General features: G+C 43.2%; 3 protein-coding genes, 1 long non-coding RNA gene and 1 pseudogene across 9 annotated transcripts; 3 read left to right on the forward strand and 2 right to left on the reverse strand.

The window, feature by feature from the left end:
• Positions 1–1884: 1884 nt before the first annotated feature.
• On the forward strand, positions 1885–17252 carry DBR1 (debranching RNA lariats 1). The gene is made up of 8 exons (XM_003930965.4): positions 1885–2214; positions 2780–2904; positions 4497–4577; positions 6182–6267; positions 8688–8912; positions 13628–13708; positions 13983–14128; positions 14892–17252. The coding sequence occupies exons 1-8, from the start codon at positions 2018–2020 to the stop codon at positions 15583–15585; spliced, it is 1635 nt and encodes a 544-aa protein (XP_003931014.2). The 5' UTR covers positions 1885–2017; the 3' UTR covers positions 15586–17252.
• On the reverse strand, positions 15421–50572 carry LOC141585643 (uncharacterized). Its single transcript, XR_012519237.1, has 3 exons — positions 50488–50572; positions 48947–49090; positions 15421–15505 (listed from the first exon to the last, which is right to left on the reverse strand). It is a non-coding gene; the product is annotated as an uncharacterized LOC141585643 (long non-coding RNA).
• A4GNT (alpha-1,4-N-acetylglucosaminyltransferase) lies at positions 36316–43414 on the forward strand. Its single transcript, XM_003930964.3, has 2 exons — positions 36316–37071; positions 42729–43414. Exons 1-2 carry the CDS (start codon positions 36664–36666, stop codon positions 43341–43343), a joined length of 1023 nt encoding a protein of 340 aa, XP_003931013.2. The 5' UTR covers positions 36316–36663; the 3' UTR covers positions 43344–43414.
• On the forward strand, positions 49524–105964 carry DZIP1L (DAZ interacting zinc finger protein 1 like). Of its 6 annotated transcripts, none has more exons than XM_074405873.1 (17): positions 49524–49773; positions 54040–54176; positions 62746–63327; positions 67130–67214; positions 69663–69784; positions 75275–75436; positions 77749–77877; positions 79225–79287; positions 80525–80665; positions 83212–83242; positions 84330–84383; positions 87828–87961; positions 94522–94714; positions 98045–98261; positions 98715–98884; positions 102940–103079; positions 104709–105964. In XM_074405873.1, exons 3-17 carry the CDS (start codon positions 62827–62829, stop codon positions 104868–104870), a joined length of 2304 nt encoding a protein of 767 aa, XP_074261974.1. In that variant the 5' UTR covers positions 49524–49773; positions 54040–54176; positions 62746–62826; the 3' UTR covers positions 104871–105964. The 6 variants fall into 6 exon arrangements, with proteins under 6 accessions (XP_074261974.1, XP_074261975.1, XP_039317729.2 ...); XM_074405874.1 differs by lacking the exon at positions 49524–49773 and adding an exon at positions 50114–50399; XM_039461795.2 differs by lacking the exon at positions 49524–49773 and adding an exon at positions 50412–50531.
• On the reverse strand, positions 72605–73822 carry LOC101051086 (elongin-B-like; annotated as a pseudogene).
• Positions 105965–132223: the final 26259 nt, after the last annotated feature.

The following is a 132223-nucleotide window of genomic DNA, read 5'->3' on the forward strand; positions in this document are numbered from 1 at the left end:
TCCTGGCTTCAAGTGATCCACCTCCCTTGGCCTCCCGAAATGCTGGGACTACAGGCATGCGTCACTGCGCCTAGCCAAGATTTTGAGATGGAGTTTCGCTCTTGTTACCCAGTCTGGAGTGCAATGGCGTGATCTCGGCTCACCGCAACCTCCACCTCCTGGGTTCAGGCAATTCTCCTGCCTTAGCCTCCTGAGTAACTGGGATTACAGGCACGTGCCACCATGCCCAGCTAATTTTTTGTATTTTTAGTAGAGACGGAGTTTCACCATGTTGACCAGGATGGTCTCAATCTCTCGACCTCATGATCCACCCGCCTTGGCCTCCCAAAGTGCTGGGATTACAGGTTTGAGCCACCGTGCCCGGCCAAGATTTTTTTTTTTTTTTTTTTGAGACGGAGTTTTGCTCTTGTTACACAGGCTGGGTGCAATCTCGGCTCACCGCAACCTCTGCCTCCTGGGTTCAGGCAATTCTCCTGCCTCAGCCTCCTGAGTAGCTCGGATTACAGGCACGCGCCACCATGCCCAGCTAATTTTTTGTAGTTTTAGTAGAGATGGGGTTTCACCATGTTGACCAGGATGGTCTCGATCTCTTGACCTCGTGATCCACCCGCCTCGGCCTCCCAAAGTGCTGGGATTACAGGCGTGAACCACCGCACCCGGCGAAACGAGATTTTTAAACTAAGAATCCATTGAAACAAAAACAGACAATAGAATCAGCTCTGCAGATAAGTAAGATATTGGGTTTAGAAGACAGGCAACCTAAAATAACTATGATTAATATATGCAAGAGAGGAAAAGATGCAGGAAATAAATTAAAAGATAAAGAATTTCTTTAAACTATTAGCTTCACTGGAAAAGAATCCAATATAAATCCTAAAATTGAAAAGGACTATGTTAAAGCATTAATAAATGAGTTTGTACATTGGACATAGAACAAAATAGGATTAGTAAAGACAGGTTGTTAGAAACTATCCAAAATAAAACACGGATAAGAATGAGAACTATGGAACAGAATTAAAAGACAGAAAAAATACAAGGGAAAAATTCCAAAGGAGTAGGAAAAGACAGAAAAAAATAAAGCAATATCTAAGGAGATACTTGCCAAGAATTTTCCAAAACTGAAAAGATACCAAGCTATAGATTAAGAAAGCCTAAATGGGATAGGTTTAAACACACACACACACACACACACACACACACACACAAACCCCACAACACTTAGCCATATTATATTAAAATAGCTTTAAGGAGTACAGAGAGAAGGAAGAGAAAGATAAAACAGTAAACAGCAAAGAAAAAGACACATTAATTTCAATGAAATTTATAGGTGACCTCTCAGTAGAAGAGAATGCAAGCCAGAAGATAATAGAATGCTATTTTTGAAATGCTTTGTAAAAACAAACAAACAAACAAAAAAACCAAACTGCTGAACTGGTATTCAGTACTCAGTAAACACATCCTTTATAAATCAAGGTGAAACAAAGTCTCTCTTTCTCCTGGCTCAGCCTCCAGAGTAGCTGGGATTACAGACGTGCTCTACCGCGCTTGGCATCACCATTTTCCCAAGAGTGGAAAGACATTTTTAAACAAATATCTGGGAAAAAATTCATCTGTGCTTGGCCTACACTGAACAGGAAAACTGAAGTGAGCTCTTCAGCCTATAAGAAAAATGATCCCAAAGAGAAACATGGAAATCCAGGAAAAAAAGAGTAAGAATGAAAAGAATACGTTCGTGGATGTATATACAAATAACTGTTGACTGCATAAAACAATAATTTTTTTTATAAAAAAGGAAAAAAGAAAAAACTTCCCTGGGATCCTGGAGTCAGGGTTGCCCTTCCCGGTCCCTCTCTCGCGAGATCTGGAAACCGGAAGTGAGTTATTTTGCCGGAGTCTACAGCAGTCGGCGGCTCTATTTACTAAAGTTGGCGGGAGCGAGCTGAGCGATCAGTCGGGCCTGGGCTGGCTGTAGTGTAGAGCTTGCGGAGGGCAGCGCTCCCCTCCTCTGGCCGGCAGAATGCGGGTGGCTGTGGCCGGCTGCTGCCACGGTGAACTAGATAAGATCTATGAGACGCTGGCGCTGGCGGAGCGGCGCGGTCCGGGGCCTGTCGACCTCTTGCTGTGCTGCGGCGACTTCCAGGCGGTCCGCAACGAGGCGGATCTACGCTGCATGGCTGTGCCGCCCAAGTACCGCCACATGCAAACCTTCTACAGGTGAGGACGCTGCCTGGGCCGGGACTAGGCGGTGCGGGGTGGGACTGTGTTCGATTTCCCTCTGCCACTGGCTGCCTGTTTCCCTTAGATCCTGTCTTTGTTCGCTCTGTGTTTCTAGGACCTGGCGCTTAGGAAATGTCACTTTCCTTCCCTCCATACAACCTTCTTATCCATTTCACAGGGGATCGACGCCTGGGAGGGTACGACCTGGAGGAAGAAGCTGACAGGTTTAGAAGCTACCTTGTACTTGATAGGACTCTGGAATTAGTTCATTTAATGATCCAGAAGTTTTTACTGGGCGCCTGCTAAGTGCTTGTTGCGGTTCTAGAAGATGAGGTTATGGCAATGAACTCGACAAAGTTCTTGACTTAATTGAACGTACACTGACTTGAAGCCCAAGGTGGAACTCTTCATTCCTAAGGGCAAGGATGGGTACTGGGCACTTCCTTTTGAAAGAGCTTTTTAACTTTTTATGATGAACTCAGTTTTTGGTTTTGTTTTTCGGAAATTATTTGCTTTTCTGCTATACCTACTTGTGGTAACTGATTTTGCTCTTATGTTCTAGGTATTATTCTGGAGAGAAGAAGGCCCCAGTTCTCACACTTTTCATTGGGGGAAACCATGAAGCCTCAAATCATTTACAAGAGTTACCCTATGGTGGATGGGTGGCACCAAACATTTATTATTTAGGTATGTGTTTGTGGATACTTTTTTTTTCCTGGGATTGAAGAGCCTATCAGGATTTGCGTTAGTTGGGTTGTTTCTTGAGATGTATGGTGTTTGAAGAATATTAATTTAAATAGTTAATCCTGAAAATGTAAAGTAGTTAATTATTAAATAGGTGAGCATGAAAACACATCCTTCATCTAGTGTTTTAACCACTAGCCAATATAACTGCAAAGACTTAACACACTATTTGTAGTCCCTTCTTTTTTCTCACAGTTTTTATTGAATTAAAAAGAAAACCGGCCAGGCGAGGTGGCCCACCCCTGTAATCCCAGCACTTTGGGAGGCCAGGGCAGGCTGATCACGAGGTCAGGAGTTGGAGACCATCCTGGCCAACATGGTGAAACCCCATCTCTACTAAAAATAAAAAAAATTAGCTGGGCATGGTGGTGTGCACCTGTAGTCCTAGCTGCTCTGGAGGCTGAGGCAGGAGAATTGCTTGAATCCGGGAGGCAGAGGTTGCAGTGAGCCAAGATCATGCCATTGCATTCCATCCTGATGACAGAGGGAGACTCCGTCTCAAAAAAAAAAAAAAAAAAAAAAGCCCAAAAAACCAAAAACCTTTTATCCTCTGGATTTCCTGTAATTTGCTTTTAGACTGACAGATTTTATTAGATTGTCTCAATATTAGCCCCTATAAACTATATGGCCTTTTCATCCCTTTATTTTTTATTTCTTGAGACAAGGTCTGGTTCTGCTGCCCCGGTTGGAGTACAGTGGTATGATCTTAGCTCATTGCAACCTCTGCCTTCCAGGCTCAAGCCATCCTCCCACCACAGCCTCCCAAGTAGCTATGACTACAGATGTGTACCACCATGCCCAGCCAATTTTTTTGTCTTTTGTATTTTTTTGTGGAGACGGAGTTTGACCATGTTGTCCAGGCTGGTCTTGAACTCATAAGCTCAAAGTGATCAACCCATCTGGGCCTCCAAAGTGGTGGGATTACAGGCATGAGCCACCGCACCCAGCCCCATCCCTTTATTTAAATATATATTCTTTCTAGAACTGTTTATAGATTTTACCAATGATGAGATCATAATTTCAGAAATTATTTCCCTACCTTACTACTTAATGATCATCTTTTGATGTATTCATCCTATATTACAATGTGAAAGAAAGTGAAATTGTCAGAATATGATCATTCAGAAATGATACTAGAAGCTGCAGCTTCTTTATACCTTATGCCTGTTGATTTTCAGGTTTATAACATATAAATCCCTCATGGGACATTTCCCATCTCTCACTACCTCACTCTTGTATTCATTTAGGTACAAAATTATGTCTGTTTCACTTTCAGCATGTTATCTCATTTGTCCCTTCCAGAATCTACTTAGTCTTTTGGCTAATCTAATTCCAGACCCCTCCTTTATATGTTGTTATAATATATCACTAATATACTGTTGGCATATTATTATATAAAAAAGGTAATCTCATCATGGTCCTTAATTTTCAAATAATTTTAGAACTCAGATTCCATCTAAATGGAATGGTTTATTCAGTCAGCGTGAAGAGATTCCTTTTGCCTATAGTAATTTTATTTAACTGTAATGTTTTAGGTTTGGCTGGTGTGGTAAAATACCGAGGTGTAAGGATCGGTGGAATCTCTGGTATTTTTAAATCTCATGACTATCGAAAAGGTATTGTTTTGAGAATTATTTTTAAACTATAGAACTTGCATGCCCCAGAGTAACTTAAGCATATATATAGTTTGACTTTTTCATATGTCTTTGTATCCTTGATCTAGTATTATCAAGTCTTAGTATTTTGCTATTTTTTTATTTTGATTTTTAAAGAAATAAAACAGTATAGATACAATTAAAGTTCATTGTTTATCTGTCCTCAATCCCATTCCCTTCTTTTCTTCCCTCCCTCTCTTTGCCAGGCAGTCATTATTTTGAATTTGGTGATTATCAATTACTTGATTATTTTACATCATTACCACATATATAAGAGCTTTAAACAATGTACCACATAGTATATTTTAAATTCATATCAATGTATCATATTGCTTGTATCTTTCTGCAACTTGCTTCTTTAACATGTTTTGAAATCTGTGTTGATACATGTAATCTGATCTGTTCATTTGTGAATAATATTCTATTATATAAGTATACCACACTGCTTATTCATTTCATTGTGTCTGAATGAATTATACCTTGATTTTAAAGTTAAAGGAGTAGCTTGGATTCACCTTGATTTCACAGATTTCATGAATTAAGTTGACAGCTGAAACTTACATCCTGATTGTAACTGTAACAAGTTTGTTCCCTGCCACTTGGCTCTTCATTAGTTTAAAACAGGCGTCCCCAAACCTTTTACACAGGGGGCCAGTTCACTGTCCCTCAGACCATTGGAGGGCCGCCACATACTGTGCTCCTCTCACTGACCACCAATGAAAGAGGTGCCTCTTCCTGAAGTGCGGTGGGGGGCCGCATGCCTTGGGCCGTAGTTTGGGGACGCCTGGTTTAAACTGTTGAAATGGAGATACAAAAGATACAAAATAGGCTGTCTTCTTTGTGGCAGGTGTGAGTACAAATTGGAATAACTCTTAAGAAGATGTTAATCGGGTTTTCTGTTTTATCCCAGGGATATCATTTGTGCATATAATACACATATTTCTTTTTCGCCTTAAAACAACAATAATTTGTTATTAATATTGGGAGCATAAGGAAATAGTCTCCAGTCAACAGTTAGAAAGTAACTGAAGTGTGTCAGCAGCCATGTTTGGGACCTTAGGAAGCAGATTTGCCCCTAGTTGAGCCTGCACAGGGCATGGCAGTCCACCGTCTTTTAAAAAAATTTTCCTAGGCCGGGCGCGGTGGCTCAAGCCTGTAATCCCACTTTGGGAGGCCGAGGCGGGTGGATTACAAGGTCAAGAGATCGAGACCGTCCTGGTCAATATGGTGAAACCCCGTCTCTACTAAAAATACAAAAAAAAGTAGCTGGGCGTGGTGGCGCGTGCCTGTAGTCCCAGCTACTCCGGAGGCTGAGGCAGGAGAATTACCTGAACCCAGGAGGCGGAGGTTGCGGTGAGCCAAGATCGCGCCATCACACTCCAGCCTGGGTAACAAGAGCAAAACTCCGTCTCAAAAAAAAAAAAAAAAATTTTCCTAGATAACTTTTTAAAATCACATATATTGAAGGTGTACGTACATGATATTTTGGAGAGCTGTGTATATGTCTTTGTATTTGCAGTGTTTAAAAGAATTGAATATAGCTTATTTTTCTTCTTCAATCTAAGGTCATTTTGAATGCCCCCCTTATAATTCATCTACAGTCAGGAGTATATATCATGTGAGAAATATTGAAGTCTATAAATTAAAACAGGTATGTAAAAAGTGCATTACAGCATACTTGAAAAAATTTTAAAATAATTCTGTACCAAAATGTATTTTGGTCGTATTGGTATAGTACTTCCAAGAAGAGCAATTCAGCATTTAAAAAATGTGGATCTTGAGTTTTTAGGAGGTTCACAGATGAATATATATATATATATATATTTTTTTTTTCTTTTTCTTTTTTTGAGACAGAGTCTCACTCTTTTGCCCAGGCTGGAGTACAGTGGTGCAGTCTTGGCTCACTGCAACGTCCACCTCCTGGGTTCAAACATTTCTCCTTTATCAGCCTTCTGAGTAGCTGGGACTACAGGCGCCCGCCACCATGCCTAGCTAATTATTGTATTTTTAGTAGAGACGAAGTTTCACCATGTTGGCCAGGCTTATCTCGAACTCCTGACCTCAGGTGATCCGCCTTCCTCGGCCTCAGAAAGTGCTGGGATTACAGGCATAAGCCACTGTGCCTGGCAACGTTTTTTTACTTCAATAATTATGAGTTTATTTTAGTAAGAATGAAACATTTAATTCATGATTTCAAGTGTTATTACTTAGGGTAAAGCTAAAGAATACCTATTAAAGTGATATTTAAAAGAAAATATTAAAATAAACATTTTATTTTATATAATAATTAAGTAATGGTGTTAAATAGAAAATAAATAATAGGCCGGGCGTGGTGGCTCAAGCCTGTAATCCCAGCACTTTGGGAGGCCGAGGCGGGTAGATCACAAGGTCAAGAGATCGAGACCATCCTGGTCAACATGGTGAAACCCCGTCTCTACTAAAAATACAAAAAAGTAGCTGGGCATGGTGGTGCGTGTCTGTAATCCCAGCTACTCAGGAGGCTGAGGCAGGAGAATTGCCTGAACCCAGGAGGCGGAGGTTGCGGTGAGCCGAGATCGTGCCATTGCACTCCAGCCTGGGTAACAAGAGCGAAACTCTGTCTCAAAAAAGAAAAGAAAAGAAAAGAAAAGAAAAGAAAAGAAATAATAGTAAAGATGATAGAGGAAATGGGAAAATTGTAAAGGTGATACGGAAACACTGCTTAATTGCAGAGTAGGTGAAACTAGGTTTTTGAGAACCCACTACATTGCTGACACTGGGCTAAGCAAACTTCATACTTGGTATTTCATATAATCTCCACTCGAACCCTAATTTCATTCTTTTAAGAATGAGAAGCCAAGGCTCAGACAGGTAAGTAACCTGCACAGGACTTTGCCCAAAGTTTAGTGATAGAGTCTGCGTGACTGCAGACTCTATGCCTATGCCCATCACACTGTCTCTAGAACCTCTGTAGGAACCTGAGGATGTTTGCAAGTGTTTCTTTGATGCCCTGTGCATACAGTCCCCTTGAATAGGTTTTCTCTTTCACCTGTCTAAATCCTACCAGTCCTTTAAGACCCAACCACTTAGATGCCATTTCCCAACCACGACTTTTCTTCAATTTTTTGAGACAAGATCTCACTCTGTCACCCTGTTTGGAGTGCAATGGTGTGATCATGGCTTGGCTCACTGAAGCCTCAATCTGCCAGGCTTGGGTGATGCTCCCACTTCAGCCTCCCGAGTAGCTTGGACTACAGGCACACATTACTAGCTCATTTTTCTTGAGACAGGGTTTCACCATGTTGCCCAGGCTAGTCTTGTTCTCCTGAACTCAAGCAATCTGCCTATGTCGGTCTCCCAAAGTGCTGGGATTACAGGAATGAGCCACCATGCCCGGCCAATCGTGACTTTTCTGGTTTAGAGTCATTACCCTAGTGTGAATTTTTGTTGCACCTATCGGCCATACCAGTCATTTGGTAGTTAGTTGTATCTGTCTCATATTTTGTATTGTCTTGAACAATTATTTAAGTTGTTTTAATTCAGTTTTCAAGTATTTGTTTCAGATTACTTGAAGGTTCTGGGGATAAGTCAAGTCTGGATTATATTTTGTTTCCTTTAGTTGTTTAACTAAATACTAATATATGTAGTAAACAGTTTTTTAGTGTAAACTATGTGAGCCTATTAGGATTTTTTTTTTTTCCCTGATAAATCTTTGGGTTTACTGAGTCAATTATGTTAGAGGTCATATGAAATCTGGTGTCTCAGGATCTTCAAAATAGTCATTCTTTACCAAAAAGGAAAATAACCATGGATATTATATATTTTAGAAACTAAGTGCTAAAGATCTTAGATGATTGGCAGTCTAATTAGAGTGTGTCTCTATTGCCCTGCCACTGAAAATAAGAATGATTTATGAGCAGAGAAATGTGCACCTTCTCTTTGCCTAGATGAACAAGTAGCCTAGTATTTTTATGACTCCCTTAAAGTGCCCTTAGAATGAATGACACAGAATTCTGGTAAAGAGAAGGGAGGGGATTGTTTTTGTTTATCTGTTTTAAGAGTTTTCTTTCTTTTCTTTTTCTGTTTTGAAAGCTGAGACAGCCTATAGATATATTCTTGTCTCATGACTGGCCAAGAAGTATATATCATTATGGAAATAAGAAGCAGCTTCTCAAGACTAAATCTTTTTTCCGACAAGAAGTGGAAAATAACACATTAGGAAGTCCAGCTGCCTCAGAGCTTTTAGAGCATCTAAAACCTACTTATTGGTTTTCTGCCCACCTTCATGTGAAGTTTGCCGCCTTGATGCAGCATCAGGTAGAAAACAAAATATTTATTCTTTCATTTAACACACACTGGACATCTATGGACCAGACACAGTTGTAAAGTTAGAGAAAGAAGTGAAAGATGACTTACCTCTTGTGAGTATCTCAATATGTGATGCTGGGAAAAGACAAGCAATTACAAAATGGTAAATAAGTTTGAGAGAAAACTTAGGCTGTGGGAGCACCTAAGCCATGTTGTGGTGGGATGGGAACGTTGGAGATGAAGACAGAGAAGATTTTCAAAAGGCAACAGCTGAACTGAGTCTTGAAGTGCCAGGAAGAAATAGACTGTAAGGATATTTTATTTAGAGGGACTGGCATGTGCAGAGGCTAGAGGTCTGAGAGCATGGGGTATTTTGGGACTTGTAGGTAGTTCCTGTGTGTCTGAGGCATAGGGACTGATGTAGCTGGAGCTAGGTCATAATTGCCTTCTAGGGGCCATGCTCTGGAGTTCAGATTTTAACCAGAGATGATGGCGAAATGTGGGGGGTGATGAAGTCAGACTTTCATTTTAGAAAGATTAGTTTGACAGCACTGTTGTGTATGGATCGGAGTAATCAAAAATTGGAGGCAGAGCAGACTATTTAAGCACAAGAGAAGGTTTTAAACTAAGACAAACAGAGAATACACAGAATGAAGCAGATTCTAGAGAGATTTTAGGAGAATCATTGCAGTTTGGTGACTGAGGGAGGAGAGAGTCCAGGAAGACCCCCAGTTTCCTTTGCTTAACTGCATGGATGATGTGCTTGATGGCAGGTAGAAAATAAATATATATTTATAATTGGACTTCTATGGAAGTATGCATTTCTTCCTTTTACCTTTGATTCTGGCTGAACTCTGACTTTCCCATAAAGTATTCTGTAGGAAAACTGTTTAGAGAATGCTGGGTTACATCTGACAAAGGGCTAATATCCAGAATCTACAAAGAACTTAAAAAAAATTACAAGAAAAAAAAAAGCCCATCAAAAAGTGGGCAAAGGATATGAACAGACACTTCTCAAAAGAAGACATTTGCCGGGCGCGGTGGCTCAAGCCTGTAATCCTAGCACTTTGGGAGGCCGAGGCGGGTGGATCACGAGGTCGAGAGATCGAGACCATCCTGGTCAACATGGTGAAACCCCGTCTCTACTAAAAGTGCAAAAAATTAGCTGGGCATGGTGGCACGTGCCTGTAATCCCAGCTACTCAGGAGGCTGAGGCAGGAGAATTGCGGGACCCCAGGAGGTGGAGGTTGCGGTGAGCCGAGATCGTGCCATTGCACTCCAGCCTGGGTAACAAGGGCAAAACTCCATCTCAAAAAAAAAAAAAAAAAAAAAGAAGACATTTATGCAGGCCAGGCGCGGTGGCTCAAGCCTGTAATCCCAGCACTTTGGGAGGCCGAGGCGGGTGGATCACGAGGTCAAGAGATTGAGACCATCCTGGTCAACAAGGTGAAACCCCGTCTCTACTAAATATAAAAAAATTAGCTGGGCATGGTGGCGCATGCCTGTAATCCCAGCTACTCAGGAGGCTGAGGCAGGAGAATTGCCTGAACCCAGGAGGCGGAGGTTGCGGTGAGCCGAGATCGCGCCATTGCACTCCAGCCTGGGTAACAAGAGCGAAACTCCGTCTCAAAAAAAAAAAAAAGACATTTATGCAGCCAACAAACATGAATAAAAGCTCCTCATCACTGGTCATGAGAGAAATGCAAATCGAAACCACACTGAGATACCATCTCACGCCAGTTAGAATGGTGATCATTAAAAAAATCAGGAGACAACAGATGCTGCAGAGGATATGGAGAAATAGGTCCCCTTTTACACTGTTGGTGGGAGTGTAAATTAGTTCAACCATTGTGGAAGACAGTGTGGTGATTCCTCAAGGATCTAGTACTGGAAATACCATTTCACCCAGCAGTCCCATTACTGAGTATATACCCAAAGGATTATAAATCATTCTATTATAAAGACACACGATGTATGTTTATTGTGGCACTATTCACAATAGCAACGACTTGGAACCAACCAAAATGTCCATCAATGATAGACTGGATAAAGAAAATGTGGCATATATACACCATGGAATATTATGCAGCCATAAAAAGGATGAGTTCATGTCCTTTGCACAGACATGGATGAAGCTGGAAACCATCATTCTCAGCAAACTGACACAAGAACAGAAAACCAAACCCGCATGTTCTCACTCATAAGTGGGTGTTGAACAATGAGAACACATGGACACATCTCACACTGGTGCCTGTTGGGAGGCAGGGGGCTAGGGGAGGGAATAGCAGGGGGTAGGGGGATTGGGGAGGGATAACATCAGGAGAAATACCTAATGTAGATGACGGGGTGATGGATGCAGCAAACCACCATGGCACGAGTATACCTGTGTAACCTGCACATTCTGCACATGTACCCCAGAACTTAAAGTATAATAAATAAGAGAGAAAGAAAAAAGAAAATGCTGGGTTAACAGAGTTACAGATTTCTTCTTAGAGACATCTAGAGAATTTCTGAGTGTCTTTATTGCACTTATGCACTAATGGGCATTGCCTTTCTCAAGAGTAGAATGTCAGGCTTCCCAAACTGACTTAACCAAACACTTATCTGTGTTAGAGGTACACTTCAACAATCTTCCTCAAACACAGTTTGGAAGCTTTTGTCTGAAAATATTTCTGTAGCCCCTTTCCATTGTGGATTTATTCTTCTCACTTCCTAGTTTCACTGGGAGAAGGAGAGGTTATTCTTTTCATTGTATCTCTGCATTAATGATATGTTTGACCTTTTTGTAACTGGCTCCTCAGCCTCCTCACTTTACCACTTTCTTTTTTTTTTTTTTTTTTGAGACGGAGTTTCGCTCTTGTTACCCAGGCTGGAGTGCAATGGAGCGATCTCGGCTCACCGCAACCTCCGCCTCCTGGGTTCAGGCAATTCTCCTGCCTCAGCCTCCTGAGTAGCTGGGATTACAGGCACGCGCCGCCATGCCCAGCTAATTTTTTGTATTTTTAGTAGAGATGGGGTTCCACCATGTTGACCAGGATGGTCTTGATCTCTTGAGCTTGTGATCCACCCGCCTCGGCCTCCCAAAGTGCTGTTATTACAGGCTTGAGCCACTGCGCCCAGCCGCCACTTTCTATTTTAGCCCCTTTACCAACATCAAAGATCACTTTTCCTTGGAACTGCTTTGCTGCCAATATCTGCCTGTAATCTCCATGCCTTCCATTTTTCTTAGTACAGATTGAGCATCCCTAATCTGAAAATCTGAAATCTGAAATGCTCTAGAATCTGAAATTTTTGAGCACTCACATAACACACAATTTTCAGATTTTTGGATTAAGGATATTCAACCAATATGTATTCTGAAAATATTCCAAAATCTGAAAAAATCTGAAATTTAAAACACTTCTGGTCCCAGGCATTTCAGATAAGGCATATTCAACTTGTACCTCACGAGAACTGAACTGATGCTGGTCCTCAGCAGGAGATACCATTGCTTGCTTTCTTGTGTTTTTTCCTCCATGTGCCTTACTGCTTACAGTAAGTCACTTTTTAACCTTTTCCAAAATGACCTACAAATTTGTGAATCCCCCCCAAGTTTCTGTCAATTCACTTTTGAAAAAAAAAAAAAATTTATTGGAGTGTAATTTACATACCATAAAATTAACATGTTTTGGCCGGGCACTGTGGCTCATACCTGTGATCCCAGCACTTGGGAGGCCAAGGCGGGTGGATCACTTGAGGCCAACATGGTAAAACCCTGTCTCTACTAAAAATACAAAAATTAGCTGGGCATGTTGGCACATGCTTGTAATCCCAGCTATTTGGGAGGCTGAGACATGAGAATCACTTGAGCCTGGGAGGCAGAGGTTGCAGTGAGCCAAGATCGTGCCACTGCATTCCAACCTGGGCAACAGAGTAAGACTGTCTCAAAACAAAACAAAACAACAACAAAAAAACACATTTTGAGTGAACAATTTGGTGATTTTTAGTAAATTTCCAGAGTTGTGCCAACATCACATATTCTAGTTTTAGAACATGTCCATCACCCCCAAAGATCCTTTATGCCTGCTTGTCGGTAATCCTGGTTCTTACCCTCAGCCCCAGGCAGCCACTAACTTGCTTTGTGTTTCTATAGATTGCCTTTCCTGAACATTCTTTAAATGGAATCATAAAATACATAGTCTTTGGCAACTGATTTTTTTTAATTTGCTTGATTTTGAGATTCACTCATGTTGTAGCTTGCATCAATATTGCATTCCTTTTTATTGCTGAGTAATAGTTCATTCTATGGACATATCACATCTATTTTTGATATTGTAGCTAAGAAATCTTTGCCTAACCTGGAGTTAGAAAGATTTTCTCCTATGGGTTCTTCTAAAAATTGTACAGTTTTAGTTCTGCCAGTTTACTTTTAAGCTCTTTTGTTTATCTTTAATCCTTGGGTTTTATGCTTTGATTTATGTGTATTAAATGTTTTGAGTTAACATCATCATCATTAGTTTTTGCTTTGAATTTTGTATGGAAATTGAAGGCCCGAGAAGTTAAGTGCCTTTCTATTATCGTACAAGTGGGTATAGAATTAACTTATTCTGGAAAAGTAACAAGTCATTCTTTTGACACACAACTTAGGGGTATGTGTAATAAAGATTATTTTTGTCCTATTCCGTGTATGAATTACCTGTGATTGTTTTAACATTCTTTCTTAAATCATGATTCATATTGTCCAGGAAAAGGATAAAGGACAGACAGCCAGAACAACCAGATTTTTAGCCTTGGACAAATGCTTACCACATAGAGATTTTCTTCAGGTAAATAGAATGAAGTGGTTTTATAATATAGTTGTACTCTTCCAGTGACTTAAAAAAAATTAATTTTCCTTTTGGAATTTTTTTTGTGCTCTTTGTAATTTATGTATTCTGAGAATTCTTTGGGGGTATTTTAGTTACTGTTTTAAAATTAAATGTTTTGATTTAAAATTAAATAATTGAAATTAAATTTAAATTAAACTTTATTAAATTATATTAAAGTTCTTAGACTATTCAAAATATATATGCATTTCCTAACATTGATTTCATCCTGTAGATATTAGAAATAGAACATGACCCCAGTGCTCCTGATTGCTTGGAATATGATATTGAATGGCTCGCTGTTCTCAGGGCTACAAATGATCTTATTAATGTGACTCAGCACCTATGGAATATGCCTGAAAATAATGGCCTCCATGCAAGGTAAGTCAGACCTTATTTAGGACCTGCTTTTTCCATTGCATGCCTAATTTTTGTGACTCCCATCTTTGTTTTGTTTTATTTTGAAACAGGGTCTAGCTCTGTCATCCAAACTGGAGTGCAGTGGTGTGATCATGGATCTTGGCTCACTGCATCCTCCGCCTCCTGGGCTAAAGGGACCCTCTCACCCCTGTCCCCAGAGCAGCTGAGACCATAGGCACGTACCACCATGCCCAGCTAGTTTTTGGTATTTTTCCTAGAGATGGGGCTTTCCCATGTTGCCCAAGCTGGTCTTGAATGACTGTGCTCAAGTGATCTACCTGCCTCAGCCTGCCAAAGTGCTGGATTACAGGCGTGAGCCACTGTGTCTGGCCTCCATCTTTGTTTTTAATCAAGGGAATTATTGTTGAATGAGTGTCAAAACAATTCAGAGTTTTCAGGTTTTCCATCTAAAGGAGACAAAAAAATGGACTGTTGAGTATTACCTCAAATAAATGTATAAGTGAATAAGTGTACATAAAACTATAATATAGTAAATATATAGTCCACACATTAAAATTATATTGGAGTATGAGTTAAAGATGGCTTTCTCTAAGAATTATTTTTATTTCTAAATGGTCCTTGGCTAAATTAACTATAACTTTAAAAATAGAATCTTGATAGATGGCTTATTTTTCATCCTTGCACCTGAGTCTTTAATTAGATTTCATCATTTATTGTTTAGAGCTGATAAAATGTAAAAAGCTATTGTTTTGTACTTTTATAGGTGGGATTATAGTGCAACAGAAGAAGCTATGAAAGAAGTATTGGAAAAATTGAATCATGACCTCAAGGTTCCATGTAACTTTAGTGTAACAGCTGCTTGTTACGATCCTAGCAAACCACAGACACAAATGCAGCTGATTCATAGGATCAATCCTCAGACTACTGAATTTTGTGCTCAACTTGGCATCACAGACATCAATGTTAGACTTCAGAAGTCCAAGGCAGAACATAACTTGTGTGGTGAAGATGAAGAACAGGATGATGTGGAAAGTAATGACTCTGGAGAAGACCGGAGTGAATATAATACAGACACATCTGCTCTGTCTTCTATTAATCCAGATGAAATAATGTTAGATGAAGAAGAAGGTGAAGATAGTATTGTAAGTGCACATAGTGACATGAATACACCATCTGTAGAACCTTCTGATCAAGCTTCTGACTTTTCTGCAAGTTTCTCTGATGTCAGGATCTTGCCAGGCTCTATGATTGTATCTTCTGATGATACAGTGGATTACACAGTTGATAGAGAGGGGAAATCTGGTGGGACTGTGGAGTCAGGAAATGGAGAGGACTTAAGCAAGGTGCCATTGAAGAGGCTGAGTGGTGAACATGAACCTGAACAAAGAAAGAAAATTAAGAGGAGGAATCAAGCCATTTATGCTGCAGTAGATGATGATGATGATGATGCAGCTTAAGATAATTTACTTGTTTTGTTTTTGTTTTTGTTTTTTTGAGATGGAGTTTCACTATTGTCACCCAGACTGGAGTACAGTGGTGAGATCTTGGCTCACTGCAACCTCCGCCTCCTGAGTTCAAGCAGTTCTCCTGCCTCCACCTCCCAAGTAGCTGGACTACAGGTGCCTGCCACCACACCCGGCTAATTTTTTGTAGTGACAGGGTTTTACCATGTTGGCCAGGCTGGTCTCAAACTCCTGACCTCAGGCAATCCACCTGCCTCGGCCTCCCAAAGTGCTGGGATTACAGAAGTGAGCCACTGCACCTGGCTGACAATTTACTTGTTTTAATGTTATATGTAGATATATGATTTTTGAGACCCTATTTTTAGAGTTGAATTTTTAACTAAAGACTTAATTTTATAATAATGAAATTACACAAGAGAAATTTAGTTAGGTATTGACTTTATCTTTAGGCTTTTATATGTTTCAGATGCAAACATTAAAATTTCATATATTTACTTGACTGGGTATTCACTTCCATTGTTATAATAAACAGTTATTCAACATCTACTCTGTGCCAAGCACTCTGCTATAATATGGGACCATAAAGATGAGTAAGACAGGGATTTTTGCCTCCAAGGACTTGGTATCACTGTCAACATTTTGGTATATACAATATGGCTATATAATATTTTGTTTTACAAAATCAAGTCATTGTATATATTATTATGTATGCTTTCTTTTCATTTATTATAAGTATTTTTCCCAGTCTGCTTTTAATATTTGTCAAATAAAAATTGAAATTGAAGATGATATCTAAGATTTCAGGAAATAAACTACTTTAAATACTAAACATTGGTAAACGTACAGTCTTACATTTGCTGAGATTAGTATAACCCTGTTGACTTTTGCATATTGTGTTTTAGCTTTAGCTTTAATTTTCATGTAACTATAGTAGCTGTAGGTCATTTTAGCATGGTTCACCCCATAGTTTTAATTACCAGCAAGGATCCAGTTGCACAAATGCTGCCCCTCATGCTGCGTGATGGATTGCTAATACTAAAGTATTTTTGAAGATCCATGAAGAAAAACTACACCTCTGTGCTGTCTGTGGTTAAGATACCTGGGCCACCTGAAGAGACTGTCACTCTGTACTTCATATCTGAAGTCATAGAATCCAAAGGTTGTTCCAGGATCTCGTCATCCCATGGCAGTCCAAATCCAGGAGTAAATCTAGGGGAATAATCAAGCACTTGGCTTCTATCCTGTCAACATTTGACTTGATAAAGGTCTAGGATTTGGGGAATTTTATCTTTATTTCCTCTTATTTTTTGGTTTACTTTCTTTTTTGAGTTGGATATTTAATTCACTCATTTTATTTATTTATTTATTTTGAGACAAGGTCTCACTCTATTGCAATGGTGCAGTCTTGGCTCATCACTACAACCTCCACCTCCTGGGTTCAAGGCAATTCTGGTGCCTCAAGGTGAATCATGCCTCACCCTCCCAAGTAGCTGGGACTACAGGTGCCAGCCACTACGCCCAGCTAATTTTTGTATTTTTTAGTAGAAATGGGGTTTTGCCATGTTGGCCAGGCTGGTCTTGAACTCCTGGCCTCAAGTGATCCACCTGCCTTGGCCTCCCAACGTGCTGGGACAACAGGCATGAGCCACTGAGCCTGGCCCACTTATTTATTTATTTAATTTTTTGAGACAGTCTTACTGTCACCGAGGCTGGAGTGCAGTGGTGGGATCTTGGCTTACTGCAACCTTTGCCTCCCAGGTTCAAGCAATTCTCCTGCCTCAACCTCCTGAGTAGCTGGGATTACAGGTGCCCCCCCACCACGCCTGACTAATTTTTGTAGTATTTGTTTATTTATTTATTTATGAGACAGAGTCTCGCTCTTGTCACCCAGGCTAGAATGCAATGGTGCAATTTTGGCTCACTGCAATCTCCACCTCCTGGTTCAAGCAGTTCTCTTGCCTCAGCCTCCAGAGTAGCTGAGATTATAGGTGCCTGATACCACGCCCAGCTAATTTTTGTTTTATTTGTTTGTTCATTGATTGATTGAAATGAAGTCTCGCTCTTGTTACCCAGGCTGGAGTGCAATGGTGCAATCTCGGCTCACTGCAACCTCTGCCTCCCGGCTTCAAGCGATTCTTCTGCCTCAGCCTCCCGAATAGCTGCAACTACGGGTGCCTCCATGTTCGGCTAATTTTTGTATTTTTAGTAAAGAGAGGGTTTTGCCATGTTGGCCAGGCTGGTCTGAAACTCCTGGCCTCAAATGATCCACCCGCCTTGGCCTCCCAAGGTGCTGGGATTACAGGTGTGAGCCACCGTGTCCAGCCTGGGCCACTTATTTTTATTCTCAGTATTTACATAAAGTATTTAAAGCTATGACCAGGCACAGTGGCTCATGCCTGTAATCCCAAGACTGAGAGGCCGAGGCAAGAGGATCGCTAGAGCCTAGGAGTTCGAGACCATCCTGGGCTATCTACAAATTAATAAATTAGCTGGAAGTGGTAGCATGTGCCTGTCATCCCAGATACTTGGGAAGCTGAGAAGGGAGGATTGCTTGAGGCCAGGAGGTTGAGGCTGTACTGAGCTGTGGTCATGAGACTGCACTCAGCCTGGGTGACAGAGTGAGACTGTCTCAAAAGAAAAGCTATGAATTTCTCCAATTGCTGATTTAATTGAATTGTAACAATTCTGCCATTTAACCTTTTTTCCAGAAATTTTTATTAAAGAAAAAAGCAGAAACAAATATTAGAGTTCATAAATGGTGTTTCTAAAATAAAAAAAAAAACAAAAAAACCAAAAAAAACCAAAAAAAAACTAGATAATCCTCTAGTTTACCTAATCAAGAAAGGACTAGGCCAGGTGTGGTGGCTCACACCTTTAATCCTAGCACTTTGGGAGGCTGAGGTGGGTGGATCATGAAGTCAGGAGCTCAAGACCAGCCTGGCCAACACAGTGAAACCCCGTTTTTACTAAAAATACAAGAATTAGCCGGGTGTGGTGGCACACGCCCATAGTAGTCCCAGCTACTCAGGAAGCTGAAGCAGGAGAATCACTTGAACCCGGGAGGCAGAGGTTGTAGTGAGCCAAGACCATGCCATTGTGCTCCAGCCTGGGCGACAGAAAGATACTCTGTTTTAAAAAAAAGCACTAATATAAAAAGTAAAGAAAGGAAAAAATTGCCATACTAAAAAACCTCCTGGCTCAAATGGTTTCAGGAGGAAACTACCCAATCTTTTAAAGGCCAGATAATTTCTAATGTTAGATAAATTGTTTTAAAATATACAAAATTAAAGAAACTTTTTTTTATATGAAAATACCACACTGATGTCCAAATCTGAAAAAAATTACACAAAAATCCTGTAAATCTCACATATGAGATTAAAATGCTAAATAAAATTCTAGAAAGCAATCTATAGCATGCTTTAAAATGATATGGCATGACTGATACAAAGATGGTTCAATATTAGCAAGTCTGTTTATATAATTCACACATTAATATACCTAAGGCCAAACATGATGATTATCTTTATGCACGATAAGAAGGTCTTTGACAAAATTCAACACCCATTTCTGATTTCGTAAAAAAACACACAAAAAGTAGTATCTTGCTTAATGGGAAAGCACTAAATATTCCCATCAAAGCAAAGAAACAAGACAAGAATGCCCACTAACTCCATTACATTTTAACATTGTATTGGAAGGAGCAAAACAATCACCAAAAGAACACAATGCAAAATAAGAGGGATCTTTTTACAGGTGACCTCATAGTTTAGGTGGAAAACAAGAAAATTACAATTAAAACTAATTCAAACAATCCTATGCATCAGTAAAGTAATAAAATAAGATTAACATAGAAATCAGTTTTTATACATATGGTTACCAGTGACATAACACCAACAAGAATACTTAAGAAGTAGGCAAAACATATGATGAGGAAAACCATAAAATGTACCTGAAAAATACAAAAGTAGACTTTATGGTAAAATATCTTTTATTCTTGGATAGATAGACAATTTTAAACAATCCTCAAGTTATATATTTAAAATGATCCTAGTCACGATACCAATAGTTTTTCTGTTTTGTTTTGTTTTTCTAAAGCTAGACAGGTTGATTTTAAAGTTTACATGAAGAAATAAGGACAAGAAAATTTTCGAAAAAGGGCAATGGAGGGATACTGGCCATATTATATATTAAAACATACTATAAATCCTGTATGGGCCAGGTGCAGTGGCTCATGCCTGTAATCCCAGCAGTTTGGGAGGCTGAAGTGAGTGAATCACTTGAGGCCAAGAGTTCGAGACTAGCCTGGCCAATATGGCAAAATTCTTTCTCTACAAAAAAGTACAAAAATTAGCTGGGTGTGGTGGCCCACACCTGTAGTCCCAGCTCCTTGGGAGGCTGAAGTGGCAGGATTGCTTGAGCCATGGAGGTGGAGGTTGCAGTGAGCCGAGATCATGCTACTGAACTTCCAGCCTGGGTGACAGAGCAAGACTGTCTTTAAAAACAACAACAACAAAAAAACAAACAACAACAACAAAAAAAAAACAAAAAAAAACTTGTATAATTAAAACAATGTAGTACTATGTAGTATTGGTGGTGCATTGGACAGATCAATGGATTAGAAAGACCATAAGTAAGCCCAAACATATGTAAAATTTTAGTATATGATTTAAGTGGCACTTCACATTACTGAGGAAAAAGAATCCTTCCTTCCTTTTTTCCTTCCTTCCTTCCTCTCCTTTCTTCCTTCTCTTTGCTTCCTTCTTTCCTTCCCTCCCTCCCTCCTTCCTTCCTCTTTCCTTCCTTCCCTCCCTCCCTCCTTCCTTTTCTTTGTTTCTCTCTTTCTTTCCTTCACTCCCTCCCTCCCTCTTTTCCTTCCTTCCTTCCTTCCTTTTCTTTCTCTCTTTCTTTTTCAGAGACAGTATTTTGCTTTTTTACCCAGGCTGAAGTGCAGTGGTGTGATCATAGCTCACTGCAGCTTCAAATCCCTAAGCTCAAGCAATCCTCTCATCTCAGCCTCCTGAGGAGCTATGACTACAGGTATGTACCACCACTCTTGGCTAACTTTTTTTTGAGACGGAGTTTCGCTCTTGTTACCCAGGCTGGAGTGCAATGGCGCAGTCTTGGCTCACCGCAACCTCTGCCTCCTGGGTTCAGGCAATTCTCCTGTCTCAGCCTCCTAAGTAGCTGGGATTACAGGCACGCACCACCATGCCCAGCTAATTTTTTGTATTTTTAGTAGAGACAAGGTTTCACTATGTTGACCAGGATGGTCTCGATCTCTTGACCTCATGATGCACCCGCCTCGGCCTCTCAAAGTGCTGGGATTACAGGCGTGAGCCACTGCACCCAGCCTCTTGGCTAACTTTTAAAACTTTTTTTGTAGAGATGGGTTTCACTATGTTGCCCATGGTGATCTTGAACTCCTGGCCTCAAGGAATCCTCCCACCTTGGCCTCCCAAAGTGCTGGGATTACAGGCATGAGCCATCCTGCCTGGCAGGCCTTTTATATAATAAAATAAAATAAAACACAGAATCACAATATTTTACAACATAAGTATATGCCTACAGATTTAATATAAGGTGAATACTCCTGTAATTACCACCCAGGTTACCTTGGTGACTAGGACTTTGCCAGTCATCCCAGAAGACCCTCTGTATGCCCCATTCTGATCTCAACTCCTTCCCTTCCTTCATTATCCATTATCCTGTCTTTTACAGTAACCACTTTTTTGTGTTTCTTCAGTTTCCAAACATGTACAGTCCTAATCACTAGTTTACTATTGTGTATTCAAAAATTGCTCTGTCTTTAAAGTATCTTCTTTTTGAGATGGAGTCTTACTCTGTTGGCCAGGCCGGAGTACAGTGGTGTGATCTTGGCTCACTTCAACCTTTGCCTCCTGGATTCTCCTGCCTCAGCCTCCTGAGTAGCTGATATTACACATGCACACCACGATGACTGGCTAATTTTTTGTATTTTAGTAGAGCTAGGGTTTCACTGTGTTGGCCATGTTGGTCTTGAACTCCTGACCTCAAGTGATCTGCTCACCTTGGCCTCCCAAAGTGCTGGGCTTACAGGCATGAGCCACCGAGCCCAGCCTTAAAGTATCTTTTAATCTTCAGAAATCCCCTCCATTCCTTGTTTTCTTTTTTTTTTTTTTTTTTTTGAGACGGAGTTTCGCTCTCGTTACCCAGGCTGGAGTGCAATGGCGCGATCTCGGCTCACCGCAACCTCCGCCTCCTGGGCTCAGGCAATTCTCCTGCCTCAGCCTCCTCAGTAGCTGGGATTACAGGCACGCGCCACCATGCCCAGCTAGTTTTTCGTATTTTTAGTAGAGACGGGGTTTCACCATGTTGACCAGGATGGTCTCGATCTCTCGACCTCGTGATCCACCCGCCTCGGCCTCCCAAAGTGCTGGGATTACAGGCTTGAGCCACCACGCCCGGCTCCTTGTTTTCTTTAAATTTTTTTCAGATTAAGACACTGGAACTTCTGATGTGTGGTTTCCCACTGTCTGGATCTTGCTCTTGGTACAGTTCAATACATTTCTGTGTTCTCTATATTACCTGCAGATTGGCAGCTGGAACCAGAGGCTTTATTGGATTTAGGTATAATCCCTTTGAAAAGTCCACAGGTGGTGCTGTGTTCATTCATCAGGAGGCAAATAACGTTTGGTTTTCACTCGTTTTTTGATATTAGCAGATTTTGATGACCAATGTCTACATCCATTAATTTACTGGGAGTTGCATAATTGTAATATTCTAACTCAAATTTATTTGCCATGTATTAGTTGGAATGCTTTTACATACATCTATAAGTTGAAATATTTTTATACCACAACTGTTTTTACTGCTAGTAACCACAAATACAATTTTATATAGGAAATATAAAATGAATCTTTGGTTCTCTCTCTTACCAGGTTTTTAAGATAGTGATCTGGGTATCTATCATGATCCAAAACTAGTTAATTAGGTTTTTAAAAAATATCCTGAGTCTATGATTTTAAATATATTTGAAGAGTTCTGATCAATTACAATGATTATGCTTTATAAAGCTAAAAGTATCCTATTTTTGTTCAGTAGAAGCCTCCTCAAGTTGGTTCCTGAATCATTTGTGACCCTAGTAGTTTCTTGCTATCTGATGTGAAAACATATTCTAGATTCACCATAGACTTTTCCTGCCTCAGGCCTTGAATGAAGTATTTCCCTCTAAAAGCCTTAATTTTTCTTAGACATATTTCAAAACCACAATCTGTTTGGGTTAAAAGATGGCTAATTGCTACTGGATTGGCCATTGTAGACTTCTTCAATGGACATTGCTAGGAAATGTATACACACACACACACACACACACACACACACACACACACACACATTCACACACACACAGAGCAAAATATCTCAAGTTCATACTGATACTTCTAATTCAAATTCAGGACTGCAGGGTGTTTTGCATAACCTTTTCTACATTGGATATATTTCTATCCACCACATTGGAAATCCTGATTTTCAAGGACCTAGGTTACGATAGAATTAGAATATTCTATAATCACTCATTTACTTTAACCACATTATTCACACAGAAGTCTTAGGATAATACAATCACTGAGAACTTTTTTGTTTGTTTATTTTGGGTTTGTTTTGCCTATCTACTCTCCATTTTTCTCCCCGTTTTGATTTTTGCTTGTTGATATGGTCAATTTTAAGTCACTCATATTGTTTTCTTTTTTCTATTTTTTTTATTTTTATTTTTATTTTTATTTTTTTTTTTTTTGAGACAGAGTTTTGCTCTTGTTACCCAGGCTGGAGTGCAATGGCGCGATCTCGGCTCATCGCAACCTCCGCCTCCTGGGTTCAGGCAATTCTCCTGCCTCAGCCTCCTGAGTAGCTGGGATTACAGGCACGTGCCACCATGCCCAGCTAATTTTTTGTATTTTTAGTAGAGACGGGGTTTCACTATGTTGACCGGGATGGTCTCGATCTCTTGACCTCGTGATCCACCCGCCTCGGCCTCCCAAAGTGCTGGGATTACAGGCTTGAGCCACCGCGCCCGGCTCTTTTTTCTATTTTTCTCATCAGTTTTTTTCCCCATTTCTTCCTTTTCTGACTTCTTAGAGAATAACTGAGTATTATTATGATTCAATTTTACTTTCTTTTTATTAGCTGTAAGCTCAGTTGCATCATTCTGGTGGATGTTTTAGGGTTATAATATACATCTTTAAGTCATGACTTTCTGCATTCCAGAGACATTATACCACTTTACATGTAGCGTAAGAACCTTACAATCAAACACTTCCATTGTTTCCCTTCCAGGATTTATGCTATTTCGTAATATATCTTATTTTTACATGTGTTATAACTTCCACACTACATTGTCTTGATTTTATTTATATATTTATTTTAAAATTTTTGTTATTTTATTTATTTATTCTTTTTTGAGACATAGTCTTGCTCCATCACTGAGAGCCAGGCTGGAATGTAGTGGTGAGATCTCAGCTCACTGCAACCTCTGCCTCCTGGGTTCAAGCAATTCTCCTGCCTCAGCCTCCTGAGTAGCTGGGACTACAGGTGCGTGCCACGATGCCCAGCTAATTTTTGTATTTTTAGTAGAGACAGTTTTCACCATGTTGGCCAGGATGGTCTCGATGTCTTGACCTTGTGATCCGCCTGCCTCAGCCTCCCAAAGTGCTGGGATTACAGGTGTGAGCCACCATACCCGGCCTGATTTTATTTAAACAGTGAATTTTATTTAAAAAAATTTTAAAGCTTTTCTTAAACTTTTGTATATTTCCTTATATATACTCATTTCTGGTGTTCTTCATTCCCTTGTGTAGGTCCATATTTCCTCATATAATTTGTCTACTGCCTAAAGGACTTCTTTTAATATTTCTTGTATTGCAATTCTATGTGTGATAAATTGTTTCAGCTTTTGTGTATCTTTTTTTTTTTGAGACAGAGTCTCATACTGTTGCCCAGGCTGGAATGCAATGGTGCGATCTCGGCACACTGCAGGCTCCACCTCCAGGGTTCAAGCGATTCTCCTGCCTCAGCCTCTTGAGTAGCTGGAATTACAGGTGCCCATTACGACACCCAGCTAATTTCTGAATTTTTAGTAGACACGGGGTTTCACCATTTTGGCCAGACTGGTCTTGAACTTCTGACCTCAAGTGATCCGCCTGCCTTGGCCTCCCAAAGGGATTACCCAAAGGTGTAAGACCATTGTGCCCGGCCAGCTTTTGTATATCTTCAAAAAGTCTTTATTTTGCCTTCAAATTTGAAAGTTATTTTCACAGGGGGTAGAATTCTATGTTGATAGTTCTTGATGTTTTTCACTCTTTCTTTTTTTTTTTTGAGACAGAGTTTCGCTCTTGTTACCCAGGCTGGAGTGCAATGGCGCGATTTCGGCTCACTGCAACCTCCGCCTCCTGGGTTCAGGCAATTCTCCTGCCTCAGCCTCCTGAGTAGCTGGGATTACAGGCACACGCTGCCATGCCCAGCTAATTTTTAGTATTGTTAGTAGAGACGGGGTTTCACCGTGTTGACCAGGATGGTCTAGATTTCTTGACCTCGTGATCCACCTGCCTCAGCCTCCCAAAGTGCTGGGATTACAGGCTTGAGCCACCGTGCCCCGCCCACTTTTTCTTTTTTTTTTTTTTCTTGTTTTTGCTTTTCACTTTCAAATGTTGCCTCACTGTCTTCTTTTTTGTATTGTTTCTGATAGGAAATCCTCTGTGATCCATGTCATTGTTCCTTGTATGCAATGTGCATTTCCCCACCTCTAACTGCTTTTTAAAAAAGACATTATTTTTTTAGAGCAGTTTTAGATTTACAACAAAATTGAAAGGAAGGTACAGAGATTTCCCATATACCCCCTACCTTCACACATAGGTAATCTTTCCCATTATCAGCATCCTCCACCAGAGTGGTACATTTGTTATGACTGACAAACCTACATTGCTACATCATTATCACTTAAAGTACCTAGTTTATATTGGGGTTCAGTCTTGGTGTTGTATATTCTAGGGATTTGGATAAATGTGTAACAGCATGTACTCACCATTATAGTATCAGAGAGTAGTTTCATTGCCCTAGAAATCCTGTATGCTCTGTTTATTCATCTCTTCTTCCGTGAAACCCTGGTAACCACTGATCTTTCTACTGTCTCCATAGTTTCGCATTTTCCAGAATGTCATATAGTTGGAAACATAAAGCATTTAGCATTTTCAGACTGGCCACTTTTACTTTGCAGTATGCATTTGTGTCCTACGTGTCTTTGCATGCCTTGATAACTTATTTCTTTTTTGTACTGAATAATATTCCAGTGCTTGGAAGTAACACAGTTTATCCATTCACCTCCTGAAGAACATTTAGTTGCTTTCAAGTTTTGGCAGTTGTGAATAAAGCTGCTATAAATAACCATGTGCAGGTTTTTGTGTGGACATAAGCTTTTAGCATCCTTGGGTAAATACTCAGGACTGTGACTGCTGAATCTCAGGTTAAGAGTATGTTTAGTTTTGTAAGAAACTACCAAACTGTCTTCCAAAGTGGCTATATCATTCTGCATTCCCATAGCAAAAAATAATAGTTCCTGTTGCCCCACATCCTCGCTAAACATGTGTTGTCAGTGTTTTGGATTTTAGTCATTCTAATTGGTGTATAGTGGACCTCATTATAGTTTTAATTTGCAGTTTTCTAATTACATGTGATATGGAGCATCTTTTCATATGCTTATTCACCATCTGCATATTTTCTTTTGTGAGGTGTCTATTAAAGGCTTTGGTCCATTTTTAAATCATATTGTTTATGTTCTTATTGTTGAGTTTTAAGAGTTTTTTGTATATTTTGGATAACAGTCATTTATCAGATTTCTGTAAGTTGGCTGCTTTAAGAAATTCTTGGTCCAGGCACGGTGGCTCACACCTGTTATCCCAGCACGTTGGGAGGCTGAGGTGGGCAGATCACAAAGTCAAGAGAGCAAGACTATCCTGGCCAACAGGGTGAAACCCCATCTCTACTAAAAACACAAAAATTAGCTGGATGTGGTGGTGTATGCCTGTAGTCCCAGAAAGCTGAGACAGGAGAATTGCTTGAACCCAGGAGGTGGAGGTTGCAGTGAGCTGAGATCGCACTACTGCACTCCAGCCTGGGTGACAGAGTGAGACTGTCTCAAAAAAAAAAAAAAAAAAAAAAAAAAATTAAACAGAAAAAATAAAAAAATGTAGGAGAATATTTTTGTAATTTAGGAGTGAGGAAGGTCTTTTTCAAAAAGATCCCCAAGACACAAATTATTGAAAAAAATAACTCCTGTATTTATTACATCAAAATCAGAATATCTGTGAAATAGAAAAACAAATTAAACCAGATGACATATTGGGAGAAGATAGTTGCAGTATTTAAAACCAACAGGAGACTAATATCTAGATTTTATAAGGAAGTTGTAGATTTACAATAAAAAGGGCAGAGAATCCAACAGAAAGATGAGTTAAGTGCACGAAAAGGCAATTCACAGAAGAGGAAACCAAAAAGCTAACTTTTGATGAAGTGATACTTCAACTCATCAATTATCAGAGAAATGGAAATAAAACAACAGTGAGACACCTCACAGCAGGGTACTGCTGACAATCTAGCAAGTGGTCACCACCCCAAAATTTGCATGATCGGAACATAAATGGAAGGGCTATCACGGCAAAGACAGAGGCCATGTATTGGCCTAACAGAATAGGCTCCCACTTACTAGGACCAAACTAACTACTACTGCCTCTGAATGCCCAACTTGTCAGCAACAGAGGTCAACATTAAGTCCCTGATATGGCATTATTTACGCAGGGGACCAAGTGGCTACTTGGTGCCAAGTTGGTTGACCACATCACACTCCTTCTATTGGGTATTAATTGGGATTCTCCAGAGAAACAGAACCAATGGAATAGATGTAGATACATAAGAGGAGGTTTGTTATGGGAATTGGCTCACCCAATTATGGAGACCAAAAAGTGCCACTATCTGCCATCTGCACGCTGAAGACCAGGAAAGCTGGTGGTGTAATTCAGTCCAGGTCTGAAGGCCTGAGAGCTGTGTGTGTGGGGCGGGGGTCGGAGGGTCGTGTTGGGGGATGGTTAGGGGAGAGCCTGGAGTCAGTCCTGGAGTCTGAAGGCCCCAAACCAGGAGCTCCAATGTCTGAAAGCAGGAGAAGATAGATGTCCCAGTTCACAAACAGAGAGAGAGAGAGAGAGAGAGAGAAAGGGAAGTCATCTGCCTTAGCCTTTTTGTTCTATTTAGGCCCTTAACAGATTGGATGCTGCCCACCCACATTGCTGAGGATGATCTTCTTTACTCAGTCTACTGATTCAAATGCTAATTTCTTCTGGAACCACTCTCACAGACACATCTGGAAATAATATTTTACCAGCTATCTGGGTATCCCTCAGCCTAGTCAAGTTGGCATATAAAATTAACCATCACACCTTGAAAGAGCCAATGGTTCATGCCCACAGAAGTGAAAGTTCCTGGTATGAATTTTCCTTTCCTTCCTGTAATATCTCAGCTACAGCACTATCTGAGTGTTATGAAATGCCTGGTCCACAGGCATGGAAAGCATAGAATTTGACCAGCACTTTATGTGATGGACGTGCAGGAGTGGGCCCATGACCATGGGATCCACTGGTTGTATCATATATCACACCTCCTAGAGGCAGCTTTCTGGAATGGTCTTCTAAAGGTACAACTAAAGTACGTTCTTGGAAGAAACACTCTGAAAGAGCGGGGTGGCATCCTTCAGAACATAACATATTTGCATCTATCCAGAGATGTGTATTGGGTGCTCTGTTCCCAGTAGGAAGGATTCAGGCATTAAGGAGGTATAAATAGGAGTGGCCCCACTAACCCTCACTCCTAATGATCTGTTAGGGGATTTTGTGTTTCTTGTTCCTGAAACTCTGAGCTCTTCACTGTTGGAGGTTCTTGTCCCAAATAGAGAAGATTCTTGCGAGGTGATACTGCAAGGGTCCCCCTGTATTACAGACTACTGCAGGGCACTTTGGACTCCTGTGATCTGGACCAGCAAGTAAAAAGTATTTACATAAGTAGAAGTAATTAACCCTGACTGACAAGAGGAGATAAGGCTGCTGTCACACAAGAGCAGTAGGGAGGAGTAGATATGGTACCTAGGAGATCCACTTTGGGCCTCTTGGTACTCTCTTGCCCCACTGTAACTGTGAACAGACATGTGCAGCAACCCTGAACTGAGAAAGTTATGACCATCAAGCATTTGCACCTTAGGGAGGTGAGTTGCACAACCAGCTGAACTACCAACATCTGATGAGGTACCTTCTGAGGGTGAAGGGAATTTAGAATGAATATTGAGAAAAAACAAGATGAGTTATAGCCCAAGATCAACTACAGTGACAGGGACTGTAGTTCATCTCAGTAACTTCCTTTTTGTTAGTGTCTCCCAGGAAGAAAGGTTTCTGGAACCTATATGCAGAAGTCAATCTGTGCAGCTTAAGGCGTGCACTGTGGCAGCTGTGAGAACGCGCCTCACAGACCTCCAGCTAGAGGCAGCATAACTGAGCCGGGTCCTAGCTGCTGCTGCTGCACTATAAAATGTATCACTGATTTTATGCCAAGGCCACTCCGTCCACAGGCTGCTCCCAGCCAATGACTGCATGTGGCAAGAGTACTAAGGTAGACCCACTCTTGAGAGATGCAGGACTACTCTATGACTGACTTTTTTTTTTGGAGACGGAGTTTCACTCTTGTTACCCAGGCTGGAGTGCAATGGCGCGATCTCGGCTCACCGCAACCTCCGCCTCCTGGGTTCAAGCAATTCTCCTGCCTCAGCCTCCTGAGTAGCTGGGATTACAGGCACACACCACCATGCCCAGCTAATTTTTTGTATTTTTTTTTTTTTGAGACGGAGTTTCGCTCTCGTTACCCAGGCTGGAGTGCAATGGCGCGATCTCGGCTCACTGCAATCTCCGCCTCCTGGGCTCAAGCAATTCTCCTGCCTCAGCCTCCTGAGTAGCTGGGATTACAGGCACGCGCCACCATGCCCAGCTAGTTTTTTGCATTTTTAGTAGAGACGGGGTTTCACCATGTTGACCAGGATGGTCTCGATCTCTCGACCTCGTGATCCACCCGCCTCAGCCTCCCAAAGTGCTGGGATTACAGGCTTGAGCCACCGCGCCCGGCAATTTTTTGTATTTTTAGTAGAGACGGGGTTTCACCTTGTTGACCAGGATGGTCTCGATCTCTCGACCTCGTGATCCACCCGCCTCGGCCTCCCAAAGTGCTGGGATTACAGGCTTGAGCCACCGCGCCCGGCTGACTTTTTTTTTTTTTTTTAGATGGAGTCTCACTCTGTCTCCCAGGCTGGAGTGCAGTGCTGTGATCTCGGCTCACTGCAACATCTCTCCTGGGTTCAAGTGATTCTCCTGCCTCAGGCTCTCAAGCAGCTGGGATTACAGGTGCCCACCACCACTCCTGGCTAATTTTTGTATTCTTAGTAGAGACGGGGTTTCACCATGTTAGCCAGGCTGGTCTCAAACTCCTGATCTCAGGTGATCCACTCACCTCAGCCTCCCAAAGTGCTGGGATTACAGGTGTGAGCCACCGCACCCAGCCTGTATGACTGACTTTGGCGTGCCAGTGGCTGTGCTGAGCCTTCTTTAGACAAGGACAGCCTTAGACAAGCCAGCCTAGAATGCTTCCCCTTAACTTCTGTCAGATCTGCATTGTGACTTGACAACTGTCCCAGCCATACAAGGCTTCCTTCCTATTTTTCTCACATATGCATTTCCCCAATAAAAACTTGCATAGTTAATTTCATCACAGTGTCTGCTTCTCAGAGGAGCTCAATTTATATAGCTTGGATGTGAGGGTTAAAGAGAAACAAGAGTTAAGAGTTAGCCTCTAGTTTTTGGCTGGGGCAACTGAATGCATGGTAATTGTCAGGCACTGAGATAAGGAAGACCAGGGAACTCCATTTAAAGGGAAAATACATAGCAAGAGAACAGAGTAGGGGTGTGTGCAAGGACAAAAGGAAGAAAGGCAGAGGCCTCCGAGGCCAGTGCCACTTGCTTCAGGTTTCTGTTGCAGATGAAGTTACTCCTACCCCACCGAAGCCTGCTCTCAATTCTCTAAATCTTTTTTTTTTTTTGAGACGGAGTTTCCCTCTTGTTACCCAGGCTGGAGTGCAATGGCGCAATCTCGGCTCACCGCAACCTCCGCCTCCTGGGTTCAGGCAATTCTCCTGCCTCAGCCTCCTGAGTAGCTGGGATTACAGGCACGCGCCACCATGCCCAGCTAATTTTTTAGATTTTTAGTAGAGACGGGGTTTCACCGTGTTGACCAGGATGGTCTTGATCTGTTGACCTCGTGATCCACCTGCCTCGGCCTCCCAAAGTGCTGGGATTACAGTCAATTCTCTAAATCTTAAGAGCAGCTCTAACCTCACCCATGGCTCAAAAACAGATTCTCATAAAAACATGTGTAAGGGGATTAGACAGAAGAAACCTACCCTGGGGTTTCTATTTTAGCTTGGGCTGCTATAACAAAATACCACACATTGGGTGATTTAAAGATACTTATTTACCAGGTTTATGCAAAAGTTATCTTCCTGGGTTGTAGCCACCTTCTCTCTCTGTTGCTCACATAGCCTTTCCATGGTAAATATGGAGAAGGAGAGGGGGAGGGGGAGGAGGAGGGAGGGGGGAGGGAGAGGGAGAGAGAGGGGGAGAGAGAGAGAGAGAGAGAGAGAGAAAGAGAGAGAGACAGAAAGAGACAGAGAGAGAGAGAGAGAGAGAGAGAGAGAGAGAGAGATATCTGTCTTTCTCTTTTTCTCAGGGACCTATTCTAAACCTACTTACTTCCAAAGGCCCCGCCTCCAAACACGATCACATTGTGGGTTAGGGCTTTAACATATAGGGGGGCACAAACATTCAATTCATAACAGTTTCTTTCAGCCATATTGCAAAGTGCTCATTCTCAGACACTCAGGCTTTATACAGTGCTGTGCCTTGTGGACCCTTAGCATAGATGATCCTAAGCTGTTTTCAGTTCCTTACAGGAAAAAGAAACTAAACTCTGGCTTATAGAATTTAGCAAAGTCTCTTCAAATAGCCCTTCCCTCTCAGAAAGGGGCCACTCTTTTCTAAAGGCTTCTTGCAGACCCCATTCTTCAGTCTTTGAAAGTGGTGTCTGGGGCACAATTGGTTTATAGAGAACATTTATTAACTTATTTCTCTTTATCTCCCTGCCCTTATCCCCTACCTCCTCTTTTATTGGCAAGTAAATTTCAAAAAGGGGGAAACTCCACGTGTGAATACAATAATTTCCAGAACAAACCCAGAAATCAATTATTGATAGCTATGTAAAGTGCTGCAAACAGGGGCATGTTTGACTGCTGTGGCTGAGTGGAGAACAAAAAGCATTATCACCAGAAACACAAGGCTCCATTCATTTCCTTGGAAATTCAGACTAGTTTATAATATTGCTAAGGGACAAAGAGATTTTACTCTGGTGCTAACTCATTGGTTTTTTAGTGAAAAATACTTTTTAACATTTTTTTTCAGAATTTGATGTTGATAATGTCAGTCCTTATTGCATGTCAATTATCTTATTATTCCTCTGTGGGTTTCCTAGTGTTCTGCTATGGATTGCTGTTAGTCTGCAGTGAAATGCCTCTGTCCAGCCATCTCCTCTTTGTTCATGTAAACCCAGCATTCCAGTCTTTTTCCAACTTCAGAACAGTGGTGAACAGAATTGGCATTGTTGATAAGATATCATTTTGTGTATTGGTTTTTCTCTGTTAGTAGCTGAATGCTTTAACAAGTTTATCAGCCACACTCGCTTAACAAATATGTTAAAACCGGAACTGTGGTTTCAAAGGCTCCAAAGTAAATAGGACAAATATTCTTGGGTTGAAAATTTCCTTCTTGCAATAAATCTGAGTTCAAAGAAGCTACAGAATTAAGCATTGTGCTTTTCATGTGAAATTCAATTCGACAAACATTTATTGTTAAAAAAAATTCTTTTAACTTCCCCTTCTTAATATAGTGGCTCCTGTAGAAGGAGGAAGTTTAGTGCTAAATACTGAACTATTTTCAATTGAGGTTAGCAGAGGTTATCCATAGGGCTGAAGAGTTGGGGAAATTTCTCCTCCAGCTCTGTGGTTTTCCTCGATGGTCTACCTTTTTTTTTTTTTTTTTTTAAACACTAGTTCCCAATATCCAAGTATAATAGAAAAACACTTAACTCAGAGGTTTCATCTTATCCTTCTTATTTTTTTGGGGCCACATCAGTTCACATTTCCTAAGTTCTCATCAGTCAGCAACAATTGCCCAGGCTCCATAGTCTGTTGGACTGACCAAGTCTGGCTTACATTATAATGGAGGAAGCAAGAACTCTCTCACGACTCAGAAATTCCTAGGAAAGTAGACAATACCTGAATGCATATGTGACTGCCATTGGTGTAGTCAGACACATCCATTGCTCAAAGACAAGTAGTTCTTTGTACATCTCTACTCGGATATCTACATTGGGGTTCCTAGGTGTTGCTTGGCTAGTCGGAGAAGGGCTGAGATTGTGCAGTGAAGAAATTCAGAGGAATTTTGAGCAGAGTTAGTATCAAGGAGGGCCAGGGAGCAGGGATATTTCTTAGGGAATGTGATATGTAAGAGAAGGTATGGAGAAGTGACATCCTGGGTTAAGGTACTGATGTAAAATATGGCCCCAGGATTCAGGGTTTCTTGAAGCCCATCTTTAGAACTTCTAGGGATCTGTGAAGTCCAGGTTAAAAGCTGCTTTTTGATACCTGTCTGAACAGACAGAATTTAGTGTGGTATAGGCCAGGAAGGGCAGAAAGGGGGGCAGAGGGAAGGAAAAGTAGCTCTGTTCCTCAAACCAAAGGGAATGCTGAAGGATGGATCTGGGAGCCCCGAGAAGTTCCAGGTAGAGTGGCTCAGATGACAGGAGGCCTTCTCAAGAAGACACAGGAAGGACTTTGGACTATGAACCTAAAGAGGCCCCAAGTACCAGTGACCTGCCTTCTGAACACATCTCATCAACTCTTACACAGGACTGAAGATTTCCCTCTTAAATGTAAACTGGGGACCAGGTGTGGTGGCTCATGCCTGTAAACCCAGCACTTTGGGAGGCCAAGGTGGGTGGATCACTTGAGGTCAGGAGTTCAAGACCAGCCTGGCCAATATGGTGAAACCCCATCTCTACTAAAAATACAATAATTAGCTAGGCATGGTAGCACATGCCTGTAAGCCCAGCTACTTGGAAGGCCGAGGGAGGAGAATCACTTGAACCTGGGAGGCGGAGGTTGCAGTGAGCTGAGATCGTGCCACTGCACTTCAGTCTGGACGACAGAACAAAACTCCATCTCAAAAAAAAAAAAAAGGTTAGAATAGGGAATAGATTTTACTCATCTGAACAAAACAACATAATGTTTGTCATCAGGTAGTATAAATACCATACATATTGATATAATTCTATTTTTCTCTATTTTCCTTGGTAGAAAGTGACAATTGTTTCTTTGGTTTACAAAGCTCTTTCATTCTCACAATGAGCCTGAGGTTAGTTATTTTCTGCACTTTTCAAGGGAGTTGAGGCTCTGGGCAGCTTAGGGGCTTGTCTAGTGCCCTCAGCTTGGGGTGGCTGAAGGCATAACTCCAGGCTCAGTGCTACTTCCACCATACTTTCTACTTGGTTCTTGGTCAGACAGGTCCTACTTTTGTGCTTGGGATTTCACTGCACTGATGATGCTCACACCCATCCTCCCCTGACAAAGACCATTAACTACATCACTGATCTCTGCCTTGACCACTTGTTCAATAGTTTTAGCCATTGGGCTAACAGTTGTTAGGCACCAAGATATGTGGCCTACCTGAGACTCAGGAATGCATTATCACTCCCACAAATGGAGTCCTATAGTTACCCCTGAGCAAGGAGGAGCACTAATCTCCACTCCCCTTCATAAGAAAGAACAACTAATCTTCCAATTACAGAGAACTTTGGAAAAACGTGAAGGCACTCTGAGCCCAGAATTGTGAGGTCCAGAGAAGAAATTCAGCTCCAAAAGGTAGAGGTTTGTGAAGACCTACAAGCTGTTTCTGGGGTCCTTGGACACACAGAAAACCAGAAGCATTAATGAGTGCGACAGCTTTAACTCCCCTCCTGTAGGACCTGCTATGTTAGAATCCAAAGTCTGCTCAGGAGCTGTCCTACCTGCTCACACTAGAGCATCCAGGGGGAACTGTGGATAGCTGCTGATGGCCCAGATGACTGAGCAGAGAATGGCTCCAAAGAAGATTACTAAGAGCTCATTTCAGGGGCAGTGGGGAATAGACCACAGGTGAGTGCTAATACCATGGGAAATGTGGGAATTGCCCCATCAGTGAAGGGCAACAAAGCTGGCTTCCTGAGACGGGGAGGAGGCTCATACTCCCAAGGGGAACACTGGGGAAAAAGCAGCTTTCCTGCAGCCACTGTGACTGACAGTGGGGAACTACTTCTCATTCTAGATCACTGGGGCTTTGGACTGCAGGGGTTTGTTCATTGCTTATTTGTGGTGATGGGGTTTCTTTTAATCAAACTTTGTGCTTGCAAAGGGGAGTTTGTACCACTGTACAGGGTCTCTCTCCATCATTTTGATTCAAGCTAAACTGATCAAGTGCAGGATATGTTGGCTACAGGATTATGCCAGGATACAGTTTTCTCTAGGTGAAATAATTGCTTTATAATCCTCACAATAGATCTCAAACAAGCAGGATTAGTGTGTGGGTCACCTTAAAAATCTGGTGAACCCCCTCTTGTTCCCAAGTATCTGTGTTTGGGGGAACTTAGTAAAGGGAGGAGCTTTCTGGGAACTTCCTGTGTTTAGTCTCAATCTGCCAATGATTTGCTTACCCCTGTGTTGTTGAATTGGAAGATTAGGTGGTGATTTATCAGAAAGTGTAGCAGGAAAAACTTGTCATTTCTAAGACCTCAAATACTGGTTAACTGCAAGTTTCCATCTAGAAGGTAAGCTCTGATTCACTGTTTTGTATTTTCTAAAAGAGTTATAGATAATTTGAAAAAATAGACCTGCCAAGAATTGAGATCTGTGTTCTCCTGGGTTAGAGCTAACATTTGTGGTAAGGGAAGCACTGCAGGTAACGGTTTAGAGCCTGGACTTCGGTGCCAGGTGGAGACAAGTTACGGTCACAGCTCTGCTACTTGCTAATTGTGTGATTTTGGCAATTATTTAACTCTTTAGCCTTCAGTTTGCTTCCTTGGTTAATGTTTTTCTTAGTTCTATTAGTTTTTCAATTATGTTTTCTGAAACTAGAGATACTTTTGTCTCTTTTAATATTCACAGTAGAAATTCCTTTTTCTTCTTTCATTGCATTACAATTATTAGATGATATCAGTAACAATGACAATGGACATTCCTATCATATTCCTGACGTTAATGAGATGTTTCAAATGTTTCATATTGAGTATGATAATTGCTATATGATCTGGTAGACATTGTTTAAAATCAGCTTAAGAAAGTTTCCTTGTACTTTAAAAAATTGTGAATAGATGTTAAAGGTAGTCACTTTCTTGGCATCTCTTGAGCCAAAATAATTACATGGCTTTTCTTCTTTAGTCTGTTAAAATAATGCGTTTTATCAATAGTTTTCTCTATTAACTAATTATTTTTAATGTCAAATCATTTTAAAATCTAAGATAAATCCTAATTGGCTATGATGCATTTTTCTTTCTCACACATTTCTTTTTTTAATTTCTTGTCATGATTTTCACTATGCTGCCAAAACTAGTATTGAACCCTCAGACTCAAGGGAACCTTCTGCCTCAGCCTCCCTAGTAGTGGGGACTACAGCATGTGCCGCCATGCCTGGATGCATTTTTCTTTTTAATATTTCTGGACTTGATTTTGTCATATTTTATTCAGGATTTTTAAAATTTAAGTTTTAAAATGATACTCATGTATCATTTTCTCATGTGCTATCTTTATCAGGTTTCGGGATTGTTATTTTTAATTAATTGTGTTAATTTAAAAGAGCAGGCTGGCACAGAGAAGTGGACATGCTGAAGGAGCTCCAGCTCTCCCTGTCAGTCATCCTGCTGCTTGCCTGTGGCTTCCTCTACCAGTTCACCCTGAAGTCCAGCTGCCTCTTCTGCTCGCCTTCTTTCAAGTCCCAGCAGGGGCCAGAAGCCCTCCTGAGCCACAGACGTGGCATTGTGTTTCTAGAGACCTCAGAGAGAATGGAGCCGCCCCACTTGGTCTCCTGTGCTGTAGAGTCTGCTGCCAAGATTTATCCTGAGCGGCCTGTGGCGTTTTTTATGAAGGGTCTCACTGATTCCACACCGATGCCCGCAAACTCCACAAACCCAGCTTTTTCTCTGCTCTCAGAAATAGACAACGTTTTTCTCTTCCCTTTGGATATGAAAAGGCTGTTTGAAGACACACCATTGTTTTCATGGTACACTCAAGTAAGTGTTCAAGGGAACTTAAAATGTCGATGAATTATATATATGGGTAAACTGAGGGTAAGGACTCAGGTTGGAGATGGGACTAGAACCCACGTTTGGGTTGACTCTCATTTGGCCCTCTTTTTTACCACACTGAAAGCTGATCAAGTAAACAGGGGAGACTTAGGTTAGGTGTATCTTTAGTCTAGTGTCTTTTGCTTCTAACCTTATTTCTTTTAGGATCTTGGTTACTTTGGAGACTATTCTTTTTTTTTTTTTTTTTTTTGAGATGGAGTTTCACTCGTTACCCAGGCTGGAGTGCAATGGCGCGATCTCAGCTCACCACAACCTCTGCCTCCTGGGTTCAGGCAATTTTCCTGCCTCAATCTCCTGAGTAGCTGGGATTACAGGCACGCGCCACCATGCCCAGCTAACGTTTTGTATTTTTAGTAGAGACGGGGTTTCGTCATGTTGAACAGGATGGTCTCGATCTCTTCACCTCGTGATCCACCCGCCTCGGCCTCCCAAAGTGCTGGGATTACAGGCTTGAGCCACCGTGCCCGGCCGGAGACTATTCTTAACTGAATGAGTTTTTATATCTTTTCTAGGTGTATAGGACATTTACTTTTTACTATAGTTTTAAATCCACTTATGTTAAACTCTTTTTTTTTTTTTGCACCTAAGGTAGAAATCAGGCAATATTTAACATGAAATTGATGTAAGTAGAAAATTCATGAAGGCTCTGTGAAATGCTGTGATATGAGATTGGGTTGTATTAAGATATGATTGAGAAACTCCTGGAGCTCGGAGGAATTTTGTAATCGCCATGTTAGTAGCAAACCAATAAGGGAATAACATTCCAATCTAATATTTCTCTTACAGAGGAGTTGAAATCAGGTTACTTAAGGAAATTATAGTACAACCACTCAATGATTCCATTATGCAGGCTTTAACTATGATTTTTAAAAACTGACATCTTATGAAGACTATAACACAATATGAAATTAAAACCACCTTATAATTATACATAACGTAATTACAATAGCTATAACGATTTAAGTTATACAAAAACCCACACATATCTACTGAAAAAAAGAGACCTGAAAGAACTATACAACACATTAATAGTAGATGTTTTAGTATAATTGGATTAGGAGTGAATTTAGTGAGAATGTGTTGATTTTATAAATAAAATTATTTTAGAAAACAAAAATTAATTTAAAAACTGACACAAAAATAATACTATTCACACTGGTTGAGCTGGCATGCATCTGTAGTCCCAGCTACTCCACAGGCTGAGGCAGGAGGATCGCTGGAGCTCAGGAGTTCAAAGGCCAGCCTGGGCAACATACTGGTATAAAACAACAGAAATGCATTCTCTCACAGTTCTGGAGGCCAGAAGTCCCAGATTATTTTCACTGGGCCAATATCAAAGTGCTGGCAGGGGTGTGTTTCCTTCTGAGTTCCTAGGGAAGGATGATCCCTTGCCTCTTACAAGCTTCTGTAGCCACCAGCATTCTCTGGCCAACAGCCCCTCACTCCAATCTCTGCCTCCATCTTCAAATCTCCTTCTCCTGTGTGTGTAAAATCTCCCTGTCTCTCTCTTTAAATGACACTTATGATTGCATTTAGGGCCCTTCCAGGATAATCTCCCTATCTTAAGGTTCTTAATGACATCTGCAAAGTACTTTTCCCATATAAGGTAACATTAACAGATTCCAGGAATTAGGACCTGAGGTCTTTCGGTAGCCACTATTTAGCCTACTCCTAGCCCCACCTCATTTGCCTGGGGACTGGGTGGACTGTCCCGGGTGCAGGGAATGCTTGCACCTAGTTACTGTCAGGTGGAGACATTTTTTGGCTTAAGTGATAGACGTGATGGGGAGGGATCTGGTGGGCCAGAAAGGTAGGGCTGGGGCTGGGAGTGGCCCCTGTGGTTAGTTTTATTCTTGGCCTCAGTGACTTCTAGATCCCAAAGTGCCTATCTCTCCTTCTGAAGAGCCCTGAAGTCCTCAAATGGGGACCTATCAGGAGGAGGTGGGGCAGTTCATGGCCTGAGTTTCCACTGTGAGGTCCTGGCAGTTGCCAACAGCAGAGTTCCCAACAAGTAGGTGGCGCTGCCCTGTGCAGTGGCAGGGTGGGCAGAGGGGGTTAGGGAGGCAGTTGCTGGGAGTGGAGGAGACACCCTAGCTTGGTCTCTGTGGCTCTCAGTGTTAGCTTGCTGGAGGGTGCTCTGTGACTCTACAAGTTTCCTGATACCAGGGCTAGATTAATACTGCTTGATATCGTTTGAATATATGTCCTCACCAAATCTCATGTGGAATGGTATTCCCCAGTGTTGCAGGTGGGGCCTGGTAGGAGGTAAGTGGGTCACGGGGGTGGATCCCTTAAGTCTTGGTGCTCTCTTCCGGATAGTGAGTGGGTTCTCGTGAGATCTGGTGGTTTAAAAGTGTGTGGCACCTCCCCCTCCTGCCCCCACTCTCTCTTGATCCTGCTCTCACCATGTGATGCACCTACTCCTGCTTCACCTTCAGCTGTGAGTAAAAGCTCCCGAAGGCCTCCCCAGAAGCCAAGCAAATGCTACTGCTTTGCTTCCTGCGCAGCCTGCAGAACCATGAGCCAATCAAACCTCTTTTCTTTATAAATTACCCAGTCTCAGGTATTTCCTATAGGAATGCAAGAACAACCTAACACACTGCCTAAATTGTATTTTTCTTCTTGAAAAAAATCCGTAATCAGATTATTTTGGGAGAAGTTGCATACTGCATACTTCATCCTTTTCTTAGCAGATGAATCACAAACATAAGGACACTAAAGCCTCTTTATCATTCTGAACTAAAGAAATTTAACTGGATTCAACCGATCATTTCCTAAACTTATCTGAGCATGGAACCCTCCTTTAGTGTGACACATAAATAATCTCTTGGCACTGATGTTCCATGGAACACAGTCTAGATTGCTCTGAGCTGCACCTTAATTTTACTACATTGGATTTTAGGAGCAAGATGCGCTCTGAGCTAGAAAGCTCCTAAGTGTTTGTTCTGTCTGAGCCTGCAGGAGTGTACATCTACAGGGATGACACCACAGTACCCTAGGGATGCTGAGCTGTGGCATGGGCTTCCCCAATTAGGCCAAAGCAGGTTAGCTGGGAGCCACCTGTTAGGAAAGACCCAAGGTGCCATCACTTCCTCATGACAACTGGGTTTGCTGCATTGATCTGGACTATTGTAGCCCTTGAAGATGCCCAGGAATGAGAACTATGTGCATAGGAGGGGATGGGTGACTGTCCTCTGAGGAACTAGAACCCTAAGCCTCTTTCTGCTGCTCATCCCTTTTGAAGCGCTTATGTTTTAGGTTGATTATTACTCTAATGCCTTCATCAAGGCAGATTCTTCTTCCTCCAGTTTTGTGTGGCTTTTGGTATCCTATGTTTCTGGGTCTGTTCACTAACAATTGCCAGTTTACCAAATAATCATTTACTTATTTTTATCAAAATCTTGTTTTGTTTGACTGAGTGGATATCTGGAGCCAGACTGCCTGGGTTCAAATCCAATCTCTGCCTCTCTTACCTTGAACAAATGACTGAACTTCCTGGTCATAATTTTTAACTTGAAAAACAGGAATAACCATAGTTCTTATTTGTGAGGACTTGTGTTGATTATAAAGAGCTTAGGACAATTATTGATAAATGTTAGCTATTATTACTAGGTTTTTGGCAATTGTATAGCCACCGCGCCTGGCCCTTTTTTTTTTTTTTTTTTTTGAGATGGAATTTCACTCTTGCTGCCCAGGCTAGAGTGCAATGGCACAGTCTTGGCTCACTGCAACCTCCGCCTCCTGGGTTCATTCTCCTGTCTCAGCCTCCCTAGTAGCTGGGATTACAGGTGCCTGCCACCACACCCAGCAAATTTTTGTACTTTTAGTAGAGACGGGGTTTCACTACATTGGCCAGGCAGGTCTCGAATTCCTGACCTCAGGTGATCCACTCACCTCAGCTTCCCAAAGTGCTGGGATTACAGGTATGAGCCACTGCTCCCAACACAATGTGAAAAATTTTAACACCTTGTGAAGATCTCTGCAAAGTTTTAGTTGACCTGCTTTCATTAGACTTGATAGCAGAATTTTAAAGACTGTTCATTTTGTCAAAAGCCAAGGGTGGTTGTTTAATCTTTTAACCAATGTATTTAAAATTAAAAAAGAAATAGATCTTGCTTTCTCTTTCTCTTCAAAATCTTAACATTCCATATGGGAACATTGTCAATTGTGCTGATTTATTTTTATTCTTTTGAGAGTCATTTTCTGTTTTGCTCACATTTTAGCCTTTGCACTCATCTGTGACTTCTCTCTCTCCTACCCACATCCAGCCCATCAGTGAATCCTGACCAGCTTCATCTTGATTATGTACCCTTCTCTCACCCCCACTGTTAGCACCATCATCTCTTGTCTGGATTATGCCAATCGACCCTTAACTTGCCTCGCTGCTTCTGCCCTTGCCACTTAACCAACCCTACCCCAGACTGATTTCCATACAGCAGCCAGAGGGGCCCTTTGAAGATGAACTCAGATCACTTTTTTTCTTCCAAACCTTCCAAATAATTTCAGTCTTGGCCCCAGCCTATATGATCTGCCCTCCCTCCCCACCCCTCTCCAATTCTGATCTCATTGCCTACCCCACTCCCTCCTCTAGTCTGCTTCAGCCTACTGCCTCCTCCTTATTCCTGCACATGGTGAGTGTGCTTCTGCCTCAGGACCCTCGCATTTGCTGGGATACAGACCCGAGTTTCAGTGACTCTTAGGCCCTGCATTCATGGAATTACATGACCCAGGAGGAGAGGGCTGGTTAGAGGAAGCAAAGCACTAGGTGAAAATCTCTACTGAAAGATAGCTGAGTTCTCGGAGTTCCCTCCTCCTAGAACTCTCTTCTCCTAGATATGGGCATGGTTTACCCACCCACTTCATTCCAGTTTCTGGAGGAACTATGTAATATAGTGCTCCACCCTGCCCCATTCACATTCCCTTCACCCAGTTTTTTTTTTGTTTGTTTATGGTTGTTGTCAACATCCAACAGAGAATGTTTGTTTATTTATCTTCCCCTTCCAGTAGGGATTTCTGCTTGTTTGTTCACTGCTGTATCCTTAGCAGCTTTAATAGAATTTGGCACTAATAGAATAGTAAATACGCCCTCAATCAATATTACTAAAGGAATTAATGAATGAGCAAAGGCATACATTTTAAGACTCTTTTTACCAATTTTTCAAATAGCAGACATAATGATTTTTTTCATTGTCAGTGGTTAGCATTTTAAGGACTTTATTTGGTTCTTCCTCTATGGTTTCATATTTGTACTTTATGTACACCCACGTTGAAGAATGACTCATACAGTGCATTGTGAAATCTTTTCTGCATTTCTTTATCTTTCCAGTGCTTATTAAAAAAAAAATCATCAAATATTTAAAAGCTGTTAAACCTTCCCACTGATACTGATCGCTGTAAACTTTTTACTTACATGAAAAATTTTGGAGTGAGGTAAGTTTGGTAAATTTGCAAAACTAGGCTTGTGGCAAACAGGATTTTGGGAAGCTGGCTTGTTTAACTTCCCTCCCCCGCCGCGCCCCCCCCCCCCCGCCCCCGCGCCGCCCCGCCGGCAACTTGGGGCTGATTTGCACCTGCTCCTTCAGATCAACACCAGTGCAGAGAGAAACTGGCTCCACATCAGCTCGGATGCATCCCGCCTGGCCATCATCTGGAAATACGGTGGCATCTACATGGACACCGATGTCATCTCCATCAGGCCCATCCCTGAAGAGAATTTTTTGGCTGCCCAGGATTCTCAATACTCTAGTAATGGAGTATTTGGGTTCCTCCCCCACCACCCCTTTTTGTGGGAATGCATGGAAAATTTTGTTGAAAACTACAATTCAGACATTTGGGGCCACCAAGGCCCTGGTTTGATGACAAGGATGTTGAGGGTATGGTGCAAACTTGAAGACTTCCAGGAGCTGAGTGACCTCAGGTGTCTGAACATGTCCTTCCTACACCCCCAAAGATTTTACCCCATCTCCTATCCAGAGTGGAGGCGATACTATGAAGTATGGGACACAGACCCAAACTTCAATGACTCTTATGCCCTGCATTTGTGGAACTACATGAACCAGGAGGGGCGGGCTGTGGTTAGCGGAAGCAACACACTGGTGGAAAATCTCTACCAAAAGCACTGTCCTGGGACTTACAGAGACCTGATTCAAGGCCCAGAGGGGCCAGTGACTGGGGAGCTGCATCCAGGTAACAAATAGAGCCAACACTAGGTTGCTGCTGCTGCAGTGTGGAAATGGATGTTTCCTGGAGTGCGACACTTTCACTTGATCTCCACTGTCTCTTTGTGGGGGTGGGGTGGGCTGGGCAGAGGGTTACCCAAATGTCAGTTAGGATTAGTTTTCTCTGTCTAGAATAGAACAATCCCAAATAATACTGGCTATAAAACATACACCCATGGTCCATGTGGCTGCATGACCTCCAACCCATCATATTTGCATTTCAGGCAGCAGGATGAAGAAAAGAGAAAAGGTGCACTTGCTTGATTTTGTGAAGACTTCCTGCAAGTACCATATAACACTTCCTCTTACATTGCACTGACTGGCATGTAGCTGCAAGAGACGCTAGGAAATTAAGGAGGAAGAAAAAATGGGTGCGGGATAGGCAGCTACCAGTTTTGCTACATGTTTTTTTTTTTTTTTTTTTTTTTGTCTTTTTGTTTTTTTCCTTTTTGTGGAGAACGGGGTCTCGCTATGTTGCCCAGGCAGGTCTCGAACTCCTGGGCTCAAGCTATCCTCCCGCCTCTGCCTCCCTAAGAGCTGGGATTACAGGCGTGAGCCACAGCGCCCAGCTTTTACGCTTATTTTTTTTTTTTGTCTTTTTAAACATCTCCCATGCAGATGGCACACTCTTCTTTTTTTTTTTTTTTTTTTTTTTTTTTTGAGACGGAGTTTCGCTCTTGTTACCCAGGCTGGAGTGCAATGGCGCGATCTCGGCTCACCGCAACCTCCGCCTCCTGGGTTCAGGCAATTCTCCTGCCTCAGCCTCCTGAGTAGCTGGGATTACAGGCGCGCACCACCATGCCCAGCTAGTTTTTTTTGTATTTTTAGTAGAGACGGGGTTTCACCATGTTGACCAGGATGGTCTCGATCTCTCGACCTCGTGATCCACCTGCCTCGGCCTCCCAAAGTGCTGGGATTACAGGCTTGAGCCACCGCGCCCGGCCTACATGTTCTATTTATTCTTTTTTTTTTTTTAAGACGGGGTTTTACCATGTTGGTCAGGCTGGTCTTGAACTCCCGACTTCAGGTGATCCACCTGCCTTGGCCTCCTTTTGACAGTCTTATTAAAAAATATTCACAAGTCATGTCTTCTGCCCCAGCTTTCTTATTCACAGCTACTTGCTTTGGACTTGTAGATGTCTGATACCATCGTCAGGCTCTGAGGCCTGCTGCCATACCCCATGGCTGTCCTTCGGGTTGTGTCCTTGGAACCACTACTGGTTTTCAGTTCTCCTGACCGTCTCCACAGGTGAGGATTTCTAGGGCTAGCTGTCTTAGAGACACGCAGGGACACACACATTGTCTCCCACTTCTACATCTGGAGAATGCATGACAAATGGTTCTTCAACTATCAAACACTCCTGACCACCAGAGTTTTGAGGGATTTGATTAGAAATATTTTTGATATTTCAAAAATATGTGAACTGGCCACACACATTGGTTCACACCCAGCACTTTGGGAGGCCAAGGCGGGAAGATTGCTTGATGCCAGGAGTTTGAGATGAGACTGGACAACACAGAAAGACCCTGTCCCTACAAAAAAATATAGCCAGGCATGGTGGCGCATCTGTAGTCCTAGTTACTTTGGAGGCTAAGGAAGGAGGATCACTTGAGCCCATGGGTTCGAGGTTATGGTGAACTATGATCACACCGCTGCAGTCCAGCCTGGGTAATACAGTGAGATCTTATCTCAAATGAATAAATCAATCTACACACACACACACACCCACACACACACGCACACCCACACACAAATTTATTTTGACATTAATAGTAATTTGAAGTTTATAGGGAGCCTTACCTGGCAGTAAATTATATTTTTAATTAATAAAAAATGTAGGAAATAGCCGGGCGCGGTGGCTCAAGCCTGTAATCCCAGCACTTTGGGAGGCCGAGGCGGGTGGATCACGAGGTCAAGAGATCGAGACCAGCCTGGTCAACATGGTGAAACCCCGTCTCTACTAAAAATACAAAAAATTAGCTGAGCATGGTGGCGTGTGCCTGTAATCCCAGCTACTCAGGAGGCTGAGGCAGGAGAATTGCCTGAACCCAGGAGGCGGAGGTTGCGGTGAGCCGAGATCACGCCATTGCACTCCAGCCTGGGTAACAAGAGCGAAACTCCGTCTCAAAAAAAAAAAAAAAAAAAAAAAAAAAAAAAAAAAAAAATGTAGGAAATAAAGTAATAATGTGTTACTTAATGACTCCAGTTTGCTTAGTCGAAAAGAATGTTTCAAAACATGGTGGTGATGATGATGGCAAGAGTAGTAAGAGGTAAGAAATGTGAAGTTCCTGGGACCCCAGATAACCCTGGATTCCTTCTGGCCTTTTGTGAGTCTATGCCATGCATTTATGTCAGCCTATGTTTTGCGAATAGGCTCATGCTAATGTTTTTCCCTGTATTAATTTTTTTTTCAAATCCTACTCATTCTTAGAATTTCAAATAGGATTGTGTGGGGCAAAAAGTGAAAGTGCCTCTTGTGTACCACTGTTAAGTCTGTATGTACCTCTCACTTTTTCTCTGTATATATATTCATGCTTATTGGTAAGAAATCTTCCAAGTACACTACACTGCCACCTTGTCTGTCCTTGTTTTTTTCCCCTGGACTTGCACAATTCAACAGGGCTGTCTAGTTTCTTTCTCCAGGGTAAGGGCCAACATCAGTGCTGATTGGCTGGTACCTGTGCCAGACTCATTAAATATTTTGAATACCATTCCTGAGTTTCTCATATATATATTTAAAAAAAACCCACAAATGGAATAATAAGATACATGTTATGGCCAGGTGCAGTGGCTCATGCCTGTAATCCCAGCACTGTGGGAGGCTGAGGTGGGCGGATCACTTGAGGTCAAGAGTTTGAGACCACCAGCCTGGCCAACATGATGAAACCTCATCTCTACTAAAAATACTAAAACTATCTGGGCATGGTTGTGGGTGCCTGTAATCCCAGCTACTTGGGAGGCTGAGGCAGGAGAATTGCCTGAACTCAGGAGGCGGAGGTTACAGCGAGCCGAGACTGCACCACTGCACTCCAGCCCAGGCAACAAGAGCAAAAAAAAAAAAAAAAGAGAGACTGTTATTTGTATGTTGTTTTTCACTTTAAAAATATATATGTCTTAGGTACCTTTTTTCATTAGCACACAAAGATATACTTTATTCTTTGTAATGGTTGCATAGTGTTTCATTGTAGAATACACGATACATAATCTATTCAATCATTACTCAATTGGTAGATATTTAGGTTATTCTAATTTTAATAGTATACATAATTCTGTAGCAAAAAATTCTGATTCCCACATTTTTGGAGGACTTTAAATTTTGATATATGCTGCCAAATTATTTTGCTAGAAGGCTGTTTGAAACTGCCCATTTTCCCACTTTTCACCAATTTAAAACAACTATTTAATTTTGGCCAGTATAATAATTTAAAACATGTAATTTTTATGACCATGTTGGTAAGGTTGTTTATATGTTTAACTGGCAATATTTTTTTTATTCTATGAGTTATCTCATCTTTTGTCCACTCTTTTGGGTTGTTCTATCATTTATTTGTAAGCACTCCTTATAAATTAATGTCACTAATACTGTATCATTACATTGCATGTTTTTAGTCTGTTCTTTGTTTTTTAACCGCACTTATTATGTTTTCACCACGTATGTTTTAAAATTTTATGTAATCTTGTGTTTTTTTGTCTTTTGGGTTTCATGCCATGCTTACCTACACTTTCATCACCCTGCTCCCCTTTAAGAAATAAAGGTAAAGCTCTCTCACCTAAGGGAATTGTCAGGACCCTGAATCACAGATGCATCTTCTAAACTAAGTAGAAGGTTAATGATTCACTCTCCTTGGTGAAATGGGGCAGGGATTATTAATTTGGGGGCCTGTGAAGAGATTTTGGGGGACTGGGAACTTACATCTTTGTTTTTACTAGCTGTTAATCAAAATGTATAATTTCTTTCAATGCTGAATGTAGGCCACCAACCACAGCAGTGTTAGTAGAACCTGTGACTTTGTCATTAATTATTAGTTTTTTTCTATCACATTAAAGTTATTACAGGTATCTTGAAATATTGTTTACACTCTTACTACTTTTAGATCAGATGCTAGGTCTTGCCATTTAATACATTAATAAACAAAAGTGCTACTATTTTACACATTTTCTTATGTTTTTATAGCTATATTTTCAATAGGTTGATGTCCTCTGTAATTCTATGTTTTACTTTGTGCATTTAAAACCATTCTTAGGCCAGGTGCAGTGGCTCACGCTTGTAATCCCAGCACTTTGGGAGGTCAAGGCAGGTGGATCATAAGGTCAGGAGTTCGAGACCAGCCTGACCAACATGGTAAAACCCTGTCTCTACCAAAAATACAAAAATTAGCTGGGCATGGTGGCATGCACCTATAGTTCCAGCTACTGGGGAGGCTGAGGCAGGAGAATGGCTTGAACCTGGGAAGCAGAGGTTGCAGTAAGCTGAGATAGCGCCACTGCACTCCAGCCTGGTGACAGAGCGAGACTCTGTCTCAAAATAATAATAATAATAATAATAATAATAATAATAATAAACCATTCTGAGGAAAGGGTATGGGCTTCATCAAACTGCCAAAGGGGAATCACTCCTCCACAGGCAAGAGTCCAGGCAGGAGGCAGCTGGTGCAGCTCCTTCCAGATCCCACCCCCATCACTGACAGCCAATGACTGGCCAGATCACAGCCAGCCCACCACACCTGAGGCGAGGCTTAACCAGCTGCTCATTTTCATTTCTGCTGAAGGGACCTTTTCCTGAGCAAGGAGGTCTTTTCCGTAAGTGCTCAGACTTTCTTCCAAGTGATCTTTTCCGGGATTGGGCTAAAATGCAGGATCTGCCTAAGAAAGAGTTTCCTCTCAGATCCTGCCAGTTCTAGACATGTTGGAGTACAGGTCTTTTGTTGCCAGGTTCTTAGGTTTTTCAGGAGAAATCAGCAAACCAGATTTTATGTAAAATCCCCCACTGACTGTATGCCTGCTTAACTATACACCAACACAGAAAACCCAACAATACGATTTTGACTTAAAATCACCTCAGGGCTCATTAGCGGTGGGCATCCCAGTGCTGGGAGACCTGTCCCATACACCTCGGATACATTTCCCCTCAGGAGAGGTGTGATGCCAGCAGTTGGCAGCAGAGGGCACTCCTATCACAGGCTGCCCAGGCTGTGTTCCATTTGCTAAGGTGTAGGAGAGAGACCATCTGTGAAAGGGGCTGAGGTGGGTCAGAGGGTGGGTGCCTAGTACTGGGCTAAGGAGGGAGTGATGGGCCACAGGCATATTGAAAATCCATCCTCCTGTCCTCCCACCCAGCAGTTATGGGCCACCCTACCCAGGGTGACAGGAGTGTCTCCTGGACTAGCCAGCTAGGGCCAGTCTCCCTTGGTCTATGCATCTGTCCACACGGCTGATGCCAGATCTTGTGTGTGCTGCATAGAGGTGGGCAGCAGAGAGCCATAGCTTTCCAGTGCCAAGTGATCTAGTCCTCTATAACCTGTTGGTATCCTTGGGACTAAGAACAGAACTTGGCACATAATAGGCACTCAATAACTCTTACCTGTGTTGAGTGTTGAACTAAGGCCCAGGAAGGGAAGCGTGTGAGAACTCCATGCATGAGGTCTTGGTCAGCTCAAATTGGAGGATTTGGTTTTTGGCTAAGGCAGATCTGGGTGCATGCCAAGTCTACTTTCTCACACCAGCCCTGCAAAGAAGGGCACCCTATTTACACATAGGGAAATTGAGGCTGGTGGAAATAATGCACACAAACACACACAAAGGTCCCCTCAGAACTACTTTCTGCAAACTTCAGGGATCCAGTGGGAAGAGAACTGAGAAGCAAATGTCCCTGGTGATTTCACAGTGTGAAGTCAGGAAAGCATACCACTGACTTCTAGGCCCCAGGCAAGGCCTACAGATAACTTAGCTTATTTGGTTCTAACAACTCTTCTAGGTAGAGTTTATTTTTCCCATTTTACAGATGAGAAAAATGAAGGTCAGAGAAGTTACGTGATTTTCCCAGAAATGGAATTGCTGGATCTTTTGGCAATTCCGTGTTTAATTTTTTGAGGAACTACCATTCCGTTTCCACAGTAACAGCAGCATTTTAACATTCCCACCAGCGACGCACAGCAGTTCCAGTTTGTCTACATGTCCTTGCCAACGCTTGGTCCTACACACATTTGCTTTGGCTGCCTCAAAATGTAGAGCTTGACAGATTGAGACTGCGGTGGAAGAAAGCTTTTGAAATGGAAAAAAAGGAAAGACCGAGGGAAGGCGAAGAGTTGGGGGGTGGGGGAGAGACAGAGACGCGGAGAAGGAGACTTCCCACAAAACAGAATCTCAGCAAAACAACTACTGGCTATGGGACGAGATCAGGGACTAACGGTAGGAGAAAAAAATACATTTTTCAGTCCTGGGTTTCCCAGTTGGCATCCCCAGGGCAAACCAGCAAGTTGGGAGGGTGGGGTGGTGGTGGGTGGGGGCTACGGAGGGAAGGTGGCTGCCGTCTGTCTGACCAGACCTGGAGCACAACCAAAGAACTCTCCTAGCTTGGGGCCCGGTCAGGAAGAAACCAGGACGGTCCCTTTAGTTTAGGAGGGGTGGGTAGGGCTAGCTGCCCGGGTGGCTGCGGCCGCCCCTGTACAGCAGGCCAGCGAGTGCACCGGAGGCAGGGTGTGGAGAGACCGGAGCAAGTCCAGGAAACCACTCGCTTGGATCCTGGATTTTGCTAACGGATTAAACGTGGCATTCCCTCCTTCCCCCTCCGTTGCAGACCTAAAAATAGCTCATCCCAGAGGGGCCGGGAGAGGCTCCACCTCTTCATGAGGTGGGGCGGGGCGGCTGCAGTGGAGCGGGAGGCGCCGGGGACCCCAGCCACGAGCTGCCTGCGCACTGAGGCGCTCTCCGCCCCGCGGGTTGGCGGCACTGGGGTGGGCGGGCAGGCTTTGCGTCCGCCGCAGGGAGCGCCAGGGCTGCGGGGGGCTGGGGAAGCATCCCGGGGCCGGCGGGCGGTAAGCATTCCGGGAACCGCCTCTGGGCTGTCTGGGGCGGTGGAGCAAGTTTGGAAGCGGGACGCGGGGCGAGGAGGGGAGCCGGTACCTCGAGACGTCTTCCCGCCGTCCCCGGCTCCAGGCGACCCCGTGGTGAGCGGGCCGCGCGGGTAAACTATGCCAGGAATTCATCCCGGGAGCTGGGCGGGTGGGTAGCGTGGCTGCAGTCCGAGCGGTCAGGGCTGCGGGATGTTAAACATTAGCGGCTTCGGACGCCCTGCCGAGGTGCAGCTGGGCGCTGGAGGAGCCGGCGGCGTGCGTCTGCGCTGCCCAGGGCGCGCCCTTCCGGCGCCGGCGCCGCCCTGCACCCGGGACCCTTCGGCCTGCTCCGAAACGCGGCGCTGCGGGCGGGAAGGAGGCGCGCGGGGGCGATGAAGGCGGGAGCAGGAATGACGGATGCCCCAAGACTCGGCTTCACTGGGAAGAAGGCCTTAGGTTTTTACTTTTTGAAAAAAGAAAAGTGATTGGGGAGGGTTTGATGATCTGAGTGCCACAGGTAAAGGAGGATCTTTGTTTTAGTAATGAAGTGATTTAAAAACAGACATATTGACATATTTCGTCCCCCCTCTTCCTCTCCTGGGCTGGGCTTCAGCAGGAGGCAGACGTGGTATTTTCATTCTGAGGTGGCTGCGAATAAAGTTCACAGAAGACCTGGTCAGTGCAGGGCAGAGGTCCAGGAGGTAGGGCAGGGCGGGGCGGGGCGGGGGTGGGGGTCCGAGGGGGCCTGGGTAGGGCCTAGTTCACGAAGCACATCTTAGGGGCCCAGGGCCTAGGTTGCCCTGCCTGGTCTCCTGGAGTTCGATTTCTTTCTTTCTTTCTTTTTTTTTTTTTTTTTTTTTGAGACAGAGTTTTGCTCTTGTTACCCAGGCTGGAGTGCAATGGCGCCATCTTGGCTCATTGCAATCTCCACCTCCTGGGTTCAGGCAATTCTCCTGCCTCAGCCTCCTGAGTAGCTGGGATTACAGGCATGCGCCACCATGCCCAGCTAATTTTTTTGTGTTTTTAGTAGAGACGGGGTTTCACCATGTTGACCAGGATGATCTCCATCCTTGACCTCATGATCCATTCGCTTCAGCCTCCCAAAGTGCTGGGATTACAGGCTTGAGCCACCGTGCCCGGCCCTGGAATTCGATTTCTAACAGGACTTTGGTGAGAGGCCTGGGAAGTACGGGTGTTCTGACCTGGTCTCTCACACCCCCATCTGCAGATAGGGTGGGTGATCTCTCCGTTCCCAGCCGCAGCCCCTAACACCTCTCCACACCCCTCCCGGTTGTGAGGACTGGCCAGTGAGAACAACCCTGCTTAGGGAAGGCTGATCCTCCAGTCAAGTGGCTGATAAGGGGCCTTTTGTCATCTCGGTTAGCACCAAGGATCTGGAGACATCTCCTTCATCTGGAAATATTTTTTTGATATTATCTAACTTGATAAAATGGCCTCATGAGGTTGTATGCTTCAGGTTGGGAACAGAAACCTGAATTCATGTGGGCACCATAACTGTGGGTTGTGCCACGGAGCTGATACTTGATCAAAAGGTTTGTTGCTCAACTCAAATTGATGGGGACAGGGAAGGGCTGCGCTGAGCCTTCGTGTGGACTCCCTGCAGAGATGGTCAGTCTCGGCCAGCCTGGCTAGGCACTTGCAGTGTCTCCTAGGTCTGGCAACTCTAGTAGTTCTGGCTGAGTCACTGAAGATGAACTCTTTCCTTCATGGCAAAGAAGATGCTAGTATGTTCTAAGCCAGTTTTCTTTTACATGTACTTGCTTGTTTTACAGTTCTGCATCTGGGAAGATAGGTCATGTCATTTCAGCACTGATTCCTCTTCTCTAAAGCACTCCCAAGGGACATCAGTCAAATACCTACCCCTGTTTTTATTTTAAAGAAAATCCTTTTGTGGCAAAAACTTAATAGTCTTTTGATAAAATCATGGCCACTTAAAAATATCTCCTTGGGCCGGGCGCGGTGGCTCAAGCCTGTAATCCCAGCACTTTGGGAGGCCGAGGCGGGTGGATCACGAGGTCAAGAGATCGAGACCATCCTGGTCAACACGGTGAAACCCCGTCTCTACTAAAAATACTAAAAATTAGCTGGGCATGGTGGCACGTGCCTGTAATCCCAGCTACTCAGGAGGCTGAGGCAGGAGAATTGCCTGAACCCAGGAGGCGGAGGTTGCGGTGAGCTGAGATCGTGCCATTGCACTCCAGCCTGGGTAACAAGAGTGAAACTCCGTCTCAAAAAAAAAAAAAAAAAAAAAAAACTCCTTGAAGTTGCTGGGAATAGGAGGCCAGCTGTAAGGAGAGCTCTGTGCCTGGTGGAGGGGACCTCTGACTTGTTGCTTGAAGGTTCTAGGAGTGGGTGCAGCCCCCATGAGGGTCAGGGAAGAGTGGAAAGGGAACTTTTTTTTTTTTTTAAATAACAGAATCTGACAATAAGTCTAGGGTCTGCAGTGGAAATACTCCAGGAGATCCCCCAGGTCTCCGTCATCTCCATTGAGGTCTCTGGAGCTCCCTTGCGTACTGTCTGTGCATAGCCTGTTTGCAAACTGTGCAAAGGTTTCCTTGGCAGCTACAACAATAAGCGTTAATGACACGCCTGAGCTCCCCCAGCAGGCACCGTTGAACTTAGCTTGGAAGCCAGGGCAGGTTTGTCAATGATTGCCTGGCAGCCACCTTGGAAACTTGGCTCCCTCAAGTCCTCCTCTTGACTGCATTCTTGAGGAAGCAGAAGAGACAGTGAGGTGGCAGTGTTGTTGTTGTTGTCTAGCTGTCAGTTTATGTTAAAAAAAAAATAAGGTGTTTGGCCAATTTTGAGGAAGTTATCTTTGACAGATTATCGATGGGCAGGTTTTACAGGGACTGTTTCACGGTGGGATGGCTGCCTTGTGAGGTGGTGAACAGTGTGTCACTGGGAGTGTGCAAAGCAAGGGTGGTAGATGGGTTTTCTATATGCTAGATGGGTGTGGGATTATCCCAGGCAGAAACCAACTCTTAATGATGAAGCAACTTTGAATGTTAGCACAAATATTCTTTTGGGTCCCTAATTTATAATATTGGTCTAGGATTGGGAAGTTTTCCAAGACCCTGTCAATATATTTAAAGGTGATTAAACAGCTTCAGTTTTCTTAATGATAGCGAGTCTTTTTTGTTGTTGTTTTTTTGAGACAAAGTCTCACTCTGTCGCCCAGGCTGGAGTGCAATGGCATGATCTCAGCTCTTTGTAACCTCTGCCTCCCGGGTTGAAGAGATTCTCCTGCCTCAGCCTCCTGAGTAGCTGGGACTACAGGTGTGTGCCACCATGCCCAGCTGATTTTTGTATTTTTAGTAGAGATGGGGTTTCACCACGTTGGCCAGGCTGATTTTGAGTTCCTGACCTCAGGCGATCCGTCTGCTACAGCGTCCCAAAGTGCTGGGACTTCAGGCATGAGCCACCGTGCCCGACCAACCGTGAGACATTTCTACCTTGTGTTTCTATTCCCAGATGTAGGAAAAGCAGTCTGCTCACGATTCAGTCTGGAGAAAGCACGATGTGCTTGCCCCTGGGGTGTATGTTTCCAGGTAACGTGCAACACTCTCATTTGGCTCTTTGTTCTGCCTATCCTAATCAGGACGCAAGCTGTGGAGCTGAGTCAGGTTCAGACAAGCCCTGCTGAAATACATGGCGAATTTAGAATCTGCAGCACTAACCCTGTCGTGATTTGCTGTAACCTCTGTCAGTGCTTGCACATTGGTCAAGAAAACTCAGGTATTGTAATTTCCAAAATGGGAAATAATTTGTATATCATCATTATCATACTTAGTTTAGCATAATTCAAAAGCTCTGGAGTCTGATAGAACTTGGTTCGAATCTTGACTTCACTATTTAGTAGCTGAGTGAGCAGGGCCCTTAGCTTCTCTGAGCCCCAGTTTCTACATCTGTGAGATGAGACAAACCATAGCCATCTACAAGGCTATATGAGTTTAGAATTAGTACTTTTAAAGGCTGGCACAGTGTTTGGCCTATAGATGTTTGATAAATGTTAACTATTATACTATTCATGTCATCATAATCATCTTCAAGTTCCCACATTTGTGCTCCATTTTTTTTTTTTTTTTTTTTGAGATGGAATTTCGCTCTTGTTGCCCAGGCTGGAGTGCAGTGCAGTGGTGTAGTCTCGGCTCGTAGCTCACTGCAACCTCCACCTCCCAGGTTCAAGCTGTTCTCCTGCTTCAGCCTTCCAAGTAGCTGGGATTATAGGCACCTGCTGCCATGCCCAGGTAATTTCTGTATTTTTAGTAGAGATGGGTTTCACCATGTTGGCCAGGCTGGTCTTGAACTCTTGACCTCAGGTGATCTGTCTGCCTCGGCCTCTTTAAGTGCTGGCATTACAGGTGTGAGCCACCCCGCCTGGCCCTCCTCCGTTTTATAATGCCAGAGCTCTAGGAATTCTAAGAGTTGGACCCTTAGGGTTCTAGAAAAAGACGTGAGTCATACTTTTGCGTTAAAACCTCGTGAACTCAGACTCCTAATTCTGCGTGGCTGGGAGTGGGGCTGTCACCCTCTGTGTTTATAGAGTATGCGCAGAGTTTAAGTATGAAGGTTTGAGGGCTGTTCAGGAAGCAAGCTCCAACACCGAGGCCATATCTTGACAGTCAGCTTGGGCACTGCAGCTTCTCACCAGTATGCCTGAGTCCACCTGCAAGGGCTCCTGCACTCTAAGCTCTTATTAGTAGCCCATGGGATTAATCTCCAGATGCAGATGGTCAACAAATCAAGCATTTACTAAGTCTAAATGGCATTTCCTTCCAATGAGTCTGAATGAGGGATCCCTAACTCAGCTTTTACTCTTTATCCTAACTCTTGGTGGTCTATAGCCCCATTTCTTCAAGACTCCAAGAATATAGAATTTTAAGTCAGATATTCTGAGATTTCAACAATTTTGCTCAGTTTAGTAGCAATCTGGGTGCCAGGCAATGGGCTAGGGGCTGGGATATAGCAGATACAAATAAGCCATGGTCTCAGCCCCTGTAAAGTTCATAGCTAGGGGAGTGGGAGAGGAAGGAGATAGAAGTGTCCTGGGTTTCCAGAGAACCCTTTCCCAGCTCCTGTCTTGACACTTACCACTCTGTGGGGGTAATTTCCGTGTATTTTACTGTCTTTCCAGAAAAAAACAAAAAAACTTCGGAGCCATCTACTATCACTTACTGGTTGTGTGATTGTGGGAAAATCATTTCCCCTCGTTCTTTCCTCTGTTTCCTCTCTTTGTTCATTCTGTTTCTTCGTCTGTATAGAAGGTTGTCGTGAGAATTAAATGAGATAATACGTGTAAAACCTTAGCACTGTGTGTGGAAAAATAATAGAATTCCAGGAATGTGAACTATTCTTATTAACAATGGCAGGGATAGTTAGCCAGGTCATCACTGATCCTGAGTGCTAGTCATGATGCCTGGTACTTAGTAGGGCCTCAGGAATCATTCGTTGATGGGATGGAGATATGAATGTTGCAGAGCCACCCTAACAGGCCAAAGTGTATGCTTTGTCCTCTAGAAGGCCAGGAGTGGGGCAGGGAATTTTGACTGTGAGCCTAGCAGGGATATATGATGGTAATCATTTATTTATTTATTTATTTTATTTTTAATTTTACTTCAAGTTCTGGGATACATGTGCAGAGCATGCAGGTTTGTTACATAGGTATACATGTGCCATGGTGGTTCGCTACACCTATCAACCCATCATTTAGGTTTTAAGCCCCGCATGCATTAGGTATTTGTCCTAAAGCTCTCCCTTCCCTTGTTCCCCAACACCCAACAGGCCTCGGTGTGTGATGTTCCCCTCCTGGTGTCTGTGTGTTCTCATTGTTCATCTCCCACTTATGAGTGAGAACATGCAGTGTTTGGTTTTCTGTTGCTGTGTTAGTTTGCTGAGAATAATGGTTTCCAGCTTCATCCATGTCCCTGCAAAGGACATGAACTCATCCTTTTTAATGGCTGCATAGTATTCCATGGTGTATATGTGCCACATTTTCTTTATCCAGTCTATCACTGATGGGCATTTGGGTTGGTTCTCAGTCTTTGCTATTGTAAATAGTGCTGTAATAATCATATACGTGCATGTGTCTTTATAGTAGAATGATTTATAATCCTTTAGGCATACACCCAGTAATAGGATTGCTAGGTCAAATGGTATTTTTGGTTCTAGATCCTTGAGGAATTGCCACACTGTTTTCTACAATGGTTGAACTAATTTATGTTCCCATATGGTGGTAATCATTTACAAGCAGGGCCTTGAAAAATGCATCGACCTTTAGTTGGAGCAGAAGGAGGTGGCGAAGGGCCATCTATACCAAGAGGCACTATGGAATAGAGGCTAGGAGGCCAGACTGGAGCCAGGCGCCTCAGTGTGAATCTTGCCTCTGGACCTTGGGCAAGTGTCTTTATTTCTCTGTGGCTTAGATGATGATAGTACTTCCTCAAGGGTTTGTCCGGAGAAATATATAAGTGATTCTTTGTAAAGCATTTAAAAACAGTGCCTATGAATTAAATAAACAGCCCAGAGGTATTAAAGTGTGGAAGGAAGTAATATGGAAAATGGGAGATGCATCTAGAAAGGTAGGTTTGGAAACAGTTCATCAAAGTCTTTGAATATCACTCAATGTATTTGGAATTAGCCAGTAAGGAAAAAAAATCCATTCCCCTATGGCTGGAGCTCAATAGTGGTTTCCCACTTTAAACAGGGCCTGTACTCTTAGGTTCCCCACAATCCCTAATGTTCACTAGCCCAATACTCCACAGGTTAGTGGTTCTAAGTCAGTAAGTCTGGGGATCTGTATTTCTAACAAATTCCCAGGTGACGTTGATGATGATGCTGGTCCAGAGACCACACTTTGGTAACTAGTGCCTTATTGTATCTTGGACACTAAGATGGGGAATGAGTTGCCATTTATCAGGCCTCCCCAAACTACGGCCCGCGGGCCACATGCGGCCCCCTGAGGCCATTTATCTGGCCCCCCGCCGCATTTCAGGAAGGGTCACCTCTTTCATTGGTGGTCAGTGAGAGGAGCACAGTATGTGACAGCCCTCCAACGGTCTGAGGGACAGTGAACTAGCCCCCTGTGTAAAAAGTTTGGGGACGCCTACCATTTATCATCAAGCATGCACTGTGGTTTTTTTCACACCTGCTACATTTTGTGCATTAATGTTACTTTTCTGGCCCTAATGGAACTTGGGTTTACAGTTCCTGGCATAACCAGTATGGAAGGGTTGGATATAAGATCTCAAGAGACTGGAGGGGCTAGAGAGAAAGAGATTTGGGAATGACTGAAGCTCAGCCTAGACTGAACCTGTGGTAGCTGAAGCTGTGAGCTCATTCCTAGGGATAGCGTGCAGGGAGAAATGGGGTGCAGGTGGACAGCAGAATATCAAGGGGGCACTGGCACATCCTGTCGTAAAAGAAAGGGGAAAGAATAGTCACTGATAAGGAAGAGGATTCAAAGAGGTAGGAGGAGAGATGAGAGAGAGAGTGGCTGATGGAGAGTTATTGACTTATTATAGACAGAGGTCTGTTGGCAAACATCTGAGGCCAAGCTTAAATAGTTAAACAGTAAAGTTCTGAGGTGAGCTCACTTGAGAGCTGGGCCATCAGGAAGCTGGTGTCCTGTTACCCTTGCCCACTGCATGCCTGGTAACCTGCTGTTGCTCCGAGGCACAGCTTGTTGTGAGCAATTGTCTCTGAGGCTCCGGTGTCACATTTGCAGTTTTGGAGATAAGCATGGTGAGTATCATGTCGCCCGACTCCGTTTTTTTTCCCCATAACATGGCACATTAGGTAGAAATGTGCTAGTCTTTTCATTGCCATGGTAGGGGTGCTTATGTCTGGCTGTTTTCCTTTTTGGAGTACTTGTTGGGCAAGAGTATCTGAGAAAGGGAAGGATGAAGCTGAAACTGAAAAGGTGGGCCAGTGGTATCCTGTAGGCAGTCTCAAGACCAGGCTAAGAGGTTTGCATTTGGTACAGTGGGAATAGGGAGCCATGCTGAACTCCAGGATGGGGAGCAGCTGTGTGGTTAATATAGCCTCATAGCCCAGGACCTGATCTTAGAGTGGGCCCACACAGGCATACTATAAATGAGGAGTGAGTAAATGGAAGAAGTGGAAGTTTAAGGGATAAAGGGTGATAATCTGATTAAAGCAAAATTTTAGGAGGAGTAGCCTCAAGAATCAACATTGAGCCGGGCGTGGTGGCTCAAGCCTGTAATCCCAGCACTTTGGGAGGCCGAGGTGGGTGGATCACGAGGTCGAGAGATCGAGACCATCCTGGTCAACATGGTGAAACCCCGTCTTTACTAAAAATACAAAAAATTAGCTGGGCATGGTGGTGTGTGCCTGTAATCCCAGCTGCTCAGGAGGCTGAGGCAGGAGAATTGCTTGAACCCAGGAGGCGGAGGTTGCGGTGAGCCGAGATCGTGCCATTGCACTCCAGCCTGGGTAACAAGAGCGAAACTCCATCTCCAAAAAAAAAAAGAATCAACATTGAGTAGTTCAGAGTCCATAAGCTTTGGTGCCAGATGATCCTACAATTACACTTCAAACCTGGTCTCCTGTTTTCATCCATTTTGTACTGCTGCAACAGAATAACACAGACTGGGTAATTTTTAAAGAAAAGAAAATAATTTCTCACAGTTCTGGAAGCTTGAAGTCCATTATCAATGTGCTGGCACTGGGCAAGGGCCTTCTTGCTGTATTATGTCTTAGTGGAGAGCAGAAGGTCAAGAAAGCACAAGAGCAAGGGGGAAGGGGACAGAATTCCTTCATTCCTCAGGAACCTACTCCTGTGGTAACTAACCCACCCCTACAATAATGACATTCATCCATTCATGAGGGCAGAGTCTTCATGACTTAATTACCTCTTAAAGGTCCCACCTCTCAACACTGCTGCATTGGGGATGAAGCTTTCAACATATGACCTTTGGGGGATGCCACTGAACCACTCCAGAAGTCAATTTCCTTATTTGTAAAAGGAGAATAATAATACATCTTTGTAGATTTGTATTCGGAGTTTGTATCTAGCATAGAGGGCGGCACTCCCTGCAGACTTGACAGTGTTAATCACTGAGCACCTTCCCCTCGCATTTTCTCGAAGTCTCATGGCACCCTGTGAGGTAGGCAGGGCTGGCCTGTCACCACCTTTCACGGAAGAAGATAGTGGCTCATTGGGGTCAGGGGCTGTTCCCGGAGGCCCTTCTCTCTCTCTCTCTCTCTCTCTCTCTTTTTCTCTCGCTCGCTCGCTCGCTCTTTTTTTTTTTTTTGCCAACCTAGTCCTACCTTTTTTGTTGTTGTTGTTGTTGAGATGAGTTTCGCTCTTGTTACCCAGGCTGGAGTGCAATGGCACGATCTCGGCTCACCACACCCTCTGCCTCCTGGGTTCAGGCAATTCTCCTGCCTCAGCCTCCTGAGTAGCTGGGATTACAGGCACGCGCCACCATGCCCAGCTACTTTTTTGTATTTTTAGTAGAGACGGGGTTTCACCATATTGGTCAGGATGGTCTTGATCTCTTGACCTTGTGATCCACCTGCCTCGGCCTCCCAAAGTGCTGGGATTACAGGCTTGAGCCACCGCGCCCGGCCGTCCTACCATTTTTTAAGGCCCTCCTTCATGAAGCTGATGACTTCTCTGGCTTTTTATTGCACTAAAAAGTCTGAATCATGTAATGTTGAAATAACTTGATTGAATAGGGTAACATGTACCTCTTGTTGCCTTAGTCAGATTCTCACTTCAGCAAGAGCTGAAATTCTATTTTTTCTTTTGAAAAAATAATAAAAGTGATAGAAGATGATGAGAAGAACTTTGAATAGTACAGAGAGGTGGAAAGTGAAAAATAAAAGTCCTCTAATTTCCATTCTCACTTCCGAGAGGTAGACATTGCTTTTTTTTGTTGTTGTTGTTGAGGTGGGAGTATCGTTCTGTTGCCCAGGCTGCAGTGCAGTGGCACCATCTTTGCTCACCACAACCTCCACTTCCTGGGTTCTTGCGATTTTCCTGCCTCAGCCTCCTGACTAGCTGGGATTACAGGTGAGTGCCACCATGACCAGCTAATTTTTGTGTTTTTAGTAGAGACAGCGTTTCACCATGTTGGTCAGGCTGGTCTCAAACTCCTGAGCTTGTCATCTGCCTGTCTTGGCCTCCCAAAGTGCTGGGATTATAGGTGTGAGCCACTGCATCTGGCTGGTAGCCATTGCTAATAGCTTCTTGTTTATCTTTCCAGAAACAGTCTATGCTTATGAAATATACCTAAGTAAATCATATATGAGTCATAAATGAGCATATTTTATTATAAAACAAATTATAACAAATATGAGTCTTTCGTGTGTGTGTGTATATATATGTATGTTGACTCTCCTTATCTGTGGATTCTACATCTATAGATTGAACAAACTGCGGATTAAAAATATTTGAGGCTGGGCGCAGTGGCTCAAGCCTGTAATCCCAGCACTTTGGGAGGCCGAGGTGGGTGGATCACGAGGTCAAGAAATCGAGACCATCCTGGTCAACATGGTGAAACCCCGTCTCTACTAAAAATACAAAAAGTTAGCTGGGCATGGTGGCACATGCCTGTAATCCCAGCTCCTCAGGAGGCTGAGGCAGGAGAATTGCCTGAACCCAGGAGGCGGAGGTTGCGGTGAGCCGAGATCGCGCCATTGCACTCCAGCCTGGGTAACGAGCGAAACTCCGTCTCAAAAAAAAAAAAAATTGAAAAAAAAAAAGGATAGTTTCTTCTGTACTGAACATGTACAGACTTTTTTTCTTGTAATTATTCCTAAATAATTACATATAACAGCTATTTTTAAAGCATTTACATTGTATGAGGTGTTATAAATAATCTGGAAATGATTTCAGATGTATGGGAGAATATGCATAGGTTATATGCAAATATTTCACGATTTTATAAAAGCGATTTGAGCATCTGTAGATTTTGGTATCTGAGGAGGGTCCTGGATACTGAGGGATGACTGAATATGTATACATATGATTATCATCGCTGGTCTGTGAAGGCCTATCAGTCTGTCTATTTGACCATCACTACCCACACACCACCCGTCTTCATTCATCCCCATTCCACACTCCCATTTCCCTCCTTCCTCTTGTAGACAACTATCCTATATGATATATATCTTTCATTTTTGTGAGTTATTAAATATGATTATATTAATATGTCATTAAAACAGAAATAGAGGTATAAATGCCTACTTTGTATGTTTACATATGTATCTTCATATGTATCTTGGAGATTATCATTTCATATCAGTACATGTAAGTCTGCCTTATACCAATCAATAGCTGCATAATATTTCATTGCATAGAGATACATTGTACTTTGCTTTCTTCTACCTTTTCTTGTAGTTTGCTTTTATAAAGGATACCACAATGACCATTTTTTCACAAGTACCTTTGTATATATGAGTTTGTAGCATAAATTGTAATTCTTTGTAGTGGAATATTCAAAATTCCTGTTGATACTGTCAAGTTAGTCTTCAGAGAGAATAGTTTGTATGTTCACCAAGAGTTTGGAGAGTACAAACAGAGTCTTGGCAAACAAACTGGAGCTCTTTGTGCTTAACTGTTAAGTTAAAAAAAAAAAGCCCATCATGGATTGAGCATCATGTGGCAGAGACTCCATGGCTCTCTTAAGCCCCTTCTAACAGAGGTGGCCATCACGTCACTCATATTCCAGGAGAGAGAACTTAGTCCTATGATCACATGTTATTGCTGGAGAAGCTGGGACAGGTCGTCCACTCATGTTCCACTAGAATCCTGTAGTTACAGAAGAAGGAGAGGACAGGGTAGACATTAGGTAGCTTGGTCACTCACAGCAAGTTGTTGGTCTTTATCCTGAGATAAAAATAGGGTTGTAGAAGGACCAGTTTCTAAATTGGATAGCCACCTGCTGACAAAGGCCTTTTCCAGGCAGTCTTGCAGTGGAGGTGGGCTTTGCAGAGGGGGCTCACTGAGGACCTGCTATGTGCCAGGAACTAGGCCGGATACTTCACCTGCCTCATTCCTCACCACAGGCCTGCACAGTGGGCCTCATGTTCCTTCTTAGACACAGGAGGCTTAAACATGTGCAGGGACTTGCCCACGGCAGAGCATTCGAATCCACATCTGTGTGATTGCAAAGCCCACCTTTGCTTGCCACAGCTCTGGCCATGTGAGCACACACCATGCATGCTGAAGCTGCTGCACAATCACCTGACTTTGCCCCACTTAGGGGCTTGCTGGCCAGATGTACAGTTTGTGCAGCCACACACACCTTACCTAACTTGGACTCTTCTCATTTTCCAGGCCTTCTCTCAGCTACTTGGCCTGCTGCCGTGGCCTTGGTGCCACCTTCCTCTGGTGGTCAGCTCAGGGATTCCCCTACCCATGCAGTCCCCAGCTGCCACTGCTGAGGGCCTAAGTGGCCCCCTCTTTGGGGCTTACACGTTCCCCACCTTCAAGTTCAAGCCTCGCCGTGATAGCATGGACTGGAGGCGCATTAGCACCCTGGATGTAGACCGCGTGGCCCGGGAGCTGGATGTGGCCACTTTGCAGGAGAACATTGCTGGCATCACCTTCTGCAACTTGGAGCGGGAGGTATGCAGCCGCTGTGGGCAGCCTGTGGACCCAGCACTGCTCAAGGTGCTGCGCCTGGCGCAACTCATCATCGAGTACCTGCTGCACTGCCAGGACTGCTTGAGTGCCAGCATTGCCCAGCTGGAGGCACGGCTGCAGACCAGCCTGGGCCAGCAGCAGCGCAGTCAGCAGGAACTGGGCCGCCAGGCTGACGAGCTCAAGGGTGTGCGGGAGGAGAGCCGCCGGCGTCGCAAGATGATCAGCACCCTGCAGCAGCTGCTAATGCAGACAGGCACCCACAGCTACCACACGGTGAGAAATCTCTACTGGGTGGGGAGAGTGAGAGGGCTGTGAGCCGCAGCCACTGGGCAACTGGGGCAGCACTGCTGGTGGGGGTGCACAAGGCTGCTGGGGGCCATTCTCGGAGTGGTTAGGAGCAGATTTCGGGGATGCTGCTCTTGGCCAGAGAGCCTAGGGGTGTCTCATTAGGTTGTGTGTGTGTGTGTGTGTGTGTGTGTGTGTGTGTGTGTGTATGTGTGTGTTTATAGACTGTACATGTGTGGGAGGTGTGTGTATGGACTGTATGTGTTTATGGAGAGGGTGCATATATATTCATGAATGTATGAAGAGAGTGTAAATGGTGTGAATGTGTGTGTTTAATGTGTGTGTGTATGAATACTTGAAGGGTATCTCTGTGTATATTGGGTGTGCAGTGTGTAATATGTGCTTATACTATTTTATTATAAAGGGTACAACTCTGGAGCATGTATAAAAAGGTGTATTTATAGTGTTTGTGTGTGTGTGTGAATGAATGAAGGGTATATATGTGTGTAAGAGTGTGTTTGTACTTATGGAGAGTGTGGGTAAGGATGTGTATGTGTCTGAGGGTGTATTTATGGAGGGTGTGAGTGCATGCATATATACGTATGATGGAGGATTTGTGTGTATATGTAGAGGAGTGTGTTGTGTAAAGGTGTGTGTGAGGGGGGTGTGTGTGTGTGTGTATGTGTTGAATTTATGTGTGACAAGGGATTGGTGGAGCCAGGCCGATTCTGGAATACTGACTCCATTATTCAACCAAATGATAGTTCATTACCCAGAGCAGCATTGGAGCATTTGAATGTGTCTTCATGGAGGTATGGACATTTGCCCTTTAATAAAAATTGTCATGGTGGCTGGTCCTGTGCCAGGCTCTGTGGATGTGGGCACAAGTCATGCTGGTTCAGGTTTTCAACACATTCATAGTTTGTAGACGGGTGGGTTACCTATTTCTGCTCATAACACTTCTGACACTAAATGTGTGGTTTTTTCCCTCACACCAACCAATTCTCCAGTGCCAACTGGGTGCCATGCAATTCAATTCTGATGTTATCTAACGGAGTTAGCATCAGATTCCATGAGTTAAGGGATCAGTCCCACAAGACTGGCCCCACTTCAGATACCTGAGCCTCCTATACTTTTGACTAACTGGCTACAAATTGGGGGTTTCCACAACTCCATCCTGAGGTTCAATAATTTGCTAGAATGGCTCACAGAACTCAGGAAGAAGACACTATATTACCAGTTTATGATAAATGGTAGAAGTCAGAATAATCAAATGGAAGAGATGCACTTGGGGATGAGAGAGGACAAGGTATGGGAGAAGGGACTTCCCTTCCCTTTCTGTATGTGCCACCTCCTAGCACCTCAGTATTTACCAATCCGGAAACTCTCTAAATCCCATCATTTAGGGGTTTTATGAAGATTCCACCAAGCATATGTAATTGATTAAATCATTGGCTGTTGCTTATTAGTCCAGCCCCTTTTCCCTCCCTGGAGGCTGGAGGGTGGAGCTGAAAGTTCCAACCCTCTACCCATGCCTTGGTCTTTCTGGTGACCAACCCCCATCCTGGGAGGATTACCTGAGCCCTGCATCCTCATCGTAATGATAGCTGATGAGCAAAACAAAACAAAGCAGGATGGGGGTTGGTCACCAGAAAGTCATTGGTGGGGTGGGGCAGAAGGTGCCCAGCCACCAGTCATTTCATTAGCATACATTCAAAACACACTGTCTTCGTAAGTTTAGTTGCTACAAAGGAATACCCGAGGCTGGATAAGTTATAAAGAAAAGAGGTTATTTAACTCACAGTTCTGCTGGCTGGAAGGTTCAAGACTGGGCATCTGGTGAGGTCCTCAGGCTGCTTTCACTCCTGGTTAAAGGTGAAGGGGAGCTGGCCTGTGCAGATCTCATGGCAAGAGAGGAGGTAAGGGGAGAGGGAGGTGCCAGGCTCTTTGTAACAACCAGCTCTGTCAAACTCATAAGAATGAGAACTCTTTCACCCTCAAGGGAGGGCATTAATCTATATTTGAGGGATCTGCCCCTGTGACCCAAATACTTCCCAGTCTCTCAACACTGCTGCACTGGAGATTAAATTTCAACATGAGGTTTGGAAGGGACAAACTATAGCAAATCGCAAGGATCTCAGAAGCTTTTGTGTTATCAACTGGGGACTGAGACTAAATATTATTACAAAAGGTGCTTGATCACCCTTATCACTCTGAAGATAGTAAGTCATGGGTGTCCAATCTTTTGGCTTCCTTGGACCACAGTGGAAGAATTGTCTTCGGCCACACATAAAATATGGTAACATTAGTGATAGCTGATGAGCTTTAAAAAAAATTCCTAAAAAATCTCAGTGCTTTAGGAAAGTTTACAAATTTGTGTTGGGCTGCATTCAAAGCTGTTCTGGGCCATATGTGGCCCATGGGCTGCAGGTTGGACAAGCTTGTTTTAAGTGTCTTAGGAGCTCCCTGCCAGAAACTAGGAACAAAGACCCAATTTACATTCTTTTTTTTTTTTTTTTTTTTTTGAGACAGGGTCTGTGTCACCGAGGCTGCTGTGTGATCATGGCTCACCACACCCTTAACCTCCCAGGCTCAGGTGATCCTTCCACTTCAGCCTTCTGAGTAGTTAGGGCTATAGATACCTACCATCACATTCGGCTAATTTTTTGTATTTTTTGTAGAGACTGGGTTTCTCTAAGTTTTCCAGTCTGGTCTCGAACTTCTGGGCTCAAGTGATCTGCCCACCTCAGTCTCCCAAAGTTCCAGGATTATAGGTGTGAGCCACTGTGCCCAGCCTACATTCTTATTACATCACAATATTACAGTGGGACAGAAGGAATCATTATGCTATATTATTAATTGATAACAAATTGATATAATTGATATAATATTTATGATTAAAAGGGTCAGAACCCTTTTAGTATTAAGTCCTGTTGACATACCTGGTTGCTAGGAAGGCTGGGACATAGAGTGTTTATTCTTATTGACCACAGGACTATTACCAAGGAAGAAAGGGAAAATGGGTGTTAGGGGACAACTGGCAATTCTGTCACAATTGTCTGCAAAGATAGCAAATAATCTGCCTATAACTGATTAACTAGCAATGGCAGCCTCCGAAGCTGTGTTGAGAAGAATTCTGAAATTTTACAGTGAGAAGACAGTATGATAGATTGGTCATGTCTGAAATGTCTTGGGAGAGGGATGTGGAATTGCAGATACTGTTTATTTGCTAACCTCTGCCTCGGGTGGAACCTAGACATTGACATTTTAAAACAATTTTTTATTATAAAAAATTTCAAACATATGCAATAGTAGAGAGAATAGTGTAATGAACCCTAGGCACTAACAGTTAACAACCTATAGCCAGTGTTGGTGCACCTGTCCGCCTGCCCACTTTCCCCCACTTCTGGATTATTTTGAAGCATATTAGTAATATTATTTTATTTGTAATATTTCAATATTTCTATTTGTATCTCTAAAAGGGAAAGACTCTGACTTTTAAACATAGACAAACACCATATCATACTCTGAAAAAGCAACAAATTCCTGAGTATCATCAAATATCCAGTCAGTGTTCACAGTTTCCCTGGGGCACTGGTAGTATTTTAAAGCTTCCTAGGTGATTCTAATGAGCAGCATGGGTTGATATCATTCCCTTGCTCAGTAAATTAAATTCTTTATTTCTGAGGCAGCCCAGGGGTCCCAAATGGATGGGGGCTTTGATATAGCGAAAATCCAAGGCTGACTCAGTTGACCTAATCCTGTTCCCCATTCCTTCCTCTCTGTATAGTGCCACCTGTGTGACAAGACATTCATGAATGCCAACTTTCTCCGGGGCCACATCCAGCGTAGGCATGCAGGACTGGACTCAGAAGGTGAGTCCAGACAGCAACCTGGTCCCCTTCTGGGACTGTGGAAGGGCCTAGAGCTGGTATTAAGTGGGTGGCGACCACCTATACTACCCAAAACTGCTCTCAGAATCTCACTTTCCAACTGGGGATGGGATGATCCCACCATCCACCACCCAGAGAGCCCACATGGGTTGGAAGGGTTTCTGACTCCATGTGTAAAGAAGGGCTGGGAGTCAGACAGGTAGATGTCACTCTTAGCTCTTTCTGTATTTATTATGTTACCTTGGTCAGTGCTTTCCCCTCTGTGTCTCAGTGGCCTTCACTGTAAGTGGGGCAGTCAGATGAAGTGACTTTGAAGGGCTCTTACCTTCCAGCCTTCTGTGAATCTGCAATTCTCTGATGCCAGCCACGAATAATCTTAAATGGGGTGAATGGGCAGTCAGACCAGTTCTTTGACTTTTCTACATACCTGAGCTTATCATGACTTAATCACTTTATTTTTACAAATTCCAAAATGTGGAGCAAGGCTGTATGTTTTCCCCATAAAAATATTTGCATATTTTACATTCACTTTTTTTTTTTTTGAGACAATGTCTCACTCTTTCACTCAGGCTCGAGTGCAGCGGCTTGATCTTGGCTCCACTGCAGCCTCCACTTCCTGGGCTCAAGCCATCCCCCTACTTTAGCCTCCCGAGTAGCTGGGACTACAGGCACATACCACCATGCCTGGCTAATTTTAAAAATTTTTCCTAGAGATGAGGTCTCACTATGTTGGCCAGGCTGGTCTCCTGGGCTCCAGCGATCTTCCTGCTTTAGCCTCCCAAAGTGCTGGGATTACAGGCTTGAGCCACTGCATTCAACCTATATTCACTTTTTGAGGTTCAGTAAGAAATATCTGTTAAAACATAAAATAAATATAAATATAAAAATGCCATTAAGTAAAACCTTTCCTACTTTTTGTCCTTCAAATTCCCTTTTCATAGAACAGATTGAGTTTTAAAACAGTACCGCTTACCTGATTATTATGCATTTAGTGCATATCTAATTCTTCTTAGTTCTGCATTGGAGGCTAAGGAAAAATAAATTTTCCACACGTTAATTTTTTTTTGAATAAAAATATATCTCTGATTTAGAAAATTTAAATACAGGAAAGTAGAAAAGAGAAAATAGAAACCATGGACAATATCATCAGCAGTTAATATTTTGGTGTATTCTCTGTAGACATATATAATCAAATAGTGTGCACTTTGATTACTGCTTATTTTCATTTAAGAATATGTCGCATTTTCCAATGTCATTAAATTACCTTTGAAAATGTGGTTTTTAATGCCTGAATAGTATTTCATTAGGTTGTTATCATAATTTATTTCACAATTTCCTTGTGCTGAATATATCCTTTACCCCAACATTTCTTTATTATAAATCACATGATGGTTGATATTCTTGCATGTAGATCTTTGTATGTATCTCCTCTTATTTCCTTAACGTAAAGTGCTGTAAGGAGAGAGAAATGTGTTCTTAAGGTCACTTTGGCTATATCATGGCCTCTTTCCTTACAGGCAGCTCGAGTGCAGGCTCGAGCCTAGATGCCTAACTCTTCTATTCCACAGTTGCCTCAAATCATGTTATTGAAGCAAATTAATTTCTACCGCAACTAAAAATTGCTTGTTTGTAAAATGTCCAACCTGAGAGAAAAGTCACATCCCTTTTCAAAGAAAAGGCTTAGAACTTTAATGACAGTACTATTTGTCTAGTAATCACTATGTGTGCTTTAAAAAGTAACAAATGTTCAAGAAAAATTGGTTTCTTTTTTGACTCTTAGCCCTTGCTTTATCATCAATATGTGGTTTAGTTAGGATGTTTTTATAATTAATTCTGAATCTTTTTCTTCACTTAAACAATTTATTCACTTAAAGTAGCTTTGGTTCTTTACAATACATGCTGCTATTTTTTTCATTTGAAATTTAAAACTATACACTTACTGAAAAAAGTGAACTTAAAACTACAATGATTTTTATTACTTTAAAATTATCTCTGATTACTGTTAGGATATATAGATAGGTTTTTTGTAGTGATAATTGGTGTACAGACTATTTGGTATTCTGCTTCTGTTACTGTAGTAATTTTAAATTTCTATTTCCATGCATCAGTACTGTCAAAATACTTATTTTAAGTGACAGTACAATAATAATTCACACTTTTTGAGCTGTCATGCCAGGCACTATGCTAAGCACTTTGCATTCTCACATTTCATCCTCACAGCAGCTCTCTGAGTTAGGTGCTATTGTTATCTCTGTTTTTGAGTTTGGGGAAACAGAGGGATAGGGAGGTTACGTTCTTTGTACAAAGTCAGTGTACTAAGTAGCAAAGCTGGATTCAGACCGAGGTGTGGCTGATTGATGAGGTGAGAAACTACACTCCCTTGATTTTTGCACTTAAACTGGTCACCCTGTCTTTGCATGTTCCCCACAGGAAAACAGAAGAAGCAGGAGCAGCCAGTGGAAGAGGTGTTAGAAGAGCTACGGGCCAAGCTAAAGTGGACTCAAGGGGAGCTGGAAGCCCAGAGGGAGGCCGAGAGGCAGCGGCAGCTCCAGGTGGGCAGGGAGAGAAAACATCAGGGAGACTTGGGTCATCCCAGGAGGCCCCTGATGCACATAAATCCCACAGGGCAAAATTTCCAGCTGGTTTCCCAGAGCTGGGAATCAGAGCTGGGACAGATAATGCCTTCTTGGACACAGCAAATGATTTTAGGTAGTCTGGAAAGGAAAATTGAATTATTTTTGCCAGACTTTTGTGGACAAAAGTACAGCAGAGAGATGCAGTTTCCTGCATTAGTCAGCAGCCTCTGAGGATGTTTGAACCTGAATTTTAGCTTTGTACACAACGCTGTTAGTTAACTTTTTGAGGACAAAGACTGGGTTTGATTCTGAAAGCTCCAGAACCCAGCCCAGATAAAATGCTCAGTAAATGTTTGTAGAATGAAAATACATGAAGTTGCCCTGCTGATTCCTTCATTATTCATTCCCTCAGCATGCATTTATTGAGCACCAGCTGCATAGTTGGTATTGTGACGAATACAGGCATACCTCATTTTTTGTGTGCGTTTTGTGTGTTTCACAGACATTGTATTGTTTGCACATTGAAGGTTTGTGCCAATCCTGTGTTGAGCAAATTTATCAGCATCATTTTCCAATAGCATGTGCTCACTTCATGTGTCTGTGTCACATTTTGGTAATCTCACAAAATTTCAAACTTCTTGATTATTATTATGTCTGTTATGGGGATCTGTGATCAGTGATCTTTGATGTTACTACTGTAATTGTTTGGGGGTGCCACAAACTGTCCATATAAGATAGCAAACTTAATCAAACCTCTCTTACTTTAAATCAAAAGGTAGGGCCGGGCGTGGTGGCTCACACCTGTAATCCCAGCACTTTGGGAGACTGCAGTGGGCAGATCATGAGGTCAGGAGTTTGAGACTAGCCTGGCCAATATGGTGAAACCCCGTCTCTACTAAAAATACAAAAATTAGCTAAGCGCGGTGGCACACACCTGTAATCCCAGCTACTCGGGAGGCTGAGGCAGGAGAATTGTTTGAACCCGGGAGGTGGAGGTTGCAGCGAGCCGAGATCATGCCATTGCACTCCAGCCTGGATGACAGGGCGAAACTCTGTCTCAAAAAAAAAAAAAAAAAAAAATCGAAAGGTAGAAATGTTTAAGTTTAGTGACGAAGGCATGTTGAGAGCTGAGATGGGCTGAGAGGTAGTCCTCTTGTGCCAAACAGCCAAATTATTAATACAAAGTTATGAATTACAAAGTTATGAATTTCAAAGTTGTGCCTTGAAAGAAATTCAAAGCACTACTCCACTGAATGCACAAATGGTAAGAAAGTGAAAGAGCCTTATTACTGAGATGGAGAAAGTTTTAATGGTCTGGATAGAAGATCAAATCAGCCACAAAATTCCCTTAAGCCAAAGTCTAATCCAGAGCAAGGCCCTAACTCTATTCATTTCTATGAAGGCTGAGAGAAGTGATGAAGCTGCAGAAGAAAAGTTGGAAGCTAATGGGGGTTGGTTCATAGGTTTAAGGAAAGAAAACATCTCCATAACAATGAAAGTGCAAGGTGAAGCAGCAAGTGCTAATGTAGAAGCTGCAGCAAGTTATCTAGAAGATCTAACTAAGTTAATTGATCAAGGTGACTGTACTTAACAGATTTTCAGTGTAGAAAAAACAACCTTCTATTGGAAGAAGCCATCTAGAACTTTTGTAGTTAGAGATAAGTCAATGCCTGGCTTCACAAGTTCAAAGAACAGGATGATTCTCTTGTTAGGGTCTAATACAACTGGTGACTTTAAGTTGAAGCCAATGTTTATTTGCCAGTGTGAAAATTCTAGGGCCCTTAAGAATTAAGAGCTAGCTCTCTCTACCTGTGCTCTAACAATGGAACAATAAAGTCTGGATGACAGCACAGCTGTTTACAGCATGGTTTACTGAATATTTTAAGCCCATTGTTGAGATCTACTGCTAACAAAAAGATTCCTTTCAGAATAATTACTGCTCATTGACAATGTTCCTGGTTATCTAAGAGCTCTGATGGAGATGTACAAGGAGATTTGTGTTGTTTTCAGGCCTGCTAACACAATATCCATTCTGCAGCCCATAAATCAAGGAGTAATTCTGACTTCCAAGTCTTACTATTTAAGAAATACATCTTGTGGGCTGGGCATGGTGGCTCAAGCCTGTAATCCCAGCACTTTGGGAGGCCAAGGTGGGTGGATCACGAGGTCAAGAGATCGAGACCATCCTGGTCCACATGGTGAAACCCCGTCTCTACTAAAAATACAAAAATTAGCTGGGCATGGTGGCACATGCCTGTAATCCCAGCTACTCAGGAGGCTGAGGCAGGAGAATTGCCTGAACCCAGGAGGCGGAGGTTGCGGTGAGCCGAGATCGCGACTTTGCACTCCAGCCTGAGTAACAAGAGCGAAACTCTGTCTCAAAAAAAAAGAAATACATCTTGTAAGGTTATAGCTGTCATAGATAGTGATTCTGAGCAAAGTAAATTGAAAACCTTTTGGAAAGGATTTGCCATTCTGGATGCTATTAAGAAAATGTGTGATTCTTTGGGGGAGGTCAAAATAGTAACATTAACAGGAGTTTGGATGAAATTGATTCAAGCCATTGTGGATGACTTTGAGGGATTCAAGACCTCAGCGGAGGAAGTAACTGCAGATGTGGTGGAAATAGCAAGAGAACTAGACTTAGAAGTGGAGCCTGAAGATGAGACTGAATTGCTGTGACCTCATGATAAAACTTTAATGGTTGAAGAGTTGTTTCTTATGGATGAGCAAATAAAGTAGTTCTTTTTTCCACCAAGTCTCTGTTATTGGGGGCAATGGGCCTCTTGGGGGTCCTCACTGCATGGCTTGTTCATTGGCACCGCTTCCCAAGTCCTGGGGCTTCATCACATTGGGCACCTTGGGTGGGCTGTAAACAGCTCGACGCACAGTTCCCCAGATGTGTCATCCACCCGGAAGGCCAGCTCCGCTGTGGCTGGGGCCTGTGGCCATGCTGTTTGGCTGGTGAAGTCACACTCACCCAGTGTCTTGCCATCATCCAAGAATTGGTCATCCTTATACAGCTGCTGCTTTTCGGCCAGCCACTTGAGGATGCCCTCGACATTGCGCGTCAGCTTAAACATCCTGCTGGATTCCTTGGCGTCTGTGAAGATGGTGGTCTTGTGGCACCAGATCATGAGGAAACGTCCTGGGGGTGGTGGGCCAACGTGAGGGTGAAGCCCAGGCCCCCTGTGTGGCCCAGCTGCTCCCCGCTGTCCCCCAAATAGTTTCTTGAGATGGAATCTACTACTGTCAAAGATGCTGTGAACATTGTTGAAATGGTAAGAAAGGATTTAAAGTATTATATAAACTTAGTTGAGAAAGCAGCAGGAAAGTTTAAGAGTATTGACTCTGATTTTGAAAGAAATTCTACTGTGTGTCAGATGCTACCAAACAACATCTCATGCTATGGAGAGATCTTTCATGAAAGGAGGAACCGGTTGAGGTGGCAAACTTCACTGATGTCTTTTTTTTTTTTTTGACGGAGTCTTGCTCTGTTATCCAGGCCGGATTGCAGTGGCATGATCTCAGCTCACTGCAACCTTCGCCTCCTGGGTTCAAGTGATTCTCCTGCCTCAGCCTTCCTAGTGACTGGAATTACAGGCACGTGCCAGTACACCTGACTAATTTTTTATAGTTTTAGTAGAGACTGGGGTTTGGCCATGTTGGTCTCGAACTCCTGACTTGAAGTAATCCACCTGCCTCTGCCTCCTAAAGTGTTGGGATTACAGGTGTGAGCCACCATGCCTGGCCTATTGTTGTCTTAAGAAATTGCCATGGCACCTCAACTGTGATCAGTCAGCAGCCATCAATATCAAGGCAAGACCCAGCACCAGCAAAAAGATTATGACTCACTAAAGGATCAGACGATTATTAGCATTTTTTAGCAATAGAGTATTTTTTTAACATTTGTATTATTATTTTTTATTTTCTATAAGTTATTGGGGTACAGGTGGTATTTGGTCACATGAGTAAGTTCTTTAGTGGCGACTTGTGAGATTGTGGTGCACCCATCACTGAACAGTATACACTGCACGGTATTTGTTATCTTTTACCCCTTGCGCTCCTCCCACTCCTCCCCTCAAGTCCCCAGAGTCCATGGTATCATTCTTTTGCCTTTGCGTCCTCATAGCTTAGCTCCCACATATCAGTGAGAACATACGATGTTTGGTTTTCCGTTCGTGAGTTACTTCACTTAAAATGGTAGTCTCCAATCTCATCCAGATCACTGCAAATGTGCAAATGTTATTAATTTATTTCTTTTTATGGCTAAGTAGTATTCCATTGTGTGTGTGTGTGTATCTATCTATCTATCTATCTATCTATCTATCTCTATCTATCTATCTGTATACACCACAGTTTCTTTATCTGCTCATCGAATGATGGGCATTTGGATTGGTTCCATGATATTGCACTTGTGAATTGTGCTGCTATAAACGTGTGTGCAGGTATCTTTTCCAATAATGACCTCTTTTCCTCTGGGTAGATACCCAGTAGTGGGATTGCTGGATCAAATGGTAGTTCTAGTTGTAATTCTTTAAGGACTCTTCACACTGTTTTCTATAGTGGCTGTACTAGTTTACATTCCCACCAACAGTGTAGAAGTGTTCCCTGATCACCACATCCACACTAACATCTACTGTGTTTTGATTTTTTGATTATGGCCATTCTTGCAGGTATAAGGTGGTATCGCATTGTGGTTTCGATTTGCATTTCCCTGATCATTAGTGATCTTGAGCAGTTTTTCATATGTTTGTTGGCCATTTGTATATCCCTTTTGAGAATGGTCTATTCATGTCCTTAGCCTGCTTTTTGATGGGATTGTTTGTTTTCTTCTTACTGATTTGTTTGGGTTCGTTGTAGATTCTGGATATTAGTCCTTTGTCGGATGTATAGATTGTGAAGATTTTCTCCTACTCTATGGGTTGTCTGTTTACTCTGCTGACTGTTCCTTTTGCTGTTCAGAGGCTCTTTAGTTTAATTAGGTCCTAGCTATTTCTCTTTGTTTTTAAGCAATAAAGTAGTTTTAAATTAAGTTACATACATTGTTTTTATACATAAACCTACGGAACACTTAATAGGTTACAGTCTAGTGCAAACATCACTTTTATATACACTGGAGAACAAAAATATTTATGACATTCTTGCTGTATTGTGATACTTGCTTTATTCCATACTTGCTTTGTTACGATACTTTATTGTGGTGGTCTGGAACTGAACCTGTAATATCTCAGATGTATGCCTGCATAGAGAACAAGGAACATGAACTTTCCTCAATGAACTTTACAGTTCAGGTAAGACTGGCTTAGACTGGTCCTTCCAGCTCCAAACTATGGGAACTATGGGATGAATGTTCTTTGGGTCTCCATAGTGGCTTGCATAGACAAGGAGGCCTAAGCAGGTTCTTAGTAAATATTTGTTGTAATGTGGAATTAATCATCTTATTGTTCTTGCTCTTCTTTGTAGGAAGCAGAGATCATTCATCAGAGAGAAATAGAAGCTAAGAAAGAATTTGATGAATGGAAACAACAAGAGTGGACCAAACTTTATGGGGAAATAGACAAACTAAAAAAAATATTTTGGGATGAATTTAAAAATGTCGCCAACCAGAACTCTTCACTAGAAGAGGTACCCAATATAAAAGACTTTTCAACGTTCCTTTGTTGGAAATCTGCTTATTCTCAAAATTTATTTCTTTGTACTACTTTTATTTCACTGCTGTTGGAAGCTAAAATACTGTGAGGCCAGTTATCAGAGGCCTGATATTAGAGACCCAGGTATCAGAGGCCTAGGATTGAATCACTGCCCTGTCACGTACTGATTGTGAGACCTTGAATGAATTAGTTAACCTCCTCATCCCTCAGTTTTATTTCTATAAGATAGGCTGCTGAAAGGGTTAAATTAATACATAAACAGTATGTAACATAATCTGGCATATAGTAATATATCAGTAGTATATCTGGTATATAGTAATATCTTTAGGTATTATCCTTATTTTTGCAAAGGGCTTTCATCACTGGATAAGAAATGGGGCAAAATTTAACCGAATGCATTTTTCTCCCAACAGATATTCCCTGAATCCTGGTTACATGCCAGATGCTCTGTTGGGGTCTTCAGAGATCACACCTAATGCCTAAAATTTATGGACTGTGTTTACTATTTTCTAGCTCCTATGCAGTATACTTTATATATACTAACTTTTAATCTTCTTAGCAATCAACCATACCATTCTCAAAATAGGTGTATTACTAGTTTATTATTTTCTTTCATATATATATATGTATATATATTTTATTGCACTTTAGGTTCTGGGGTACATGTGCAGAACATGCAGGATTGTTGCGTAGGTACACACATGGCAATGCGATTTGCTGCCTCCATCCCTGTCACCTATATCTGGCATTTCTCCCCATGTTATCCCTTCTCAACTTCCCTACCCCCAACTGTCCCTCCCCTATTCCCCACCAACAGACCCCTATTACTTTCTTTTTACAAGTTTTTTTAAAGCTATTTCCTGATGTTAGGAAGGCCAATGAAAACTAACTAAATGTATATATATATATATTTTTTTTCTTTTTTCTTTTGCTTCCCCCACCCCCAAAAACTATGTATATTTTGAAAATATTTTTTCCTCAAAACTTTTTACCTGATACAGAAGTATGGAGCTTATATGAGTTACCTGACTAAAGAGAGAACTTTAGGTTAGACCTGGGGCAAATTGAAATGCCAATGGAGTGCCTGTCTAGCTAAATGAAAATACCATGAGAATTCGTATTGCCAAGAAAGTCAGCTCTGTGGTGTGTCATAAGCTGCATCAGAACCTGGGAATTGTGCATACATCTGATCAAACTTCAAGGAGTTTAGAAATGGTTAACATTTGCAATCAGTATTGCTTAGCAATAGTTAAGAAATGTTAGCAAGAATGATACCAAGTTAAACTTTGGTGCTTGCCATTCTTTAAAGCCTTAATGGGGCTTAAGAGTTTTGTTGTTGTTGTTGTTGTTGTTGTTGTTGAGATGGAGTCTTGCTCTGTTACTCAGGCTGGAGTGTAGTGGCACGATCTTGGCTCACTGCAGCCTCTGCCTCCCAGGTGGGTTCAAGTGATTCTCCTGCCTCAGCCTCTGGAGCAACTGGGACTATAGGTGCATGCCCTGTTAGTTTTTTGTATTTTTAGTAGAGACGGGGTTTTACCATGTTGGCCAGGCTGGTCTCAATCTCCTGACCTCAGGTGATCCGTCCACCTCAGCCTCCCAAAGTGCTGGGATTACAGGCGTGATCCACCATGCCCAGCAGGGCTTATGAGTTTTATGCAATCATACAGATAGAAATATGTTGCTTTTGTTACTTCGACAGTCATATATTTTGAGAAATAATCATAGGTAGGGTGGAAAGGCATCCTCTCTTTGATCCAGTTTTCTGTGCCTTTTCCTTCATGTCATGTCACACACACTGCTAGCCCAGGAATCAACAGGTGTTGATGACTGTACTCCAAGTTGTGCAAAGCCCTTTCTGGAGACAGCCAGGATGTTTTGTAGGGAGAGAGGGAGGAGTCCTCAGGGAGTGGCCTGGGGTGCCTGAGACCCTCCCACAGGCTCTAAGAGTCTGATTCTTATCAGTTTATTCCAGATTGAGGAAGAAATGGGGCAGCAGTCAGGAGATCTTGGGATTTTTGAGTATACCAGAATTTAAGTGAAATGGAAACTACACTCTTTAATTTGTTCTTCCATGCAACTTGCTTTTTCTGTGCAAGGGCTGATATCCCAGGAGAGCCTTCATGAAGGGGGCTGATTTGTATGAATGTTTGTTGGTGTGTAAATATCTAGTGAGGATGAATTGGGAGGATGAGTTGGGTAAGGCGTGCACCTCTGACACAGTTCCATATATAAAAGACAACATGATTAGGTCTTCATCTGAATAAAACTATGCCCTGGCCTTTTCAGAAACTGCGGATGCTGCAGTCCCACAGTGTGATGGAATCCAACCTGGGATCACTGCAAAATGAGGAGTCTGAGGAGTGGCTCCGTCAGGCACAGGAGCTCCAGGCCCTGAGAGAGAAGACAGAAATTCAGGTGACCTGATGCTCCATGCCCTTCTTCCCACAGGAAGCCAAGAGCTATCTTCTCTTCCAATATATTCTTTCATTTTTGTTCTATGAGTGTAGAGAAGTTGAAGGGCCTCAAAGTTCTGTATTTTTAGACCTTCTGCCAATACATGGAAGCATAGAATAGGGTTCACAGGTGAGGCTGGTGGTATGTGTGCAATGTCAGATTTGCCTAAGATCTTTTGAAAAATACATACAGCTTTGTCTCTTATTTGACACCTTTGCCGCATTCTGATTCTAACTCAGTTGAAAACAACTCTTAGAAAGTGTGACAGTCTCTTGGGTTGGAAGATATTTTGGATGCATTCAGTGTTGTGATGATAGCTGTTTAGCAGCCAGCTCTCTGGAATGAAAAAGCTTTAATTTGTAGCATTTGCCAACTTCCATGGTGTAAATATTTCCACCATGGCCAATTTCATGCTATGTGTGAGGTCACCTAATGGAGCTGGGAGGACTTGTGCACAGTCTGCTCTCACAGGTTGGTAGGAGTTGGCTCTGGCCGCCCCTGCATGAATTTTACTGCAGCCTGCCTGTAAAATGGTCTGTATCACTGATAATTCCATGACAAAAAGGGGAATCGGTACAGTTGTTAAATCATGTTGTACTTCTCTTTCTGCTCTCCAAAATTCTTGAAAAACAAAACAAAACAAAACAAAACCACGAAGTCTAGCTAACAATCAGCAGAAGTGCTGATTGATGTTTTACAGGTTTTACATTATAAAGAGGCCATTCTTTTCGCAAGAATTTGGTTCACATTCTTTCTCTGTTTTTCTATTATTTGTGAGTTTGTATAACGTATGGAAATTAACTCAGCCCTTTGTTTTTCTATTTGTGGTTATTTTCCCCAGTATTCTGTTGGCCTTTCAATTTTGTTGATTCTGGCTTGGCCATACAACAATGAATTATGTTTATGTAGTCAAAATTATCCAATTATTAATCTTTCTTTATGGCCTTCCTCACTCTGAGATTTAAAAATACAACATTCCTGTGTTTTCTTTTAGTCTTATTTTATGGCCTTATTTTTTGTGTTAAATCTTTGACCCACCTAGAATTTATTTTGGTTTAAGATGTGAAATAAGGATCCAGCTTCGTATTTTTTTTTCCAGGCAGCTAGCCATTTGTTCCAGCACCATAAATCAATAATCCATCTCCCTCCCCTTCGTTTCCATTTATTTCCATCTTTAGTCTGGATTTTCTATTCTATTTCACTACTCTGTCTGCCTACCCATGAGCCAGTACTTTTAACTTCCTATAGCTTTTTAACATGTTTTAATACCTATAAGGGTCCAATTGATAAGTTTTTAATCTTTTTCAGAAAACAGAGTGGAAGAGAAAAATGAAGGAACTGCATGAAGAGCATGTGGCTGAGAAGAGAGAGGTAGTTCTTGTTGGGTGATCTCAGGGAGTTTGGTTTCCTATGACCTCTCAGAATTCAGTATTCTCCACCCCCCACTCATCCACCATCTCCCCTATCTCACCTGGAACTGAATGGCAGATACTTTGCTGCAGATATCACTCCTGGTTACCATTCCCATCAGGACACAGAAGAGGTTAGCTGCCCATCCAGCAGCTTCCCTGGCCAGGAGCAGGGGCCTCCAGGCCTTCTCTGAACTGAACATATCTTTTGTTCTGTGGTCTTCTTTGCAGTGACCCCTTTAGGCCCTCCAGGGAGGGTTGTGCCATAAGCCCCAGATGAATCACCTGGTGGTTTCATGTTTTGGCTCTTCTTTGAAACTTTTCCACCTAGGAGAGAACCAGTGGGTCTCAGTGATAGTTCAGTGGGAGTTCAAAGGGAAGGACTCAGATACTGAGAATGGTGAAGAGGGAGCAGTGGGCCTCAGGGCAGAACAAACAGCTTCTGTAAAAATGCCCTGAGCAGGAGGCAAGTTGAGGAGGAAGCTGGTTCATAAGAGCCCCAGAATTCCGCCTGCAAAAAGCTTAGATGAAAAGGTTTAGATCAGTCTGGCCTGTGGTAGACACTCCTCACTCTGGTATAGGGACACATGATCACTCACATGTAATGGTTTTATTTTGTCTGAAGCATTTTCAAATGGGAAATACATTCACATTTGTTCCCAAAACAGGAGTAATAGATTAAGATATATTGAGTAGAGTCTCATTCCCACCTGTAATCATCTACCTGTCCCCAACACCCACTGCTCAGGTGACTTTTATGACTTTCTTTTGTGTTCTTCTAAAGTTTCTTTATGCAAATATTAATAAATATTTTCACTTTATCTCTGCTCTTATATCAGAAGTAGTATGTTAACTCGTTTTCTTCACCTCTTGTTTTCACCTAAAAGCATCCATTTGATGATTTTCGAATGGTCTTAATTTACCTGACTTCCTCAGTGGGTGGCTACATCTGACAGACAGCTCTTTTTCTCCTGGTCTTAAAGGCATGCATTCTATTCTTACTTCTCAGGCACAGCACAAAAATGTCCCCAGACTGGAAGGTAGTCTTGTTAGAAAGCCTGTCCTGGTCTCCAAATCCTTTACTGTGCTTCAAGTGAAACCCTTCCCCAGCACATGCCTACAGGTGCTGGCCCTGCAGAAATGGGGCACTCAGATGTCCCTGCAGACATTTGACCAACCAGTCATCCTGTGCCCACCAGCTACAGGAGGAGAACCAGAGGCTCCAGGCCTCCCTGTCCCAGGATAAGAAGAAGGCAGCTGCCCAGTCCCAGCACCAGATCAGCGCCCTCCATGCCCAGCTGCAGGAACAAGCTAGGATCATTGCCTCCCAGGAAGAGATGGTAGGTCTGCCCCTCCTTTCAGCCAGGCCTTGGTGTCCCTGGGCCTCTATCCTGTGAGGATCTCCTTGGATTCTTCTGGGCTCATCAGTGCGTCTTACTACTCAGCCTCCTTAAGGAGAGAGAAAAGTCCTTAGGCATGAAGGACACAAAATGATAAGGCTGTAACTTCCTCCTTCCAGGCTGAAGATGTGCCACCTCCTTAGGGGCTGCTGGCAGAAGGGGCCACTTTAACAGCAGAGACCATGTAAAATGCTCAGCGCCTCCCTTATGCTTTGCTTATTACCTCATTTAAGCCTTACTACTATACTTCAAGGTAGGCATCCCCTTCTCCCCATCTTCATTTGACAGACGATAAAGTACGCTGGAGAAGGCAAGTCCCTCGCTCAAGTCCTCATGGGGCACTCTGTGATGAGATTCAACCCTAGCCAGGCAGGAAGAATGCAAAGCTTGTGTTCTTTACATAGTGTTCTCAGGCATAATTCCTTAGCCAGTACCTTTTTCATAAATGAACAACCTCTGACAAGGTTAGAGATAAAAGAGTGTGATGAAAAGGCACTCACTTAGCACCTTTCTCCTCAAGCTGGCCCCTGTGACTCCTTACCTCTTGCTGACAATTCTCTGTCTAGTCCAGGCTTAGCTCTCCCTCCCGAGCCCCGGGTCTGTGGAAAGTCTGTGTCTTCCTCTGCTGCCATCCACCGGTGGACTAGGCTCCGCACAGCTACCCTGGGCTGAGCACCCACTGTTACTGTCTAGTCCAGGCATCCCCAAACTACGGCCCGTGGGCCGCATGCAGCCCCGAGGCCATTTATCTGGCCCCCTGGCGCACTTCAGGAAGGGGCACCTCTTTCATTGGTGGTCAGTGAGAGGAGCACAGTATGTGGTGGCCCTCCAAGGGTCTGAGGGACAGTGAACTGGCCCCCTGTGTAAAATGTTTGGGGATGCCTTGTCTAGTCCCTGCCTCTTCTTCCTGCACCCCTTGCTATTTGTGCTTCTCTATACTCCCAGCCACATTCCCCCCAGGCAGCATATCTACCCCACTCGCTTGCTGATTTTCACTGTTACCCCGCCGCCTCAAACGCTCAGCTCTGCACTGAGCTCTAGTCCGGAGGTTTCCTAGGGAGGAAACCACAGCAGAGTTTCCACCATGTTCCCTGCTGGCTGCAATGTCCTGTATGCTACTCAGAACTCTTGTTGGCAAATGATTCAGTTAGGAACCTATTGGCAAAAGGTAACAGAATAGGCTAATAGGGACTTATTTTTATTGTAACAGCAAGAGAGGTGACAGTTGCTGGCCTTGGTTAGCAGCAGAAGTATGCCATTGTGAACACAGACTGTGGGTTTTTTTTTTTTTTTTTAAACCATCTTCAGTGTGATGACTTTTGTTTCCTGCTTCACTTTCGTAGTTGCAAGCAGACTACTGTAGTCCAGTCCTACAACCATATTTGGTGGAAGAGGCTGATGAAAAGGCCCCTTCCCAAGACTTCTCTTTACCTATATTACTGGGCAAAGCTGTGTCACATGGGCAACAACAGCTGCAAAGAAGGCTGGGAAAGTAAATACTTAGTTTTGCATTCTGGAGTAGAGGTAGGCAAAGGAGACAACAGTGGAGAATGGACATTGGATGAGTTATTTGTCAGTATGTGCCACCACAGGTAATAAAAAGCGACGCAAGCCTAAGCAGAAGAGGGAGTTTGCCGTAGATGGTGCATATCATAGAGCTCACTCCAGGGGAACAGCTGAGTCTGGGAATAAACTGAATCCAGAGGCATGAATGTGGTTGTGTTTTCCTTTTCTGTGTGTCTCTGTTCCTTTCTCTATAACTACTTTATTATTTTCCTTTTATCCTGAAGATCAGCTTCTGCTTCTTATCTGTTTCATGTGGTGAAACAAATATACATACCAAGGAAACCACAAACAGTTGGCTGCCAGCAGCTCTTGACTTCATTTATTGTCAGTCCAGAGCTCTCTGCCCGAGCCTGGATATTGGCTACGGCTGTGGTGTGAAGTCTCATTGTTCACCTGTGGCTGTCCTGCCTGCAGCCATGAAGGAGGAAGGAAGAGGAACTTCTTGGAGCAGGGTGGTTGAGTAGACAGTTCAGTGCATGTCTACATCTGGCCTCCTGTCCGGGGCCATGTCTGGCTCCTTCCGCCCAGGGGTGCTCTGTTCAGAGGCTCACAATGTGGGAGGGGAGCCTCTCCCTTGCCCTGGCTGTTTTCCGTGAATTATACCAATAGGAACGACTGTGTGCATGTCCCACTCTGTTCCTATGGGACTACCGCCCTCGAGCTATAATTCTTTGAAGAGGGGACATTCTTGCCTCCCTACCTTGGAAAATGGAGGATGCTGCCATTCTCTTTCTCACATGGACCCCAGAGATGTGTCAGGGGGCTGGGATGGTGCATCTGTGCTCCTTCCAGTTCCCAATGGGAGGCATGGAATCAGTAGCCATTCCTTCCTCCGTGTGCTAGGCAGAAACACTGCTCCATGCAGAGTTCTCACAACGTTCTCTGCTGGTTGTAACCCGCTCTATTCCACCTCTTTGCAGATCCAGACCTTGTCCCTCAGGAAGGTGGAGGGTAAGTCTACACAGGGCGGTTTATAGCAGTCTTGGCTGTTGTCTCTGGCTTTTCTCCCTCCTTTTCCCTCTCTCTCAATTCATGGGTAAGGATTGGTGACAGCAGCCTGTGGACATGTAGTATCAGGCTTCTGGGACACACAGGCTGCAGGTAGTGTTTGTGCTGAAGGCTTTCCATGTAGCTGGCAGGGCCTCTTGCCTGGCTTGCTCTGTCTGTAGAGGGATGGAGGCAGTGGGGAGGAGGGTGATTATGGGTGGAGTGGGGTTTCACGAGCAGGCTTTTCTAATGCACCATGCCTGCAGTGATTGAGGAAAATTAGGATTCAGGGTTGCTGGCAACCTTTACCTTGTTCCCAATGTTCAGCAAGTTGACCCCAAACTTACGTGAATGTGTCCTGTTTGGATATACAGCCTCCTCTTGGGTACTGTGGTGTGGGGATACGTGTGTCTCTGTGTAATGGGGTGTAGGTGCTGGCATCTAAAGTTAGATGGCAACCCACAGGGGACTGCTCCTGTTTAGAGGACCTTGGACAGCTGCTTGTGAAGCTTGGCCCTTCATCTGCCACCTCCAGCTCCCCTGTCCTATGGCTTAAGCTACGCTTCTACCTTTTATTGCAAACTCACCTTTTCTCCTACCCCTTGCTTTCCCGGCCATCCAGCCAGTTCAGAGAGGCCTGAGCCCTGAGACCCTGAACCTCCTGAGGGATGGAGGCAGAACAGAGCCATTAATAACAGCCGTGTGCCACACCTTTCCCCGGCCACTTCAGATTCATCATCTCATTACATTGGCTTACTATTGAATGTGGGGTGGATATTATTATCCTCATTTTGTAGGTGGGGAAACTGAGGCTGAGAGGGGTTCAAGGACTTCCCGTCTCTTGCACAGATAGCAAGGGGCGGAGATGGTGAGTGGACTCTGATCTTTCTGCCCTCTACGTCTGCTCCATCCCGCCTCTCCCGAGTCAAGACGAGCTGACTGGAGGGTTTTCTTTTTCTGGCTTATAACCAGCTGGAGTCCTGTACTTTTCTCCTAGTCAGGGATGGGGTCCAGGGCACTGGTGGCACTAACCATTCCTTCTCTCTTTAAGGGATCCACGAGGTGCCAAAGGCTGTGGACACAGAGGAGGACTCTCCGGAAGAAGGTGGGGACTGACTTTCTTTCCTGGATGTCCAGTGCAGAAACAGATTTGCTGCCCTCCTCCTTGTTTAGTTTGTCTCTACTTAACTATATCTGGACACCTGAAGCTGGAGTGGAGGGAACTAAGGACCTAAGGATGTGAAATTATATATATATATATATATATATATATATATATATTTGTTTTTGATATGGAGTTTTGCTCTTGTTGCCCAGGGTGGAGTGCAATGGCATGATCTTGGCTCACTGCAACCTCTGCCTCTCTGGTTCAAGTGATTCCTCTGCCTCAGCCTCTCAAGGAGCTGAGATTACAGGCGCCTGCCACCATGCCTGGCTAATTTTTGTGTTTTTAGTAGAGATGGGGTTTTACCATGTTGGCCAGGCTGGTCTTGAACTCCTGTCCTCAGGCGATCCCGCTTGCCTCGGCCTCCCAAAGGGCTGGGATTACAGGTGTGAGCCACCACAGCCAGCCTGAAATAATACTTCGTAACACCTTCTGTGTGCCAGGTATGTGACATGCAGGTACTAACATAAACAATCTGCTGGTTTAGTGATGGGGAAGCCCAGGACCAGAGAGGGTCATTAGCTTGTCCAAAGCCACAAAGCTAGCAGGTAGCTGAGTGAGGATTTGGAGTGACTTCTGATTCACAGCCTATCCCACTGACTCTCACTTGAGGCTATGCAGAGCAGTGGAAGATAATTTGCTGAATTGGCTTAAAATGGCCCTTGCTGTTTTCTTCTGCGTTGTGAGTTTCCTGCAGACAGATTACACAGGACTTAACTAATGTGTAGTAATCCACCTCGGCTCCCTTTTCAGAGCACTGGGTACCTGCTGTTTTTATTCACCCTATTCCATGACTGACTCTGATTCGCAGACCTCTCAACCAGATGCAGCCAAGGGGTGCAAAAGAGAAGTGGAAAAAATAGAGATGCTCTCTGACTGCAAGGAGCTCTTAGGATTGTCAGGGAGTGGAAGGACAGATGAGTGAGTGGTGACTGGAAAGCTACTGACCAGGGCCTGTCTGTTTGAGCAAGGCAATGATACGACAATTTCAAAGTTTCCCAGACAAATTGTAATTATGCCATCAAAGAGCTCATTGTGGGATTTTCTATTTTTTAATGTAAAGTTTTTCTTTATTTTCAAGATGGTAATCTATGCACTTTGGGAAAAGAAAAGAATGATATAAAGGGGTGTGCAGTAAGAAATAGGCCTCCTTTCTGCCCAGCTATCCAGTTTCCTCTCCAGAAGTTTTATTGTTATGGTTTCTCATGTATCCTTCAATTCTGCATGGGAATATGTGCAAATGTAAGCACATGTGTGTACCCATTTTTCTCCTTTTTCCCAAATGGGAATACACTATACACATTGTTCTGCAGTTAGTTATATTGTTAACAACTTATTTGGGAAATGGTTTCATATCCCTTTATAGAGAACTGCTTCATTATTTTTTCAGGGCTTTGCAGCCTTCCATTAGATAGATGAACTAAAATTTATTTAACCAGTTAGTCCTCTACTACCTCCCTCTACCCTCCCAGGACATTTAACCTTGGGATATAGTTGTAAAAATTAAAATTGCATATCACTTTTGAGGAAGGTATCTGTTGAGTAACACAAGGTCCTCAGGTAGGATGAATCACATCTTCAAACAGTGGATGCAGGGTACTAGAGAGGAGGAGTCTGAGATTGATGAGTCAGGGGATCCCACGGCTGTGTGCCTGTTGCTACAGTGGAGGTTTTACTTGCTTATCATACTGTGTGTGTTTGTCTACCTCTTCCCATCCCAGACTGGCAGGCAACAGCATCACTTGGGAGTTTGTTAGAAACGAAAAGTTGTAATTCTCAGGCCCCATCCTAGACAAACTGAAGCGGAAACTCGGGGCAGGACCCAGAAGTCTGTTTTCACACACTCTCTAGGGCGTTCTGATTCTTGCTCAAGTTTGAGAACCACTGTGAGACCAGTGGCTGTCTACAACTGGCTAAACATTAAGAATCACCTATAAAGCTTGAACTGTTTAGAGGACCACTTCACACCCCCACGTTACCTAAAGCAGAACATGGAGTGGATGGGTTCCAGGCATCAGCAGCATTTAAAGCTCCCCAGGTGATTCCAATGTGTAGACAAGGCTGAGGATCATGTCCAGGTGCCAACTTTATTGAGCAGAATCACACAGGATCGGGGGGTGAATGTGTGGCAGGGGAGGAATTATTAGAACCCAGATTTCTGGGCCCCACCTGTAGAATTTTTGATTCAATAGGTTTAGAGTGGGAGCTGAGAATCTGCGTCTCACAAGTTACCAGGTGATGCCGCTGCTTTGGCTCACAGTTAAGGAGCATTGTCCTACAATCATTGTTTCTCAGGCTTCACTGTTGATTAAAATATCTAGAGAATTTAAAACAAATATCAAGTGTTGGGGTCCACCTTGAGAGATTCTGATGGCATCAGCCTGGGGTGATTCCCACACACAGCCAGCGGTGAGATTCACCACCCTTGATTGTGAGTGAGGTCTTTGGGGGATGAGAGATGGGCTTCTGTGTCCTTAGCATCCAGCCCCAGTCTTATTACACTCATGCTACTTGTTCAGTTAATGTCCACTGAGTGAGTTAAAGGGCTTGGTCCAGCTCTTACCACAGAGGCCCCCACATGGAACTTGAAGAACACTCTGGGATGCCTTCCTTGACTCGCCTTGGACTGCTCCTTTGTAGCACTTACCACATTTAATTGTATTTGCTAATTTTGCTAGCCTCAGATCAGTATTTCTTAAAGTATGGCCTGTGGTTCATCTCCATCAGAATCATCTCATCATGTTAAAATGCAGATTCTAGGGCCCTTTCCCAGACTTACGGAATCAGACTCTTTGGAGGGTGAGGTGAAGGACTATTAATTTTTAACCCATGCCCAGGTGATTCTGATATATGCTGAAGTTAGAGGGAGAATACCCAATCTAGACAGTAAACTTGAGGGAGCAGCGATCTGTCTATTTGGTCCACCAATTTATCACCTGGACCAGAATTGGGCCTGGCATGGAAATGAGATGAGGGTATCAGGTGGAGCTAGGATTAGGCTGGAACTCATTGCAGAGGAGCGTGGAATCTGAGATCAGAAGGGAGCCCAGGGAAGCTTTCAGGGCTCAAGTGCAAGCCCCAAGTCCTGAGTTAACCTGTGGTAGGACTGACTGAGCCCAAGTTTTAGGGATCCAGACTGGCAGGGGATGAGAATGCCGAAGTTGTGTGGAGGGCCTAAGGCAGTGGTACCCAGGAGCAGAAATACCCTAGCTTCTGACCCAAGGATGGACACTCAAGAGGGATCAGTGGCCTTGGGCATCACAGGCCAGAGACCAGGATCCTTGGCAGAATCCTTGGCAGAGTGAGGGCTCGGCAGGTGTGGTGGGGTTCTGGGAATGGAGAGCTCAGGTGCCCAGGCTGATCTGGGTGTATCTTATGCTACAGAGCTGGAGGACTCCCAGGATGAGCAGCAAAAGGTGCTGGCAGCTCTGAGGTGTAACCCCATCTTGCTGAAGCAATTCAGACCAATCCTGGAGGACACCCTGGAAGAGAAGCTGGAGAGCATGGGGATAAGGAAGGTGAGTTTCAAGGCCACCGTTTTAAGGTCTCATACCTATGATTTAGACATGAGGTGTTCTTAAACAGACAAATGGTTGATTGTTCTTTGCATTGTGAACTCATTCATCTCACTCGTGCCAGCCTGGGCTCCTTTGGCATCCACACGCCTTTCTCCCTTCACAGCTAGAATGTGGTATCTTTCCTCTGTTTCTCCAGCAGCTTCTCAGGACTGGCCGTATTTGGCTGGTGATACTACCCTGAGTCCTGACTGCTCAGTGTTCTCCACTCACTGGTTACTTCCTTTTGTGTCTCTAATTTGTTGCTAGAGGGAATTTAATTGGCACAATCTGGCCTATGGACAGGTTCCTCCTTGGGTAAATATCCATCTCCAGGCCCATCATCTGTGGTACACATGGCTGTGTCCACTCAGCAGGTGGCTGTGTGTGGGCATCACTGAAAGCTGTGCCTGACACCAATTACTATTTTTTTTTTGAGAAATAATAACATTTTCCTATAGTTTTTTAGCAATCACATGTATGTATGTATATACGTGTGTATGTGTATTTTATTTTCAGATTTTTAAATTTTTAAAATTTCAATGGTTTTTTGGGGGGAACAGGTGGTGTTTGGTGACATGAATAGTTCTTTAGTGGTGATTTCTGAGATTTTGGTGCACCCATCACCTGAGCAGTGTATACTGTACCCAGTGTGTAGTTTTTTGGTTTTTTTTTTCTAATCCTCCCTCGGGTTTATTTGTACAAATAGCACAGGAGGACCCCAGCCCCATGCAGATGGCAGCTCCGGGGGGGTCGCACCAGTCCTTCTGTCCTCACATTGGCAGAGATATCTACTCTGAAGGCTTTGTAGGGGCCTGGGCACCTTTGGAAGACTGAACTGGAACTGAAGCTGGAGCTGCAGCCTGGGCCGTGTTTTGATCCTTGGCCTTGGCTTTGGCCTTTGGCTGGCAGAGCCTGAGCCCCTTGGCAATGCGAGCACGAGCACGCTTCCCAGGCTTGGGGCGGGCAGTGTAGGCAAGTCAATCGAGCTTTCGGCTGACACCCCCCTTTGGGATCTTGGGCTTAACCTCCTTGGGCTTTCTGAGGGCCTTGATGGCCTTGGCACGTGCACTCACGGCCTTGGCCTTGCTGGCCTGCATCTTCTTTAGGCCCTTCTTGCTGTGCTTCTCAGCAAAGCGCATGTTCCTCAGGAACTTGGGGTCCACCCCCTTAAGCGATTCGTATCTTTGTGATCGGGGTTTCTTGATACCATTTCTGTGCCGTTTTCAGGACTGGTTGTGTGTGGTGTGGTTCTTGGACTTGGCCATGTCTGCACCTAAGCCGCGCTTCCTGAAGCGCCTAGGACCGGAAGACAGTTTTTTTTAATCCCTTGCCACCCCCTACCCTTTCCCCCAAATCTGCAAAGTCCAATGTATCGTTCTTATGTCTTTGCATCCTCATAGTTTAGCTCCCACGTATGAGTGAGACCATACGAGTTTGGTTTTCCATTCCTGAGTTACTTCACTTAGAATCGTAGACTTTAGTTCCATCCAGGTTGCTGCAAATGCCATTATTTCATTCTTTTTTGTGGCTGAGTAGTATTCCATGGCATGTAGATATACCACATTTTCTTTATCCACTCCTTGATTGATGGGCATTTGGGCTCTTTTCATATTTTTGCAATTCCAAATTGTGCTGTTATAAACATGCATGAGCAAATATCTTTTCCGTGTAATGATTTCTTTTCCCTGGTGTAGATACCCAGTAGTGGGATTGCTGGATCAAAGGGTAGATCTACTTTTAGTTCTTTAGGGAATCCCCACACTGTTTTCTGTAGTGGTTGTACTAGCTTACATTCCCGCCAACAGTGTAAAAGTGTTCCCTTTTCACCACATCCACGCCAGCATCTATTAATTTTTGATTTTTTGTTTATGGCCATTGTAGGAGTGAGGTGGTATAACATTGTGGTTTTAATTTGCATTTTCCTGGTAATTAGTAATGCTGAGCATCCCTACTCTGGGAAGCTCCCTCCTCATTTAAAGACATTCTGCAGTCCTTAGGACCTCCAGTGCTCCTACCCAATGCTTCTGGGCCTGCTCCTCAGTCACCCGTCCTGATCCATTGTCTCCTTGGGTTTGGATAATTCTTCTTTCTCCAGTTCCATGAGGAGTGACCTAGATTGTCTATTTGTGCTCTTTCTCTGATGTAGGCATTTACTGCTTTGAACTTTCCTCTTAGTACTGCTCTTGCTGTATCCCAGAGGTTTTGATAGGTTGTGTCACTATATTGTTCAGTTCAAAGAATTTTTAAATTTCCATCTTGATTTCATTGTTGACCCAGTGATCATTCAGGAATGGGTTATTTAATTTCCATGTATTTGATGGTTTTGAGGGTTTCTTTTGGAGTTGATTTCCAATTTTATTCCACTGTGATCTGAGAGAATACTTGATATAATTTCTATTTTCTTAAATTTACTGAGACTTGTTTTGTGGCCTATCATCTGGTTTGTCTTGGAGAATGCTCCATGTGCTGTTGAATAGAATTTATATTCTACCAGTTGTTTGGTAGAATGTTCTGTAAATATCTGTTAAGTCTGTTTGTTGTAGGACATAGTTTAAGTCCATTGTTTTTTTGTTGATTTTCTGTCTTGATGACCTGTCTAGTGCTGTCAGTGCAGTATTAAAATCCCCTACTATTATTGTGTTTCTGTCGATCTCATTTCTTGGGTCAGTAGTAATTGTATTATAAATTTGGGAGGTCCAGTGTTAGGTACATGTATATTTAGAATTGTGATATTTTCCTGTTGCATTAGTCCTTTTATCATTATATAATGTCCCTCTTTGTCTTTTTAAACTGCTGTTGCTTTAAAGTTTGTTTTGTCTGATATAAGAATAGTTATTCCTGCTTACTTTTGGTGTCCATTTGCATGGAATATTTTTTCCCACCCCTTTACCTTAAGTTATGTGAGTCCTAATGTGAGTTTAAGTGAGTCTCCTAAAGACAGAAGAAACTTGGTTGATGAATTCATATCCATTCTGCTATTCTGTATTTTTTAAGTGGAGCACTTAGGCCCTTTACATTCAATGTTAGTAATGAGTTGTGAGGTACTGTTCTATTCATTGTTCTATTTGTTACCTGAATACCTTGCTTTTTTCTTCATATGCTATTCTTGTGTATGTCCTGTGAGATTTATGGTTTAAGAAGGTTCTATTTTGGTATATTTCAGGGACTTGTTTCAAGATTTAGAACTCCTTTTAGAATTCTTTTTTTTTTTTTGAGACGGAGTTTCACTCTTGTTACCCAGGCTAGAGTGCAATGGGACAATCTCGGCTCACTGCAACCTCCGCCTCCTGGGTTCAAGCAATTCTCCTGCCTCAGCCTCCTGAGTAGCTGGGATTACAGGCACGTGCCAACATACCCAGCTAATTTTTTTGTATTTTTAGTAGAGACGGGGTTTCACCATGTTGACCAGGATGGTCTCGATCTCTTGACCTTGTGATCCACCCCCCTCGGCCTCCCAAAGTGCTGGGATTACAGGCTTGAGCCACCGCGCCCGGCTTAGAATTCTTGTAGTGCTGGCTTGGGAGTAGCGGATTCTCTCAGCATATGTTTATCTGGAAAAGACTGTATCTTTCCTCATTTATGACGCTTAGTTTCACTGGATACAGAATTCTTGGCCGATAATTGTTTTGTTTAAGGAGGCTAAATAATAAGACCCCAATCCCTTCCAGCTTGTAGGGTTTCTGCTGAGAAATTTTCTGTTGATCTGATAGGTCTTTCTTTATAGGTTACCTGATGCTTCTGCCTCACAGCTCTTATGATTCTTTCCTTCATCTTGACTTCAGATAACCTGTTGACTATGTGTCTAGGTGATGATCTTTTTGCAATGAATTTCCCTGGAATTCTTTGAGCTTCTTGTATTTGGATGTCTGGGTCGCTAGCAAAGTTGGGTAAGTTTTCTTCGATTATTCCACCAAAGATGTTTTCAAACTTTTAGATTTCTCTTCTTCCTTGGGAATACCAGTTATTCTTAGGTTTGGACATTTAACATAGTCCCAAACTTCTTGGAGACTTTGTTCATTTTTTAAAAATTCTTTTTTGTCTTTGATGGATTGGGTTAATTTGAAAGCCTTGCCTTCGAGCTCTGAAGTTCTTTCCCCTGCTTGTTCAGTTCTATTGCTGAGACTTTCCAGTGTATTTTGCATTTCTCTAAGTGTGTTTTTGATTTCCAGAAGTTGTGATTGTTTTCTATTTATGCTATTTCATTGAAGAATTTTCCTTTTATATCCTGTATCATGTGTTTGATTTCTTTAAGGTGGGCTTTACCTTTCTTTGGTGCCTCCTTGAATAGCTTAATAATTGACCTTCTGAATTCTTTTTCTGGCAATTCAGAGATTCATCTCGGTTTGGATCCATTGCTGGTGAGCTGGTATGATTTTTTGGGGGGTGTTAAAAACCTTGTTTTGTCATATTACCAGAATTGTTTTCCTGGTTCCTTCTCACTTGGGTAGACTATGTCAGAGGGAATATCTGGGATTCAAGGGCTGCTGTTCAGATTCTTTTGTCCCACGGGGTACTCCCTTGATGTGTTCTCCCCTTCTACTAGGAATGGGGCTTCCTGAGAGCTGAACGGTGGCAATTGTTTTTGATCTTCTTGGTCTAGTCACCCAGTGGAGTTACAGGCTGGTACTGGGGAGTGTTTGCAGAGTCCTGTGGTGGGATCCATCTTCAGGTCTTGCAGCCATGGATACTATTCCAGCGCCTGCTCTGGTGGAGGTAGTAGGGGAGTGAAGTGGACTCTGTGAGGGTCCTTGTTTCGTGTTTTTTTTTTTTTGTTTGTTTGTTTAGTGCACTGGTTTTGTGTTGATTGGCCTCCAGCTAGGAGGTGGTGCTTTCAAGATTGCATCAGCTGTGATCCTATAGGGAGGATGCATACTTGCCCTAGGGAGACCTGGTTAAGTGTTCAGGTTTCTCAAGGAGTGGGCATGGCCACAGAGCTCCCAAGAGATTATGGCCTTTGTCTTCAGCTACCAGGCAGGAAGAGGAGGACCATCAGGTGGGGCCAGGGATAGACGTGTCTGAGTTTAGCCTCTCCTTGGGTGAAGCTTACTGCAGCTGCTGTGGGGGGATGAGGGTGTGGTTCCCAGTCCAATGGAGTTATATTCCCGGGGGGATTTGGCTACCTCTGCTGTGTCATACAGGTTGCCACGGAAGTAGGGGAGAGCCGGCAGTCACAGGCCTCAGCCCGCCTCCACTCAGTCCGCACTCCCAAAGTCCCATCTCACTTGCACCGTCTCCCACCAGCAGCACCAAGTCTATAACCAGGCAGCCGGTGACCAGGGCTGAGAACTTGTCCCAGACCACGAGCCTCCCCACTGGGAAAGCAAGCAGACTGATAGGTTTTCACCATCTTAGGAAGCCTGCAGCAGTGATCCAGTTCCTTTAAAGGGTCTGTGGATTCTCTCTCCAACTAGTATTTGAATGTCATTGTGCTTAACCAGAACATGTATGTTGTTGTTAAAAGCATCAATTAGGCCGGGCGTGGTGGCTCAAGCCTGTAATCCCAGCACTTTGGGAGGCCGAGGCGGGTGGATCACGAGGTCGAGAGATCGAGACCAACCTGGTCAACATGGCGAAACCCCGTCTCTATTAAAAATACAAAAAATTAGCTGGGCATGGTGGTGCGTGCCTATAATCCCAGCTACTCAGGAGGCTGAGGCAGGAGAATTGCCTGAACCCAGGAGGCGGAGGTTGCGGTGAGCCGAGATCGCGCCATTGCACTCCAGCCTGGGTAACAAGAGCAAAACTCCGTCTCAAAAAAAAAAAAAAAAAAAAAAAAGCATCAATTAAATTAAAAACACACCTGTTATTAAAGTAGCCAAGCATTACATTATTGAAAATACTATTTGTGTAGAGTAAGTTAGAAAAAAAAAATAGGCAACTAGGGTTATTTTAGTAAGAATGCTCACTACTTTGTTTTCAGCTACTAACTTTGGCTCTATATTCAGACTTGATGAAGACATTCCTTCCTAACCTTGCATGAATCCTCATCTTGGATTCAGGTGCCTCCCTAGACCATCCCATGGGCTCTGGATAGATGTCGAAGCTGGAGCAACTTCCAGTGGGTCTTGAAGGGTACCTGGATTGTGTTTATTGCAATTTAGTTTTTTAAACATTGTTAGCCATGGACAGTGTGTTTGGCATCATAATAGTAATTGGGGGTTTAAAAATGAGCAAGCCATGGTCTCTTATCCTAGGATTCAGTCAGATGGTAGAAAAGCATGTTCCAACTAAGTCCCTCATGCTGTGATGTGGTTAGAATTGTGACGAAGTCCTTTGCATTATCCTGCTATTCACATTTTGATGGGGCACCCAAACTCTTAACCATTGCACTTTCAGCAACTTTGAAGCCACTGCTTACCCTGCTCTGATCCTCATTTCATGCCTCCTCCTCATTCAAGAAAAGCGCCAGGCATTGATCACAGACTCCCAGGCCAGTAGCAGCAGCAGCAGGTGTGAGAGGCTTAGGGGAAGGAGGAGAAGCGTAGCCTCTGTCTGTAAAGGTGAACTCCTGTCTCCTCTAGGATGCAAAGGGAATCCCGGTTCAGACTTTCAGACACCTGGAATCCCTGCTGAGAGTCCAGCGGGAGCAGAAGGCCCGGAAGTTTTCTGAATTTCTGAGCCTGAGGGGAAAGCTCGTCAAGGAAGTCACCAGGAGAGCGAAGGAGAGACAGGAGAATGGCGCTGTGGTGTCCCAGCCAGACGGGCAGCCTTCAGGTACACTGGGGAGAGGGCTTACTCAGTGCTGTGACCTGGAAGGGTCCCATTCTTGCCAAGGCTTGTTTGCATATGAGGAGGGTATAGTCTCTGTCCCCATCAGGGACACTTCTCTGAAGGGCTGAGCTGGTAGAGTCCTCACAGATGACTGAGTCCCAAAGTTCTTTGTTGAGGAAACAGGATCTGGGGTGGGGGTGGGGGTACTTGCCCAGGGTCACTCAGGGAAGTTGGAGGAAAGCCGGAGCTGGACCCTGTTGTCAGCCTGAACTGTCCCTAAGCAGACATGCTGCCTCCCTTAGCACCTTCATTCTGTGCTACTTGGCTTGCTGTGAACACAGTTGAGTGTCTCTTTAATAAAGAGCAGCCTATTCAGTTTCTGGCTCTACACACCAGGGATGCTAGCCCGGGGAGGCAGGCAGAGGCCTGGGAGTATTGAAGCTGCAGGTGGAGGCAAATATCAATCAAATATAAATTTCCGCAGAGCTCAGCTATCCCCTCCTCTAGTCATGGGAGGTCATGAGAGGCTGGGCCAGTTCTGCACTCAGATGAATTCTCAGAGCTCAGAGTTGGTTCCCTGGGCCAGGTCATAGCTGCTACTTTACCATTTGTCCACGCTCTGGGGGTCATGAAAAGAGAAGGCCCTGTGTTTCTGGTGGAACACTGAATTCTGTGGACAAGTTCTCTTGAGTCTGTTCTTACAGAGCAAGGTTATTTGTGTTCCCAGGTTTGAGAGCCCCCTGTTACTAGAGGGTCCTCAGAGGGCCTGGGCTTCTGTAATTGGAGGCTCTGGGGAGGGCTTCAGTGGGGCTGGGTCTGCTCATACAGGGTGCTGCCCTGCTCCTTTCACTTCGTCTCCTCAGTCAGGGACACATGTGGCCAGAAGGAGGCCAATTCTACATCTCCTGTGTCCAGAAAGAACTGATCTGAGCTCTTCATGCAAAAAAATTTTACAGATGTCCCCGCATCTCTGAGGATATGAGAGATGATTTTAGTTGCTACAGGGACCAATCATTTTATAACTTATGTTTATTTTTCCTCATGTGAATTAGAAGAAAATAACACTAACATAGCAAGCCTGTGAGCTCATGGAAATTACTTGGACAAGTATAAAGCAGGTACTTTGTGTTTAAAAGCATTGTCATTTTGACATGAGAATATGGGAAAAAATGTGTTGATGACCTGGGAAATGATAATATTTAGTTTAAACTTCTGGTCTTAAAGTCTCTATGGAAAGGACGGTTTTTAGTCTTGCACAGAAATCTCAAGACAGACGGGTATTTGTCCTGGTTGCTAATCTGGCTTTCATGCTCCACTTTAAAGGTACATCCTTTTACTCATTCAGCCAAATGCTCATTCATTCATTAGTCCACTCATTCATTTAGTACAGTACTTGCTGAGGTTGACTCTGCCAGGGCCTGCTGCCCTCACCTGGGAAACCAGCCAGGACCAGGTGATGTGATGGAGGCAAGCACGGGGGGGAGTGGGAGCTCAGAGGGGGGAGGAGGCAGGGACTCAGGGAGGATGAATGGAAAAACTCTCAGAATGCTGGCTTCCAAGAAAAAGCAAAGGTATCTTGCTCCTTCTAGGTGCTATGCCCCACACACTCCCACACGCCTTTGTTCCTGTAGTGAAAAAGCCAGGAGGAAAGGGAAAGGAGCCTTCACTGCCTTTGCCTTTCCCTGGCTGGGTTCTGCCTTCTCGAGATGTTACTGAGGTGTGAGATGAGCGTTGTGTTTTTGTGACACTTTGTAGATCTTTCTTCCAGCTCTGCACCTTTATTCTCTTGCTGGGTCCCACAGGTGCTGTGTTAATGCTCACCTCCTGTCTCTGCTCAGACCCTGCCTCTTCTCTTGCCTGGGGCAAGGCTGTGGAGGTAGCAAAGGCAGTGGTGAGGGCCCAAGATTGGGGCAGACAGACAACCTCGGTTTGTATTCGCCACTTTCTTCCGTGGAGCTGAGGGCAAGTGTCTTAATCTCTGGAGGCCTCTGTAGGGAAAATCATAGCCTCTGAAGATGCTTGGGGGCCAAGTGGCTATATGTAAAGTGCTTTTCTTGGTATCTCATGCACAGTGATGGGAAGCTATTGCTGTTATCCGCCAGCAGGTTTGTCTTTGTCTTCCCCTTCTCTTGAGTTCACTCTTTCCTGGCAGCTTCACTTCTGAGTAGACACATTATCTGAGAGCAGTACACAGCTGGCCCTTGACCGACGCAGGGGTCAGGGGCACCAACCCCCCATGCAGTTGAAAATTTGCGTGTAATTTTTGACTGCCCTAAAACTTAATTACTCATAGTCTACTGTTGATGAGCAGTCTTACCAATAACATGGACTATTAACACGTTTTGTATGTTATATGTATTCTATGTTATATTATTATAATAAAGTAAGCTAGAGAAAAGAACTTGTTATTAAGAAAATCACAAGGAAGAGCAAATATGTTTGCTATTTATTATGGGGGAAGTGGATCATCATAAAGGACTTCATCCTTGTCTTTATCTTCACGTTGACCTCATCTTTGTGTTGAGTAGGCTGAGAAGGAGGAGGAGGAAGTGGAAGGGTTGCTCCTGCTGTCTCAGGAGTGGCAGAGTCAGAAGGAAATCCACGTATAAGTGGACCTGTGCTGTTCAAACCCATGTTGTTCAAGGGTCAACTGTATTCAAACATTTTTTGACCTTGAACTACTGTAAGAAACTCATTTTACGTTGTGACTGACTCCACACTTGCCTGACTCCTGTGATGCACTCTCTCTCTTCTCTTTCCATACACACTTGCTGATCCGGGATTTCTCTTCCTGGCAATGTGTCTCGAGGCAATTTGGAAAACAAAGTGGCTGTGTCCAGCCTGTCTTGGTACTGCCTTGCCCCAGGCTGCGTTTAGGAGGTTTGAGCGGGTCTTTGATAGTTCCTGCGGTCCTGCAGCGGCCTCTGGTGACAGTAGGGTCTTCCTGCAGGGCTGCCTGCACTGGAGTGGCTGTAGCGTGGGTGGGAGAGAGGGTAGTGGCCTTGGTGAAGTCCATCTCTAGGACTGCTGAGCCCCTCTTCAGACCTGCGGACTCCGCTGGTCTTCTGTAATGACAGTATGACCCTGGAACACCCATGCCCAGCTGCTCTCCTGGTCTCTGAGGAAAGTGGGGAACTGTGGTCCCAGCCTCGAATCTAGCCAGCAGCAGAACACCTAATTTGGCAGCAATCATGAAATCTGCTGTGGTTATCACAGCACACTGAGAGAGAGTGATTGTCCATTTCCAGGGTATTGGAGCAGCTTTCTTCCTCCTCTTAGGCTTGAGACCCAGCATGGGTGTACTGCAAAAGTCATTCCTTTCTGTGTTTCCAGTCAAAAGCCAGCAGAGCACACTGGTCACCAGAGAGGCCCAGCCAAAGACCAGGACCCTGCAGGTGACCTTGCCATCCAAGCTGGCAGAGCCACCCCCACCAACTCATCAGAGCCGTGGCAGCCATGGCTCCACCCTGACCCAGGTGTCTGCCCCCACTCCATGCCCCAGAGTGCGTGGACCCTCCAGCACCCCTCCTTCCTCGGGGCCTGGGATGAGGTGAGCCCCAGACTCTGCCCTCTCACCCCACCTGTGGTGGTGGCTCCTGGCTTCAGGCAGCTCTGTTCTGGGCTCCCTCTGGGCTTCTCTAGATAGGAAAGGGGAAGACACATGTGAATAGAAGGTGCCTCCGGTGGGGTCCCCTCTGAGCTCTGGAGAAGAGACTTGAGAACTTGTGCTTCCAGCCAAGACAAACCCACCCTCCCCTTACCCATCCTCTATCCCAAGCCTGTTCCCACTCCGGAGGGGCTGGATCCTCAGACAGGCAGGGTTCTATTAAGGGAGAAGCTGGTTGGCTGCTGCACTCCAGGGGTCTCCTGGCTGTCTTCTGTGCCTGAGGGAGGGAGCAGGGCTGTCCCTGAGCAAAGCAAACCAGCTTGCAACACGGTGAAGTTTGGCTTTTGAAGTTTTCTTTCTGGCCCATGCATCCCTCATTTCTTCTCCTTGTGGCAGCACCTCCCCATTCAGTTCTGAAGAGGACTCAGAGGGAGACCGTGTACAGCGTGTATCTCTACAGCCCCCGAAAGTTCCTTCCAGAATGGTGCCCCAGCCCAAGGTTGACTGGGACTGGTCTGACACAGAGACCTCGGAGGCGAGCGCCCAGCCCCCTGGCCAGGGCTCAGGTGAGCTGGCATCCTTGGGTGAGTGGGCTGGGGCCACTGGTGTAGGCCTTCTCTAACTCAGATTTCTTGAGGCTCCAGCGACACCCTGCAGCTTCCTTTAGGCTTTCTGATTTGACATCTCTTTCCCTATTTGATTTGGAGAGGGTGGTCCTCCTTCCCCTAAGATATTTTATTGGGATAGTAGAGCTATCAGGAGAAAGCTAGAGTTTGAGCAAGGTTTATTTTACGCCTTGTTTTGTCATTAAATTGTTAACTGTGGAACGTCGAAGGGAGACCACTCACCGCTTTTCTTCTCCAGGTTCTCTCCAGTAGAGAATAAACACTGTGGCTAGCCATGGGCGATCAAAGAGAGGGGAGCATCACACCTGGGGTTTGTTGCGGGTGGGAAAGGGGAGAGACAGTGGGAGGGAGGGTGTGGAGGGATAACGTGGGGAGAAATGTCAGATATAGGTGATGCGGGGCTGGAGGCAGCAAACCATCTTGCCGTGAACGTACCTATGCAATAATCTTGCATGATCTGCACATGTAGCCCAGAATCTAAAGTACAATAATAATTTAAAAAAAAAAAAAAAGCCTTGCTCTATTTGTGGTGACAGGGCCCATGAATGCCTAAGGCATAGGATTCCTGTTAGGGCTGGATTAGAGAAACAACCAGCACTTGAGGCCAAAGTGGGGGCCCCTCCAGCATCCCTGAATCCAGATCCTGATCTTGTGCGCAGGGCTGGGTTTGCAAAGCAGACTCTGACTGTGCGGGACCTTACACAGGCACACTCAGAGTCTGCCTGGAAAAACTTTCAGAATGCTGGCTTCCAAGAAAAAGCAAAGGTATCTTCCTCCTTCTAGGTGCTATACCCCACACACTCCCACACACCTTTGTTCCTGTAGTAAAAAAGCCAGGAGGAAAGGGAAAGGAGCCTTTACCGCCTTTGCCTTTCCGTGGCTGGGTTCTGCCTTCTCTGGAGATGTTACCGAGATGTGAGATGAGCGTTGTGTCTTCGTAGCACTTTGTAGATCTTTTCTTCCAGCTCTGCACCTTTATTCTCTTGCTGGGTCCCACAGGTGCTGTGTTAATGCTCACCTCCTGTCTCTGCTCAGACTCTGCCTCTTCTCTTGTCTGGGGCAAGGCTGTGGAGGTAGCAAAGGCAGTGGTGAGGGTCCAAGATTGGGGCAGACAGACAACCTCGGTTTGTATTCACTACTTTTTTCCGTGGCGCTGAGGGCAAGTGTCTTAATCTCTGGAGGCCTCTGTAGGGAAAATGATAGCCTCTGAAGATGCTCGGGGATAAACTCAGCCAAAGGGGCGGGAAGGGTCCGAGAGAAAGAGCCGCACTGTCTTCTGGATCAGCAGGCCTCCTCTCCTGCAGGTGCACCGTGGCCCTGGGAGTGCTGTAGGCCCACCCCCCTGCTTGGCTCCTTCTGTGAGGAGGAGAAGGTCGTATGTGGGAAAGAAACCAGGAGGGGTTTCTCCTACCGTTGTCCATCCCAGTGAGTAGAGGAGAAGTTCCCGCGTGTGTGGAAGCTGGAGACATGAGAGAGAAGGCTGCCCCCCTATGTTGGCATTTCCAGGTGCTCACCAAGTGCTCAGCTCTGTGTGGGTCTCTCCACATGAGGTTCCTCATTTATGCCTCACAGCACTGATGAGGGAAGGCTGAGCCACACACGTGGTGACGGAAGTTGAAACAGCCTTGAAGACGTTATGACTGGTCAAAGACCACAGGACTGGTGTCATGGGGAAGTAGAGAGTCTGTATGATGTTTTTGAAGTTAATGTGTTAGAGTCATTGTTTATTTGGATGGCAATAGGGTGGCAAGGTCTTGGGACTGGGAAATAAATACATTTGTAAAATAATTTTTTTTTCCCAGAAAGAGCTGCCTTTAACGCTGTTCCCAATGTTAAGAATATCCACACAGTCTTTTATGCTGTTTGAGTTGATTAGCACCAGATGAAGAGTTGCTGGTCACAGAGTTACATATCACAGTGGTTAAAACAGCCTCCGGGGCAAACCTCATTACAACTTGAAGGGAAAACAGTTTCCTACCATGAACATTTTGACAACTGTAGTTTTATTTTTTAAATAACCTTTGCATTATTTTTATTTATTTATTTATTTATTTAATTATTTTTAAGATGGGGTTTCACCCTGATGGCCAGGCTGGTCTTGAACTCCTGACCTCAAGTGATGCACCCACCTTGGCCTCCAAAAGTGCTAGGATTACAGACGTGAGCCACCGTGCCCAGCCACCGCGCCCAGCCCCGACAAATGTAGTTTTGTATAACACAAAATGTGCAACAAATACAACTTTTTGCAACAACTCAACTGGGAAAAATGTAGCTTCTCAGCAAAGCTGAGACAGAGGGGGAGCCACAGACAGTCAGCCTTTATAGCAGGCCGCCTTTGGGCCGAAGCAGCCCATTTTATCCTATGGGAAAGCTCTTTGCCCTTTTCAGCCAGGAGACTTAGAAATTCAACTTGCTGATGAAAAGGGCATTGTAGAGACCCGAGCTAACTGTCATGGTAACTGGAATGAAAATAGTCATTAAACTTATTTTCTGTCTAACAGGTTTAGATATGTTGACTAGTTGAGCATCCTTCTTTTCAAAACAATTGTCTACTCCCATTCTTTTAAGATTTTCCTATAAAACCACAAAGTGAGGCCTGTAGCTTCTGGCCTCAGTGGCATTTTCTGGCCAAGGCTGAGTTAAAGAACATGGAATTTAGAGCTTTGTCTTTCTAAGGTTGGTGAGTAGAAACTCATCAGGCTAGGCTTGCAGTCTGCAAAGTTCTTGCTCTTAATAGACTCTGCAGTACTTGGCAATGTTTACAGCATAAGCCAAGTCTGCCAGTCCATCAGAATTCACCAGAAACAAGATCCCTGGATAAGTATTGATACCCTGCCAGGCAAGGGCAATAGGGTAGCAAGGTCTTGGGACTGGGAGGAGTCTTAAGAGAAAGTCCTGGCTCTGCCACTTGCTACCTGCTTGTCCTTGTGGAGGGGGGTTCTGCTCCCTTGTTGTAAAATGAGGTATTTCGACAAGATGATTAATTAGAATGAAACAGTGCCTGGTACATTGTAGGCGTTTAACAAATATTTCTTGAAAGAATCGATGAGCCAAGAGCTATTGTAGCTCCCAAAGTCTGCTCAGACTTTGATTTAATTGGAATCCTAGAAGGCTGTATTAGTTTCCTGCTTCTTGGTCATTCCTGAGGTTCATACATCACCTTGGTGTGCCAGGCACCAGGGATCTGTTGATGGTCTCTGTCACTGCTTAACTCCTGCTTCCCGCATGGACTTCACAGAAAGTCATTCTTGCCTGAGGTCCTCCCATGAGATCATAAAGATATGATATCATGCCAGGCGCGGTGGCTCATGCCTGTAATCCCAGCACTTTGGAAGGCCGAGGCGGGCGGATCACGAGGTCAAGAGATCGAGACCATCCTGGTCAACATGGTGAAACCCCATCTCTACTAAAAATACAAAAATTAGCTCGGCGTGGTGGTGCGTGCCTGTAGTCCCAGCTCGGGAGGCTGAGGCAGGAGAATTGCTTGAACCCAGGAGGCGGAGGTTGCGGTGAGCCGAGATCGCGCCATTGCACTCCAGCCTGGGTAACAAGAGCGAAACTCCGTCTCAAAAAAAAAAAAAGATATGATATCATATCTTTATGATATTTCTTCTTGTCTCTGTGTGAAGACATTGAGGAACTAACTGCATGTTTATGATGATACACTTCATTCCCCACACTGAGCAGAGGTCCTGCTCAGCCTCTCAGTAGAGGGAAGCACAGCTTCCTAAAGCCTCTGTCACCAGCCATGTCATTAAGTCTGCACAGTCACATTTTCAGAATATGCCAAGCTTCTGTCCACTGGGTACCTGTTGGCCTGACCTTCTTTCTCTCCTTGCCTCTCTTTTTTGTGATTGCTTGGCCTTCCTCCTCCTGGCCTTTTTGCTCATTCCGTCTGTCTACACTGGAGCCTGGACACGAGACATGACCCGCAAGGATGAAACGCTCATTTTCTAGGCTTCTCTCACTGACACAGCCACTTCTTCCCCTTCCAGGAACACTGGTGCAGTCAATGGTTAAAAACCTGGAGAAGCAGCTAGAAACTCCGGCAAAGAAGCCTGCTGGAGGGGTCAGTCTGTTTTTTACACCCAATGCTGGGCCACAGAGGGCTTCCATACCAGCAAGGAAGCCTCAGGTAGGATGTGGGATTCTCAGAGTTTGCCCTGCAATTCCCTACAGAGCCAGCTCTGAGTTTGGGAAGCCTGGGGTAAAGGTTGGGGAGGGTCCAACAAGTGTCATCCTTGGCCCTAGTGGGACATTGCAGGTGATGTCCCTCTGCCCCTGTGCATGTGGAGAGATAGCCAGTTTGGAATACTTGTATCCAAGTTAACTTTAAAAAGCCTTTTGGTTCATTATACAAGCAATGCTCAGTAAGTTTGGATTCTCCCATCTCCTGCCTCCAAAAGAGCGTTGGAGCTGACTCTGTGTCTGGCTTCCTGCAGTTGCTGCTCTTACAGCTCTGTCTCATCCCATGGTGGGCTCCTCCCCAGTCTTTCACTCTGCCACAGACCCTAACCCATTATGTGTGTGGAGTGGACTCCCCCAAGGGTGTTACTGGAGTGGCCTCACATAGCATGTCAGTCAGTAACAGCACAAGACGGGAATACTTAGGTAACTTTGTTTTAGAAACCTGAGCCTTGCCTCAGACTCTAGCCCACCATCAGGTTTTCTGACTTAGAGCTCAGATATTGAGCTTCCCTCAGCACCATCAGAGCCTCCTCACTGCCCCTTCTCCTCCATCAGGGAACAACCTGCATGCTGCTGTTATTTTTCAAACAGAAAACTTTAGCGCTTCCTTTACTTCACATCCTTTCTCAATCAAAAAGGTGCATCCTGGGGTAATCAGTGCTGTTGCTCTAAGTTGTGGAAGTGGTGGGCAACCATTCTTTAGTTTTTGGTAACACTCCCCCCCCTTTACCACATAGCGTGTTTCATTTATCACACAGCTTATGGATGTTTGTGAGTAATGCATCCAAATGATTGAAAAGAAAAACAAAACTTGTTCCTTTTTCCAAATTGTGAAAGAGCACCAACAGTCCCAAACAGATAGGCACTGCTCAGAGCACGTTTTTTGCCCTGCACTCTGCGTGGGTTCTGATTGGTTGGCCTTACATTCCTGGAGAAAATGCGTAGAATGGCTTGCTTCAAAGCCCAGGTGGCCAGCAGGGGCACTGAGGACTCTGGAAGGGAAGGCCTGGGCTGCTATGCAGGTGGCTGTGGTCTGGGGGTGGCCTGGCCCCTTGTCCGACTCCGAGCTGTCCTGCTGGCTGCAGCCCAGCCCCTTCCAGGCTGAAGGACTCCTGTTGTTCCTGAGCTCCTCTCATGCTCCTGCAGTCAGGATGTTTACCAGGCCAGAAAGAACCCATCTGAGAGGAGGCGGGAAGTTAGCCCACAGTACATTCAGCTTGAGAACCTGGTTGAGCTTCTAGCTCTGTCAAAGTGGGACTTACAAATCTGCACACAGTTTAAGTGAAAACAAGAGGAACCTGATCTGCACAGAGGCCTTTCTTTCCAAGGCACTTGCCTGGGTTTGGTTAGTAGAATTTCAGGGGTATTTGAAATTACTCTGACCCCAGGTCACTAAAGCAGGTTCTCAAAGGTGGCGAGACTTGGGAAGGCAGGAGTAGCATCACCCTATTGCTTTCTTCCCGATCTGCATTTGTCCCCATTTCCATTCTGCATTCCCGTCCTGCAATGTGCTTAGCTCTGAGCCACCCTCCTCCCTTATCAAAATGCATTTCCTTCTCCCCTTTTCCTCCTACAGCTTTCTGAAGATGAGAGTGACCTGGATATCTCTTCCTTGGAAGATCTTCCTTTGGGCCTGGACCAGAGAGAGAAACCCAAGCCCTTTTCTCGTTCGAAGCGCCCAGAGAAGTTTGGCACTGGTCCACAGAGCTTTGGCCAACCTAGGGTCCCTGCCTGGTGATTCACCCCAGAAGCTGACCAGCCAGAGGGTTAGCTTGGCTGGGGCCAGCTCAGGTCCTCTCCAGCAGAAGAGGCTTCTGGGCCTCTCGTCTTCACAAACAGCCAAGAGATGGTCCCCTTGGAGAGAAGCAGTGCAGGGAATAGATAGAGTCTTATCCCTCCTGCCCTGTGAGAGGCCTTGCTGTAGAGGGCCACAGGTACCTGACTAGGATCCCCTGGGTCCCGAGGCTTGAGAAAGGTTTTAATGGGACCTCCAGGTAGTCTACCTCCATGTCTCCCCCAGACTGATAAGAGTCAACTGGCTCTCTTTTCCCAAGCCTTTTATAAAGCTGCAGGAGGCCAGGTGTGGCTCATACCTGTAATCTCAGCACTTTGGGAGGCTGAGGTGGGTGGATTATGAGGTCAGGAGTTCAAGACCAGCCTAGCCAAGATGGTGAAACCCCATCTCTACTAAAAATACAAAAATTAGCCGGGTGTGGTGGCAGGTACCTATAATCCCAGCTACTCGGGAGGTTGAGGCAGTAGAAGAATCTCTTGAACCCAGGCGGCAGGGATTGCAGTGAGCTGAGATTGCACCACTGCACTCTCAGCCTGAGCGACAAAGTGAGACTCTGTCTCAAAAACAAACAAATAAAAACCGCAGGAACATTGTGGGGATGGGTGCTATCTGGGGTCCTTTTGGGGACATGTGCCTCAGTCAGTCATTCAGTGATTGATTTAAAATTATTTACTGAGTGACTGCCTACTCTGCACCAGGATCTCCAGCCTCTCACTGCCGAGTTGGGGTGCAGGCAAAGGCTGGGGCAGAATGTCTACAGCCAGTGCCAGCACAGGGTAGTAATCTAGTGATAGAGAACAGGGTGTTATGGGAGCATATGAGAGACCATCCAACCCAGCCTGGGTGAGAGGGGAGAAGGGTGGGAAGGGAGAAGGGCCACTTGGCTGGACTTCATGTCCCCAAAGGATCACACATGTAATTTTTGATATTATTTCCAAAATCAGGTTTTATACATAACCATTTTATATTTTTAGTGTGAAAGACATTAATATATTATATGTAAACATTTAAATATAGCACGATGTTTTTAACTCTGGTATGTATTTCATTATTTTTGGAGCTTTCAGGGGGTTGGGAGGGAAGGAAGCAATTGCATCTTAATTGTGTCAGTTTAGGTCTTTTGGGACACAGTTTTGAAGATGGAGTTATTGAGGAGCTGCACGTGGGAAAGAGGAGGTGGAAGCAGGGTCTGGCGGGGAAAGGCCGCAGAGTGCAATGCTCATCTGACCCTGTCAACAGAAAGAGAGAAGGAAGCCAGAGGAGTCAGGAGAGCTCAGGGCATTGATGTGCAGTTGACAAGGTCTCCACTGATCCACTGGGGAGCTCCTGAGCAAGAACTGCCCACTTGGGAGTCCCCATTGTGCAGAAATGGCCAGGCCCTTGTGCCTGCACTGCACTTGGCCATTGGCTGGGGCGACCCAGACTGAATGAGACCTCGACTTGAAAGCTGGAGTGAACCTGTCTGCCAACTTCATTTCTCCTGATTGAATGGCATTTTTTTTTTTCCTGAAAGGGAGACTCAGCAAAGAAGCTCCGTCTCTGCCATAGCAAAAATCTGTTCTTAACTTTTTGCTCTGAAAAATTTTAAACACATATATAAATAAAGGGAATAGTGTGATGAACCCATGTGCTCATCACTGGACTTCAAATATTATCAACTCAACTCAAGGTCAGTCTTTCACCTATTACCACCTCTACTTCACCCAGACTTCTTTTGACCTCTGGATGGTCCTGACACCTGATGAGGCCTTGAAGTTCTCATAGGAAGGTGTTGGAGGAAACGCACTGCAGGGAGCAAAAAGGGTCTGGTGGTAGAGTAGGGTGGCTAGGGGAGGGGGCGGGCTGAGGGGTATTGTGGTATAAAGGAGGCAGCTCAGTGAGGATGTTCAGGAGAGCTGATCTACCAGATCAGCCCGCAACCCTGGTGGGATGGGAGTTGATGAGTAATTGTTCCAGGCTTCCTGTGCTTCCGTGCGGCACCTCTGAGGTTTATTCTGCACGGTTTCTCAGAGTCCCTTGTGGGATTGAGTGCTGGTTCTCACTAGTATGCAGTTACTATTATGAATGCATAGTTTATCGACCTTCCTCCTTTCTGTTTCATTTTTCTCTCTCCTTCACTTTCTCTTATGAGCACCTCTGAGATAAATTAATCTGCACCCAACTCTTTGTCTCTAGCTCCACCTTTGGGGAAACCAAAGTGAAAACAGTAAATGTGTTAGTACATGTGTATGCACACACTGGTGATGATTACCAGTGAGAATGTCCCTATTCTTGAATGTTCATCATTATGTCATATGTTTCCAAATGGGTTTTTCTGTCTACTTTGGAGGCTTTGACTAACATATTACTTTGGTTTTTCTATGCTGTGTTCACCCCTCCCCATTTTCAAATATATTGTAAAATTCTTTAATAAGTTGTATTAGGTCTCCATAGAAACAGAACCAGAAGATACATACATACATATATATATAAACACATAAAGTATATGTACACACACATAAGTATCTATACATATACATACGTATATATGTATATGTATAGATACTTATGTGTGTATGTATAGATACTTATGTGTATACATATATATGTATACTTGTTATTAACTTGTTATTAACTTGTTACTACACATATTTGTCTTTTTTAATCTATAGATTCCAATTCCACTTTTCCCTCTTTCCTTTCTTCCCTTCTTCCCTGCTTTCCTCTCTTCCTTCCACATGATTTGTATTATTTTTACTCTTGATGAATAAATCAGATTGTTTATCTTAATTCCCCACAGTCTGGATTTTGCTAATTGATTACTGTGGTGGTATTTGTATTCCTCTTTCTCCTGAACTATCTGTAAGTTTGTACTTAGAGCTAAATACTTGATCAGATTCAACTTTGACCGTTTTGTGTTTTGGCAGGACTCTTCATCAGTGGTGTTGTGCATCTCCGTCAGGAGACACAGAGTCTGTTTCTCCTTTCTTGTGATGATGATGGCATGATGATAGACATTGATGACCATTGCCTAAATCCATCTGTTAATTAGAGATCCCTTCAATATTGATAGTCTAAGTCTGTGATTCCTTTGACATTTGCTAGCTGGAAAACTGTAAAGAGGAATTCTCCACATCATACTATATGCTTGCCTTGAGGTACAATTTATGCAGGTAAAGCAGCTAAAGGCTCAAGTCTTTCTTTTTTTCAGAATAATGAGTTAATTTCCTAGTATCTTTAATAGGTGCCATACAACCTTATGCATTTAAATGTATTTGATTTGTTTAAATCCTTTGTAGCTATTATTTTTATTAATGCTGAGATTGTCCTGTCTTTGGGTGCCTCTTTAATTTGATTCTTGAATGATTTTGATATGACCTTAGTAGTCTGATAGCTTCCTACCAGGCCCATTGTGTATATTTCTTGTCCCAGACCTAAAATTAGTAATTTATCTGGGGGAATCCTGTTTTTTTTTTTTTTAAGAAGGAAATTATATTTATAGAAATAATCTGGGTATTAGGAGTGCCTGTTACTTCTGGACTTATTGTTTCTAAGATCTTTCAGTGCACAGAGATAGGAAATACAATAAAAATATTGTGAGTTCATGTTGATACTCACTATTCAAATTCCTGACTGCAGAATTTTTACTTTATCTTCTTGGTCTAATATATCTATCTGTATTGCTTTTCTTCCATACCAAAAATCCTGGCTATTAACGTCACTGTCATAGTCTTAGAAATGGCAATACTCACCCTATTGCTTATAGTATGAATACTGAAAACAATTTAAAATTTGTTATTCACTTTTTGGAGTTGTTTTTGTCCTTAAGGTAGATCCCACTTGGGATGTCCTGCGAAATTACTGTGTTTTAAAGTCACTTGTAGTTCCTCTCTGTAGTTATGCTACTGGATGCCATATTTTACTTTTGATTTTTAGAGACTGCATTTTTATTATGTAATTTGTGTCTTATTGCTCTTAAGAGTTTTTAATCTATTGAAAATATTAATCCTTTGTTATGTATGTTACTTTTTCTCCTTTCTGGTCAATCATTGGTCTTTTAATTATGTTTATGGAGTTTTTTTTCTATAAAGAGATTTTAAGTTGTAGCTGTCTAATTAATCAGTGTTTTACTTTAGAATTTCTGCTTTTGGTGTCATAATTAGGAAGGTCTTTTTCATTCTAAGACTTCTACATGTTCATCTATGTTTTCTTTTACTAGTTTAAGAAGTCTTGAAATTTTGAATATGTACCATATCTGGATTTTTTGAGGGGTATTAGCAGTAATTTAGGAATCTATTTTATTTTTACAATTAGTCATCTCAGCAGTATCACTTGACAATTCATCATTTCTTCGCTTAAAAAATGCCTGCTCCGTCAAATGTAAATTATTGTATGTAGTTAGCCTATTCTTGGACTTTCTATATATTCTATCAATCTGACTATTCTGGTACTATTCTGACATTGCCCAGTTTTTTAAAATTCATTTTTATTTTTATTTTTATTACTTTTTATTATTATTTTTTGAGACGGAGTTTCACTCTTGTTACCCAGGCTGGAGTACAATGGCACGATCTCGGCTCACTGCAACCTCCGCCTCCTGGGTTCAGGCAATTCTCCTGCCTCAGCCTCCTAAGTAGCTGGGATTACAGGCACGTGCCACCATGCCCAGCTAATTTTTTGTATTTTTAGTAGAGACGGGGTTTCACCATCTTGGCCAGGATGGTCTCGATCTCTTCACCTCATGATCCACCCGCCTCGGCCTCCCAAAGTGCTGGGATTACAGGCTTGAGCCACCGCGATCGGCCTAAAATTCATTTTTAATTGTAAAATAACACATAAAGTTTACCATCTTAACCACTTCTAATTGTATTGTTTGATGGTGTTGAGTATATTAACACTGTTGTGCAACCAGTCTCCAGAGCTTTTTCATCTTCCCCAACAGAAACTTTATACCCATTAAACAATTCCCTATCTCCCCGCAACCCCTTCCCAGGCAACCACCATTCTACTTTCTATGATTTTGACTACTGTAGGTGCCTTATATGGTAGTATCATACAGTATTTGTCTTTTTGTGACTGTCTTATTTCACTTAGCACAATGTCATCAAGGTTTATCCATGTAGCTTGTGTCACAATTTCCTTCCTTTTAAAGATTGAATAATATTCCATTATATGAATATATCTCACTTTGAAAATCCATTTGTCTGTCAACACTTGGGTTGCTTCCACATCTTGACCATTATGAATAGTGCTGCTATAAACACAGCTGTGCAAATATTTCTCCAAGATCCTACTTTTAACTTTTTTTTGGATATATACCCAGAAGTGGAATTACTGGATCATATAGTAATCATCTAGTCTATTTTTTGTTTTTCAGGAACCTGTATACTGTTCTCCATTTTATATTCCCACCAACAATGCTCATTTGTTCCTATTTCTCCCTATCTTTGCTGACACTTGTTATTTTGTTTTGTTTTGTGTTTTTTTTTTAAATATTAGCCATCCTAATGGATGTGAGATACCATCTCATTGCAGTTTTGATTTGCATTTCCCTAATGATTAGTGATTTTGAGCATCTTTTTATATGCTTGTTGGCCATTTGTATATCTTCTTTGGATAGATGTTTATCCAAGTCCTTTGCTTATTTTAAAATTGGGTTATTTGTTGCTGCTGTTGTTGAGTTATAGGATCTTCATATATTGTGGAGTTAGATATGATTTGCAAATGTTTTCTTCCATTTTATAGGTTGTCTTTTACTCTGTTCATTGTGTGTTTTGATGCACAAGAATTTTCATTTTTTTATGTAGTCAAATTTATCTATTTTTACTTTTATTGCCTGTGTTTTGGTGTTATTTCCAAGACATCCTTGCCAAATCCAATGTCATGAATATTTCCTCCATCTTTTCTTATAAGAGTTTACAGCATTAGATCTTACATTTAGATCTTTGGTCCAGTTTGAGTTAAATTTTGTATATGTTGTAAGGTGGAGGAGGGGAAGGTCCAACTTCATTATTCTGCACATGGGTATCAAGTGTTCCTAACACCATGTGTTGAAGAGACTGTCCTTTTCCCACTGAATGTCTTAACATGCTCGTTGAAAATCGTGTGACCATATAGGCAAGTGTTTATTTCTGGGGTCTGTGTTCTACACCATGGGTCTATATGTTTGTCTTTATACTAGTACTACACTATTTTGCTTATTATAGCTTTGTCATAAATTTTGAAATCAGGAAGCATGAGACCTTCAACTTTGTTTTTCTTTTTCAAGATTGTTTTGACTATTCAGGGTTCCTTGAGATTCCATATGAATTTTAGGATAGGTTTTGCTATTCCTGCAAAAAATGTTGGGATTTTGATAGAGATTGCATCAGATTTGTAGATGGTTTGGGGTAGTATTTACATCTTAACAATACTAAATCTTCCAATCCATGATCACAGGATGCATTTCCATTTATTGGTGTCTACTTTAATTTCCTTTAGTAATGTTTTAAAGATTTTAGTGTACGAATCTTTTGTTTCCTTGGTTTGGTGTATTATTTTATTTTTGATGTTATTGTAAGTGGAATTGTCTTCTTAATTTCTTTTTCAGATTGTTCATTATTAATGTATAGAAATGCAACTGATTTTTGTGTGTTGATTTTGTGTCCTGTAACTTTGCCGAATTCATTTAGTTCTGACAGTGTGCTATGTTTAATAATGGATATTGTATCATTTATTTTACCATCTTGCAAGACACAGATACCCTGGTTATTTTTCTCTTTTAGAATTTTATATTGGCTATTTTTCAAGTTTGAAATTATATCACATTTTTGTGAGGCCATCCCAATCTCCACATATGGATGAACGCATGGAATGCCTTGACAGGTAGGTGCCTTCATGAATTCTAATTAGAAATCTTTTTTAAAGGCCGGGTGCGGTGGCTCAAGCCTGTAATCCCAGCACTTTCGGAGGCCAAGGCGGGTGGATCACGAGGTCAAGAGATCGAGACCATCCTGGTCAACATGGTGAAACCCCGTATCTACTAAAAATACAAAAATTAGCTGGGCATGGTGGCACGTGCCTGTAATCCCAGCTACTCAGGAGGCTGAGGCAGGAGAATTGCCTGAACCCAGGAGGCGGAGGTTGTGGTGAGCCGAGATCGTGCCATTGCACTCTAGCCTGGGTAGCAAGAGCGAAACTCCGTCTCGAAAAAAAAAAAAGAAATCTTTTTTAAAGATGAGTCTTGAAACTTAGTTGTAGGCATCTTCTGAATACTTCTAAGTAGAAAGTCTTATTTCTCACAATTCTTCCTGTTCTGGATTCTTATCAGGCTAGTTCTCTGTAATGCAGGAGTATAATGGTAGTATGGGGGTAGCAGTGTGCTACAGGCTGTTAACAAAAAGTTTTACAGTTGACTTAAGGTTGCTAACATTTAATTTGCCAAGTCAGCACATGAAATGAAGTATTTAACAAGCACCATAATTTTATAAAGGACATTTTAATACCAGAAGAGTAAGAAGATAGGACTGTGCAAGTGTCCACAACTGTGCAATGTGGACAATTGGTCCCACATTTTGTCTTAGACAAATGAAAATGTGGTAATGGGCCAGCTCTGGACCACAGCCTAGCACTTGGGAGCTGCTGCACTGGTTTGTGTCTTTGAACCATACCAGCTCTTCCATTCCATGACTGTAATTCAATATAAAAAAAGAAAATTTAATTAGCCGTATTTTCTGAGGTAAACTGAAGAATGTCCTTAACTTATACATATAGGAGTGACATTGATTGGAAATTTATAATAGGTTTATAGTTACAACCTGAAAAAGATTTTTATCACCTGAAAAACCTGAGCCTACAATTTCAGAAGTAGAAGATGCTTTGGTCTCATGGTTGGAACCTAGTAGTGGTATGTAACCGACATAAAGATTAAGATCATTTTCAGCTTTAGAAAATCCAAAGTGAATTATATATCACAATAAGCTGACTCATATTATAACCAAATTCTAGGCTTATAGGGAATCTAAGTAAAGAAAGCTTTAAAATCAACCGAGCATCAAGTGTGATTCTGCACTTTCTTCTCTTCCCCATGTCTCTCATTGCCAGTTTTTTTCTTTTTTTGAGATGGAGTCTTGCTCTGTTGCCCAGGCTGGAGTGCAGTGGCCCGATCTCGGCTGACTGCAACCTCTGCCTCCTGGATTCAAGCAACTCTCCTGCCTCAGTCTCCTGAGTAGCTAGGATTACAGGCATGTGCCACCATGCCCGGCTAATTTTTGTATTTTTAATAGAAACAAGGTTTCACCATGTTGGCCAGGCTGGTCTCAAACTCCTGACTTCAGGTGATTTGCCTGCCTCGGCCTCCCAAAGTGCTGGGATTACAGGTGTGAGCCATGGCGCCTGACCTCACTACCAGTTTCTGAGGGGAGCTGCAAAGATCAGCTAAGTTCTCTCCAGGCTCAGGTGGAAAGGATGTGGAAGGAATTGTCCTGCCCCTGTATGGCCTTCTTTACATCTGTGTTCATGCCTGTGTCTGTTACAAAAGGTTGCAGGCCTGTCTCCCTGCTGGATGTAAAGATGCAGGCTCAATGTTTAGAATAGTAGACAGAAAACAGAGGTGCCAGTGGAGACACCAACATTTGTTAAGTTTGTTAGGGAGGGGGTGTCTGTGATGCTTGTATCACTTGTATCTGCCCATGGCAGATGCTCATCATATGATAAGCTGAACTGGGCCAAATCTGAGGCAGTAATTGTGCCAGGGGTGTCTGCATGCATTATTCCACCTAATGACAAGACAAGTGAGAAGGGCTAACCTAAGCAAGGAGCTGGAAAGAAAAATGTTTTAAAGGGAGAGGACTTTAAATAAAACTCAGAGGGTGGTGAATGTAAGGACCTGATCCAGAAAAGATGAGGTGAGCTGAATTGTTCTTCTTTTGGCAATAGCTGATCATTGTTAGGCTTTTGTAGAAGAGAAAGCTGCATTTTTTACTTAATAAGCTCTATCAGTGCAATGGATCCAATGATTGGTATGAAATAATAGAGTGGTGCCCATTGATTCTATGATTCTGACCACAGTCAGGGATCTTAGACGGGAGATCAGTGAGAACTTAGGCCACACAGCTGATCACTAAGTGTTCATTAAGCCCACAGATTCAACAGCCTTTTCTTTGCTAAACTGAGCATAATAGTCACGTGGAGGGAGTGCTTTGGGTTCCCTGAGTGAAGGTGATGGATTGGTTTGAAAGCTGCTACTGCTTGTTTTATTTTGTGTGTGTCCAGCCAACAGGTGCCTTCCACATGGTGGCACTGTGGGCCACAAAGTGAATGGCTACACAGGTACTTTTTAATGACAGGCAAACTTCACTGTAAGAAGTAAGCTGGGCTCCTCCAGCTTGTACCACCACTCATGGTTTGGCAGGATTTGTCAAATTGTGTTATTCAGCTAGGCAACTCTTTCATGATTAAAAAACAAAATGAAACACAAAACTCCCAACATTTGAAGATAGGAAATGGAGCAGGACAGGGTGTGGCCTCTCTTGCTTTCTGTGTACCCTTGTGTTGCCAAGGCCCAGCTGAGGTCCTTGCACAGAAAAGGCAATCAACAAATGCTGATGGGTTTCACAACCTGTACCTGCACCCCAGGAGCCTCACTATTAGGAGCTTTTCCCCAGCCTGGAAATATCCAGCATGCATGACAATCCCACACTGAAAGATCCGTATGATCCTGTTGCTTCCTCAGCTGCTGTACCATTTCTGTCATATTGTTTATAGATACATCTAACTGATTTGTCTATACCTGCTGAATCCCTTTCCTCATTCCACCAATTTCTTATATATATTCATTCTTTACTGAATTTCAGCTTTGGTTGACATGCTCTTGAACTGCCCTGGAACTGTCCCTTACTCCTCAATGTCCCAGCACATATGCAGACCACCACTACTTTCTTTCTTTTTGAAACAGGATCTTGCTCTGTCACCCAGGCTAGAGTGCAGTAGTGCGATCACAGCTCACTGCAGCCTCGACCTCCCAGGCTCAAGAGATCCTCTTGCCTCAGCCTCCTGAGTAGCTGGGACCATAGATGTGTGCCACCACTCCCAGCTGATTTTTTATTTTTTATGGAGATGGGGTCTCCCTGTGTTGCCCAGGCTGTTCTTGAACTCCTGGGCTCAGGTAATCCTCCCATCTGAGCTTCCTAAGGTGCTGGGATTATAGGTGTGTGCCACTGTTCCCAGCCTCACCACTATTTTCATTATCTCCACCATCATCACTACCACCTCCACCTCTACCACCATCACCACCATCACCTTCACTACCTCATCCACCTTCACATCCACCACCATCACTGCCATCATTACACTATCACCATCACCAGCTCTACTACCACCATCACCTCCACTACCACCTCCACCACCACTACCACCACCATCACTACCATCATTCCACTACCACCATAACCACCTCTACCACCACTACCACCTCCACCACCACTACAACCATCACTACCATCATTCCACTACCACCATCACCACCTCTACTACCACCATCACCTCCACTACCACCTCCACCACCGCTACCACCACCATCACTACCATCATTCCACTACCATCATCACCACCTCTTCTACCACTGTCACCTCCACTACCACTGCCACCACCATCACTACCATCATTCCACTACCACCATCACCACCTCTACCACAACCACCACCTTCACCACCACCATCACTACCATCATTCCACTATCACCATCACCACCTCTACTACCACCATCACTTCCACTACCACCTCCACCACCACTACCACCACCATCACTGCCATCACTCCACCAGCAACATCACCACCTCTACCACCACCATTACCTCCACTACCACCACCACCATCACTACCATCACCTGCACTGCCTCCTCCACCTCGACATCCACCACATCTCTACCATCACTCCATTACCACCATCACCACCTCTATCACCACCACAACCACCATCTCCACCACTATCACTTCGACCTCTCACCACCGCTATTACCACCTCCTCTACTACCTCTATTACTATTATTACCACCCTCTTACCACCACATCACTATCACCACCTCCACAAACACCATCTCCATGTATTTATCCAAGAGATCTAAAGATTAATTGGATAATGTTCTGGTCTTGTTAAATTTTTACCATTTGGAATTTCATAATGTAAGTGTAGCTTGCCACATGTACCAACCATGTTCCCTATTTGTGAAAGTAGCTTCCATTGTAGAATGGGTGAAAGAAACTGAAGATGGAGGTCAGGAGCGCCAGTTAAAATCCTGGCAGCCACAGACTCATTTTATGACCTTGGGAAAGTCATGGAACCTTTTGTTTTCTCATCTGTGACATGAGGAGGCTGGCAGAGTCAGTCCCCTAGACTTACAGTATATATAATTCCGTGAATGCTGCAGGCTTTAGAAATTCACTTTTACCTTTAAAAAGGTTAGTCAATTTACTAATTATAACCTGAAAGTCTTTTTGATATTTAAAAAATCCTCTTGCTTTTTCTTTGTTCTTTGAAAATTTAGAGCTGCCTCATTTCATAATGCCTGAAGCCTATATTTATAATCAGCATCTATTTCATGGTTCCGAGCCGTTTTTCACATAATTGTCTTTTTTTTTTTTTTTTTTTTTGCTTTAGAATTAGTTCTTTTGTGACTAATGTATAACAGAAACAAAATGACTTTTGAAAAAGCCCTTCAGGAATTATGGGGTTCACAGCTATGTCATTAGGGGCCCACACAGCCGTGTGACAGAACTGGGTCTCAGAAGGGGAAGGCAGCCCTGTTCTGGGAGAACAGGCAGGTGGTGTGTGCAGATCTGCAGTGGGTGTAGATGGTGGTTTGAGGGTGGCCTGGAAGAAGCCAGAAAAATGGTAGTTTGGACTTCAGAGACGAGAGGGAGGCTGGCAAGGGGCCGTAGACCACAGAGCATGCGGGGGTTGAGTGCAGAGGTTGCAGGTGACGGCTCTGTGTTGCAGGTGCTGTGAGGGGCACTCTGGGCCCTCTGGCAGGGAACATGAGCTTACCTAGAACACACAGATTAGCAGATCTAGGTGTCTTTGGGCTTCACCCGTCATGCTGGTTACATCATTGCTTACTTGCAGTGCTGAGTCACATGTCAGCCTACTGTGAATGTTGGCTTCCAACAATTCCCTCAAATCTTGTTGCTGTGCTTTGTTGTTGAGCACAAATACACATCCTATCCAGAGTATGCAGAGAATCTGAATGATAATGTTCTGGCCTTGTTAAATTTACTGTTTGGAATTTCATAATGTAAATGTAGCTTGACTCATCTACCTACCGCATCTTCACGTCTTTTCTTTGACTTTTAAGGCAGTAACCCCCACATTCCTAGAATGTGATTTCTTTCCATGTTGGCATACCCCTGCCTTCCACACACAGCCACCTGCAGGCAGGCTAGGCAAAAGGCCTGTGGGTGGAGTGAGTAGAGCAAGGTATGTCCATTGTGCAAGGCATGCACAAACATTTTCCACCATGGCTTAAAATTGAAGCTGGAGAACATGAGGTCACCATGTCAGCTGGAGGCAAAGGACGTTGGTTGGAAGGGACCACTGGTATTGCAGAGCAACAGTCTCGAAGGTTCTTGGAGGATATAGGTGAGACCACCCCCGGAGGCCTGCTTCATGTGTGGCATGGACCCCACGAGGGGTGGGGATACAGCTCTGAGTGTCAGAGCCGGGCACACACAAGGTGAACGATGCCTGCTGCCGTTGGGTGTTGTAACCTGAGGCAGCACTGTGAACAAAATGTGGAAGAGTGAGAGTGGATGCATGGGTCCGCACATGTGACGATGGACTTTTGATAGCCCAGAGTTCCGAACTTACTCTGTGAAAAATGTGAGTGAGATTCACCCTAAGTCAGAACTTTAGCACCACTTTAGGCACCCATACGATAGGATCCACATCCTGGGATTCATACTCTGGGATCCACACCTTGGGATCTCACCCTGGTAAGCCCACCTCCCCTTCGTGTTTCTGAAGCCACAAGTGAGTGGTGCTGCCATAGGGTTCCCCATCTAAGGTACGTATACCTGGGGTGTCAATTTTATTTGAATATCCGAGGGGATAAAAGTTAAGCATTTTAACTGGTAAATAACTTTAAGCTTAAACAATTGCAACAGATACAGATCTATTAAGGAACAGAATGCAACATGCAAAAGGCTTCTTCATACTTAGAGCTGTCCACTTGAGTCCTGGCCCTACTGGCTTTGCAAGGACATAGGCTATTTCCTCTTTAAAAAATTTATTATTAACATATAATTCACATAATGTAACTTCAGCATGTCAAGGTATACAATTCAGTAGTTCTCAGTATGTTTATAATATTGTGCAACTATCCCCACTGTTCCCTGTGTTTAAGGGGTCCTTTCCTGGAAAGGTTCAAGGCCTATGTTGTTCTACCTCCAGAGTAGAATTTGCAACGTCAGTGACAGGAGATAGGGAAACACCTTTATTAGAGGAGGACTGGGTGTCATGGGGCTGCATTTTCAGTTCCTATCAAGTCCTTCCACTTAGGCCACTCTCCTCCTTTCTATTTGGGAGGCAGGGCTTGAGTGTTCATGCTGTGCTGTGTGGATGATCACCCTAAGAAACAAGGATGGAATTTTCCTGCCGTGACATCACTGAATCACAAAGGACAGCTTAGAAACTGCGAAGACTCCTGAGAGACTAGAAGGGGTTGGTCTTGCTTTTAATCAGGTTTCAATGCAGAGACAGCTGTCCTGTCAATTCCCTTCTTCAGAGACACATTTGTTGTGACATTAATAAACAAAGTCAGCATTCCCTAGAGACCAACACAAGCCTGATCCAATGTGAGTTTGTGCCTTTCTGTGAAGATCTGTGGTGGGATTCCAGGAAGTAGAGATAATGGTCTTCTACACACTGCAGATACCTTGGCTATCCCTGGGGGCCAGATCCTTGGTTTGTTTTTGTTTTAAATCACATTTTATGCAAACTCACAGGCAGGCTTAAACAATGGTGAGTCTTCTTGTCATTCCTAGCCAGTAGCTCAGCTGAATGAAGATTTGGGAATACAAAAGCAAGTCTCTGAACTTGCCTCTGCTTTGAGATTTTTTTTTCTGGAAGACTTTCCTGAGATTTTTTCCACAGTCATATACCTTCTCAAAGCCATATAGCAAAATCTCGCTAGCTTAGATCCCAAATTTCATTATACACACCCATTGCAAGTTCCAAGAATTCACTGTTTCAGAAAATAGCTCCTGCCTTTTTGAGAAATGGTAATTTACAAAGCTCTGAATGACAAAGCTATTCATAGACCACATACTGTGTGCTGGATGCTTTGCTCATTATCTTGAATCCTTACAACCACCTTGCAAGGTAGGTATTAGCCTGTGTTGACTGTGCTGCTGAGGCTAAGACAGGTTAGTAACTGACCTGCTTTCATACACTGGACTAGGAGGTGCTCTGCTCCAAAATTTCCCAACATTCCCTCCCCAGTGTGAACCAAACTTCTCAACTGGTCTCATGTCAGGAGAATTGAAATGGGCTTTGAGGCAGACAGACATGATTCAGATCCCAGCTTCAGTAACCACTAGATGAATGATTGGATAGGTCACGTAACCTCCCCAAGCCTCGGTTTCCTCAGCTGTAACTGTGATAATGATGCTTTGGGAGGTAGTTATGGGAATGGAATGAGCTGAATGCTTCCAAGCCCCAAGCATGGCGTTAGCACATTGCATAGCACACCAGAATATCGACGAACGATCCTTCTCTTTTCTTCCTTATTCGTCTTTCTACCTGTTGTGACACCTGGCACAAAATAGGTACTCAAAGAAATATTTGTGGAAGTAAATTCAAAGGCTTCTCCATGACCTTGTTTCATAGGGCCATCATTAATTGGGACCCTCTCCAAAAGCTCCCTGGAAGAACAAAAGAAGTTTTGAAGCATGTCAAAGCTACTCATGGTTACAATCTTTAGAATGAAGCAGACAGACAAAAATAATGCTGAAAATAACAATAGTACTAAAATTCTGAAGTAAAATTTACTAGGTGGAGTGCTGTTGCTCTTCAAGAAACAGCAGTAGTTGAGGGTCGTCAAGTACCCTGAAGCACAAGGGACAATAAATGTGACAAGAACAGCTTCTGGGTTTGGGGGATTGTTCAACAATGATTAGACTGGTTAGAGACAGTACGCTTTTGTTTGTGTATCCTTGCTTAAGAGTAGAGAAAATAAAATGTAAGATTTTTGAATATGTAACATGGGGTGTTAGAGCGAATGTGTCTTCACTGATGCAGGGAGTGTTTGGCTGAGATCCGTCTCAGAAAGGAATTCAACAGGGCAAACGTGGCATGGGTACTGCTGCTTCCCAGTCAGTTCTATGACAGGCATTGCTGATCATGACATTCTTCCATTCCTGAGTCCTTCTCAGCACAGTCAGGTGGAATTGGTCTGAGTTGGCATTTAAGATCTAACCATTTATTGTTCCTGGCTTCAAAAAGGAACACTTTCATGTACATTTAGTACCCAGTATTCAAAGACTCCCTTCCTCCTTGGAAAGCTTCCTTTGTTCTCCTGACGTGGCCAGATCATGGCACCAAAGCTACTAGCACCTTTCAGTATGCCACAGATATTTTAGTGAAATAGTCATTTATATATATATATATATATATATATATATATAAATTTTTTTAAACTATTTTTTGCATTGTGTATGTCCTGGAACTCAGACATTAGTCTATGCACACTAGCTTAGAGAACAATAGAATTATTCCTACTCATTCCTACTCAAACGTGTTCTTTTTCACTTTTCTTCTCATGAGATAAGTTCCCAGGACGTTGTTCATTCCTCATGTTTTCCAAATCCACAAAACCCACATAATACCATGGATGTTTCTGTGGGAGCTGGACCTACACATGATCTTTGATGGAGGCCTGGCCTGGGTGTCTATATTTTGATTAGGACGCCTTGGCTTTAAGCAATAGTAAATCCTAACTGAAATTGACTTAAGCAATAAAGAAACTTATCACACATTATAAAAAGTTCAGAGATGGGTGTCGTCAGGTGAGGAACGTAAAGTAGAGCTCTGGCTCCATTTCCCCAGACTTCTTTTGTTCTGCCTCTATCCATGCTAGCTTCATCTTTGGGCTGCAGTACTTCCAGTGTATCACATGTAGTCATAAGAATGCTTCTTCCTTAGATAGAGGAAGAAGGGGTGTGTGTGTGTGTGTGTGTGTTTCCAAGGATGGAGCTGCCTCTTTTGTTGTCTCTTTATTAAGAGTGAAGTTTTCTCTTCATTGAAGAAATGCTGGAATCTTTCCTTTATGAATCACTAGTCAAAAGTGGGTCATGTGCTCTTACAAAACTCACCATACTCTTGCCGTGTGATGTAGCCTTCATGCTCCTTGGTATTTACAAAAAGAAACTGAAAGCTTATATCCACACAAAACCCCCCACACAGATGTTTACAGCAGATTTATTCTTAGTTGCCAAAACTTGGAAGCAATCAAGATGTCCTTCAGTAGGTGAATGGATAAATTGTAGTACATCCAGACAATGGAATGCTATTCAGTACTAAAGATAAATGAGTTATCAAGCCATGAAAAGACATGAAGAAATCTTAAGTGCATATCACAAACTGGAAGTAGCTAATCTGAAAAGGCTGCATACGGTATGATCCCACCTATATGACATTCTGGAAAAGGCAAAACTATGGAGACAGTAAAAAGGTCAGTGGTTGCCAAGGATTGGGGGAAGGAGGGATGAATAGGCAGAGCACAGAAGATTTTTATGGCAGTGAAGCTACTCTGTATGATACTACAGTGGTGGATATGTGTCATTATACGTTTGTCAAAAACCCATAGAATGTACAACGACAAAAGTGAACCTTGTAAACTTTGGGTTTTAATGATGTGTCAGTGTAGGTTCATCAGTTGTAACAAAGGTACCACTCTGGGGGGGATGTTGAAAATGGGGGAGTCTATGCATATGTGGGTATGTGGGAAATCTCTGTACCTTCCTTTCAATTTTGCTGTGAGCTTAAAACTGCTTTTAAAAAACAAAGACTTAAAAAACAAAAAGAAAGTGGGTCATGTGCTCCATCCCCTAAACCAATCACTGGTTAGGGGAATGGGACACCATGACTTAGGCAAATCAGAATATGCCCCTTAAGCTGAGGATAGTGCCATAGGAGGGAGGGGTTGATTTACAATATTAGTAAGAAAAAAGTGATAGTGATGGTGAAATGAATGTTGAATAGGCAAGCCAACAATTCTTGCTCCACAGGGACAGAGCTGATTGAATCAGAGGTGAACTCTTCAGAGAGAGGAGTGGCAAACATTTCTTGGGTAGTGTGGTCAATCAGATTTTCTCGCTTGAGAGAATTTAAACTAAGGGAAACGTAGACTGTGCTTACGCAGTAGTAGATGCTTTATCTAGAAGTTCACACAGAATTGGATCTGGGTGGGGCAACCATTATTAGTTGATGAGTAAGCACTTGGCAGCAAAAGCCAGAATCTTGGAGTGGGTTTTCTGTTCCTTGCATATGAAAAGACTTGACCAGTGTATTCATAGATGTATGCATTTTAGGGTGAACACAGCTTAGGTTTAATCTGGGCCCTCTGCCCACCCAGTATACGTATTTTTGCAGTTCTCAAATTAATGAAGTCATTTCAGATAGGTAAATGACACTAAAACTTAGATTATGACTGCTGTTCAAGGCTCACCTGCTCTTTAGTGTCTGGATAGAATCCTCAGTGACATTTGTATGGGATTCCCCACCTAACAAGGTCAACAGGATCTCCAGTTCCTTAGGTGTGACCCCTTTTCGCTAGGAGAATCCTGAATGGCTTACACATTCTGAGCATGATGACAGCTGGAATTTCCAGTATCTTCTACGCTGGTCCCATGAAGGCTTTGATCACAGTTGCTGTTGCTACTCTTAATCTTGTCCTTACTTTGGAATGATGATTTAGCTGGGTGTAAAATTCTAGTTTGACAGTTGTCTTCCTTCTGATCTTCGAAGAAATGATTACAAAGTCTTCTGCCATTTGTTGGTACTAATGTCAATCTCATTGCTACAGATATGTAATACACATATTTTTTTCTTATTTTAAGATGTCCTTTTTATTGTTGATATTCTTCATTTTTACTAGAATGTAGCTAAGTATGGTTTAATACTTCTCAGGAGACAGAGTGTTTTCAATACTAGAACATATGTCTTCAAGTTTAGAGGCATTTTCCTCTCCTTATTTGACTATTCTCCTTTCTTGGGACCTGAATTAAATGCATGTTAGAGTTCCCCATCCTGTGTCTCCAAAGCCTTTTTAGTCTTCATATCTCTTTCCTTCACACATCGGCTCATTTTTTTTGACTTGCCCTCCTCAGTCACTATTGCTGTGTCTAGTCCACTGTTTAAATTATCTGTGTTTCTTGTGTCAATGACTATATTTTTATTTGGTTTATTTTAAAATCCTACATGTTCCTGCATCCCCCCACCATACCATTCTTTATTTTTTCGGACATTTAACAAATACTTATTTTACAGTATCTTAGATTTTTCTATTAGCTATAGACACTGAGATGGGAATTCTCTTGGTTATTATATTGGGTGACTTTCTCATTATGGTTTGTATTCTCACATGCTCTCTAGTTCTTGATAGTGAGCATATCTTTAGTTAGAGGTGTTTTTGTTTGGGGAGCTTATGTGTGTCCTGGGATGTGGATGGATCTGTAAGGAATGCCTACTATGGGACTCAACAGTTTCACCTGTGGCAGGCTAGTTTTTTCCTTTATTTCTTTACTTTAAATAAAAATTGCTACATGATTCACAAATATTATATTTTAATAGCAAAGTTTCTTCATGTTTTTGTAAAATAGAGGTTTAATACGTGTTTGTTGACTAGGTAAACACAACTGAATCTTGAAAATATATTAAATTTGTGAAACCCAATTTGGAGAACAGTAAATGAAGTGCCAGTTCTGCTATTCACAGAAAGAAGAGCTAGCTTCCATGAAGAAAAAAAGAGTGTTAAGGGGTTGCATGTAAGTGGAGGTGACCTATGTTCAGCTTGTTTTTGGAGTTTCCATTCCAAGAAACATGAATCAGGGCAGAGCAGAAGAACTGAAGGGCAGTCAGCTGTAGGATCTCACAACAGTGTCTTTACACTCCTTGTCTATCCCAACCTACTCTGCAGATTGTACCGTCACTGGCTGCTCTGGGATTAAAGTGTCCACTGCAGGGGCCATAATAATTTCCTTGGGAGAATCTGGCCTAAAGAGAGCTGCTTTGGAAAATATTTTTCTTTCACATCCTGGAGAAAAATATGCCTGAAGGGAGAGGAGAGTTGAAATATTTGCCATCAATGATGATGACTAATTGATAACTCTGTACTCCTTTTTAAAAATAGGTTTTAGATGATTAAGTGCAAACAGAGTAGTCTTGGTTTCATTTCTTTTAAAATCTTATCTCTGTACAACTTTCATATATACACACAGTTTTCCTGTTACCACCCTAGAGTGAAAAAGTTATTTTAGCAGATATTTTCAATCAATCAACTCAATGTACTGGGCCTAAAATTACATTTTTTTGCAGTTATTATTCCAGGAGGCTAGAAGTCTCTCATTTTTTAGCACATTCTGATTGAGAACCAAGGATTATAAAATTTCCTTTATTCTTACCAATACTCAATTCATCCATAAACATAAAACAAAGAGACACGCATATCTCACAAAATATTCAGTGTTAGCACACATAAAAAGAGAGATCGAAACATAAAAACAAACATCTAACAAACTCATAGGTTGGTGAGAAATATGAAGTGAAAGTCATCTTTTTTTTTTCCTTACATGATACTACCTCCTAGTATGAGGCAAGACATTCAGAGATGACCATTGATGAACTCTTTGTCATTGGTACTGGCTTTGCTTATTATCTGGAGACCCGCTAAGCGATGTCTTTGAGATACGGGGATTGTGGAGGGAATTCTCATCCTGGAACTTTTCACCTCCACATTAAATATGTACAAAGTAACATTTTCAAAAATATTCTTTCAATTCAGTTTGTACAGTTAAGATTTTCACGGTTTAGCATTGATTTTAAAGACTGCCAAGACTTACCTATTGTTAGCTACTTAATTCTACTGTGTTTCCTCTTGGTACATAAGCTAATATGTGCTTTTACACGTGGATCCATACTCCCAGTTATGTGAGGCAGTGTGTGAACGCTGATAGCTGGCCGGAACCGCTGTGATGGTGGAAGGCGGACGAGGTGAGGGCCTGACTGCCTCGAATTCTCAGGCTTTGAGTCTTGCATTACATCTAGTGGTATCCAGTGTCCTATTCAACAAGGTTTATTTCTGATGCTCATTAGGTCTTCCTGAAGATCCTAGTTTTCATCTAGTATTATTTTCCTTCAGAATGAAGAACTCTTTTAGCATTTTTTTTAACAGTACAGATTTTCTGGCAATGAATCTTCATGGTTTCCTTTTACCTGCAAACCATATTTGCCTACGTTCTTGAAGTGTATTTGTACATTTTTTTTTTCCTGTTAGCCCCTAAAAAATCCCACTGTCTTCTGGCCTCAGTTGCTTGTTTTTTGATATTACCCTACAAGTCCCTGAGGTTCCGTTTTTGCTAAAATGTTTTTTCTCTATTTTTGAAGAATTTCTTATGATCTGTCTTCAAGTGAACTGATAATTTCTTCTGTTATCTCCGCTTTGCTAAGATAATACATTAAAAATGTTCAGATTTTGTATTTTTAGTTTCAGAACTTCTGTTTTCAAGAATAATTTTTATTTCTCTGTGAGATTTCTTGTCTTTTTAGTCATTATGAACATATTTTCTTGTATGTATTTGAGCATAGTTACAATAGCTACTTTAAAAATCCCCATCTGCTAATTATATCTGGATTATCTTGGGGTGAGGTCTCCAATGATCACCTTTTCTCTTGAAAATAGGTCATGTCATGTGCATGTCAGAGAATTTTGAATCGTGTCCTGGGTATTGTGAATATTATGTTTCAGAGACTCTAGATGCTATTATAGTCTTCCAAAGAGTATTGATTTTGTTTGTTTGTTTGCTGGAGAAGACAATTAATTTACTTGTTCTCATACAGCAAACTTTGTTTCTTGGGGACATCTCAAGTTTCCATTCAGCTTTTGACCCTAAGCCAGCTATTTGTAGTCAGCCCTATACTTGCATAGCTTAGGGTTTAGCTAGAGAATCAGGGAGGGGTTTTTACAGAAAACTTGGATCTTCTTCCCCTGGGTCTCTTTTTTCGAAGATTCTCTGCTCACCTTATAGTGGCCGTAGTTGTCCTGAACTCTGTCTCGTGGTTCTTCATGCTAGAAACACTGCAGATTCTCTAACAGATTTCAACTACTTGATGCCACCTGACTTTGGCCTGTCCTTGGGCCAGAAGCCTTAAAAACGAAAATTTGCTTTATACTTTTCCTCTCTTTTAAATGTCAACTATCCTTCAGAATATATCCGTCTTTGTTCACGCTCTAGTGGCTTCAAGTAATTACTTTTTGTATTTTGTCCAGTGTTTGTATTTGTTATCTGCAGGAGGGTTAGCCTGGTAGGAGCTTACCAAGCCATAATGGAAGCTGAGCTCCTCCTGCCTAGTTTTTGTATTAATTTCTGCAGAGTTTTGGTGTGTTACCAAAGAGGACATGAAGGTCATTTGATGACAACCCTCCAATGAATTTCTTACTGGGTTCTTTCCGCTCCACTGGCTATACCCTTCTGCAGATGGATGGGGTGTGGCCTGTCTGCACAAAACCTACTGGTGGATGGGTTCTGCCAGCTGTCATAAGAAGACATAGTCACATTCATTCACTGCTGACTCTATCTACATTCTGACCCTCACTCCTAGCCCTCAACATTTTTTTTTTTTTTTTTTTTTTGCAGCTGGACATTTTTGTTTTTCTTACTCTCTCTTAATTATGACTTAATTCTTAAGACTTGGGCAAACACTTCAGTATCATAAGGGGTTTGCTGCCTGGCGGGGCAGCCTGTGCCCCACTGTGATACTTTATTCACCCTTCAGCTAGACCTCATCCTCCTTACCAGAGGCATTGCCATGGCAACCTCCCTCCTTAGGGCAATAAGTATGGGCGGCAAAGTCTTACATGCTTAATATGTTTGATATTTTACCTTTCAAGACATTCTTTGGGGAAATTCAAGTTGGCCTGTTGAACAAAATAAATAAGCTTTTTATTGTCAACAAGGGCTAAGGGCGGCAGCTTTGATAACAGGGAAAGCTTAGACTGGTCAAAAACTTGCAACCAGAGTGAGCAGGTCACATCTAGTTCCACTTGAGATGAGAAAGGAATGGGAAACCTTTCTGATGGAAACTGACTCAGATCCCACATGCTGCTGGGGAAGCTCTAGCCCAGGCGTCCCCAAACTTTTTACACAGGGGCCAGATCACTGTCCTTCAGACCGTTGGAGGGCCACCACATACTGTGCTCCTCTCACTGACCACCAATGAAAGAGGTGCCCCTTCCTGAAGTAAGGGGTGGGGGGGTGGTGGATAAATGGCCTTAGGGGGCCGCATGCGGCCCGCGGGCCATTGTTTGGGGACGCCTGCTCTAGCCTAAGGTGACTGCTGGGATGAAGTGAGCCCTGGTCCAAACCCAATCTCGTCATGTTTGTGTAGCTGCCACCGCTGGAGGGAACAGGTATTTCTCCTACAGACGGTCCACCTTTGGGATGCTGGGGCTTTTGCCCTTCTGGGTGGCATCACACCAGAGTCCTCTTTAGCCTGGAAGCCCTTAAGGGTGCACACACATCACAGAGCACACTGAGACCTTTGCAGAGGCTGAGGGACCAGGTAGCCCAGTGTCCTCTCCGATCTCTGCCATCTGTCTATGCACTAGTTACAGAGATAGCCTCTTATTTGGCATTATTTAAAATTCGAGTGTTAAAAAATCTACAGTAAATTAAGTATTATGCTTCTTGACTTCACTGGCAAATATTTTTTTCTTTAAAGTAGATTTATATGAATTTCTCCCTATCTTTCTTTATTTTGCTCATTTGTTTGTTTCTTCTTCCTTATCTCTCTCTCTCTCCCTTTTTAATTTTTTCCGTTTAAAAAAGTGTATTTTTCCCATTCAATGAGATTTTCTATGGCATATTTGAAACAGAGTGAGGTGTGGAGTCAGACAGACCCTTGTTGGAATCCATGCTTTTCTATTTATTTGTTATGTAGACTTGGCATAGCTGTCCTGGTTTGTTCAGGGCTGAGAGGTTTTCTGGAACACAGGACTTTTAGTGCTGAACCTGGGACAGTCCTGGACAAACTGGGATGGTTGGTCACCTTACTTGGACAAGATAGTTAGCCTCCCTGAGCCTTGGCTTCTTTACCTGTCAGCTGGGGATAATGGTATCTGTCTCCTGGGGGTTATTTTGAGGGTTGGAAATACTGTAAGAAAAGGGCCTGAAACTATGTCTGGGACCTTGCAGATTCTCAATGATGATAATGACAGCAATATTAACATTAATAATCATCTGTATTTTTTAAAGGCTCAGAGTGAACTTTTTTTTTCTGCCATCATTGCTTTTCTCTTTATTTCTAATATCTTTTCAAGAAGGAAAAGTTTATTTTGTTTTCTTCATTTTTACGTAACCCTGTTTACTATGGTTTGAATGTTTGTCCCTTCAAAAACTCATGTTGAAACTTAATTCCCAATGTGGAAGTAATGGGAAGTGGAGCCTTTAAGAGGTGATTGGGTCATGAGAACTCCATGCTTATGAATAGATTAATCCATTCATGGATTAATAGATTAGCAAGTTAATGGATTAGTGGGTTATCACAGGAATGGTACTGGTGGCTTTATAAGAAGAGGAAGAGAGACTTGAGCTAGCACACTTAGCTTCCTTACCACACGATGCCCTGAACTCCTTTGGGACTCTGCAGAGAGTCCCCATTGGCAAGAAGGGCCTCACCAGATGCAGCCCCTTGACCCTGAACTTCCCAGCTTCCAGAATTGTAAAAAATAGATTTCATTTCTTTATAAATTACCCAGTTTCAGGTATTCTATTATAAGCAGCAGGAAATTACTTAGAAACTGGGTTTCTGAAGCTTGGCTATGTCCAACTAAAAAACAATAGCTGCTGAATTTTCCCTAATAACTAACATCTGTGAGTAGAATACAGTGATAACACATGATTGAGATTATCTTTTAGAAACCTTGAAAAACTCAACAAGGAACCAAAAGTCTTCTTCATTAGAGATAGGCTGTTCTGTGCATAGCTCATACAGAGCCCCTTCCTTATCAGATGGAGGTCTAATGAGTTCCAGGTGTTAAATATCTGGGGCCTCAGGGTCTGCTCTGGATATTTCTCCATACAGGTGGAACTGGTTGGCTCAGACACATGCCAACATTAGGCCACCTATCCTGAAGAAAGCCCATCCTGCTCTTTCTGGATGGTCCTTCTAGTCAGGAAAAGGAGTTGGGAACTGAGAAGGCCAGTGGATGGAGGAGATGAGGTCTGTGTGTCCTGTGGAGCCAGCAAGAGGTTAACCTGGTATGGACTCTGGTCTTTGTTCCGGTTCCCCTCATATGCCTGTGCAAAGGCCTTGAGCATGTCAGTTCTCCTTTCTGGTCCTTGTTCACTACAGAAGTAGGGGTCTCTGCTTTCCCATCTTCAGAGGCGAGTAGAGGTGAGTAAATGGGAAATGATTGCCAATTGCCAAAGATCTCTAAAGGGGAAGAAAAGCTACAGCAACACAGTGTGAGGTCAGTTTACGGGCTCATGACCATCTTAATTTATTGTTTCAGAATAAACAGAGAGCTCTACTCAGCCATGACTTAATAATGTCCTCCTTCCAAGCTGCCTGAGATAGTCATGTCTCTAGGTAATAAGCTATAACTGCTCCTGTGGACTTCATGTCTGGTGTTGTTTTCTGTTTTTTAATTCTTCAGTTTTTAGTTTTATTTTTTTCTTTAGGTATAAAATAAAGATATTAACATGGAAGAAAATTTGCAAAGTACTGTAAAGTACAAGTAAAATATAAAGGTATCATCTTTATATCACTGATCAGAAGCAACTACTTAAAATTTTTTGGAATATACTTATTTCTAGGATGCTTTTCAATGCACTATTTAATAGACTTAATATTAGAAAAATATTATAATTTTAATGACTATATAATAGTTTACTTATATGTAAAGACTACAGAAATATTCCCCTCATTAGATTTTTAGGTTGATCCAATTACATTATTTTAAATAATTGAGATATATCTTTGAGTATAAGTATTTATGATTATTTCCTTAGGAGAAATTTAAAGAAGGAGCATTGCTGGACTAAAGAAGAAATATTTCTAACTTTCTTTCATATTAGATATAGTTCTATCTTTATGTTACCCTAAAAATATAAGTTAAAAGATAGGACAAAATATAATGTTTTCTATGTAAGGAACTTGTATGATCCTTGGTTTGCAAGTAGGACCCAACCACCCCTAGAAGTTTCTCTGAAGAAGAGTAAGTCTATGCTTTCTTTTAGCTACCCACTAAAAGAAAGGGGTGACTGAGATTTCATCTTATTTGGTCATTAGGGAGTAGTTGTACTTAGTATTGAATATTGTGGTCGTGTGGATATTAAAAACCATCACTGACAGACATTTTTGGGGTATCTAAATTAAATACCCTTACTCCAGAATAGAATTTGGACACATTTAAAGCATTTTAGTGACATTGTGTTTCTACAATATATTATGGTATCTTACATGTTGAATAATAAACTGCAAGGAAACTTTTTGCTTATCTTCAACTCTTAAGGGCCTTTCATGCTCATTTCACATTTATTTGGGCTCTTATGAAGAGAATTCCCCCTTCCCTTTCTAGCTGTAGGTTGGGAAGTATGAAAAATCAGCTTGACTTTAGCTGAAGGAATGGAATTGTTCAAAAGCAGTTCTGAGGCATATGCAAATACTTAAGAGTAGAAAAATCAAAGAAGTGATGGTCCCTGATGAGGCTCTGAAATTGAACTGGCTGTGTGGTAAATGTGTGTATGTGTGAGTGTGAGTGTGTGTGTGATCCTTGAGTGTTTAGGAGCATTGGGCCACTAGTGGGGTGAGATCAGCGTTGTTGGAGGTTAAAGTATATAAAGCACTAAGCACAGTACTGATTATCATGAGGACTCAATACAGAAGTTAGATAATGAAAATATGTTAGTGAATCATCATAATCAGTCCTGAAGGTCACATAATTGTTGGCAATGCAGTCAAAACCAGAAATCCAGGTTTTTGATTCCAAGTCTAGTGCTCTCTCCAGTGGAACACGTCAACTCAGAGATACCAGGCATTTTGGAAAAATTGTGGCCGTTGCAGTAGTCAACCCTGGATAATGTCTTGTGGAGGCAGGAGGGGCCTGGATATTACCTAAGAAAAAGGTAAAATAATTGAGCATCCCATCAAAAGACTGATTAAACCCCTTGCTTGTGGACCGTAAGATAGACAGGAGCGAAGCACCCAGCAGTCAGCTACTGGGGACTCCCAGGGATTTTTATGAGTAACAATGCTGAGTCATATTTTGAGCCTGTACTCCATGGCTTGGTTCCTCCATTTCTGTCTTTGTACAAGGAGACTTCAAAATGCCCCTAAATTTTAGAAAATCTAAATTTGAATAGCTCAAAATGATATAACTAAGAACAGCTTTCTACTGATGATTTTTTAAATCTCACTTGTTTAAAACTGAATGTAAAGTGTTTTGTTTTGTCTTTTTTTTCCCCTTCATTTTTAGGTTTTAATTATCAGCTTTCTTTGAGAACCCGAGTAATCTCTCAGACCCTCCTTTCTCTACTATATACTATTTGGTAACTAGTTAGAGAAGCTTAAAAGTTATATCTCTGAAGCTTTCTCTGGAGTTCAGGTTCAACCAAAATGAGGCAAAGCAATCAGTTTGCCTGATTTCTAAGGACTCTGGGTCCTTAGAATACAAGCCTTCATGACATATGACAAATCTCCATGTTTTGGCTGGGGGACCCCGGCTTCGCCAAACTAGATACCACTGCTCTGGCTATAGGAAGAGGTTTAGGGATGGGTACATTACTCAAATAATCTAATGTATTTTGTTAGAATTTTTCTCCTGTGGATAGAAGGAAAGAGATGCCTCCCTTTGGCTAGGTTTCGTATAGCTGAAACATGGCTTTATGGCTGGAAATATAAGCAGCCAACACTGCCATCCTGCAGAAATCTTGAGAAGCAAACCAACAGAGAGGAAAGCAGAACTGGGACACAGAGTCTTAATCATAACCCTTGGTTCGGCTGTGCCTGAAGCCAGCCCTGGCCTCAGATATCCCAGTTACATAAGCATTGCCCTCTTTGTCTCAAA

This window comes from Saimiri boliviensis, chromosome 9, assembly GCF_048565385.1.
Source record: "Saimiri boliviensis isolate mSaiBol1 chromosome 9, mSaiBol1.pri, whole genome shotgun sequence".
NCBI classification, from domain to species: domain Eukaryota; kingdom Metazoa; phylum Chordata; class Mammalia; order Primates; family Cebidae; genus Saimiri; species Saimiri boliviensis.

Bases quoted from the DNA above. Each gene is read 5' to 3' on its own strand.
- DBR1 (XM_003930965.4), top strand. From the start codon at position 2,018: ATGCGGGTGGCTGTGGCCGGCTGCTGCCACGGTGAACTAGATAAGATC. The intron at 8,913-13,627 runs GTAGAAAACAAA...CATATTGTCCAG, and splicing joins CCGCCTTGATGCAGCATCAG to GAAAAGGATAAAGGACAGAC. The intron at 14,129-14,891 runs GTAAGTCAGACC...GTACTTTTATAG, and splicing joins AATAATGGCCTCCATGCAAG to GTGGGATTATAGTGCAACAG.
- DZIP1L (XM_039461794.2), top strand. The intron at 77,878-79,224 runs GTGACCTGATGC...AATCTTTTTCAG, and splicing joins GAGAGAAGACAGAAATTCAG to AAAACAGAGTGGAAGAGAAA. The intron at 103,080-104,708 runs GTAGGATGTGGG...TTCCTCCTACAG, and splicing joins TACCAGCAAGGAAGCCTCAG to CTTTCTGAAGATGAGAGTGA.
- A4GNT (XM_003930964.3), top strand. From the start codon at position 36,664: ATGCTGAAGGAGCTCCAGCTCTCCCTGTCAGTCATCCTGCTGCTTGCC. The intron at 37,072-42,728 runs GTAAGTGTTCAA...CTGCTCCTTCAG, and splicing joins TGTTTTCATGGTACACTCAA to ATCAACACCAGTGCAGAGAG.